This window comes from Mesoplodon bidens (assembly GCF_964165515.1).
Source record: "Mesoplodon bidens genome assembly, chromosome: 2".
Taxonomy (NCBI): Eukaryota; Metazoa; Chordata; class Mammalia; order Artiodactyla; family Ziphiidae; genus Mesoplodon; species Mesoplodon bidens.
Genome location: NC_138177.1, coordinates 154,241,378 through 154,370,044, shown reverse-complemented (window position 1 = coordinate 154,370,044; position 128,667 = coordinate 154,241,378). Strand labels below are relative to the sequence as shown.

Genomic DNA, 128,667 nt, shown 5'->3' with positions numbered 1-128,667 from the left:
ATTGCAGTGGCTTCTCGCTGCGGAGCATGGGCTCTAGGCACACGGACTTCAGTACTTGTGGCATGCGGGCTCAGTAGTTGTGGCTCACGGGCTCTAGAGCACAGGTTCAGTAGTTGTGGTTCACAGGCTTAGTTGCTCTGCAGCATGTGGGATCTTCCCAGACCAGGGCTCGAACACATATCCTCTGCATTGGCAGGTGGATTCTTAACCACTGTGCCACCAGGGAAGCCCGAAAATGCTTTCTATAGATTAAAAAAATTTAATAAAGTTGCTTGCTATTAAAAAAACATGATTATTGATAACCAAGATCTAGACACCCACTGACTTTTCAATAAAGTAAACAGAGATTTCACCAAGTGACAGCATATTATAATTCTATAAATATTAACTGTAGAACCAAGTAATGTGATTAGATCCTTAGTGATGGAAATATACTCCTATGTCATTAAAACTTTGTAACTCAAAAGGGAGCCTTCTTCCATGTATCAGGATCTTATGGATCTTTAATTTTTTTCCCAAGGTTTTTCACTTTGTTTAGTCTTATACCTCTCTTATTTATATCCCATATGGTCCTCTTTGTTAGATTCCATTTTCATTTTGCTGAAGTATATCTATGAGTAATTTTTCCACATAGAATATACGGTGTTAAGCATTTTGAATTCTACATGTTTCTTATTTTGCCCTCACATTCAGTTGACAGTTTGGCTATGTATAGAATTCTGAAAAAGACTCTCTTCTTGACCAAACTTTAGACAGGCTACTCTGAGCCCTCCTTTTGACTATTCTTCACCCTTGGGCTCAGGACTCAACTTGCCTAGCCCAGTTTTAGCAAGAATCCTGCTAAATTAGTTTAGCAAGAATTCCCCCATTCTTAATATCTGATCACCATTGATATCTGATGAAGTTATTCATTCCCCACCCTTGATGTCTAAGTCCTTGTCCTGCCCTTAGCAAGAATCCTGTTAGGCAAGTTTAACAAGAATCCCCCTACCCTTCAGGTCTCTCCTCTTAGTAGTTTCCATCCACTGACTCCCTCACTCTGCTCTTTGCCAGCTATCTTTGCTGTATTTGGAGTTGAGCTCAGTTTTACTGAAGCCCCTCTCCCTTGTTGCAATGGTACTAAATAAAATCTGTCTTTACAGCCTTTAACTAGTGTCTGGCTCTATTTCTTTTAAACAATTCTAGATTCCAATAATTATTTCCTCACAACTTTGAAGACATTCATTGCTAATGATGACAAGTCTCATTCCTTTATAAGAGAACCTGTTTTGTTTGTTTGCTTTTCTTCCTCTTTGGATGCTTGGTTGCCCACTCATATTCCTACATAGGGAGTTAGCTTGAATTTCCTCTGCATCTGTGTTTTTCCGATAGGCCTATCCCTTAAATTTGGGCTCTATGTGAGAAGGAGGTGAATATCATATCATCAGGCAGTCTTCATTGTAGCCTGCATGGGGAGTAGGCAGGTAGTCCGGTGACCTCTATAACTGACTCCATCATGATGATGGAATGCATTATGTGAATCATTCCTGAGTGAAGCTGCTGTCCCACCCACCCGCCCCTTCCTTTTATACAAGATCTACCTTTTGTCAGATGAAATATTCTCTCTAGGAGCCTGCTCCAGTAGAGTCCCCACTGTCTTCAAAGAGCAGGTATGATGTGATTAGCAGACAACCCCTTAAAAGAAAATAGTTAGTTTCTTCCTTTGATGAATGGCTGTGTCAGATTGTCTGTTGGAAATTCACCAGTGGAGTTCAGGTTACTGCCAGTCAATGAAAGGCATTCAGATGACATTTGGAAAGCAAACAAGAAGCGGAAGCTATATATTATTGCTTTTTGGCCAGCATCAGGAAGACAAGAGGTTTTACAGTAGCCTCCAAGTAGTTTCCCACAGATTGCCCGCCTTGGTGCTGCATGCAGGAGTAATCATTGCAGTTCCTAAAACTTCTGACTCTTTGAAACCTAGTGACAAGTCTGAGAGCAAAGGATGACTTACTCTGACCTTCAATCCTCCAGCTCTTCTAATGGTTTGATTAAAAGACTATTTCCCTGAAATAAATTCCTTCCTGCTTGAAATATCTAAAATAGTTTCTGTTTCCCTGACTGATCTCCAACTGACACAGTGACAAAGACAAGGAGAGCTGGGAAGATAAACCGGCTTTAAGACAAAATTAGGGGAATTCCCTGGCAGTCCAGTGGTTAGGACTCAGCGCTCTCACCGCCGAGGGCCCAGATTCAATCCCTGGTTGGGGAACTAAGATCCCACAAGTGACATGGTGCAGCCAAAAAAAAACAAAAAAAATTTTTTTAAAGACAAAATTGGCTAGAGAAGATCCCATGTGGTAAAGGCAGGAGATGACAGCTCTGAGAAGAGAGAAGATGAATCCCTGGGGCTCACACAAAGAGTAAATAGCTCAAAAGCCCGTCAAGAAGAAAGTGCCCGGGGGGTTGCTTTTAGACTGTGAGGACACATCCTTGTTTAATACTATAGCCCTAGAGCATAGCACATGTTTGACACAGAATTGGTGTACGACAAACATATTTAACAAATGCATACCCCAGTAGAGAACTGTGCCTTTCTTTGTGCTTCAGTTCGGATGCTTTTGGTTGCAATTAATAGAAAGTCGAACTCAAACTGGCTTAAGCAATAAAGGGGATTTATTATTCCACGTGACTGAAAATTTTTCAGAACTATGCTGAAACGTACTATGAGAACTTCAGGCAATACTTAGTCCAACAGCTCAACAAGGATGTAATTTATTTTCATCCCTTAACTCTTGTCTTCTAAAATGTTGGCTTCATCATAAGACTGACTTCTTTTGTTGATTGATTGATGCCCAGAGCTCCAGAATTACGCACTTCCTCTTTTTTTTTTTAAAGTAAAATCACTCATTTCATTCATTCATTCCATCAGCTGAGAATTGCTCTATCGTACAAATACAGTATTGTACAAAAAAAAATCACAAAACATTACAAAATTAAAAAGTACAAACTGCCTTACTTAATAAATATGACTAAAAGTAGTTAAAGTGGAAATGAGATAGACTTTAGGTTGAAACCATTGTTTGACCCAGCAAACCATACAAGCTCTGTATAGACATTTTTATTTGTACATAATACAGGGCAATCCTATTTTGCCTTGTGAAAGAAATTAAAAGGAATAGACTATGAAGACAGTATTCTCCTGCTAGAAAATAACTGCCAAGGTTGGTTGGGGGCATTTATGCCATTAGTTTTTAAATATCTCAGTTGAATCCAAGAAGCTATATATAAAGCAGGAGGCTTATCTTGTCACAAAGTCTTCTATCTTGTTAAAAATTTTTTTTCCAGAAAACAAGAGATATAAATAAAAACAATTGAGAACCCCAGGCAATCTACTCTAAACATCAACCAGAATACAGAATAATCACTCTGCCATCATCAAATATCAGATTTTCATGCAAGTAAGAGCTGGCACTATTCTTGCACTTTCTCTTTTATATTTTATAGAAAACAGGGAATCTTTAGCCTAGCATTCCTAAAAAAGATATGATTGGATTGGATTAGATCACATGTCCACCCCTGGATCTATGACTGTGGTCAAGTGTGCACTGATCTGCTCCACTCCTGAATTAGAGTCAGCTTCCCTGGACAAAATGAATACTATGAGGAGAGACAAAAAAAAAGTTTTCTATTCTTAATATCTGACCTACTCAACTTTATTGCTATTTCTTGGGGGGACCCCCATCTCTGTATGGCTGGGACTGGACTTGCTGTGGGAGTCACTAGATAGATGCATATTCGACAATGGGTAAGACACACCCAAATGACTCCACTTAGTGAGAGAGGATCCCATCTATCTCAGTGACCAGCCCCAACCATGCTTTGGGCAAAGATACTCATTCCCTGGACCTACCCTAGGACCTGACCCACAAGAGGCAAGGCCTGTGTCTTCAGAATTTCCTGTAGCTGCTGAAATGAGTGATCTACAACCCTAGATCCCACTTCCTCTTAACTACTCCAGGAATTAGCTCACTAATTTATTTCCTCTCACTTCTACAGCATCAGAATTTCCTTCTCTATTTGATTGTTTCCATGAGCATACAAACATGCTGTAATTTCTCCTATCTTAAAAAGGGTACCTCCCTTGAACCTCACACCTTCCTCTGGCAATTACCACATTTCCCAGCTTCTCTTAACAGAAAAAAAGGTCCCTTTTAAAGTCGTATGTACTAGAAGTCTCTATTGCCTGTCCTCTCATTTTCTCTCTTTTTAAAAAATAGTACAATTTTTATCTTGATTTTTTTTAATTTTTTAATTTTTTATTTATTTTTGGCTGTGTTGGGTCTTTGTTGCTGTGCGTGGGCTTTCTCTAGTTGCAGCGAGCGGGGGCTACTCTTCATTGCGGTGCACGGGCTTCTCATTGCGGTGGCTTCTCTTGTTGCGGAGCGTGGACTCTAGGTGCGCGGGCTTCAGTAGTTGTGCCGCGTGGGCTCAGTAGTTGTGGCTCACGGGCTCTAGAGCACAGGCTCAGTAGTTGCGGCGCATGGGCTTAGTTGCTCCGCAGCACGTGGGATCTTCTCGGACCAGCGCTTGAACCCATGTCCCCTGCACTGGCAGGCAGATTCTTAACCACTGCCCCACCAGGGAAGCCCTCATTTTCTCTTAAACCCATTTTAAATAAGCTCTTATGCTTGTAACTCCACTAAACTGCTCTCAGCAAGGTCACCAGTAATTATCACTTTGCTAAATCCAAGGGTTATTTTTCAGCCCTCACCTTTCTCCAGCTTCTCAACAGCATTTGGCACAAGGGATCATTCCCTCCTTCTTGAAACCCATCTTTCATTTGGCTTCCGAGACCCCCCACTCCCGACACTTTCCCTCCTATCTCACTTGCTGCTCTTTCCCAGCCCCCTTAGTTGGTTCCTTCTCCTAGTCCTAACCTCTAAAGGCAGAGTCACAGATCAGTTCTCTGACCTCTTCTCTATTTATACACACTCCCTGGGTAATGTCATTTGTTTAAAAACAATCTATTACATACTGAAGTATTTATGCGGAAAGCAATAAATATCCAGAGTTTGCTTTAAAATACGCCAACCCAGGGAGGAGCAGGGGAGGATGGGACAAGACTAACAAAGTATTAATAATTGATGAGGCTAGGTGATGGGTACATAGGTGATGGGTACATAGGTGATGGGTATATTATTCTCTCTACTTTTGTATGTGCTTAAAATGTTTTTCCATAATCCAAGCAAATAAATACAATCCATATACTGAACTCTTCTATATTTATGCTTCAAGCCCTGACTTTTTTTTTTCCTAAACTTCAGACAAGAATTTTCAACTGCCTATTCAACATTTCTACTTGATTCTTTAACAGTCATTTCAAACTCAACATGTCTAAAATGAGCGCTGGACCATCCCCCCTCTCTACCACCACCCTCCCCACCCCCGCAAAACCCTCTTCCTCTCCCAGGGTTTCCTGTCTCTGTACATGACATTACATTCATCCAGCTGCTCATACCAAAACCTTTTTTTTCATTTGTTTTTTTGAATTTTATTTTATTTATTTTTTTATACAGCAGGTTCTTATTAGTTATCAATTTTATACATATTAGTGTATATGTGTCAATCCCAATCTCCCAATTCATCCCACCACCACACAGCCTCCCCCAGCCGCTTTCCCCCCTTGGCGTCCATACGTTTGTTCTCTACATCTGTGTCTCTATTTCTGCCCTGCAAACTGGTTCATCTGTACCATTTTTCTAGGTTCCACATACGTGCGTTAATATACGATATTTGTTCTTCTCTTTCTGACTTACTTCACTCTGTATGACAGTCTCTAGGTCCATCCACCTCTCTACAAATGACCCAATTTCGTTCCTTTTTATGGCTGAGTGATATTCCATTGTATATATGTACCACATCTTCTTTATCCATTCATCTGTCGATGGGCATTTAGATTGCTTCCATGTCCTGGCTACTGTAAATAGTGCTGCAATGAACATTGAGGCACATGTGTCTTTTCGAATTATGGTGTTCTCTGGGTATATGCCCAGTAGTGGGATTGTTGGGTCATATGATAATTCTATTTTTAGTTTTTTAAGGAACCTCCGTACTGTTCTCCATAGTGGCTGTATCAATTTACATTCCCACCAACAGTGCAAGAGGTTTCCCTTTTCTTCACACCCTCTCCAGCATTTGTTGTTTGTAGATTTTCTGATGATGCCCATTCTAACTGGTGTGAGGTAATACCTCATTGTAGTTTTGATTTGCATTTCTCTAATAATTAGTGATGTTGAGCAGCTTTTCATGTGCTTCTTGGCCATCTGTATGTCTTCTTTGGAGAAATGTCTATTTAGGTTGTCTGCCCATTTTTGAATTGGGTTGTTTGTTTTTTTAAATATTGAGCTGCTCATACCAAAACCTTTGGAGTCATCCTTCACTCTTCCCTTTCTCTTATAATCCACATCCAATCCCATCAGCAAAATACATTCAAAACCTGACAACTTCTCACCACCTCCACTGCTACCATCCTTGTCTGTCATTTCTCCCTGGAGCTACTGCAAAGGCCTTGTAACGAGTCCCCTTGCTTCCACTTTGGCCCCTACACTTTGTTCTCCACAAGCAGCCAGAGTGATTCTTTGAAAATGTGAATCAGATCATGTTAATCCTTCCTCTCAACTTTCCAGTAAGGTCCCATCACACTTAGGATAAAGCCCAACATCCTTACGATGGTCTGCAAGGCCTTACGTTATCTGTACCCAGCCTCCAGCCTCGTGTCCCTGGCTGCATCTCTCACGGCTCTCACTTTATCCCCTGAGCTCCAGCACACTGGCCTTCTGCTACTCCATGAGCCCAGCAAACATACTCCCACCTCAAGATACCTGCTATTGGGAGTTCCCTGGTGGCTTAGTGGTTCGGATTCTGGACTTTCACTGCCATGGCCCAGGTTCAGTCCCTGGTCAGAGAACTAATACCCCACAAGCTGCCCAGTGCAGCCAAAAAAAAAAAAAAAGAGAAAGCGATACTTGCTATTCCTTCTGCCTGAAATGCTCTTTCCCCCAAATATTTGCATGGCTGACAACCTCACTTCATTCTCATCTCTGTCCAATGGTCGCCTCTGTAAAGCTTTCAGCAAATAATACGTGTTAGGGCTTCCATGGTGGCGCAGTGGTTAAGAATCCACCTGCCAATGCAGGGGACACAGGTTCGAGCCCTGGTCTGGGAAGATCCCACATGCCGCGGAGCAAGTAAGCCCATGTGTCACAACTACTGAGCCTGTGCTCTACAGCCCGCAAGCCAGAACTACTGAGTGTACATGCCACAACTACTGAAGCCCGCATGCCTAGAGCCCATGCTCCGCAACAAGAGAAGCCACCGCAGTGAGAAGCCTGCACACCGCAACGAAGAGTAGCCCCTGTTCGCCGCAACTAGAGAAAGCCCGCGGGCAGCAACAAAGACTCAACGCAGCCAAAAATAAATAAATAAATAAATAACAAATAAAAATGATAATACGTGTTTATATGTATACAATTATCTATCCCCTTTCCTGTTTAATTTCCACTTATTATACATACATTAGTTTATTACTTGCTTTGTAAGATACATAAGAGCAAGTATTTTGTCTTGTTTACTACTATATCCCTAACACCTAAAACAATTCAAAGCATAAGTAGATAACCAATATTTGTTGAGGGAAAGAATGATTGAATGAATGGGTCTTAGGTAAGGGTGGAATATAGCTCTACTTTTGAACACTCTAGGATGAGGGGATGTAACTCTTCCCTTCCCCACTGCCAGCTTCTCCTGAACCATGGTGTGTCCCTGTACCATCTACAAGGTTTGTTCTTAGGGTAGAGCCAACTAAGTGGGTATAAGTTGGAGCCTTCATGAAGGAGTTGTGAAAGTTCAGCTTGTGATGGTCATGCCCTGAGAGATGAGAAAAGGAGTACAGGGGTTAGTCTGTTCATGTGGGAAAGTGGGAGATAGTTCAGTGGCAGAGAGGACTGGAAACCCTCTAAGAGGACTGAGTGCTCTGGGCGTAGGCCTCCTGCTGGGTGCATTCTGCTCACTCAGATGATATCCTGAGACCACAGATGACTCAGTGTCTTTCTCCTTCTGAATACACAACTTATCGATAGCCCAGGAATAGTCTTGGTTCAGGAGGAACCATGAACAGTACTTCTAGTTACCTCTGTCCCGAGGGAGAGCATTGTTGGGAGAAGGATGGGCACTTAGGGAGAATGAGGCCATTGGTGCCATGATTTTGCCTCTGTCTGCTGGTACCCAATAAACAAGCACCTTTCTCCCGTCTATTAATAGCCTCACATTAGGAGGGACCCTTTCAATTGCCTCTTGTGGATGGATTAGGAAGAACTGGAATTTCCTCTATTCTTAATTCCTCTGGCTCACTTGAGAACCATTCAGAACAAAAGAGACCCCAATTTATTCAAAACTATTCTCTTTGAGGAGTTGCTCTTGTCTGCTGAAAAGCAAAATAAAAGGCAGCAGGTTAGCTCTGAAAAGCACTGGGATGCTTGAAGCTCAGCTTTATTGGATATTAGCCAGAAACACTAAGCCAGCAGGGCAGACTGAGTCTATTCAAGTGGACATGGTCATTTATTTGCTTAAAACAAATAAAAACTTTTATCTAAGCGAAATAAAAAATGCACACAAGATAATATCATCATGGGGCTTCCCTGGTGGCACAGTGGTTAAGAATCCACCTGCCAATGCAGGGGACTTGGGTTCGAGCCCTGGTCCGGGAAGATCCTACATGCCTCAGAGCAGCTTAGCCCGTGTGGTGCAACTACTGAGTCCATGCACCACAACTACTGAGCCGACGTGCTCAGTAGCATGTTAAGGGGGGATCTTAACACCATCTACAGGTCAGATCAAAACCACCTGAAGGCTATGTATTTGTTTGTTAGTATTTGTTAGTAGCCATAGCCTCCCTGGAGGCCCTGAGAAAAGACAAAGACCAGTCATTATCACTGTGAAAATTAATAAAGGGAAACCTCACTAACGTGAAGTCAGAAGGCCAGAAGGGGGAGCTCTCACTGCAGTAGCCCTATAGGACGATTACTGGAGAAGCTGTCAATTACAGACCCCAGTGGAAGAATCCACAGGAAAGAACCATCAATTAAAGGCCCTAACAGGAAAAGATGTACACTGCATCTCCTGCAGGAAACTGACTACACCAGCAACTCAGTCAATGAGAAACCATCATCACCGTGAACTCTCACTTTGCTCCAATGGGCTTTCATTCAAAACAACCCCTTCCAACTTCCTCCTTTTTCTCTATAAAGTAACATTCCTCTCCTTTAGTTATTGGGTTTGCCTACGGCTTTTGCTATGGCTTGTTTGTCCCAAATGCAATTCCCCTTCTATTCCTGAATAAACCCATTTTTGCTGGTAAAAGAACTGACTGTTTTATTTTTATTATAAGGTCAACAACACTAACATTTATGGAGCACTTGCTATGAGCCATGAACTTTGTAGGAGGTCATAAAGGAAAATCTACACTCCTCCTGTGTCTTTCTCCTTTACTCTCACACTTCCATGGCACTTTGCTTCTGACACCAGATGTGTGGGCTTTCCACATATCAAGCGATGCTCCAACAGCAGCTGGACGTCCTACAGTTTAATTCAGTTGTGACACTAACTTGTCAGATCCCACAAGTCAAGGGCTCAGCCTCACAAGACTGTCTGCCCCCTTCAGATGTTAATCACAAGTCCCAGGTTGTCACTTGTACTTCTGACCAACCGGCTGTAAATCCAGATTCCCATGACCCTTTCCTTAGGTGCAATAATTTGCTAGAATGGTTCACAGAACTCAGGGAAACACTTTTGTTTACTAGTTTATTATAAAGGTTTATTGTAAAGATTATAATAAAGGATGTGAATGAACAGCGAGATGGAAAGATAGGTAGGGTCAGGTCCATGCAGCTGGGCTGTGCCACATTCCTGGCATGTAAATGTGTTCACTAATCCAGAAGCTCTCCAAACCCTGTACATTTGGGATTCTTATGGAGGCTTCATTGTGTAGGCATGATTGATCTTAACTCAGTTTCTAGCTCCTTTCCACTTCCCACAGGATGGAGGTGGGTGGGGCTGACAGTTCTAAGCATCTAATCATGGCTTGTTCTTTCTGGTGACCAGCCCCATCCAGGAGCCCACCAAGAGTTGCCTCATTAGGGCTTCCCTGGTGGCGCAGTGGTTGAGAGTCCACCTGCTGATGTAGGGGACACGGGTTCGTGCCCCGGTCCGGGAAGATCCCACGTGCCGCGGAGCGGCTAGGCCCGTGAGCCATGGCCGCTGAGCCTGCGCGTCCGGAGCCCTGTGCTCCGCAACAGGAGAGGCCACAACAGTGAGGGGCCTGCGTACCGCAAAAAAAAAAAAGAGTTGCCTCATTAGAACAAAAAACCACTCCTATTGCCCATGAAATTCCAAGGGATTTGGGAGCTCTGTTTCAGGAAGCAAAGACCAAATATTAGAACAAAAGATGCTCCTAAGTGCTCTTATCACTTAAGAAATTACAAAGGTTTTAGGAGCTGTGTGCCAAGAACTGGGGGGCAGAGAACAATTCATATTTTTTCCATTATTTCACAGAAGTTTATGGAGTTTATTTAATTAAGCCAACAACAACCTCATGAAGTGAGCCCAATCATCCTCAATTTTCAGATGAAGAACCCAAGCTGTGAAGTTGTCAAGGTGAGAGAGCAGGTAAGAAACATAATTTGAAGCCAACAGTTTTTACTCCAGAGAACCACTGCTACCTACGACTTCCAAGTTCTTACGAGACTTATGAACCCACAAGGCGCAGTGGCATCCTGGAGTCACATTTCTGAGGAATCAACTTTTATAAACGCTTTTATGTGGTCTAAGCCTGCACACGCTAAACCATTCCCCCCAGTCCAGTTCTGCCTCATCCATCCCAATTAAATCGTATATACTAGTAGCATTTAAACCCTGGTGGGTGGAACAGATTTTTAACCGGGACAGCTAGAAAGAGGAAACCATTAGGCCCAGATTAAGAGGTGTTTTTCTGGAGAGGTGTGGGGTTCTTGCTGCCTTATCTTCTTGTGGCATCATGGAGTGTTGTGATATAGAGCACCTTCCCATAAACCTTTAAAAGCCCTCAGATGGCCCCCCAAGAAGGCCTGATACTTTCAAAACAAGGCTATTCCTTCCCCATCTTATCTAGCAATACACCAAGACAAGATAAATCCTGACAACATTTTTCCAACTGTTCTCCACACTCCAAAGGAGATTGTAAAACATACTATTGAAAGAGAATCAAAGAAAAGGAAGAGATATCAGGTCAAGATGTCCAAGGACGGCAGGCCTTTGTACCCAAAGCTGGGTGCCTGGCTTTCTCAACGGATATGGTGCTCCATTTCAATTTCTAGTTTATTGCATGTGTTCTGGCTGTGAGTTGCTTCAAATATTTTTTTATCTTGTATGAGTTTGAACACAAATAAATCTATTTAATAAGTCATATATTGTTGGTACAGAAACTCCTTTTTTACTTATGAGAGGTGGATGTGGTATAAAGAGATCAAGAGGAGGAGCCAGACCGTTCTACAACATCTCTTACCAGAGTTTTTTTCACTTATAAAACTGGGAGTGGGGTGCAATGGGCTAAGTTACTGTTTAATTCTTTCAGCTCCAAGATTCTGCGGTTCTATGGGGTCAGATTTGTCAGTAGACCTTAATTTAGTAATTTCCTACTTCATGTTTTAAAAAGAAGAGAGCAAAGAAAATTGTACCATATTTAAGAATTTAAAGTTGTAGGCAACAGCTCCATATTTAATATGAAAATAAAATACTCTTAAATTTCAGTTTAAGACGATACAAATTTAGCAAGCTAGTTTATTAACTATAAGACATGTACTGAGCAAAGCATAGAATAAAATAACGTTAAAATATATTAAAATACTCATGCTAGAGATCAACATTTAACACACCTTCTTGTTTTTTGAACCCCTTTCAGTGTAACCTATACTCTAGTAAAACTTCTTTTAGTTTAGCATTTCTAAATATGTTATTATTATAAAGTTCATTTTTAGCACAGTCCTTAAATTATATTTATGACAGAGATATAAACTTTTTTCAATTTGACAACTGACACACACTGTTTAACTTATTTCAACTTAATTATTTAAGAAAATTCATAATTTATCAACATATAAGTTTTAAAATATGTTTAAAAATAAATAAAAATAAAAAACAAGGGCTTCCTTGGTGGCGCAGTGGTTGAGAGTCCACCTGCCGATGCAGGGGACACGGGTTCGTGCCCCGGTCTGGGAAGATCCCACATGCCGCGGAGCGGCTGGGCCCGTGAGCCATGGCTGCTGAGCCTGCGCATCCGGAGTCTGTGCTCCGCAACGGGAGAGGCCACAACATTGAGAGGGCCGTGTACCGCAAAAAAAATAAATAAATAAAAATAAAATAAAATGATATGTTTGTTGACCGAATATATTACAAAGTGAAAAATAAGCAAAAGCTGTCTTCCTGACCAATTTTTAAGTTATTATGGGTTACAAATTAATTATTTGATTCGATACAGTGGGGTTGCTGACTGGCAAATAAGAGCTGCCTGACTCATGGAAATAATTTTTATGAACAAAAAAAACTACTGTTTTTAAGGAGAAACTTTTGCTGTAATTTGTGTGCATGTGCGTGTATGTTTGTACAGGGGGTGTGTTTTCTGTGTCTGCAGTTATTTGGAAAATTTGGGGGCAAAACCAAAAATGAACAGAGTTTGACTTAATTTTGTTAATATCTAAATGCAATGCATTTTCAAAATGTAATAGACAGAGCTGGGGTAAGCAGGCTGGCCCACTGCTTTACGAGAATGCAATTTTATCTTGAATCCTTAATAAGGAAGCAATGAGATTCTGGGAACCCAGTTAGAGTTTAACTGGCTGTGCAATTTATCTCCTGGAGACCAGCACAGATAGTCTGATCGTTTCCTACTTCAATCCATGGACTTTCAAAAAAGTCTTGTCTGCAGGTGAGAGTGTCTTGTTAGGTATAATTTGTAATATGTAATATGGATTTTTTGAAAATTCTTGATTTTTAAAAGTCTTTTGGAAATTTGGAATTGGTAGTGAATAGAGAATACCTATATATTTTTAAAATTCACTTTATTGAAGTATAGTTGATTTACAATGTGTTAATTTTTGCTGTACAGCAAAGTGATTCATTCATACATATATATACATTCTTTTCCACATTCTTTTCCATTATGGTTTATCACAGGATATTGAATTCCCTGTGCTATACAGTAGGACCTTGTTGTTTATCCATTTTATATATAAGTTTGCATCTACTAATCCCAAACTCCCAATCCATCCCTTCCTCGCCCCCCTCCCCCTTGGCAACCACAAGTCTGTTCTCTATGTCTGTGAATCTGTTTCTCCTTCGTAGATAAGTTCATTTGTGTCATATTTTAGATTCCACATATAAGTGTTCTCATATGGTCTTTGTCTTTCTTTTTTGACTTACTTCACTTAGTCTGATAAGCTCTAGGCCCATCCATGTTGCTGCAAATGGCATTGACAATACCTATATGCTTTAAAAGGCTTTGGAAATTATCAAGTTCACTCATTGAATTCATGCAGTTAATATTTATTGACAGCCGCTATATGCCAGGCACTGTTCCAGGCACTTGGGATAGGTCAGTGAGCAAAGTGGACAAAGTTCCTTGTGGTGCTTATCATAGGAAAGACAGACACCAGCAATAAATACAAAAAATAAGTAAAGTAAATAATGTTAGTAGGCAGTAAGTAAAATGGAATTAAAAAAATAATAGAACTGGGCAAGGATTGCTCGTGCCTGTGAGGGTGTTGTAATTTTAAGTAGCATGGTCAAGGTAGATCTCATTGAGAAGGGACATTTGTTCAAAACCTGTAGAAGGGGGGAGATTTAGCCATGTGGTTAGTGGGGGAAGAGGCTCCTAACTAAAGGAACTAACACATGCAAAGCCTCCAAGGCAGAAATGTCCCTGGTGAGAAAGAAGAATAGACTAGTGTGACTGAAGGACAGTGGAAGGAGCTGACAATAGAGGCAGCCAGCCCAGGGCAGGTAGAGCTGTATCAGCCATGGTAAGGACCTTGCTTTTTACTCTAGATCAATATGGCACTATTGACATTTGGGGCTGGATATTTCTTTGTTATGGAGAACTGTCCTGTGCATTTTAAGATGCGAAGCAGCATCCTTGGCTTCTCCCCACTAGGTGCCAGTAGCACCCTGCCAGTGAGACAACCCAAAATGTCTCCAGCCAATGTCAAACGTCCCCTGGAACAAACCCTCCTCCCCTCTGACCCTTGTCATGAACCTCTACCCTTCAGCATCTTTCCCACTTTCGCCCCCCGAACTTCTATCCTCTGTATTTTCACTTTTACATGATCAAGATTGGAAATACTTACATCCGGTCTTCTGTGCTTTGTGTATAAGTTGATTCCAAAAGTGGAAATCAACAACATAATACTTCTGTTGTTTTGACTATGTAATTATTATTCAGAGCAAAGCCAAATCATAAATTCTAATGTATATAAATGTATATAAATTTCCTTTCTTGTGGGATTTTTTTTTTGGCCACGGCCCATGGCATGCAGGATCTTAGTTTCCTGACCAGGGATCAGACCCGTGTCCCCTGTGTTGGAAGCGCAGAATCTTAACCACTGGACTGCCAGGGAAGTTCCTCCTTTCTTGTGGTTTTTACCCAGAAGGCAGGAGGAATAAAGCAGAGTTAAAGCTGTACTTGGGAAAGAAGTAGTAGTCACTCATATAATCCAGGAAAATGGAATCTTTTATTGTGGTTTAGACAACACTCTTGTTTCCATCTGCTCAGACATGATTATGGAGTGGTCTTGTTTTGTCTGCCTCTGTCAAAATCAGAGTGGCCTTATCTGACGTTTGTGTTTATGTTCAACAGGAGAACGCTATGGCCAAGCTGTGAGTACCAGGCTAGCTCCTAGCTATGCTAAGGTCCAGATGTGAGTGCCAGGACAGTTCCAGAAAGCATTTAGGTACTGCTTTCACTTTCTCACGATATTAAGAATGTTTGTGATATAAATATATTATGTATTAAAAATTTTAAAGCTGACAATTTTAGGTAAGAAAAGAAATGAAAATTGAGAGAGGTATGTTGGAAAATATAAGTACCATGGTAAAAATAGAGCAGGATAGGAGGGATCAGGAATGTTGGAGAGGGGGAATTGCACTGTTAAATGATTAGAATTAAAATTTTTATTTAGAATTATTATTTATGTTAGACTAAGATAAAAATAATGAGGTTGGGGTTAAATTGAATTCATGACTCTGAAAGGCTTCTACTCAGCCAGTGATATGGTTAGTGGGTTTTTTTGTTGTTTTTTTGCAGCATGCGGGCCTCTACACTGCTGTGGCCTCTCCCATTGCGGAGCACAGGCTCCGGACGCGCAGGCTCAGCGGCCATGGCTCACGGGCCCAGCCGCTCCGCGGCACGTGGGATCTTTCCAGACCGGGGCACGAACCCGTGTCCCCTGAATTGGCAGGCGGACTCTCAACCACTGCGCCACCAGGGGAGCCCATGGTTAGTGTTTATTTTTGGCCAGCTGACACCCAACAGTCACTGAGAATGATACAAATGCAGCCCTAGTACCTAAATCCTTCACGTTTATGCCTCACTAAAAGGAAACCGTGCTTCATGGAAGGCGACCAGTGCCAAATCTCCAGGCAGAGAAACTCCTGGTACGTTTTGTTACTGATGGGAAGCAGCAGTTCGTTAGAGATTTCATGTATAGTGTTGGAGGAGGCAAACGGGCCAGTTTGAGAAGAAAGTTTTCACACCCAGGGACAGTCAAGCACGACAAACTGAATATTGAAAATCAATGACTGTAATCAACTGGAACAAGTTGAAGCTATAAAATTGCCTTGGGGGCTTCCCTGGTGGCGCAGTGGTTGAGAGTCCGCCTGTCGATGCAGGGGACACGGGTTGGTGCCCCGGTCTGGGAAGATCCCACATGCCGCGGAGCGGCTGGGCCCGTGAGCCGCGTCCGGAGCCTGTGCTCCGCGACGGGAGAGGCCACAACAGTGAGAGGCCCGCGTACTGCAAAAAAAAAAAAAAAAAAGAGTTGCTTGGCTGAAGAATAACTGTGAAAAAAAAAATCAATGCTTACTATGATAACATATTCCTCCTATGTCCAAGTTGTGAAGAAAGGCAAGGTGTACCTAATAAAGTGGTGGACTTCATAGGAAATCACAGAAATATCTATTTATAACGATAGCCAACACTTATTTAGCACTTTCTATGTGTCAGGCACTGTACCATGAGCTTCACAAGGGTTATCTCATTTCCTTTAATCTTCACAATACTTGATAAGGCAGTAATAATGGTTGACATTTATATAATATTGTTCTAAAAATTTTGCATATATTAATGCATTTGATCCTTAGGCAATCCCATGATGCTATTTCTTTTTTTTCTTAATAAATTTATTTATTTTATTTCTTTATTTTTGGCTGCATTGGGTCTTCGTTGTTGTGCGCAGGCTTTCTCTAGTTGCGGTGAGCGGGGGCTACTCTTCCTTGCAGTGCACGGGCTTCTTATTTCAGTGGCTTCTCTTGTTGCAGAGCATGGGCTCTAGGCACGCGGGCTTCAGTAGTTGTGGCACTTGGGCTCTAGCGCGCAGACTCAGTAGTTGTGGCGCACGGGCTTAGTTGCTCCGCGGTATGTGGGATCTTCCTGGACCAGGGCTCGAACCCGTGTCCCTGAATTGGCAGGCGGATTCTTAACCACTGCGCAACCACGGAAGCCCCCAAGATGCTATTTCTATCATTATTCCATTTTAAAGGTCTGAGACACAAAGAAATTAAGAGACATCTAAGTGCAGAGCTAGAATTTGTATGCATATTTAAAAAATATATATTATTTATTATTTTTCTGGTCTTAGAGAAGGATCATGTTGAATGATTTGATTTCAAATGTATTGTTTGAGCAAATTAATCAAAGATCATTTTATACAGCTGAGTGATACTGGGTCATTAAAGATGTGACTGTATAGTATTTGTTGAATTATTTTTTCTCCATGAATAGGATAAAGGAATCTTATCAAGAACCGCTAAACTCCTCATAGCTCTGAAAAGGTCTTTGGAACAAACACCAATGACAGATAAGCTCTCTTTTTGATGTAATAGCCTTGGGGAAAGTGGACCTGGAGGAATATTGAGCCTGATGTCTTATGGGTAGAAACAGGGATGGGAGATCTCATAAAATACTGTCTTCGGCTTTTCAACATTCTTTGTTACAGGGATCCAGTACCACTAAGGCATGTCTCAAAAGGGTCCCTAATTTCACGTGTGTGGCTAGTCACGAGCTTTCTAAGGAGACTCTTGAATTATAAGAATGTGTACCAGAGAATACCCTGGCAGTCCAGTGGTTAGGACTCGGTGCTTTCACTGCCATTGCCCGCCTGAGTTTGATCCCTGGCTGGGGAACTAAGGTCCGGCAAGCTGCATGGCATGGCAAAAAAAAAAAAAAAAAAAAAAAAAGACTCCCCTGGTGGTCCTGTGGCTAAGACTCTGAGCTCCCAATGCAGGGGGCCCGGGTGTGATCCCTGGTCAGGGAACTAGATCCCACATGCCACAACTAAGAGTTCGTGTGCCTCAACTATAGATTCCCGCATGCCTCAACTAAAGATCCTGCATGCTGCAGCTAAGACCCAGCACAGCCAAATAAATAAATAAATAAATATTTTAAAAAAAGAATGTGTACAATTTCTTTCCATAGAAAAATATATTTTTGATTTTTTATGTAAAAAAATCATTCTGGGGACTTCCCTGGTGGCAGTGGTTAAGAATCCACCAGCCAGTGCAGGGGACACAGCTTCGAGCCCTGGTCCGGGAAGAGCCCACATGCCACGAAGCAACTAAGCCTGTGTGCCACAACTACCGAGCCTGCACTCTACAGCCTGTGAGCCACAACTACTGAGCCTGAAAGCCACAACTACTGAAGCCCATGCACCTAGAGTGCATGCTCCAGAACAAGAGAAGCCACCGCAGTGAGAAGCCTGTGCACTGCAACGAAGAGTAGCCCCAGCTCGCCACAACTAGAGAAAGCCCGTGTGCAGCAACAAAGAACCAACGCAGCCAAAAGTTTTTTAAAAAATATTAATTAATTAATTAATTAAAAAATCATCCTGAAATTCATATAGAATCTCAAGGGATCCCCAATAGCAAAAACAATCTTGAAAAAGAAGAACAAAGTTGTAGGTCTCACAGTTCCTGATTTCAAAGCTAATCCAAAGCTACAGTAGTCAAAAGAGTGTGGTACTGGCATAAAGACAGACATATGGGCCAATGGACAAGAATAGAGTGCCCCCCAAAAAACCCTTGCATATATGGTCAAATGATTTTTGATAAGATTGGCAAGTCTACTGGATGGGGAGAGGTCATGCTGGAGGCTCTAGGGGAGAATCTGTTCCTTACCTCTTCCAGCTTCTGGTGGTTGCTGAATATTCCTTGCCTTGTGGTTACACCCCTCCAGTCTCTCCCTCCTGCCTTGTCATCTTCTTTCATGTTATCCTTCTCCACCTCTTTCTTAAAAGGACACTTGTGATTGCATTTACAGTCCACCTAGATAACCCAGGATAATCTCCCTATCTCAAGATCCATAACTTAATCACATCTGCAAAGATCTTTTTGCCATATACAGTAACATCTACAGGTTCCAAAGATTAGAACCTGATATCTGTGGGGGCCATTATTTAGCTTACTACCTCCTCATTCTTTGACCACTTCCTTTCTTTAAAGAGGAACCAGTAACATGCTTTACTGCCCCAGTCATGGGATCAGCCATTTCTCCAGAAGTTTTTGTTCCTTTTTAGTGAAGAATGATATTTGAAAATCAAAATGTAGATGCTAGGTGGGCTTATTGCTACTAGGGTGTCACTCTTGTACATCCTTTCACTAGGACTAGGAAATAGGACACCAACTAGGAAATAATGTATGGGTACACACACACACATACACACACATACACACATACATATTGTGTGCATTCTGAAGTGTTGGGCTGGAGTCAGCTTGTATGGGCTTGCAAAAGCCAATAGTTAAATATTCAGGAATTCTGTGAGTGACTGTTAAACTAATGGCAGTTTGAATAAGCTATGGTGGGAATATTTACACCATGGAAATCAGCAAACATTACAAATCAGTGGGGTTTATTCTTTTTTCTTTAAAATCAATGTTTTTTTTTAAATGAGAAAGCCACTTTACCAGCACACTACTACATATGTATCACACACATATACCCTTTCTCTCTCTCTTTATATGTAATATTTAATATTATATATATAAGTATACACACACACACAGATACACACACACATACATACACCCATTGGGCTCACACCTCTACTTCTAATTCTAGTCCAACATCACACAGTTTGTTCTAGTCTTTCCTGTTTCTATATTTGTAACTATCTTCTCCAGTAGTAAGAAACCTGACTCCCATTATTCTCAATATATTGACTTACTTACTCACTTCCCTGACTGCATGAACCATCTCCTTGGCTCTGTCTCCACTGACCCTGACCAAGAGAACTGCCTCCTTTGCCCTGAACATGAGGGCTATTTATCTGGCCCTGGACCTACTGGTCCTGACAGACCTTTCAAGCTATACCTAAGCCCCAGCCCTGCCAGCCCAGGCCATCGGAATTGCCTCCTTGGCCTGGGCCCCACGTGCCCTAAAGTCACCAGCCAAATCTTGACCTTAGCTCTTCATATTTCCTTCTTTGTCTACACTTCCCATTAAAAATGCTTATTTCCCTGTTGTTTTTAAGTGCATGGTGACAAGCCATCAATTTGACTCAGTCATGTGGGTTGTCATCTGGGACATGCTTATAAATAATAAAACATTATTTATTATTTATCTGAACTGGAAATCTAACTGATGTCCTGCATTTTTATTTGCCAAAATCTGGCAATCTTAGTTAGAGAGAACTACAAATAAGCTTCCTTTAATCCTGAAATACCATCTATAACTCAAGACTTCCCTGCCCTCGCTGGGCTCCTAGCTCTTCCTGTACTGAGTTCTTTCCACCTCACACTTCTGCTTCAAAGGCACAAGGTGTGCCCCTTTCTACGCTTACTTTCTGTACCACACCTTTTCTCTACCCTTGACCTGCACATATTGCTTTTGTTCCCCTCCAAAGAGCTGTCAGAGTTACAGACAGTTGCACGCAGTTTAGTCTACAACTAGAGGGTTTAGTTTACTAATTAGTTCATGTGTTTTTATCTCAGAATACTCATAAAGGAGATGCCATCCTCCAGAAAACTTTACATAGTTAGCCAGTAATTTGTACACCCACGGCATTCTTTTCATTCCTCCACCAGTATTTTTATCTTCTGTTAACCAAAATTTTAGAAACAAAGACCCGATTGAAATGAAAAGGTGTTTATTTGTGGTTTATTAGGACTGCAGCCCAGGAGACACAGATTCAAGAAGCACTTGAATTGTGTTCCACCGGACTACAGAATGAGGGAGGCTTGTAAAGGCCAAAACTGCAAGGTTACAGTTAGTTACATGAGTTGTTTATCAAGAATTATAATTGGAGCTGGCAAGCAATAAGGGTGCTTGTTAAGTAAGGATTGGTTGGGATCAGAAATGGTTGCATAGTTACAAGGGAGACCTTGAGACCATAAGGTTGCAGCTGGCAGGTGTTGTTCCGAATACAGCTGGTAGTGTTCTTGGGTCTAGTATGGTTCAAAGAAAGTTCACGTTCTCAGTGATGCAGAGAGGTGTCTGAGACCAGATCCTCAATGGCCACCTGACTTCATTTTTGTATGCCTGAACTGTGATTACCCCCATTATAATTTCAATTTGTCATCACTTCTTATGTTGAAAACTATCTATTTTATATGTTTGTTGTGGAATTATCTCCAGAGTAGACTGTTCAGTGAAAAAATAAAATAAAATAATATAAGGAGAAGAACTAGAATAAAGGGAATAAAGCTACTGTATACAAAGCTGTGAATAAAGTATTTCTGAAGGGGCTTCCCTGGTGGTGCAGTGGTTGAGAGTCCGCCTGCCAATGCAGGGGACATGGGTTTGTGCCCCGGTCTGGGAAGATCCCACATGCCACAGAGCGGCTAAGCCCATTTTGCAGTGGTGACTTCCAAGGAGGGAAACTATGAGACTGAGAGACAGAGATGTGAGGGAGACACTTTTACTGGAGACACTTTTACTATCTATTCTTTTGTACTAATTTTAAAGACTAAGTGCATATTTTAATTATTCAAAAATATTTAATTTGGCAGGGTGGTGGGGGCGGAATTCCCTGGCCATCCAGTAGTTGGGACTCCTCACTTCCACTGCAGGGGACATGGGTTTGATCCCTGGTTAGGGAACTAAGGTCGCGCATGCCGCGTGGTGAGGCCAAAAAAGAGAGAAATATATAATTTTTTAAAGGCGAAATTATCTGCTTATGTAGGTGTGTCCCTCCTTAGACAGTAAGCTATTGCTTGAGGTCAGGGACCACGTCCATTTCAATTTGTACTCCAAGAGCCCAGCACTGTGTCTAGGTCAGAATCATAATTTTGGCTCTTTATACATATATAAAAATAGCCTTCCCCCCACTGATTAATTTCCATTGCTATTACTGATATTACCTCAGTTAAATTAAACTGTATTAAATTACTTAATGTCAAACATAAAAATTAATGAATAATAAAAATGATAAATTTCAAATTCAATTATTAAACTAATTTAAATGAGATAACTGTTAAAATAATAAAGCCTATAAAAACACTGGAATTTTTTTTTTTTAAATATTTATTTATTTATTTATTTATTTTTGGCTGTGTTGGGTCTTCGTTTCTGTGCGAGGGCTTTCTCTAGTTGTGGCAAGTGGGGGCCACTCCTCATCGCGGTGCACGGGCCTCTCACTATCGCGGCCTCTCTTGTTGTGGAGCACAGGCTCCAGACGCGCAGGCTCAGTAATTGTGGCTCACGGGGCTAGTTGCTCCGCGGCATGTGGGATCTTCCCAGACCAGGGCTCGAACCCGTGTCCCCTGCATTGGCAGGCAGATTCTCAACCACTGCGCCACCAGGGAAGCCCCAAAAACACTGGAATTTTTAAAAAATTAGCTGTATTGAGGAATAGTACACAAACAATAAAACACCCATTTAAGTGGGTTTGATGAATTCTGACAAAGGTATGTACACACGTAATGACCACAATCAAGAGATAAAAAATTTCTGTTGCCCCCAAAAGTTCTAGGTCCCCCCTTCTCAATCAATTTTAACCTCCCACACTTGGCCACTGGCAACCACTGAATAATTACATCACCATCTATTAATAGATTTCAAATATATTTAACTACACACATTTAATTTATTAACAGAAAGTCTGTATTTTGCTATTAAATCAAAAAGCAAATGCTGGCCCACAAAAAAAAAATGCATAGTTTGACCATGTTCTTGTTTCAATTCATTTTCTTCTCATTCTTTATGAGAGAGTAAATTTGTCATGTGGCATAAGAAGGAAAAGTGGAGAGGCTGCTGTATTTTCAAGAGCAATAATAGCAATTGCCATTTATTGAGCACCTAATATGCACCAGGCACCATACTGACCCTTTACATGAATCCATTTTCTCATTCCATCCTCACAGCCACCCCAACAGCTGGGTATTCATTATTAAAATCATTTTGCGTGTGGTTTAGAAGTACCCCTGACCTCAACTAAGTATGGTTAACACAAATGCATCACACATTTAACAATACCCCAAATCTCCAAGCTCTAAACAACCCACCACATACTTAAGTAGCAGTAAATCCTGTTAAACCGGGTGCCCTCCCTATTTCTCAGAAATAACCAGAACTACCACTGTCACTCTGTGGCTCAAGGATTGCTGATCTTGTCCAAGTCTGTGCTGCCCTTTCCTTGACCAGTGAACGTTTCACCTCTGGCCCACTGTCTATGCTGGAGCCAACTCCCACAGGGCTGTGCTGGAGCCCTCCTCCCTCTCCAGGGCTTGAGGGTTGCTCACAAAGATTCTCCAGTAGTCCTGGGATTCTGAATCCACTATCCCAGAAACAAAGGTCTTCTAGGGGGCAGTGTAGATTTACTCCTTGGGCTGACCTAAGGAGGTAGCTCTGCACAAGTTGAAATTCAAGTTACACATAAAAGATGAAGCTTGAGACTCAGAGAAGTTAAAAATCTTGGTCAAGATCACCAGCTGGTCAGCAACAGAATTAGGATTCAATCTCAACCTGTCTGACTTCCAAACAACAACTGCTTTTCACTCTGTTGGGCTATCTTCCTGACCATTCTTTAGACTAAAGGGAAAAGGACATAGCAAGTAAGGAGTAATTAAATAAATATATGTGGAGCAACTGCTCTGTGCCAGGCCCCAATCTATGACATGAACAAAAGAGAAAAGACAGGGCCTCCCTGGTGGCGCAGTGGTTGAGAGTCCGCCTGCCGATGCAGGGGATACGGGTTCGTGCCCCGGTCTGGGGGGATCCCATATGCCGCGGAGCGGCTGGGCCCGTGGGCCGTGGCCGCTGGGCCTGCACGTCCGGAGCCTGTGCTCCGCAACGGGAGAGGCCACAACAGTGAGAGGCCCGCATACCGCCAAAAAGAAAAAAAAAAAAAAAAAAAAAGAGAAAAGACAGAACTTGTGAGGAGAAATGTTCTTTGGGGAGAACCGGGTCTCAGTTAAAGCAGAAAGGAGACTGATGCTCTAGGGGATTTTGCTGATGAAAAATTACAAGTTCCATGCATTGTAACCCATTCAATCGCTCATGAAATATTCAAGCTCACAATGACCTGGGGCTGTGTTAGGTGCTGAGACGGAGTGGGGAACAAACAGATATGAACACTGTCTGCAAGTTTACAGTCTCATGGAGGGGGAGGCATAAACAAATAAATGAACACTCACATGTATAATTACAGATTGTGGTAAGTGCTATGAAGGGAAAAGAACAGGTTGCTAGAAGAGAGAAAAGAAAGGAACCTACTTTAAAAGAAGAACCCCAAAGATTGAGAAGGCACTGGGCAGGTGAAGAATGTTTCAGAGAGAACAGCAAGTACAGAGGCCCTGAAGTAATAAAAAATGAGGGCTTGGGCTTCCCTGGTAGTGCAGTGGTTGAGAGTCCACCTGCCGATGCAGGGGACACGGGTTCGTGCCCTGGTCCGGGAAGATCCCACATGCCGCGGAGCGGCTGGGCCCGTGAGCCATGGCCGCTGAGCCTGCGCGTCCAGAGCCTGTGCTCCGCAACAGGAGAGGCCACAACAGTGAGAGGCCCACGTACCGCAAACAAAACAAAACAAAACAAAACAAAACACACACACACACACAAAAAAAAAAATGAGGGCTTGAGGAGTTGAAGGAAGGCCAGTGTAGCTGGGGCTGCTCAACTATCACTGGATGATACTGTGTCTCAATTCCATTTAGTACATGTGGGAGGGAGTTCCAGGAAGAGGTGACAGATTGAGCAAAGACACAAAGGCAGGAAAACTATAAAGTGCGGTGGAGTGGTGACATGTTTGGGGAGCTAACAAGCAACTCTGTGCTCTTAGGAGTAGCAAGCAGTTGAACTTAAAAGCCAGGTTGTGTATTTTTATTCTATTTGAAGCAAAAAGGGGGTAACATGTTTAAACAATGGAGGTAAATTTAAGAAGATGGTCAGGGAGTAAGTGGATGACCTGGAAACAGCGATATCCCTTGGAGTGCTCTTGCAATAGCCCAAGCAAGAGGAAAGTAAGATTTGCCTAAGGGTAGGTGGTACAGTGAAGGAACTGCCCCTTCCTTATATCCAACAGATATAAAATTCCCCAAAAGGAAGAGCAAAGAAGAGTCCTCCAGGGGAAATCTCTGGCAGGAGGGAAAAGGTTGAAACAGTGTCTGTGAGGTTTTCAGAGTTTCCACCTCCTTTGGGGGTTCTCTACCTTTGAGGCCCCTGACTCTTCACCAAAACACAGAAACAAAGCCTCCTAGCAAGGAATACCTAAGTTCCTGGGGTTCCTGTGAGCTGATGAGAGCAAGTCCAAAGGAGAGGGCCTGCAAAGGAGTGGTGACAGTCATGGGGGATAATCACTCAAAAGGAGGTTCTAGGGTATAAATACTGCTACCTCACGTGGCAGCTACTCCCTCCCACCAAACTCTTCTTAGACCTTTAGAAGATATGTTCTCTTTCCCTGGGCATGGCTAAGTGGAAATAGGTCAGACATGGGTGGAAGAAAATTTCCTAAGGACAAATTGGTAGGATTTGGCATCTAACCCGATTAGATTTTGAGGGAAGGAAAGAGAGAATAGAAAATAATTATGAGAGAAGCCTGGGTGTTGGAACAGGGGTGATTTAAGATCTTCTAGCTGCCTTTACACTGATTCTTACCTCCGTAAGCAACCTTCTGATGCTAATATTTTTCCCAAGCCAACTTTTCTATAGGTATGCCGTTATATTTCTCAGGATAAATTAGTAAATTGGGCTCTTGTGATTTAATCGTCACCTAGGTGAAATGACAGAATCAAGTTCTTGAGTTTGCAAGTCAGAAATTCTAGCCTGGGACTTCCCTGGTGGCTCAGTGGTTAAGAGTTTGCCTGCCTGTGTGGGGGACGCAGGTTTGATCCCTGGTCCAGGAAGATCCCACAGGCCACGGAGCAACGAAGCCCGTGCACCACAACTACTGAGCCTGTGCGTCACAACTACTGAAGCCTGCACACCTAGAGCCTGTGCTCCGCAGCAAGAGAAGCCACCACAATGAGAAGCCTGTGCGCTGCAACGAAGAGTAGCCCCCGCTCGCCGCAACTAGAGAAAGCACAAGTGCAGCAACCTCACATCCCCTTATAGCACAACCCCATTTCTATGCCCTTTTTCACAGAAAAATCTTCTCAGAGGGGTTAATTCTCCCCACCCTATCCCTTTGCTTTTCACTTCTTCTTGAATTAATTCTTCAACCCTCTCTAGTCAGGGTCCATACCAGACAGCCACAGAAACTTCTGTAGTTAAGGTTATGAACAATACTCATGGGGTCATATCAAATGATCACTTTCTGTCTTCATCTTACCCAAACGCTTGTTAACGGTCTACACTGCTGACTATGCTTTTCCTGCTACTTTATTCTTTTGTCCTCAGAAATATCACATTCTTCTGGTTTTCCCTCCACCTCTTTGGTTGCTTCTTCTCAACATTCTTTGCTGGCTGGATCCTATTCTTCTGACATGTCGATCTTGGAGTGGTCCAGGACTCTCCTCTTTTTTCTGTTTGAGGTCACAAACTGTCAACTCATCACCCAAACTGAACTCACAGGTGGGTATTATATGTCATGCAGTTTTTACAATGTGAAATTGTGTTTTTTTTTAAAAAACAAGCCCATATTTCCAATTTCTCTTGGAGAATTAGAAGATCTAGCAAAATAGGGTTTGCATTCTCACACCGCTGTAATTCGCTGGAACTGAGTACATTCTGCCTGGGTCATTTCTTTGTGTGTGTGTGGTTTAAACAGCAGCAATTTATTTTCTCACAGTTATAGAGTCTTTAAACCCAAGATCAAGATGTCAGCAGGATTGGTTTCTTCTGAGGCCTCTCTCCTTGGCTTCCAGATAGTCACCTTCTCACTGTGTCCTCACATGGTCTTTCATCTGTGCACATGGATCCCTGGTGCCTGTGCATCCAAATTTCCTCTCTTATAAAGACACTGGTCAGATTGGGTTAATATCATGCTTTGTAACAGTCAGATTGAATTAGTACCCTAACAACCTCACTTTAACTTAATTGTCTCTTTAAAGGCTCTGTCTCCAAAAACAGTAACATTCTGAGTTACTGGGGGTTAGGGTTTCAACATTATCAATTTTAGGGGGCAGAATTCAGCCCATAACATCTTCATGATCTTTGTTGATCATAAAAGTAATCTATGGTTTTTAAAAAATCAAATTATACAGAAATGTGTAAGTAGAAAGTCAAAGTCTCCTGTCATCTCACTTCTCATGACAATATCTCCCAACAGTTAGGCGTAATCAATGTTTCTTGAAAGAATGAGTGAGTGAGCATGGGGTGGGCTTCATATTACACCTGAAAAAAATGAGGCACCAAAGAGGCTAAGCAACTTTTTCTAGGTTATAAAACTAGTTAATGAAAAGAGAACCAGGACTTCCCTGGTGGCGCAGTGGTTAAGAATCCACCTGCTGGATTCTGTTCGAGCCCTGGTCTGGGACATCCCACATGCCGCAATGCAACTAAGCCCATTCGCCACAACTACTTAGCCTGCGCGCCACAACTACCGAAGCCTGAGCACCTAGAACCGGTGCTCCGCAACAAGAGAAGCCACTGCAATGAGAAGCTCACGCACTGCAGCAAAGAGTAGCCCCTGCTCGCCACAACTAGAGAAAGCCCACGCACAGCAACGAAGACCCAATGCAGCCAAAAAATAACTAAATAAAATACATTAAAAAAAAAGCGAACCATACCCAGTTCTACTAATTTCTCATCCAACATTCCTTCTACTATCTTATGCTACTCCTTTTTTATATTTGTTGCAATTTTTTTTGTGTGTGTGTGGTACGCAGGCCTCTCACTGTTGTGGCCTCTCCCGTTGCGGAGCACAGGCTCCGGACTCACAGGCTCAGCGGCCATGGCTCACGGGCCCAGCCGCTCCACGGCATGTGGGATCTTCCCAGACCGGGGCACGAACCCGTGTCCACTGCATCGGCAGGCAGACTCTCAACCACTGCACCACCAGCGAAGCCCTGTTGTAATTTTTGAATAAAGACGCGTTCCTCATTTTTAATGTTAAAGTTGGTAAGTTAAAGATTTTATATTTCTCTTTAAAAGTTACCAAACTTGGGAATTCCCTGGCATGCCTGGGTCATTCCTTAACCAGTTCACTACTTCCAAACATCTAATATCCAGCCAGCTTTACTCATTTAGGTCACCTGTCTATGTCATGTAAGAATATGAGTTTATGACGCCTGATTTACCTTTCCCCAGGTAATCTCATCTAGTCCCACTTAAATACCATAAACTTTTACATTTTCTTCTTTTGTTTAACAAATATTGATTGCCCACATGCCAGGAACTGCCTTACCAGACACTAGGGATAGGGCATTGAGTAAAATAAGTCACCCTACTTTCAAAGAACTTACCTTCTAGCAGGTGAGACACACAAAATAGTGATAATGTAAAGCCAATTAATATGAACAAAATGAAAAGACAGCAAGGGATAGAGAAGGCTATTTTAGACAGGGTCATCTGCCCCTGTGAGGTCATAGTTGAACCTGAACGAAATGAAAAAAGGAAGGATTCGCCAGAGAGAGGGAACAGTAAGTACAAAAGTCATGGAGTGGGCTTCCTTGGTGGCACAGTGGTTGAGAGTCCGCCTGCCGATGCAGGGGACACGGGTTCGTGCCCCGGTCCGGGAAGATCCCACATGCCGCGGAGCGGCTGGGCCCGTGAGCCATGGCCGCTGAGCCTGCGCGTCCAGATACTGTGCTCCGCAACGGGAGAGGCCACAACAGTGAAGAGGCCCGCGTACTGCAAAAAAAAAAAAAAAAAGAAAAAGTCATGGAGCTTGTCTGTCTTGTTTAAGAATGGCAAGGTCAGTGTGGCTGGAGCCCAATGAATGAGATGAAGTGGTGGGAAGAGCATTTGGAGAGGTAACAGGACAAATACAGATAGGACTTTGTAGGCTCTGGTAAGGATGACGGGGAGCCAGCCACGTGAATGTTCTGAGCAGGGGTGAGTGATGTGATCTGAACTATGTTTTGTTTTGTTTTGTTTTGAATTTATTTTGGTTGCACCAGGTCTTAGTTGTGTCCGGCGGGCTCCTTAGTTGTGGCTCACCAGCTCCTTTAGTTGCAGCATGTGTGCTCCTTAGTTGCGGCTCGTGGGTTCCTTAGTTGTGGCATGCGAACTCTTAGTTGCAGCATGCATATGGGATCTAGTTCCCTGACCGGGGATCGAACCTGTGTTCCGTGTATTGGAAGGTGGATTCTTCACCACTGTACCACCAGGGAAGTCCCTGAACTATGTTTTAAAAGGAGTTATGTGGCTATCCTGTGGAGAACTGACTGGAGGAGGGCAAGAATAGAAATAGCTAGCTCACTGAAAAGGTTATTACCTAAGTTTAGATGGGAGGTATTAGTGGAGGGGTCTAGGGTGCTAGATCTTGGGGAGGTGAAAAAGGGTCAGATTTGAGAATATATTTTCAATTTAGAGCTGGGATTAGCTATGGAGTGTGAGAAAATGGAGTTGAGCACGAATCCAATGTCTTTGGCTTAAGCACCTGAATGAATAGAGGGGTCACTTACTGAGAGAGGAGCAGTTTTGACATGTTTTCTTGTGAGATGACTACTAGATTGCCAAAGGAGATAGTTAGGGGGCAGAGGCTGGATTTCAGGGCAGTGGTGATAGCATGTCTACCTTTATTATTTGTAGGGCCTGGAAGCATGAGCATAAATGGAGGCACACACACCATACGTCTAACTATTTAGAGTTATAACCAAGCTAACAACACACTGTTAGATAAAACGCGTTCTATCCTTCTAACTTAATAAATGCACCTTTACAACCATGAAGTTATAAAAGATACATTACAAAACTGTAATATTTTTGTGTGTGTGACTGAAAATTGGCAAAATATCAAAGATGACTGAATTTAATTTTTATACATTTCTGGGCGCTCTATTGATGGGCCAGGGATTTTTCTAAAATAAATTTATTTTATTTATTTATTTATTTTTGGCTGCATTGGCTTGCTGCGAGTGGGCTTTCTCTAGTTGCAGCGAGCAGGGTCTACTCTTGGTAGTGGTGCGCGGGCTCCTCATTGCGGTGGCTTCTCTTGTTGCGAAGCACGGGCTCTAGGCACGTGGGCTTCAGTAGTTGTGGCACGCGGGCTCAGTAGTTGTGGCTCGCAGACTCTAGAGCACAGGCTCAGTAGTTGTGGCACATGGGCTTAGTTGCTCCACGGCGTGCGGGATCTTCCCGGACCAGGGCTCAAACTCGTGTCCCCTGCATTGGCAGGTGGATTCTTAATCATGGCGCCACCAGGGAAGTCCATGTGCATCTTTAACTTGACTAAGTATTGCACATTCTTCTCCTAAATGATGTACCAATTTATACTTCCACCAGCAGTACATAAGTTCTATTTTCCTAACTCCTAACACATGGTACTAATTTAAAATTTCTGCCAATCTGATGGGTATGAAATTATATCTCACTGTTGTTTTAATTTGTACTTTGATAGTTATAGTAAAGTTAAATATCTTGTCATGGGTTTATTGGCCATTTGGGTTTCTTTTTTTGGTGATCTACCTCAATATCCTTTCTCTACTTTTCTATTGGATTGTTTGCTTTTTTCCTTTTGATTTTGGGAACTTCTTGGGATATTAATCCTTTGATGGCTATATATATGGTGAATATTGTCTAATCTTTGGCTTGTCGTTGTGTGCCATCTTTTAAAACTTGTGTTATTACAGAATTAACAAATTTTAATGCAGTAAAGCTAACAATATTTTGCCTTATGGTGTGTGCTTTTTGGATCTTATTTAAGAAATTCTTCTCTATTTTGATAACATAAAGATATTTATATTTTCTTTACTCCATCCAGCATTTATTTTTTGGATATGCTTTGAGGTAAAAATCCAATTTAATTTTTTTTTTCCCCTTTTGGAAAAAAATGTTCCAGCGCCATTTATTGAAAAGTTCACCTTTTACGTACTGACTTGTAATGCCCTCTCTATTATAAACCACTTTCCCATGGGCTAGTCTTCATTTCGGCCTCACAACCTCCACAGGCTTGCTTATTTTTCTTCTACTGGGGATGCTTTCCTTTAACGCTCTTCTCAGGGCAGCATCTCTCCCGTTCTTCAGATCGCAGCTCAAATGTCATTCCCCCATATCTAGATTATATCTACAGGTATGTCTGTCTCGGTGACCCCACGACTCCAAAAGGTCTGGAAGGACTGCAGTGGGCAGGAGCCCCTGGTCAACTGCTGCCAGGCCGTTGCCCGGGCGGCTGTCGGGGAGGCCGCGGAGGGGAGGAGCATCCCGAGTTCCAGTGACGGAATCCAGCGGGCGTCGGCGTCGCCCAGGGGTGCGTCACAGAGCGCGGTTGACCGGGGGCGGGGCCAGGTCTGAGTCACGTGGCTTGGTTGCCTACGCGCTGCTGGGCCGTGGGAAGATGGCGGACGGAAAGGGAGACGGCGCCGCCGCCGCCGGGGCTGGGGCTGAGGCTGAGGCTCCGGCGGGAGTCGGAGCCGGAGACGGAACCGAGACAGAGTCCATGGCTCGGGGTCATAGCCCTACATCTCCGGCGCCAGGAGCCTCAGGGCTGCGACCGTGTCTATGGCAGCTGGAGACAGAGCTGAGGGAGCAGGAGGTGTCGGAGGTCTCATCTTTGAACTACTGCCGGAGCTTCTGCCAGGTGAGGGGCGGACTGGCTGGCTGAGGGCGGCAGGGCGGGGAGGCCAGGGGAAGAGGCCCCGGACCCGTTGCTGCAGCCGGGGCCGGACTGAAAGGCGCCACCTCCATGTCTTGCCGCGCCCCCGGGCCGGGAAGGCCCAGTTCGGAAGCCCGACCGCTGGCCCCCCTCAGCCACTGCCCGACTTCGGCCACCGCCAGGGCGGGTTGCGCTGGGTTAGACTGAGAGCCCGAAGGGCGCCGGCAGCTCCCTGTAAGGGCCGTGCCCTGTCGTCGTTGCCTGTCCCCCCGGCTGGTGGTTGGAGCGCCATTGCCTCCTGAGGGATTGATTGCTCACTCGTTCCTTCCCGGAGATGCTTTTTTGAGTAGAGTGCAGATCTCCAAATTGGAAAACCTGGGTTTTCCTAGATAATCCGGAGATATATGTTGGGGCCAGAGACTTATGTTTGGAGGCAACGTCCTCTGGGCCCCTAAAAGATATGACAGTTGGCTTTGAAAGGCGTCTAGGGCTTTCTGCTTAAGGATTGTGGAGCTGGTTGGCTGGTTGGTTTTTACTGCCTTTTTTGGGGGGGGGCATCAAAGCTGTTCTTTCGCCTCTTCTATATTCCTTTGAGAATTGTGCTGCCAGAAATGAGGCTCGTGATCCTTGTAGTGGTTATTAGGCTCTTTGAGTAGAAGAGGATTGGGAAAGATGAGGAGTGTGGTCTCTTTTGGCAGTTCTGTGACCATTTCTGTGCCGTAGTAAGTCCTAAACCTATGATTACATATTTCTTGGTATGCTTAGTTTCGTTTCCAGGATCACGCCAAGATTTTTCTTTATAAATTTAAAGATGTGCCATTATTATTTCTACGTCTGCTTGTTTGTTCTAATCAGGTTTTGGAGCCGCCCCTCTGCTTCTCACCTGGTGCACCTTAGAAAATGCAAAATAATCGTTGGCACTTGGGCTCTTAATGAGTAGTTGAGTGTGCTGAATAAATTGCGGTGTTCCAAAGTTATAATTTTGAGGGACAATTTGCTCTGTTGGTCCGGAGAAGAATCAAAAATTGACTTGATTTAATGTTTTTCTCCCTCCTGTCTGCTGAGCCAGAAGCACTTCATCTCTGAATGGGTTTTGTCCTTGCTAATCTTTTCCATACGTTGTATCACTCCAGTTTTTATGTCTACAATCCTCAGCCTTTCCCTGAACTCTGAAGTACTAAGGTGTTCTTTGCTTCTTCACCAGCAGTGAACATTCTTAGGACACATATTTACTTTACAAAGTTTTACTGACTCCATAGGATGGTGCCAAACACTTTACCAAGGGCTGAGGAAACATAAATAAGGCTGCACTTACCCTTGATGAGCTTACGGTTGGGAGGCGGTAGTAGAAATAACATTATTGCCAATGCAGTTTTGGTAATGATGGAAGAGGAGGCGTTGTAGAAATACTGGGAGAGGCCAATTTAGATGGGGTGGGCTGGGAAGGCCCTATGGCTGAAGGGATGAAAATGAGTCTTGAATATCGGGGAAGGGGATGGTATTCCAGTGTCAAAGGTAGAGATGAGAAGGAAAACAGTGCTTTGGGAGAAGAGGGAGCTAATTGGACCCGGATTAGTGAGGAGGAGGGCAGAAACACTGTTGGCTTTGGGTAAGCCTCCTAAGCTTGCGTTGTTTTCCTAGAAGAATAGCAATAATGGATATAACCCATCAAATTGAAGCTTGTCAGAGGATAACATATATATATATATGTATTCATTCTGCTTTATGCCAGCTCCTGGCAGCTCTGATATCATTTTAACTGAATTTTAATGTATTGAGTATTAGTGATACTTAGATATGTGAGGGCACAGAAGAATTTTAAAAAGAAAGTACTTTTGTAATTTGTCTTTTTTATGAAGTTCCTTTTTTTGGCCTGAAATTTTCCCAAAACAATTTTTTGCACTAATAAAATAAAAGGAGTATCTGTGACGGTATATTGTAATAGAAAGCACATTGGATTTCGAGTTAGTTGGGTCTTAATTGTGACTCTACTACTTACTAGCTAATAACCTGGGGCAAACTATGACTGTGAGATTATGTTTTGTTTTCTGACCTTTATCTTGTAGTGCTTTATACGAACAGTAGACAGAAAGTTTATATTCAGCCCTTCACAGTATTTATCACAATATTTTTGTCACATTTTCCCCCCCAGATAAAATCAATAGGGTATCCTTTCTTACCAGATACAGAAAAGCTTTTAAAAATTTTATGATGAAGTAGGAATAATTTCACTATCCAAATTTGATTGAATAGCTTTTGGTTTCACATTTGAAAGGCAGAATAAAATTTATTCATCTACTGATTGTGTGTGTGTGCCTGACATTGCATTAAGTGCTGGAGATAGGAGCCTGCCCTGCAGGAGCACCTAATGAATGTGTAGAGAGATGTAGTTGTATTACATTATCATAAAGGCCTGACCTGTGCTCTCTGGGATGCTTAACTGCCACAAAATTATTTCCATCATGTGTTTAGTTTAGAGATATTGTCTTAAGGACTTATACTGTGCCAAGTAGATCCCTCCTGCAACAGGCTGGGACCGTATTCTCTCTAGCTCTTGCAGCACTTAAAAGAAATGGCTCTGTCTTTGGAATTGCACCAAATCAAGAAATAAACTAACATATGAAAGGATAGAGAAGCTTGTTTCATTCTGGGCATGTTTTCAATTTTCAGAAGTTTGTGAAGATGATCAAAATGAAACTTCAGAAGTAATAGTTACTAAGAAAATGATATTTAGATGAAGTTGTAGTCAGTGAAAATTTGTATTCAGTGATTATGGGATGTGTGTGTGTGTGTGTGTGTGTGTGTGTGTGTGTGTTTTCCCCTTCCCTCAGTTCCTTTTCTGAAAACATTGTCTGCCAGACAGACAGTGTGGATAAGATTAACTCCAGAAAACAGTCTTTCTTTGTTTTGCTGAAAAATTGATGATATCCTCTCAAATTCTTGCTATATTTTGGGAACCCAGATTCCTGAAGTTTTCCAACTGGTTGTTGTATTTGTAACACAAATTTTGAACACTTTTAAAGTAGACTTCATTAATAACTTGAAATTATACTTTGAGACTATCAAGCAGAGTAGTTTTATGAGTAAACCTTGTTTATGAGACACTTTGAGTTCTGGAACTAACAGTGACTTTGTAGATTTTTAAATGTTAAATTAGGTAAGTACTGAATGTATATCATTTTCCCCTAGATTAGTGATTGAGTTCAAAGGGCCTAAATGAGATGGGCATACTGGCTTTACCATTTAAACTAGCTGTGTGACCTTGGCACATGTTATTTTCTTTAAACCTTAGTTTTCTCATTGGCAAATGGAATAATAACAGTACTTACTGTTCTCTATGTAAATACACTGTTGTGTGGACTAAATAAAACAATCTCTGTAAAAAACAATGGCCCTAGAATTATCTGAGTTATCCAGATTTCTTGGAATAAAAAGTCTTAACAGCCTTGCCCCCAGCTTACTTTTCAGCTCTTACCTAGCCTATCCCATCACCCCAGTTCTACTGTTACTTATTCAGGAGTACTTTAGTTGGAGTTCGTGGATCAAAGTGGGATCTCAGTTACTCCTATGATTAAAATTTTGCCTGTGAATTTCCAGATGCATTATTTTGGAAAAGATGATCTTAATTTTCATTGGATTCTTCAAGATCCAAGACACATGTTAGGTTTTCAGTAAATATTTCCCAAGTGACTGATCTACAAAAGGATGGAATTACTACTTTAACAAAAGCTCAGCTCATTAAGCATTTTTATGTCTTTCCCTTTCATTGTGCTGTTCTATCCTGTTCTCTCATTTTCTGCATGGCAAGTTTTCCTTCTCTAGGGCCCAGTGCAAATGTCACCTTGTCTGTGAAGCTTTCTTTGATTTTACTAGATAGATTTCCTCTTAGTTGTTTGTGTTCTTTTGACACTTCGCACATACCTGTGGTTTTAACTCCTTTCCTTGCTGTCACCGTCTTAGTTCAGGCTTCATAATGTCCTTTTGCAGCAACTCTTCACTAATCTTTCTTGCCTTCTTACTGGCCTTATCAGCAATGCATTTTGATGTTCCTTTTAAATTATAAACATTATCTTATTAGTCACTTTATTCCCTAAAATTCTTCAATGGTTTTTTCCCAAAAGGCAAGATAAAATTCACACTTATCAGCCTGGCATGCAAAGCCTTTTAGGATCTGGACTTGCTCCACCCCTTACACCCAACTTTTTTTTTTTTTTTTTTGTCTACCTTCATCCCAGTGTTCATCTCTCAGTTCACTTGATTAACCCCAGGGTCACCCCTTCCTCATCTGCTTATTTATCCTTTAAGACCTGGCTCAAATAATACGTTTTTTTAAGAGCATTTTCTGATTTCAGCAGACAGAATGAGGTGATTCTTTCACTTAGAATATGTACTCCAGTAGCATCTTGTACATCGGCCTGGTACCTGAATGTTTTTATCCATGTTTATCTCTTGTATTGACTAGTAAGCCAACAAGTCTTTGCTGTATACCTGGTACCTAGCAATTAATACAATGCCTGGCCCACAAAACTAATCTGTTGAATGAATTATATTGTAGGAACTTCATAATATACTCAAGAGATGAGTACTTCAAAAGAAACACCTAGGGCTTCCCTGGTGGTGCAGTGGTTGAGAGTCCACCTGCCGATGCAGGGGACACGGGTTCATGCCCCGGTCCGGGAGGATCCCATATGCTGCGGAGCGGCTGGGCCCGTGAGCCATGGCCTCTGAGCCTGCACCTCCGGAGCCTGTGCTCCTCAACGGGAGAGGCCACAACTGTGAGAGGCCCGCGTACCGGGGTGGGGGTGGGGGTAAAAAAAAAAAAAAGGAAACACCTAATGTAAAATCTAGGATATGGGGAGGGGGAAGGGTGGGCTGTGACAAGGCGAAAGAGAGGCATGGACGTGTATACACTACCAAACGTAAGGTAGATAGATAGTGGGAAGCAGCCGCAGAGCACAGGGAGATCAGCTCGGTGCTTTGTGACCGCCTGGAGGGGTGGGATGGGGAGGGTGGGAGGGAGGGAGATGCATGAGGGAAGGGATGTGGGAACAGATGTATATGTATGACTGATTCACTTTGTTATAAAGCAGAAACTAATTAAAAAAATGAATAAATAAACTTAAAAAAAAAAAAAAAAAAAAAAAAGGCAGTTTTATCATAAGAAATTCCTGTAAAGGAACAGGATAGGAGATTTTGGTCATTTCTTAGAGACAATACTTGTCAACTTAGCTTACATTCATATAATAAATATAATAAAATACGCATTTACATGTGTGGATTGAGGGCTAGTGTTGATGGAGGGAGAAAATAGGAGGCATTATATGGTATTGAGGAAGAGTTACCAGTCTAATAGGACAACAGTTTGGAGATGTTGAGATAGGGAGGATCAGTCTTCCTAACTCCTTGAGGTTGGTGGCCATGAAGACTCTTGAGTATTACCTCTTTCATTTATTTTTACCTTTTTCAATTATTTATTTTAAAGGGCTTTTATTAAATGCATTAGCTTTTCTTCTTGTGCTGCCTTCTCCTGAGAGATGTCTAAATAGGAACTAAATGACAGTTAGTTATAACAGCAAGAGCTAGCTTTTCAGTGTGTGTAACCAAAACATATTATTATAAATGTGACCTGTGAAGCAGTGAGAACTTTGGGTGCTGTTATTTACTGTGGTACCACCCAGTCTCTTGTACTGTGGTCCCTAGTGACTTCTGTGTCTACCTGTGGATCATACTCTTCTGAACAATGTTAGTTAAGAAATCTAGAAAGAACACACCGCTTATTTCAAAACTGCAAAGGCATTGGCAAACTAAAATGTGCTTTGTTTTCGTTCAGTTCTAGACATCTGTCATCTCTCCCAGAGGTCTTCTTTGACTCTCTTATCTAAAACAGCACTTCCCCATCTTCTTTGGACTCCTTAACACTGCTTTATATTTCTTTTTAATCACTGACTCTGTCTGATATGTGTATTTGTCTGTATCCCCACCTGGAATGTAAGCATCATGAGGGTGTTTATTGTTTTGTTTACCCAGTGCCTAGATGGTCCCTGGCACTTAATGGCTACTCAATCAATATTTATTGATCTTTTATCTCCTTCCTTCCATAAATCCCTGACTAGACTTCTTAAGAGTAACAAGCAAGACTTAGCTTATCTTTATCAAGAAATAGGAACTTTTCTTGTCAACAGGTTTATGCTGCTTCCTAGTAGGGATCAGGTCTTATTGTCCTTTGTATCTTGATTAACTAAGAGTAGAACCTCATTTTAATTTTATTTATATTTTCTAAGAACTTCCCCTGGTTGCTTATATTCCACCAATATTTAAAGTAATGAATTTTCCAGCAAGCTTTCTTAGCCAGATTGAAGCACTTATTTTGGATATGATTGACACCATACTTTAAAACCCAAACATAGATTGCAAGATGGTATAAAAAATAGATTCCTAAAACTTTCATTGCTGACATAAGCCAACATAGAAACCATATGAAAAAATAGAGGGATATTTAATTTATTGAGCATCTTTTGTGTGCCAGGCACTTGGGTAGGCGGTGGTATTTTCCTTTTACAGGTAGAAAACAGATCCAGGGAAATTACGAAACTTTCCCAGGATCACACAGCTGTGGCGAAGTCTTTGACTCCAGAGCCCATGCTGTTTTTCTTATATCAGCATTTCCTAAATTATGTTTTGTTCCATGAAATATATGTATTCGTAAGCACTTCTTTTTTTTTTTGCGTACGCGGGCCCCTCACAGTTGTGGCCTCTCCCGTTGCGGAGCACAGGCTCCGGACGCGCAGGCCCAGTGGCCATGGCTCACGGGCCCAGCCGCTCCACGGCATGTGGGATCTTCCCAGACCGGGGCACAAACCCGTGTCCCCTGCATCGGCAGGCGGACTCTCAACCACTGCGCCACCAGGGAAGCCCATAAGCACTTCTTGAAATAAGGATTATTTGTTCATGTAAGTTGGGAAAACGTTGGGATAAACGTTTTTTGTTGTTGTTTTTTAATTAATTAATTAATTTTTGGCTGCATTGGATCCTCGTTGCTGCACACGGTCCCCCTCTAGCTGCGGTGTCTTTGCTGCAGTGTGGGGGCCCCTCAGTGCGGTGGCTTCTCCCATTACGGAGCACGGTCTCCAGGCAGGTGGGCTCAGTAGTCGTGGCTCGCGGGCTCTAGAGCACAGGCTCAGTAGTTGTGGCGCACGGGCCCAGCTGCTGCACGGCATGTGGGACCTTCCCGGACCAGGGACCGAACCCGTGTCCCCTGCATTAGCCGGCGGACTCTCAACCACTGCACCACCAGAGCAGTCCCTAAACGTTTTTTTAATATGACACATTGTGACTCTTCTAGAGAGACATTTAATTTTTTTTTTTTTTTTTTTTTTTTTGCGGTACGTGGGCCTCTCACTGTTGTGGCCTCTCCTGTTGCGGAGCACAGGCTCCGGACGTGCAGACTCAGCGACCATGGCTCACGGGCCCAACCGCTCCGCAGCATGTGGGATCTTCCCAGACCAGGGCTCGAACCCGTGTCCCCTGCATCGGCAGGCGGACTCTCAACCACTGCGCCACCAGGGAAGCCCTAGAGAGACATTTAAATATTGTACAATATTTGCCAAAATTAAGGTGTCTAAAACATTTAACATATGGGAGATTGGGATTGACACATATACACTATTTATACCATGTATAAAATAGATAACTAATGAGAACATACTGTATAGCCCAAGGAACTCTACTTAATGCGCTGTGGTGACCAAATGGGAAGGAAATCCAAAAAAGAGGAGATATGTGTGTATCTATAGCTGATTCATTTTGCTGTACAGTGGAAACTAGCACAATATTGTAAAGCAACTATACTCCAATAAAAATTAATTTAAAAAAATAAATGAAACATTTTGCCATGTTCTAAACCTTATGTCAGCCCCCAGATCACATGCTTTACTTTCATTATAGTAAAGCAAATTAGTGTGGTGAAGAGTTGATTGTTTTATGTTTCTGCACACCACCGAGTTCTGATTTCCTGGTGTTAGCCTAAACAGTTTTTTTTTTTTTTTTTTTTTCTTTTTGGCTGCATTGGGTCTTTGTTGCTGTGCGTGGGCTTTCTCTAGTTGCGGCGAGCAGAGGCTACTCTTTGTTGCAGTGTGCGAGCTTATTGCGGTGGCTTCTCATTGTGGAGCACAGGCTTTAGGTGCATGGGCTTCAGTAGTTGTGGCGTGTGGGCTCAGTAGTTGTGGCATGCGGGCTCAGTAGTTGCGGTTCTTGGGCCCTAGAGTGCGGGCTCAGTAGTTGTGGCACACGGGCTTAGTTGCCCCGTGGCATGTGGGATCTTCCGGGACCAGGGATCGAACCCATGTCTCCTGCATTGGCAGGCGGATTCTTAACCACTGTGCCACCAGGGAAGTCCTGACTGTGAGCTTTTTATAAAAAATATTTCCCTCCAAAGTTTTTGCAGGTGTTAGATTATACTTACTGTCCCAAAGGAAAAATATTTTAATGTATTATAATTTTTTGGAAGTTGAGAATGAATTACATTTCAGACATATTTTGAGTTCAAGTTTATTTATTCATCTAGGTTTACTTATATTTCTGCACATAGGAAGCTTCGAAACTACTGATGTATTTGTCTTTTCTCCTCACTTTTGTGCTGTGCCTGATTTCTCTAATGTGTTTTTTAGAGGACTTTTCTTATCCTTTTTGGAGGGATCTAGTAGCTTATTGTGCTGACATTTGATCTCATAGTATTTTTACTTCCAAAGAAATAACCTGAGTGTGTCACATTAGCCAGCACAGTAATGCCTTCTAATATGGACACTTACAAGGATTATTACCAGATATGATAGAATGAATGACTTAGCTTGGGAATTGTATTTTTATGATATGTGGTTGTATAAAATAGGCATATTTTAATTTGGGATTTCATTTGCTTTTTTCCATATGTATGTTTAAAATATATAAGGTATCTTAAAGAAATAAAACTAATTATATATATTTTTTGTTTTTTGTGACTCCAAACTGATACATGCTCATTCTAGAAGCTTAAGACGAGATGTATAAATGCATAAAGTAAAAAGTGAAAGTACCATGTAGTCTCACTGTTAATAACTTGATGTATTATTCTGATTTTTGGAAAAGCACATATAGTATATGTGTGTATATAAATATTAAAAGTTTTAGTTGCCCAAGCAACTCATGAACACATTCTAATTGTAAAAACTTAGAATAACGTAAAAGAAGAGAAAGTTAAGATGAAAACTACCATATACTCCCTATACTTCAGTACTACGTTTTCTTAGGTTAACAGTTTGGGAATGTATACTTACAGAATTTTTCCACGTGATATGTATTATTTTTAGAAAAATAGTGTCAAGTTTATATACTAAAACTTGTTTATTTCATTTAATATATTGTAGATATCTTTTCATATGGAACACACACATATTAACTACGTTAAAAACTGCATAGTATTCCATTGAAAACTGCATTGATTTTATTTTTATTTTTTAATTAATTAATTTATTTTTGGCTGCGTTGGGTCTTCATTGCTGTGCACGGGTCTTTCTCTAGTTGGCGGTGAGCGGGGGCTGAGCAGGGGCTACTCTTCATCACTGTGCGTGGGCTTCTCATTGAGGTGGCTTCTCTTGTGGAGCATGGGCTCTAGGTGTGCAGGCTTCAGTAGTTGTGGCTCATGGGCTCTAGAGTGCAGGCTCAGTAGCTGTGGCACATGTGCTTAGTTGTTCCGCGGCATGTGGGATCTTCCCGGACCAGGGCTCGAACCTATGTCCTGTGCACGGGCAGGCGGATTCTTAACCACTGCGCCATCCGGGAAGTCCCAAAACCTTCAATGCTCTTAATTAAAAAAATTTTAAAACTGTAAAAGCTATGCTCAAGGCAGAATATATGAAGCTACAGAAAGGTTTAAGGGAAAAGTAGAAGCCCTTTTTTGCCTTCAGTTCCTCCAGTCACTCCCCAGAGCAGTTAATGGTGTCTTGTGTGTTCTTAAAAATTAAAATGCACACTCTTCTGCAATTTACATTTTAATTAATTAATTTTTGAAAAGAGTTATTATTTTTTTATTTAATTTATTTTTGGCTGCGTCGGGTCATAGTTGTAGCACTTGGGATCTTCCTTGAGACGTGCAGGATCTTTTGTTGCGGCGCATGGGCTCTTCGTTGTGGTGCACAAGCTTCTCTCTAGTTGAGGTGTGCGGGTTTTCTCTTCTCTAGTTGTGGTGCGCAGTCTCCAGGGCGCATGGGCTCTGTAGTTTGCAGCATGCAGGCTCTAGTTGAGGCACATGAGCTCGGTAGTTGTGGCGCATGGGCTTAGTTGCCCCGCGGCATGTGGGATCTTAGCTCCCTGACTAGGAATAGAACTCGCATCCCCTGCATTGATTGTAAGGCGGATTCTTTATCACTGGACCACCAGGGAAGTCCCTACATTTTGATTCAATATACTGAGGACAACTTTCTGAATCAGTACATGTTGAACATTACCATAATTAAATAATTTTTATTCTTTTTTGTTGTTACCACAAATAAGGTTGAAGTGAACAACCTTAAACATTAAGCATTAGTTACTTATATCCATAACATAAATTCCTGGCATTGACATTACAGTACTGGACTAAAGAGAATGTTTTTTTTTAATTTTGATAGCTACTGGCCTACGAGAATTTTGAGTATGTACTTCCACCAATAGTGTTATGGAGTCCCTGTTTCACTATATCCTTGCCAACCCTGGTATTACTAAACTTTTTAATATTTGCCCATCTGATAGTGGCAGGTAATTGCTATCACACTATTAATTTGTATTTTAAAAGCATTTAAGAAAATATTTATATATTCATTTATTTTGGCTGCACCGGGTCTTAGTTGTGGCACACGGGATCTTCGTTGTGGCATGCAGGATCTTTAGTTGTGGCATGTTGGTTTCATAGTTGTGGCATACATGCTTCTTAGTTGCGGCATGCATGCGGGATCTAGTTCCCCAACCAGGGATTGAACCTGGACCCCTGCATTGGGAGCACGGAGTCTTACCCACTGGACCACCAGGGAAGTCCTTGCTATTTTTTCATGTGTATTAGATATTTACTTTTTTTTCCCCTGTGAGGTTTGTCTTTACCTTTTTTTTTTTTAACATACTTCTGTTTTAAAATGTTATTATTTAAAAGTCATTAAAATTTGGTTGTGTCTAATCATCGAGTGTGACCTTGTAATCTTAAGATTCCAAGCTGCTTTGAGGTTCTCAAGAAGCAGAACATACTACAGAGCGTTAGTTGCAGCCTAACCTGAGGCCATCACAATGTATCATACAATTTAGTGATTGATTGTTGCTGTAAGAGATTTGTCAGTGTACTCATTTCCAACAAACATTTATTGATCGTTACTACTTTGGGGAGATTTGGGAATCTTTGGGAAGACTGGGTCATAGCTGAATAAATGGAAAGACCCTAGTGCTTTACGTTAGCCAAGTTTTTCTTATGTTGTTATCTTTATTTGTTTTCAAATAAAGTGTCACTGAATGGATGTATTACCTTGCACCAAATCGGTTTGTTATGGGGCCTCAAATTGCTGCTTAAATGAGATGACCTTTTAGATGTGATTCTCCTCTAAAACGACATAAGTCTATTGGGAAACATTTGCTAAGGATTATTTTCTAAGTCATCTCCAAACATTTGCCTTGTGTATCCTTATTTTTTTTTTTTTTTTTTTTTTTAAATTAATTTATTTATTTATGGCTGTGTTGGGTCTTCGTTTCTGTGCGAGGGCTTTCTCCAGTTGCGGCAAGTGGGGGCCACTCTTCATCGCGGTGCACGGGCCTCTCACTATTGCGGTCTCTCTTGCTGTGGAGCACAGGCTCCAGACGCGTAGGCTCAGTAGTTGTGGCTCACGGGCCTAGCCGCTCCGCGGCATGTGGGATCCTCCCAGACCAGGGCTCGAACCCGTGTCCCCTGCATTGGCAGGCAGATTCTCAACCACTGCGCCACCAGGGAAACCCTGTGTATCCTTATTGAAATAAATAAATTTTAAATGTTCTATTTATGCAGTACCAATATATAAATTACAAGCAAACACAGAAGTATAAAAGGGATGAGACTTTTAAAACTAATTTAAATAAAAGTTTCAATATTATATTTCTGCCCCTTGATGGGTTATCATTTACACCTTTAGGGTAAATGCCCATCCCAGTGGAAACCACTCTACTAATTTGAGCTGAAATTATTTGTTTACACTAGTTGTTATGCTCACTATCCTTATTTGGCTCTTTTCTTCATAATGAAAGCTTGATTTTGGTAAATGAAAATGTTAAACCTAGAGTAAATTATCCCATGAAGTTCTAACAGTAAATGTGGGTAAAACATCATGTTTCGTCAATATTATGTTTTATTGTCTTATGAAATGGAGAACATATACAATAGAAAGTACATTTGAAGTTAAGAGGTTTTGCTTTAAATCCTCATTCCAACACTTTTGTGATCTTAAACCTTGCTGTGGGTCTATATTCTTGTCTATAAAATTGGGGGTAGTAGAAAGCTACCCCGTAGGTGGTTGTGAGGATCAAATGGGACAATATTACAGTACCCTTAGCATAGCTTTTGGTAGCAGCAGATAGGTACCCAGCGTGTGGAGCACAGGCTCCGGACGCGCAGGCTCAGCGGCCATGGCTCATGGGCCCAGCCGCTCCGCGGCATGTGGGATCCTCCCAGACCGGGGCACGAACCCGTGTCCCCTGCATCGGCAGGCGGACTCTCAACCACTCCGCCACCAGGGAAGCCCCTGTTTCTTTATTTCCTTTCTATCCTGAATATTGTTTTAGAGAAGTATTTCATGTAGCGTGGTTTTCCTCCATTTTCCTGTCAATGTAGAGCTCACTGAAAGAAAAAAGTTTCCTAAATGCTTTCAGAGCATTTGCTAACATAGTTTTAGATTCAGAGAGCCTATGATGAGTTTTGCAGACTGGAAGTGTAATTTACAGTAAATTTCTATTACATTGAAGCAATATGGATGCCTTTTGGGGTTTATAGTAGGTATAATGCGTTTGACCTGTTGCAACTGATAGATCATTGTATATGAAATATTTTTTATTCATTTGGCTGTTGGCTTTAACTTGGTTTATTGTTTGGCATTTAAATTATGTGTTTCATTTTATTGAAATGTGCATATATCAAAAGTGATTTGAATTTGTAACATGTTGGATTTGAGTTCTTGGGAAAAAGTTGGCCATGTTTTCATAAAATTGTAGAATCTTATGTTTGGGGGAAGAAGTTTGGAGGTTATCTGCCCCATTCCCTTTCCAGCTTAAAACTTGTAAGTTAGAAACTCCCTCTCAGTCGAGGATGTTAGCTGAGGATCAGAATAATTATATCAGTATTGTGTGATATTATATGACAGCTGTAATATCAGTAAAGTTCTGAACTTTGACATATCTATTTACTATCAAGCAAAATTGAGGATTATCATTGTAATCTGATGTGAGCACCTTTCTGAAAAATACTGTGATCTTAAGCATTTTCTTTTTAAAATTCCCACAAGTGCCGTTTGGTCAACATTATGCTGCTCTCCTCCTTTACAGGGTTTGAAGGAAGCAGTGAGAATTTGGAGTTCAATCTACTTAGTTGAATTTGTTTTAGTATACAGGCATATTTCATGCTAATCAAAGATGTGTATCGGAAAAATTGTCTTAATCAAACTTCAAAAATAAGTTGGCATATCCTTTAATAATTGGGCAAAGAATCAAAAGCAAATAATTACAAAATACCTGTTATGTGCTACTTGGGGTTCTGGTCTGCAGTGAGCTTATTGTCTAGTGGAGAAGGTAAATATTAAGCAGTTTTTCCTGTTAAATATGCTTATTGGTACAAAAGAGCAGTAGTCAGTGTTTGACGGTTATATGTATTTATCTACCTTCCTACTAGTTTGTCCTTAGGTAACACGAACATAAGCAAAACAATTCCCTTGCCTAACTATTGCACAATAATTTTTGGATCTAACATAAATGGTTTTGAGTAAGCAACATTATTGCTCTTTCCAGTTGGTATAGATTATAAAGAAATGATTTTCCGTGCCACTTTTCTATAATCGGCTTCATTAGTGTTTGTTGCCAAACTGAAAATTTGAAGCAAGTGCATGGTTAAGAAGGGAAAACCCTACTAATTTAAGGGAGAGCAGGAATGCCAGGAATCTGTCTTGGACTAGATGAGGGCTTTTATAAGATATTTTAGATTTGGAAATGCCAAAAAATAAGTACCCTTTGAACACCCCAGAGCCATAAAACATTTGAGCACAGGAGATTATTACAAAGAATTAAAAGCTTTTGTTTATGTATATAAGGCATATGTACCAAATTGTATTTATCAGGGTTATTTGGTGATAGAGAGTAGGGGTAGAATTAGATGGAACACTGGTGTGGTCTTTCACTTCTTTGTTGCATAGAAAATTTTAAAGTGGTGCAATTATGAGTGGATTTTCCCTTTTTATTTCAGTGTATTTCAGTATTTTTATTTCAGTGTATTTCAGTATTTTTTCAAATAAAATTTAAACAGGCAAAAAGGTAGTACTATATGTATTGGTATGGAAGGATGTCCAAGATTTGTTGTTTTAGAAACAGTTAGAAAACTATATAATATCCCATTTTATAAAGCAATGATGTATAGAAAAAGTTTTGAAAGACAGTTACTAAAGTGTTATCATTTGTTACATTTCAGTGAAGAATAAGTGGGACATTCACTTTATGTTTCTTGTGTTTTTGTACGGTTTATACTTATATATTACCCTTTTAAATTAATTTTCATTTTATCAACTATTGTTTCAGTACTTGTCTTTGCTTCTTTCCTTTGTTAGATACTGTTTCCTGGCCCTCTGTCTTTGTCTTGTTTTACTCCCCTATTTGGGGTGTGAGGAGTTATCCTCCAGTAGCTTCCTGAGGAGGTTTCCCCTCTGTTTTGTGTTAGTTAGGCTGGGTATAGGAATCTAGGTTGAAAATCCGTTTTGCTCAGAACTTTGAATGGTATGTTACTTTTCAAAAAAATCAAATATTTCCAACATACAGGTAGTAAAGTGTGTACTAAAATGAACACAACCTAAGAAATAAAAGAATTGAAGCTACCTATGTACCCTGTTACAGACATCATCTACCTCCCACCATCATCCTGATTTTGGTATTTAATCTCTCCTCCATCTCTTTAGTTTGTATTTGTGTATTTTAATATAATGTGTAATATTAAGAATTATGTTTTCCAGCTTTGCTTAAATGATGTACTGTATGTATTCTTCTGAAGCTTTCTGAATTCAACATAATGTTTCTAAGGTGTATCTAGTATGTTTGTATACTTTTTGGTATGTATAATCTTGATACATTCATTTTTCACTGGTGTGTAGTATTTCATTATGTAAATATATCACAGTTCATTTGTCCATTCTTTTACTGATGGATTTAGAGGCATTTACATTAACTGCTGGGGTAGATATCTTTTCCTTGTATGTTTATACGTGGGTGCAAGAATTTCTTTTAGGGTATATGCTTACAGTGGAATTGCTAGCTTCATATATAAGCCTATCTTCAACTATAATAAATACTGCCAAGTTACTCTCCAAAGTATTTGTAGCAGTTTATGCAGTCACCAGTGTATGAAAGTTACCATTGCCCTTCATTCTTGCCAATACTTGGTGTAGTCGACAGTTTAATTGTAGCCGTTCTGATGGGTAGACTGTGGTATCTCATTGTGGTTTTAATTTTTTTTTCTGTTTACTTGTGAGGAGTTGCTTATCTTTTTGGTTATATTTATTGCTATTCAGATTTCCTCTTTTCTGAATTACTTTTTCCCATTTTTTGCTCATTTTTCATTTGGGTTTTCTTAACAGTTTTTATGAAATTATATTCTAGACATGAATTTTTTGTTGGTCATTACTTCGGAATTATCTTTTCTTCTGTTTATCTTTTCACTTTTTATATTATTATTTTTAATGTAATTTTTAAACTTTTTCTTAAATTTTATTTTATTTATTTATTTTTGGCTGCATTGGTCTTCATTGTTGCACACAGGCTTTCTCTAGTTGCAGTGAGTGGGGGCTATTCGTTGCGATGCAGTGGCTTCCCCTTGTTGTGGAGCACAGGCTCTAGGCATGCGGGCTTCAGTAGTTGTGGCACGCAGGCTCAGTAGTTGTGGCTCGCGGGCTTAGTTGCTCTGCGGCATGTGGGATCTTCCCAGACCAGGGCTTGAACCTGTGTCCCATGCATTGGCAGGAGGATTCTTAACCACTGTGCCACCAGGGAAGTCCCTTATATTATTTTTATGCACAGAATTTTTACACTTTATTGCAGTAAAAATAGTAAATCTGACAAGTGAAATGTAAAATTTATTTAAATTCCTTTTATGATTTTGTGCATTTTGTGGAGCATTGTGTTTTTTTTAAAAAAAGCTTTATTGAGGTATAATTGACATATAGTAAACTGTTTATATTTAAAATGAACAATGTGATAAGCTTTGGCATATCTGTATACCCATGAAACCACAATCAAGATAACAGAGGGGCTTCCCTGGTGGCACAGTGGTTGAGAGTCCGCCTGCTGATGCAGAGGACATGGGTTCGTGCCCCAGTCCGGGAAGATCCCACATGCTGCGGAGCGGCTGGGCCCGTGAGCCATGGCCGCTGAGCCTGCACATCTGGAGCCTGTGCTCCACAACCACAGGTTCCACAACCGGAGAGGCCACAACAGTGAGAGGCCTGCATACCGCCAAAAAAAAAAAAAAAAAAAAAGATAACAAATATATCCGTCACTCCTAGAACTTTCTTTCTACTCCTATTGTGTTTCCTCTTTCTTACTTTCCTCCCGTACATAACCATAACATCCTCACTCAGCTATGCTGCTTTCTCTCTATATAGATTATATTGCATTTTTAGAATTTTACATAAATAAATCTATAAGTCTCTTTTTGGTGTCTTGCAGTATAATTATTTTGAAATTCTTTTATGTTGTTGTATATATTAATAATAAATTCCTTTCATTGCTGAGTATTCATTGTATGGCTTTATCATGATTTGTTTATTCACCTGTTGGTATATTTGGCTTGTTTCCAGTTTTTAGCTAATACAGACAAAGCTGCTATGAACATTCATGTGTAAGTCTTTGTGTGAACAAACGCCTTCTCTTTCTCTTGGGTAAATATCTGGAATGGCTGGGTCACATGTCAGGTTTTTGAGAGTAGTTGTATCATTTTACATTCCTACCAACAATGTATGAGAGTTCTAGTTTTCCACCTCCTGATCAACACTTGGTGTGGCCAGTCTTTTTAGTTCTAGCCGTTCTAAAATTAGTGGCAGCTCATTGTGGTTCTCATTTGCCTTTCCCTAATGACTTCTGTTGAGTATCTTTTCATGTGCTTAGTTACCAACCACAGATCTTCTTTGGGAATGTATCTTTTCAACTCTTGCTCATTTGAAAAAATTGGATTGTTTGTTTTCTTACTGTGAGTTTTGAGGAGTGTGTGTGTGTGTTTCTGGACCCAAGTCCTTTATGCAATGTATTCTTCTTTTTTTCCTTTTTTAAATGTTGTGACTTAGATGGCAAAGGGTAGACAGATTGGGGATGGTGATTTGTATCACTTTTAAGTTACACACATTCTGCCTCTGGTTCACTTGGGATCTCTGGAGGGAATACCCTTGGCTGTGACACAGATTCCATTGTGTTGATGTGGGCATGGAGAAAGCCTGAGGTGCTCTCTACCAGCTTAGAAGGAGTAGGTCATGACAAGGATGAACTGAGGCAGAACAACATGGTGGCAGACACACATTGTGGACAGAACTGTTCTAAACTCATGAGAGACACTATCAAGAACTTTAAGGAAAAACTGGGTGAGACATTAACAGGAACGAAAAGTCCTGCATTACTAGATGGGCATAAGAGCAGCCAAGCCATGGCTTGTTGGCATGTATTCTCCTAGGCTGTGGTTTGTCTTTTTATTCTCTTAACAGTGTCTTTTGAAGGACACAAGTTCTTAATTTTGATAAAGTTGAGTTTATTAACTTGTTCTTTTATTTTTTTATTAATTAATTAATTTTATTTATTTCTGGCTGTGTTGGGTCTTCGTTGCTGCGCACGGGTTTTCTCTAGTTGTGGTGAGCAGGGGCTACTCTTTGTTGCTGTGCACAGGCTTCTCATTGAGGTGGCTTCTCTTGTTGCAGAGCATGGGCTCTAGGGCGCATGGGCTTCAGTAGTTGTGGCACATGGGCTCAGTAGTTGTGGCTCGCGGGCCCTAGAGCACAGGCTCAGTAGTTGTGGCGCACAGACTTTGTTGCTCTGCGGCATGTGGGATCTTCCCTGACCAGGGCTCGAACCCGTGTCTCCTGCATTGGCAGGCGGATTCTTAACCACTGAGCCACCAGGGAAGCCCAACTTGTTCTTTTATTGATTGTATTTTTCATGTTATGTCTGAGAAATCTGCCTAACCCAAGAGCACAAAGGCTTTCTATGTTCTCTTCTATAAATGTTACTGTTTTAGGTTTTACATTTAGATCTATGATCCATTTGGAGTTAATTTTTGTGTATTGTGTGAGTGATGGGTGGAAGTTCTTTTTCTAAAAATATGAACATCTGAATGTTCCAGAATCATTTGTTGAAAAGACTGCTTTCCCATTGAATTGAGAATTGCCTTTGCACTTTGCTGAAAATCAATTAGCCATATGTATGTAGGTGTGTTTCTGGACTTTATTCTGTTCTGTTGATCTGTTTGTATACCCTGATGCCATTACCACACTCTGTGTTGCTTTTTTCAAACAGAAAATACAATGTTATGAAAACTATATTACACATAGAGACAGGAAGTAGAATGGTGGTTGCCAGGGGCTGGAGGGAAGGGGAAATGGGGAGTTATTGTTTAATGGGTCAGTTTCAGTTTTGCAAGATGAAACAAGTTCTGTGGATGGATGTTGGTGATGGTAGCACGGCAGTGTAAATATACTTAATGTCACAGAACTGTACACTTAAAAAAGTGGTTAAGATAGTAAGTTTTGTTATGTGTATTTTGCCACAGTTTTTAAAGCTATATTGCGCAATGTCTGGTGCAAAATGAGTACTCAGTCATTTCAGTTAAGTGATTTTTAAAAATCAAGACCTAAAGAGGTTAGCTGGCAAATGATGGTGCTAGAGGTTTGAATCCACAGCCAAAAGGCATGTTATTTCACTCTATTACACAACTGCCTCAGAATTGTGATCCTTTTCCCCAGTGTGATAAAGCTTGGATTTAAAAACCTCAAGATTTAAGAGATATTCTAGATCAATCTCTTTAGTACTAGTGACTTACTAAAACAGAAATGTGAGTATTTGAATTTATCCTTCTCTTTCCCCAGTCTTCCTAATCATGCTCTCACACTTCTGTTTCTTGAAAATTGCTCTTCTTAAATCTCAAGACATGAAGTTAACTTTTTTGGGTATTTTTTAATATTGTGGTAAAGTATGCATAAAATAAAATTTGCCACTTTAGCTATTTTTAAGCATACAGTTCACAGTGGCATTAAGTATATTATGTTGTTATGCAACTATCACCACCATTCATCTTCAGAACATTTTCATCTTCCCACACTGAACCTCTGAACTCATCAGACATTAATCCCCCATTCGTCCCTCTCCCCTGCCTCTGGTAACCACCATTCTGCTTTCTGCCTCTATGAATTTGACTATGATGCATTCTTATAAGTGGAAACATATGTCTCTTTGTGACTTGCTTATTTCACTTAGCATAATGGCTTTAAGATTCATCGAGGTTGTAGCATGTGTCAAATTTCCTTTCTCTTTAAGGCTGAATAATATTCCACTGTGTTTATATACCACAATTTGTTCATCCATCCCTTGATGGATTCTTTGATTGCGTCCACCTGTTGTAAATAATGCTGCTATGAATATGGGAACAAATAGCTCTTCAGGTCCCTGCTTTCAGTTCTTTTGGGTGTATATCCAGAAGTGAAATTACTAGATCATATGGTAATTCTGTTTAATTTTTGGAGAAACCATCATACATTTTACACAGTGGCTGAACCATTTTACATTCCCACCAGCAATGCACAGGGGTTCCAAATTCTCCACATTTTTGCAAACAATTGTTATTTTCTGTTTGTTTGTTTTTGATAATAACTATCCTAGTGAGTGTGAAATGGTATCTCATTGTGATTTTGATTTGCATTTCCTACTTACTGATGTTGAACATCTTTTCATGTGCTTATTGGCCATTTGTGTATCTTCTTTGGAGAAATGTCTGTTTAAGTCCTTTGCCCATTATGAATTGGGTTTTGTTGTTGTTGAGTTTTAAAGCTTTATATATTTTGGATATTAATCCATTAACAGATAGATGACTTGCAGATATTTTCACCTGTTTTTCAGGTTTTCTTTTTACCACATGGACAGTATCCAAATTTCGGCGTACAAAAGTTTTTAATTTTGATGGAGCTCAGTTTATCTGTTTTTACTTTTGTTACGTGTGCTCTCAGTATCATGACTAAGAAATCATTTCCAAGTCCAATATCATGAAGCTTTTCCACTGTTTTCTTCCAAGAGTTTTATGATTTTAGCTCTTAGATCTATTTTTTCCTTTTTTCTTTTCTTTTTTTAATTGAAGTGTAGTTGATTTACAATATTGTGTTAGTTTCAGGTATACAGCAAAATTATTGTTATACATATATTTTTCAGATTATTTTCCATTATAGATTATTACAAGATATTGCATATAATTTCCTGTGATATACAGTAAATCCTTGCTGCTTCTCTGTTTTTGTTTTGTTTTGTTTTTTAATTTATTTAATTTATTTATTTTTGGCTGCGTTGGGTCTTCGTTGCGGTGCGCAGGCTTCTCATTGCAGTGGCTTCTCTTGTTGCGGAGCCCGGGCTCTAAGCCCATGGGCTTCAGTAGTTGTGGCTCGCAGGGTCTAGAGTGCAGGCTCAGTACTTGTGGCACATGGGCTTACTTGCCTCGTGGCATGTGGGATCTTCCTGGACCAGGGCTCGAACCAGTGTCCCCTGCATTGGCAGGTGGATTCTTAACCACTGTGCCACCAGGGAAGCCCTGCTTATCTGTTTTATATGTAGCAGTTTGTATCTGTTAATCCCATAGTACTCCTAATTTATCCCCCCCTTCCCCTTTGGTAACCATAAGTTTGTTTTCTGTGTCTGTGAGTCTGTCTCTGTTTCGTATATAGATTCATTTTTATTATTTTTTAGATTTCCCATATAAGTGATATCATATGATATTTGTCTTTCTCTGTCTGACTGACTTCATTTAGTATGATATTCTCTAGGTCCATCCATGTTGCTGCAAATGGCAATATTTCATTCTATTTTATGACTGTGTAATATTCTGTTGTGTGTGGTGTGTGTGTGTGTGTGTGTACACACACACACACACACACACCCCCCACATCTTCTTAAGCCAATTGTCTCTTGGTGGGCGTTTGGGTTATTTCCATCTTGGGTATTGTGAATAATGCTGCTGTGAACATTGGGGTACATGTATCTTTTCAAATCACAGTTTTTGTCTTTTCAGGATATATGCCCAGAGGTGGAGTTGCTGGATGATATGGTAGCTTTATTTTTAGTTTTTAAAGGAATCTTCATACTTTTTTCCATAGTGGCTGCACCAGTTTACGTTCCCACCAACAGTGTAGGAGGGTTCCTTTTTCTCCATGTTCTGTCCAGCATTTGTTATTTGTAGACTTTTTGATGATAGCCATTCTGACTGATATGAAGTGATTTTGTGGTTTTGATTTGCGTTTCTCTGATAATTAGTGATGTTGAGTATCTTTTCATGTGCCTGTTGGTCATATGTGTGTCTTTTTGGAGAGATGTCTGTTTAGGTCTTCTGCCCATATATTGATTGGGTTGTTTGGTTTTTTGGTTTTTTTCTGCGATACGCGGGCCTCTCCCATTGCAGAGCACAGGCTCCGGACGCGCAGCCTCAGCGGCCATGGCTCACGGGCCTAGCCGCTCCGCGGCATGTGGGATCTTCCCAGACCGGGGCATGAACCCATGTCCCCTACATCGGCAGGTGGACTCCCAGCCACTGCGCCACCAGGGAAGCCCATTGTTGTTTGGTTTTTTGATACTGAGTTGTAGGAGTTGTTGGTACATTTTGGATATTAACCCCTTGTCAGTCACATCATTTGCAAATATTTTCTCCCGTTCCATAGGTTGTCTTTTCGTTTTGTTGATGGTTTTGTTTGCTGTGCAAAAGTTTTTAAGTTTCGTTAGGTCCCATTTGTATATTTTTGCTTTTATTTCTTTTGCCTTTGCAGTCTGACCTTAGATCTATTTTGAGCTAATTTATGGTATAAGGTAAGAGTCTAATTCTTTTGCATATGGATATTCAATTTTCCCAACACCGTTTGTTGAAAAGACTGTCATTTCCCCCACTGAATGGTCTTGGCACCCTGGAAAATCATTTGACCATATATGCGATGGTTTATTTCTGGAGTCTTCTATTTCCTTGGTCTGTGTGTCCGTCTTTACTCAAGTACACACTGCTTTGATTACTGTAGCTTTGTAGTAAATTTTGAAATCAGAAAGTATCAGATTTACAACTTCATTCTTCTTTTTCAAGTTTGTTTTGGCAGTTCAAGGTCCCTTGAGATTCTGTGTTAATTTTAGGATGGATTTTTCTATTTCTGCCCCCCAAAAAAGTCATTGGGATTTTGATAGGGATTGCATTGAATCTGTGGGTTGCTTTGTATAGTATTGACGTCTTAACAATATTGTCTTTGAATCCGTGGACATTTTTATGACATGTCTTGCCATTTATTTGTGTCTTCTTTAATATCACTCATCAAGTTTTTTTAATATATAAATTTATTTATCGATTGATTGATTGCTGCTGCACTGGGTCTTTGTGGCTGTGCACGGGCTTTCTCTAGTTGCTGCGAGCGGGGGCTACTCTTCATAGTGGTGTGTTGGCTTCTCCTTGCAGTGGCTTTTGTTGTTGCGGAGCATACGCTCTAGGCGCACGGGCTTCAGTAGTTATGGCACTCAGGCTCAGTAGTTGTGGCTCGCGGACTCTAGAGCGCAGGCTCAGTAGTTGTGGTGCATGGGCTTAGTTGCTCTGCAGCATGTGGGATCTTCCCGGACCAGGGCTCGAACCTGTGTCCCCTGCATTGGCAGGCGGATTCTTAACCACTGTGCCACCAGGGAAGCCCTCTCATCAAGTTTTAATAGTTTTCAGTGTGCAAGTCTTTCACTTCCTTGGTTTATTCCTGTTTTTTTTGATGCAATTGTAAATGGAATAGTTAACTTCCTTTTCAGATTATTTATTGTTAGTGTATAAAACCACAACTGAGGGAATTCCCTGGCAGTCCAGTGGTTAGGACTCTGTGGTTTCACTGCTGTGGGCCCAGGTTTGATCCCTGTTGTGGAACTAAGATCCTGCAAGCTGTGCGGCGTGGCCAAAAACAAAAAACACAACTGGTTTTTGTATGTTGATTTTGTATCCTGCAACTTTGTTGCTGAACTTGTTTATATGAATAGTTTTTTTGGTGTGGAATATTTAATATTCTATATATGTAAAATCATGTCATCTGCAAACAGTGATACTTGTATTTTTCTTTCCAATTTGGATGCCTTTTATTTCTTTTTCTTGCCTAATTGCTCTCACTGAGACTTCCAGTACTGTATTGAATAGAAGTGGTGAATGTGGATATCCTTCTTCCTGACCTTAAAGGAAAAGCTTTTAGTCTTTCACCATTGAGTGTAATCTGAGGGTTTTTCATTCATGGTCTATATTATGTGGAGGTAATTTTCTTCTACTCCTAGTTTGTTGAGTGTTTCTTGCCTTTTTTTTTTTTTAATCATGCATGAAAGGTTGTTGAATTTTTCAAACACTCTTTCTGCATCAGTGGAGGTGATCGTGTGAGGTTTTTTCCCTTCATGCTCTTAATGTGGTGTAGTACACTAATTGATTTTTATATGCTTTACCATCCTTGCATTCCAGGAATAAATCCCACTTGGTCATAGTGTATAATCCATTTTAATATGCCATTGAATTCAGTTTGCTAGTATTTTGTTGATGATTTTTGTATCAGTGTTCATAAGGCATATAGATCTGTAGTTTTCTTTACTTGTAGTCTTTGTCTGGCTTTTGTACCAAGGTAATGCTGGCCTCATAGAATGAGTTAGGATGTATTCCCTCTTCAGTTTTTTGGGAAGATTAACTGTTGATGCTGTTCTCATCCAAGCTCTGTTCCTTACTGTTATTGATAACTGAAATGAAGATACCATATGGGTGCTGTAAAAGAAACATGAAAATTTTTATTCAACCGCAGTAGTAATGAAAAGATTATAAATTGAATAAACAAAATAATGTATTTCCCTTATCCAGTTGACCCTCAAACAGTTGTATTTAGGTTGTAATGTACAATAATTGTGACAGTTCCTCAATCTGTTACTATCTTCCATAAATAATAGGAATGTAAATTGGAACAAATTTTCTGGTGCAGAATTTGGCACTATGTGAAGTCTTAAGAATTATGCATCCTTTGACCCAGCAATTCCATTTATAGAACATTGTCCTAAATATTATATATAATAATGCAGTGTTAGAAACCATCATGCCCAGAAACAGGGACTTGAGTAATAAACTGTGATACACACGTGAACTATAAAAATACTGATGTTGAAGAAAATTTTACAAAACAATGTATAGTTTGAGTCCATTAAAATACTGCTATTTAGGCATTAAAAACCCCTCAAGCTTAATATTACCTGTTAACAGTAGTCTGTTTTTGGGTAGTGATAGTGTAGATTGTTGACATTTTTATTTTTACTTCTCTGTTGATCTATATTTCTTAAACAATAAAGGATATTAATTGTATGAAAAAACAGCAAAAGATATTTTTGAAAATGAAATGAAGTTAGATAGCATAGTTAAATCCCATGACAGAATCACTATCTAAAAATAATCTTGGTAGGCTGGGATGATGAACTGAATCCAGGATAGATGAATAGGTAGGTAGATAGAGTAATAAGTAAGTCATATTTCTGGATTTTAAAAAAACAACTGTAACCAATATAGAAAGTGTGAGGTGGGGCCTAATAGCAACATATGTAAAAGACTTAAAAGTTGTAATTTACTCTAGCCACTTTCTGAATGTAAGCAAGCAGTCAGCTGTTCTCTTCCCATTCCATCTTACACCCAGCTTAGTCTCTTCTAGGGAAACCTCCCGTGCTTCCTCACCAACGGATGTAAAGTCTTGTCACTGTTTGCCCTATCTGTTCTATTGGTCTTTTCTGACTTTGTTCAAGTTACTGTGTACTTGGAGTCCTGTTCCCCTCACTTTTGCATTTTCAAACTTGACCCGTACCTCAGAAATCCAGCTCAAGTGCTACCTCCTGCTGAAAGTCTGTCTATCATAGTGCAATCACATTTTACTCAAATTTGTGTAATTCTGGGAATTTCATGAATTGAGAAATTAAAATCAATAAGATTTCTCGCTTTATGTGCAAAATTTGAAATAATGAAAATCCTCCTCTATGAAAAGTCACATAATTTCCTGTTGCCATAGGACGTGCAGCTTTAACAAGTACCAGATACTTTTTGTCATTTCTTTGTGAACCACCAGCATTCTGAACTGTGGAGTGTCAATCAGCACTATTGCTGGAAAACTTTCCCCAGAAGCAGTCACTTTAAATGGAAATTAAATGTTGTAAACTCTCAGGAAGAAGGCCAAGTGATGACCATGATACTACTTGCTGTAAAAGATTAAAGTTAACACCTGGTGGGGAAAGTAGAGTTTTAAAACACACCTAAAATAGTTGTAGAATTGTGCATTCTGAAAAGTCTTGTAGCACAGTAAGTAAGTGTGGGCTCTGGAGTCAGATGACCTTAGTTCGAATCCTAACATTTACTACCAGGTGTCTTTTGGAAAATAACTTAATCTCTCTGTGCTTTGGTTTCCCCATTTTAAAAATGAGCTGATGATAAATCACCCAGCTCTTCAGGTTGTTGTATTAAATGTTCGTAGCATGTAAAGCTCTTAGGAAGATACCTAGTGCATACTGTGTGCTCAAAAATATTAACTATGGGGCTTCCCTGGTGGTGCAGTGGTTGAGTTAGCCTGCCGATGCAGGGGACACGGGTTCGTGCCCCGGTCTGGGAAGATCCCACATGCCGCGGAGCGGCTAGGCCCGTGAGCCTTGGCCGCTGAGGCTGCGCGTCCAGAGCCTGTGCTCTGCAACGGGAGAGTCCACAACAGTGAGAAGCATGTGTACCGCAAAAAAAAAAAAAATAATTAACTATGGTTATTCCATTGGAAAAATTAGTCTTGAACCATTTGACTTTTAAATTGGAATGCATCCCTGCATAAAATATGACCATCATGAAGAAAAAAATTCTCCTTCCTTGATAGTTTCAGAGAATAGTCAGGATGCTACCAACCTGTTTGAAACCATGTAGTAAGGAATGTATGAAACCATGTAGTGAGGAATATAGATAGAATTGGGATAGGGAAGAGATTCTTTCCTTCACTGTAAACATAATAATACTTATTAAAGAAAATTTGGGAAGAATTTCAGAAAATTATAAAAATGATAGAAAATTGTTTATAATCCTACTACTACTCCAGTGCTAATAACCGTATTAGCTGAGTTCCTTCTAGTTTTTTTCCCTGTGCATTAATTTTTTTGTGTACAGATACATTATGACTACAACACATACACAAAACTGGAGGATATTTAGCCTAGAGAAGTAAACTGTTGTAGCATTCCAGGTGAGGGATGTTGGGGGCCTGGTCTAGGTTACTGGCTGTAGAAATAAAGCATAAGATCACAGACAAAGGTATTTCTGCAGTTGAATCAGCAAACTTTGGTGTGGTGGTTTCAAGGACAGGTTTTTTTAGCTCTGGCTCCTGAAAAGAAGCAGATGGAACATAGGAGGAAGAACATATTTGCTGGGGAAGATGTTTGTTTTCAACATGTTGAATTTTAGATTTGACTAGGACATCCAGATGGAAATGTCTAACAGGCATTTGAGGTATATAGCAAGGACTTGAGAGATAATCTGCCTGGGATATGAATGAGAGCACCCCAGTAAGAATGTTTAAAATAATCAAAGATGGTACCTGATTGGGCTAATTTATCTGACCTCTCAGTGTATTTAGTTCTTTAAGGGCAGGATAAGGCCTTCATCTCTAGTACCCAGCACAGTATTGCCACATAGTAAGCTTTTGTAGCGTAAATGAATTTCTGAAACAAAGAGAAGAGGCCATTAATTTGGTCTCTGAAGAATGCCAGTGAACTTGAGGGAATCATAGTTATCATTTATTGCCCCTTTCTTATTCAGTTTTGTTGGTGTCTAAAATTTAAATGTCTAAAGAAAAATAAGAGACTTCCATTTTTCTTTTCTGCTTCTGATGGAACTTTGTTTACATGAGGTACTTAAAATGTCATTTGGGTGGCTATAATTCATTCAGTTTAATCTTGCATTTTAAAAAAAAGATGATAATGAAGATTGTTCCAGTGATTCTTCCAATGTCCAGAGTATGCTCATAGTGGACATGTTAAGGACACCTCCTTAATGTGATTAACATGTAAGGGGGAAAAGATTTAGGAATATAAAAAATATATAAATCAGTATAGGGAAAAACGTAAACATAAATAGTCATGGGGTATTGAATCTTTGAAATTGTGTAACTTGTTGGGAGTCTTAATGGAATGTCTGTGTCAGAAGATACTAGATTGGTGGCAGGAGCTTCTGAGTGGGAAGGTGGACTGTGGAAAGAATAACCTCATCTGTATGCACTATGCCCTTCTCTTTGCATACTTCAGCCAGTAGTTGGTTAATTTGTATGTGTGGTTTCAACTGTCATGCTGTGTTGACTCATTCTGAAAGCTCCGCGAAGATAGGCCCCCACCTCTTTCCCCCCAGTACCTAGCTCCTTACTAGAATAGGCTATCAAAAAATATTTGTTAAGTGAATAGAATGATGAGTTTATTCAGTAAAATGGTAAATTTATTCAGTAAACATTTATTGAGACTTGAATGTCCTATGGAGATGGAAGGGGGTAGAAGAGTGTTAGGCCTGTAAAGATTGATAAGATAAATCTGACCTCAGGAGCATAAAATCTGCTACTGAATATAAATTTGTAAAGCCCTCTGGTTTTCAGATTAACCAATGCAGACAGTAAGTAATTTGCTGACCTAAAACAATTTCTTTCTGACATAGATTTTAATAAATTTCTTCAGAGAGATTATGTGAAATCTTATTTATGTAACTGATAAGCACACGATTCTGCGTTCTTTCTCTTCACTGTTTTAGCTAGAAAGGATTTTTGAGGGCTCAGTTTTATGATCCTCTGTTATTATTGTTTTTTTTTCTTATTTTACTAAAATTTGGGATTTGATTAGATGGGGACATAATGCTTTTCTGAAAATACAGAAAGAGCCCACTTCTCTAAAGTGACTGTGATAAAGCAGCAAGATACTGAATTGAAATGGGTGTACTAAAATAGCTTAACTGGCTTGATCATTCAAGTATGCAAAGATCAGATAATCCAATGTGTTAGTTAAGAGAGCTTTTACTGTATATGGTATAATGGTTGATCATATATTTATTTCCCTGTTAAGTTTGTTTGTTTTAAATAATCAAGACCAGTCAGTTCTTAATTATCAGAACAGATATAGGGACTGTTATTGTGAAAACTGCAGGAAAAAACTGCAGATCAGTGGAATCCTGCAGTGCCACCACAGCTATTTGAAGTTTGCTAAGCAGAAAAATCAGAAGACAGGAAGTTAGAAGAAATTATTATTGAAGTAGCCTTAACTCCCTAGCCCAGTCAGAATGTGTGTTCTGGGGGTGGGGGGGAAACTTGCACAATTCAAGTCTTAACCTAATGAGATGTATCAGTTAAGCACAAGCAAAACCTATTCAGTTGTTAGAGGAAAGAAATATATTAATAGTAGGGAGAGCAACTTTGTGGAACCTAGAAAGAGAGACCCCAAACCAGAATTTGGCAGATTTTCCACACTGTCCAGAGAGAATAGAAGCCAGCTTTCTGTCGTCATTTGAACACATGTAATTTATCAGGCTTTATTGTGGTTGTGTTTTCCTTTGTTTTAGATTTTAAACTCACCAGATAACCTCTTATATCAAAGTATGGGGAATGGGGACCCTAGGTGGTAATATGACTGTCCCCCATTGTAAACAAATAAACTGGCATTTGGCATTATATTAGTTTTCGAAATAAACTTCATTAAAAATAAAAACCTCAACCTTTTATAAATTGGTAAGTATAAATTAAGCCTAATAAGTTCTACGTGTGTAGAAAAAAGAGCTGAGAGGGCTACACTCAGCAATAAGTCTCTTGTGTAAGTCAGGAATCATATTCTTATCCTTGTATACCCAGTGTATTGGCACATGGTTGGTGTTCAATTTAATGTTGTATTAATGAAACATTACTGAATTTCAGAGATGGTAACTCCAGACCTCTAGTGAGAACAACTATAGGCGTTTTATGGCTTTATTCTTAGATTTATTCTCATGTCAAAAGAGCAGTTCTGCCTTTTCTTTAACTCAGCAGAAACAATTCATTAAGTGATGAAAACAGAATCCTCTAAACAAACCAAATGCAAATCAAAACTACAGTGAAATATCATCTCACACCGGTCAGAATGGCCATCATCAAAAAATCTAGAAACAGGGCTTCCCTGGTGACGCAGTGGTTGGGAGCCCGCCTGCCGTTGCAGGGGACACGGGTTCGTGACCCAGTCCCGGAAGATCCCACATGCCGTGGAGCAGCTGGGCCCGTGAGCCATGGCCGCTGAGCCTGCGTGTCCGGAGCCTGTGCTCCGCAACGGGAGAGGCCACAACAGTGAGAGGCCTGCGTACCGCAAAAAAAGAAAAAAAAAAAAATCTAGAAACAATAAATGCTGGAGAGGGTGTGGAGAAAAGGGAACTCTCTTGCACTGTTGGTGGGTATGTAAATTGATGCAGCCACTATGGAGAACAGTATGGAGGTTCCTTAAAAAACTACAAATAGAACCATACGACCTAGCAATCCCACTACTGGGCATATACCCTGAGCAAACCATAATTCTAAAAGAGTCATGTACCAATATGTTCATTGCAGCTCTATTTACAATAGCCAGGACATGGAAGCAACCTAAGTGTCCATCAACAGATGAATGGATAAAGAAGATGTGGCACATATATACAATGGAATATTACTCATCCATCAAAAGAAACGAAATTGAGTTATTTGTAGTGAGGTGGATGGACCTAGAGTCTGTCATACAGAGTGAAGTAAGTCAGAAAGAGAAAAACAAACACCGTATGCTAACACATATATATAGAATCTAAGAAAAAAAAAAAGGTCATGAAGAACCTAAGGGTAAGACGGGAATAAAGACACAGACCTACTAGAGAATGAACTTGAGGATATGGGGAGGGGGAAGGGTAAGCTGTGACAAAGTGAGAGAGTGGCATGGACATACATACACTACCAAACGTAAAATAGATAGCTAGTGGGAAGCAGCCGCATAACACAGGGAGATCAGCTCTGTGGTTTGTGACCACCTAGAGGGGTGGGATAGGGAGGGTGGGAGGGAGGGAGACACAAGAGGGAAGAGAGATGGGAACATATGTATATGTATAACTGATTCACTTTGTTATAAAACAGAAACTAACACACCATTGTAAAGCAATTATACTCCAATAAAGATGTTGAAAAAAAGGCAAATAAAAGGTGTATGCATCTGTTACACAAAAAGGAAGGGGTAGTGCATTTGAGAACAAAGATAGTCTTGTTTGTTTCATTGTCCTTATTTTTTTTTAAATAATTAAAACTCTAACTTTATTTTTTAGACCTTATTGCAATATGCAAGCAGCAAGAATGCATCAGAACATATTGTGTATCTTCTGGAGGTATATCGACTTGCCATACAAAGCTTTGCCAGTGCTCGCCCGTATTTAACTACTGAATGCGAAGATGTCCTCTTAGTGCTTGGCAGATTAGTACTGTAAGTTTAAGAACTTAAATTCCTCTTAAAATTGAGTATTTTGGGTTGTAATGTTTGCCTGACTTCTCTTTACTGTGTTATCACATTGTTCAAAGCAACATCAGGGTCATACCTTTGAATGAAATTTCCTTTGCTCTGAGCCTTTATATTCACATTTTCAGGAGATGAAGTATAAGTGAAGCTCCGGCCAAGCAACATAATCTTTAATTGCCTCGAGTCTCTTTTCCTACTCAGGCTTAGAATGATGCATTTTCTCTCTGTCCTTAAGAATAGATCAAGTGAAGTGACAAGAGTATCTGGAAGCTGTGGTGGTCTTTGAGGAACACTTTGGGGGGAAACACTGAAATTCTGCAATATAATTATATTATTTGAAATAAGAATTATACTACCAGAAAATATCAGGGTACAGTATAAGATTACCACCCCAAGGGTCCATGATAATCTAGCTGCTATTTTAATATTTGGCCGCCTAATAGCAGACAGAGTTACACCTTTAATATATTTATTTGCAAATTGAAAAAATACAACAGCTGTTAGTTTTTAGTTGTGGAATCACCTTGATTCAGTTTGCAGATTGTTTGGTGGGATAAATTCTAGTCTGGGTGGTGGTCCATTTTATTTTTCTCTGGTCTTACCTGTTTTCCTTCCTATTTTCCCAAACCCCAAACCTCTAACTTTATACTTTTTTTTTGCAAGATAAACATTCCTGGTTTTATAATCCCATTATTCCTCCTCTAAAGCCTCATAGGTTTTCTTTTTTCTCTTAAGTTGAAAAGTTAATATAACAATGTTGAATGAAATTTTGAAGAGTGAAAAACAAATTTAAAATAGTCTAAATAAATGTAAAATGTATATTCAGTATCACTGTCATACTGTACTTGATTATGACTATAACCACTGTTATATACTGACTTCGTTATTCATATTCCAGGAGTTGTTTTGAATTACTGCTTTCAGTGTCTGAAAGTGAACTGCCATGTGAAGCCTGGGTACTCTTCCTTCAGTCTTTACAGGTGAGTTGATGTGGCCTCAAAAAAGGTCTCTGTTTAGGTATTCAAGACACGTAGTTAATTTCTCCCAGCAAACCAAAATTGGAAACTTAGAACAAAAACAAATTCATAATATATTGGTCGTAAGTTCATGAAATGAGAAGGAGGCCTTCCAGATGAAGGGAGTGTGCTAAAAGTTGTTGTTTTCTATCATTTGGTTTTGTTAGCCTTTACATAGCTTAGAAATCAACAAAAAAAGTTTTCATTCTTCAGAAACAAAGTTTTAGGCAGAATAAAGCTATTAAAAATGTAAAATTGTATATGTTTATAAGGTAGCAGTATTTGCTTCATTGATAGTACACTTATCTAGTAATTTCCCCCTAACACTTCAGGGACTTAAAATGCTAACTACGTCTCTTAAACCGTCAAAATAGTCATCAGAGATTCTGTGCATGCATTTTTCTTACAGGAGAGCTACGTTGGCTCTTATATTGGCTTGATTATCAGAATTCTTAGATGAGCAGATCAGAAAGTAGCAAGTTGGGGAAGGGGGAGTAAAGTAGGAGGAAAAACAATAGGAGGCAAATTTGCCTGTTACCAGTAGAGATAGAAAAACTATTTAAAGAAAATAGACATAATAAGTAAATAGCTACCATTCATTTATTATCATTAATTATGTACCAAACAGTACTCTACATTGTTTTTACATTTTGTATCTTTTAATCAAATTGCAAACCTTATACCATAGAGATCATTTGAATCTCCATTTATAAATGGGGAGACAGGCATAGAGAGGTGAATTAGCTTGCCCAAAGTTACACCTAGATTTATACCTAGAGCTTGCTTTGTTTAACTGCTTCCTCAAGGACACAAACTCCATAGTAGCCTGCACCTGTTTCATGAAGGCATAAGTAAAGATTTGCATGTTAACAGACACACCTCGTTATCTGGAAATTTCTTTCCTCTAGGATAAAAAATCCAAAATGAAATGATATAATGTTAATCTTTAGATTTTCTGTTTGAGGAGAAGAATTCTTTGTCATGTTCTTGGCCTGATTTAATCCCTATAATGTCCTAACTCTTCACATATTCATACAGCTGCTGTTAAAATCATCTTTCATACAGAGCATATTGATTTTGTCATTCTGCCTGCCAGTAGTTTTGTCCTGGCATACGACATTCTAGAAGGGCAAGTGTCCTTATTCTTATTAAGGCTGTTACTATTATTATTAGTAGTATCCTTTGAAGAGAGAATACTCTCATATTTCTTTGTTCTTTTCTTAGATTGTATGCCTGAATAAAATATTTGCCTTCCCTCCGACCTGTGTAACTTTGCCCGGTGTTTATCAGACATTTAGGATATATATATTCACATTTCTGAATATGTGTTTAATAAATGCAGTAGAGGTACAGATAAATATAAGACATGGTCCCTGTAGAAATCTGAAACATAAAACCTTGAGGTTTTCTTATTTTAGGTGATAAATGGGTAAGGCAGCAGGTAGTTTTGAGGATACTTTGGTAAGAGAATAGTTTTACAAGAGCAGGCCACAGAGAGCATTCTCAACCACTGTTTACAGCTTGTGTAACACCTCCAGACCTTTTCATTATGGATATAAAAATACGTTCTGAAATGAAATTTTAAATAAAGAAAAATGAGATCCTGTTTTTTTGCAACTTTTTTTAACTTAATGATTTTAACATGGACATGTATCTAGGATTGCATATGTAGCTCTCCCTTGATGACTGCCTGGGATTCTGTTACGTGGTTGCACCATAAATTATTTGGCCAAATCTCTTTGCTGTTTATTGTAAACAGTGCTAGAGTGAACGAACATCTTGTGCTAGTATTTCTGTATTGTAGATTTCAAGATATGGATAGTTTTACCTTAAAAGAGAAACAAATCTAAGTTTTTTAATTACTTTTAAAATTCCACCATAGTTTTTAAGGACTCTATTTAATGTTATTTTTTATTTTTTTAAAGTGCCTTCCTCCCTGCCTCCCTCCCTGCCTCCCTCCCTCCCTTCATTCCTTCCTTCTTCTCTCTTCATTCATTTATTCATTCACTTATTCATTGCCTGCACTGTGAGGCTTGTGGGATCTTACTGCCCTGACCAGGGATTGAACCCATGCCCCCTGCAGTGGAAATGCAGAGTCCTAACCACTGGACCACCTAATGTTATTTTTTAAAAGTAACTTTGCTATTATATATATATATATATGTGTGTGTGTGTGTGTGTGTGTGTATGTGTATATATATGTAATAAAGGATTACACATCATTCTTACTCAGAATAAACTGTATTTTGAACAGATGAAAAATTAGAAAATTGTTTTTGTTTTTAACCCAAACAGTGGCTTTTTATTTTAGTTGTTATGTATCATGGGGATGACAGTGTTCTGCTAAAGTGTAATGGTATAGGGCTGTTAGGTATTACAAATATGTTAACCACACACAGCACATTCTGACATAGAATCTTCATCTTCACTGCAAAGTAAATGCCTGTTGTCCTAAGTTAAGGAGAAAGAAGCCTGAGGACAGGTCAAGCCATTTCAAGCCATTAAAGGAAAATTATAGCATTTAAATATTGCTGTTAGTTAACTGTCAATTGGAAATATCACTTTCTGTGTCAGTTTTAAAACCTTTCTTAGCAGAAGATAACTCAGTATATGGGGGGTGTGTGTGTGTGTGTGTGTGTGTGTGTGTATTAAAACTCTGTCATTCTGACATGAAAATTAAGGGGAAAAAAAGCGAACTTTATTTTTTATATTTCACTTAGGTGAATATAAGATTATAGTCTTAGGTCTGTGAACATTTTTAACCTATATTTTATTTTCCAAAGAAATACTGCTACCAGTCAAAGCTTATGTTCCTTGAGAATTTCAGCAGTCTAAAATAAGGGAAAACAAAAGTTTAGAATATGGAAACAACCAATAATCCTCACTAATAATAAAAGACAGTGAGATATATGCTTAATCATTTATGTCAAGTTAAATTTCTGACCCCTTACCTCCCCGCCCCTTGTGTTTATAAGTATTTTAAAGAATAAACTATTGGCAATTACATTTTGTTTGTTTTCTGAGGAGATAGAATGACAGCTAATAACATACATTTCCATGACTTTTAACTGGAGCTATCTATCATTTTTTTGTGTACTTTTTAAAATTTTTTGTCTGCGCAGCATGTGAGATCACAGTTCCCCACCAGGGACTGAACTGCGCCCCCTGCATTGGAAGCACAGAGTCCCAACTGCTGGACTGCCAAGGAAGTCCCTGGAGCCATCTATCATTTTAAAAGTTCTTTGATAGAAGAATTTAAACAATTAAAAAGATATATAACAATAGATGTCATTAAGTCATACTTCTCTTAGAAGGAATAGGTTGCCTGTGTGAATACTGCAGAATCTTTTTAAAAGAAATCTGTGCCAGTGGCCTTAAAATAATTGAGTAATTCAAGGATGTAAATTGAATTGTGATAATTTTACCTAGGAGAATTCAGGAAAATATTTTAAAGGTACTCTTTAACTTAGTGAAAATGCCCTAGTTTCATGTTTTAAAAAGCAGCAACAGAATTTCACAAAACTTTGAGGATAGTTTTTTTTCTGCTTATTTATTTCTAGGAAATCCAAGATACGGGTCTTTTCATAGACATTCAGATATATTGAAAGGGAAAAATGACTTTATATTGGCTGTTTTCTGGATATGCGTTTTTTTTTTAAGGAGTCACATGATGCATTATTGGAATTTGGGAATAATAACCTACAAATACTGGTTCATGTTACCAAGGAGGGAGTGTGGAAAAACCCTGTTCTTCTTAAAATTCTGTCTCAACAGCCAGTAGAAACAGAAGAAGGTAAGCTTAAAACTATACTGACTATTGAAGGAGGATTTAGTTCTAAGAGAATTAAAAATTTTTTCTGGGTTAAAATTTTGTGAATTTCACCTGTGTATCTATAACCAATCATTCTCGTATCCTGTGAATAGTAAAAACTAACCATTAGCACTTAATGTTTTGCTTAAGGATTCTTGAATATTTATGTAGTGTTTTAAAAGTATCCCTTTATACTTGTTTTTCAATGTTGCATTGACTGACAATGTTTATACAGAGTTCCTGAGATAGAAATTAATAATCTGCTTCCAGTCCTTGGTATATAATAGAGCTTTGCTTATAATGATATTTTGTTTACTGGTTACTACAGCTGAGGATTATGAAAAAAAATTACTTCTTATTTTAAATTTATGAAACATTGGAATTTAGCGTTTTTATAGAGATATGCAAAGAAAGAAAATTCTTACAAAGTTGTCAGTTTAAGTCCAGAAAATTTATAGGTTTGAGTTGACATAGTTGACATTTGCATTTTAGACACACAAAATGTCTCATTTTATATGTCCAACAATTATGATTTTATTTGCTTTAAGTTAGTGGAAAGTTAAAAAGGATCACGTTCTGTTAAGTATGTTTCTGGAATAATAATGAGTTTCAGAACAGTTTTTATTTACACTTTAGATAGATCTTTTTAAATTTTTTATTTTATTTAAGACATTTTTTAAAATTTATTTTTGGCTGCATTGGATCATTGTTGCTGCATGCGGGCTTTCTCTAGTTGCAGCGAGCAGGGGCTACTCTTCGTTATGGTGCATGGGCTTCTCTTGTTGCAGAGCACGGGCTCTAGGCCTGCGGGCTTCAGTAGTTGTGGCACGGAGGCTCAGCAGTTGCGGCTTGCGGGCTCTAGAGCGCAAGCTCAGTAGTTGTGGTGCACGGGCTTAGTTGCTCCATGGCATGTGGGATCTTCCTGGACCAGGGCTTGAACTCGTGTCCCCTGCATTGGCAGGTGGATTCTTTTTTTTTTTTTTTTTTGCGGTACGCGGGCCTCTCACTGTTGTGGCCTCTCCTGTTGCGGAGCACAGGCTCCGGACGTGCAGGCTCAGCGGCCATGGCTTACGGGCCCAGCCGCTCCGCGGCATGTGGAATCCTCCCGGACCAGGGCACAAACCTGCGTCTGCTGCATCGGCAGGCGGACTCTCAACCACTGCGCCACCAGGGAAGCCTAAAGCACTGGCTTTTCCCCATTTTCCTTGAGACTCAGGAGAGCCAAAGCAGCAGCCTTTTGTTCTTTTTTTTTCTCTCCCCTACCAAGGGTTGAGGGAAGAGATCCATCCTAATTGTTCAGAGGTACTAACTTCCTCCCCTAAATCAAGCTGAGAAGGAACCAGCCAGCTCTTACTTCTTCCTGGTTGTTTTTCTTTCCCACCCCAGTTCATTTTTTCCCTTCTACCACCTACCTCTGAAGCCATTTTATGAATTGTCATGTGCCACCTGAGCCTTCAGTAAAAACAAAAACACTCTTTTCTGTTAGAAAAGAACAAAATTTTTAGCTGGACCTTAAATGTTACCATTTTTTACATGTTGAAGTATATATGAGGTAAACTGCCATGATGTTTGCACCTTTTTAAGTGGCTGAGAAAAAGAAAAGCTAGATAAAGAAATATGGCAAAACAGTTCAGTTGTTGAACCTAGATGGAGGAGAGGGTATATGATTAAACATTTTTATTTTGTATTAAAATGTTTAGAAAAAAATTATATACAGAAGGGATCACAGTTGGGAGTGAGACGTCTTAGTGTACACTTCATTATGTCATTTTAAATATTGAAATGTGAGCTTCCCTGGTGGGGCAGTGGTTGAGAGTCTACCTGCTGATGCAGGGGACATGGGTTCGTGCCCCGGTCCGGGAAGATCCCACATGCCACGGAGCAGCTGGGCCCATGAGCCATGGCCACTGGGCCTGCGCGTCCGGAGCCTGTGCCCCGCAACGGGAGAGGCCACAACAGTGAGATGCCCGTGTACTGCAAAAAAAATAATATATATATATATTTTTTGAAATCTATGGATGGATTTCCTTTTTAAAAATACAGTTAAGTATTGATTTTAACATAACTTAAAATGATTTTTAAAATGCAAGTTTGATCTGTGTGTTAAAAATTGATATAGTGGTTTAACTGTGGCTGTAACATGTTGAGTAAAATAGTTTTACCTCATAGAAATAATAGCTACGATTTATAGAATGCCTGCTATGTGATGGGCACAGTATTAGTGCTTTCTATCTCCCGTAATCCATTAAACAGGCAAGAGATTACACATACCCAGGGCCGTGTAGTTAAAACTGTGGAGGCAGGATCTGAGCCCAGATGCGGAGATATCTAAAAGTTTTTGATTGATTAAAGTGATAACCATTGGTTGCTAAATATATGGTTTTATTGAACATCTGTAATATATAAAGCATTGTGCTTAGTGCTGTAGGCGATACAAAAGTTAACAAGGCATGGTATTCGTACACAAATTGCTGACAGTGTAATAAGGGGGATATCAGGGACAAATAATAGCAAGTAGTATTGAGCATTTACTCTGCCTGGCCCTGTGCTCTGTGTCTTACTTGCATTCTGGTATTTCATTTATGATTCTTTCATCTCTTTGGGGTAGATATTACTAACCTTTTCATAGATGAAGAAACTTGAGGCTCAGACAGGTCTACTAATTTGTCCAAGGGCCTCACAGCTAGTATACATGAGAGTCATGATTCAACCTCAGTTTTGTGATTCCAGAACCTGAGATCTTACACTCTAGTCATTTATTATTGTACTTAAGAGAAAACTAAGTGTGGTAAAAGAAGTAAAATGCTGTGGGAATTTAGAAGGGGGTGGGTTGTATAGATAACATGCCTGTTTTCAGGTGTGAGATTTGTGAAAATGCATACAACTTGGTAGAGCAGATAAATAGAGCATAATCTGATATTAGGCAGTTTAGGATGTAGGGGACAGATGTGGCAGGAAATAATATGGAGGAGCTAGGTTGGAGAGAATTTAAAAAAGAATTGCCAGGACACAGTAACTAAGTTGATTTCCTTAGGAAAGGATTTGGCAAGGAAGGATAATGCCAAAATTTCATTCCTTTATGATTGAGAGAATACCATTACTGAAAATAGAAGTAAGGAACGAGGAGCTATTTGAGATATGATTGTGAGTTCATTTTGTGGAATTTAGTGCTTGTGGGACTAAAATAGAGAAAAGTCCAAATGCAAATGATCTATTTTCTGTCCATGCCTTTTGACCTTGACCGTGTATTAGTATCTATGGAATTTAAAACCAGAACACACACACACACCACCCAAGGTCCAGGCTCTACCTGCTAAATCAAAATCTCCAGGGTTGGAGCTCTGGAATACAGACCTTTTTGAAGTGCCACAGGAAACAGGCAGCTTCCACCTATAAGTGCTGGGAGTGTAAATTGGTACAATCTGTGGAGATTAATTTGGCAGTAATTTCACTTCTAGGAATTTTTGCTATAGATACAGTCGTGCATGTGTGAAATGGCCTCTGTACAGGACTGTAAATTGTAGCCTTATTGACGGTTGTCAAAGATTGGAAACAACTTGCAAGTGTATCAGGAGGGGATTGGTTAAATTAGTTATATCCCTACAGTGGAACAGTACTTATTTGTTAAAAGTATTGAGGTAGCTCTCAATGTACAGTGATGTGATAGAATGAATGACCCGTATGATAGAGTAAGTGGGAAAAGAAACATGTCTTCTGTACTAAGAATGTTTCTGGAAGGATAAACAAAAAATTGGAAATGATTGTTGTTTCTTGGGGAGAGAGACTAGGGGACTGGAGTCAGAGTAGAAGGGAGACAACTTTTAACTGTATACCTTTTGTTGTGCCTTTTGAATTTTGTGTCGTTTGCGTATATGGTGTTACCTATTTTTTTAAAAAGAATTTTAAAATCTCTACAGTTGATTCTGATGTGTAGTTAAGATTGGGCCAGTGGTCTCTCCCTCCCCTTCCCACCATCCTGGTGGTTTATCATTAATATTAATGATTTCTATTCCACATGTGGCCTGTAGACCTAGTAGCATGGCTATTACCTGAGAGGCTTATTAGAAAAGCACAGTCTCAGGTCCCATCCCAGACCTACTGAATTAGCATCTGCATTTTACTACAGTTCCCCCAGTGGTTCAGAAGGCACTTTCAAGTTTAAGAAACACTGTTTTAGGGCTTCCTTGGTGGTGCAGTGGTTGAGAATCTGCCTGCCAATGCAGGGGACACGGGTTCGAGCCCTGGTCTGGGAAGATCCCACATGCCACACACAGAGCAACTAAGCCCGTGTGCCACAGCTACTGAGCCTGCGCGTCTGGAGCCTGTGCTCCGCAACAAGAGAAGGTCGTGACAGTGAGAGGCCCGCGCACCGTGATGACGAGTGGCCCCCGCTCGCGCAACTAGAGAAAGCCCTCGCACAGAAACGAAGACCCAACACAGCCAAATATAAATAAATAAATTAATTAAAAAAAAAAAAGAAACACTGTTTTAGGTGAACCACCTAAAGCAGGTTGTTTGCTTGCCACTCATCTTGACATGTATATTCCCACCTCTGTTCTTTAAATAATACTGTGTAACGATGCCACACACTTGTTAAGTATTTACTATTTGTAAATCGAGGGCTTGTCCAGAACACTGTACAAATTGGTGTTCAGGTGCTTAATATTGAGTACTGCTCAGAGCAGCATTTTCCAAAGTGTGTACTGAACCAGGAACGTAGATTTTACGTTGTGCTAATGATATGTGTAAAAGGGTTCTCTGGTCAAATCAGTTTGGGAAACATTGGGTTAAATAAAAGTGAACAGTTTTCTTCATTGCAGGACTGTTCAGAGATTTGACCAAGGAATCCTTTTTTTTTCTAGGACTATCTCTCAGGTCTTTTGGTCGGTGGAACACACTTTGAGAAATGCCTGGTTTAGAGGAAAGACCACCACTGGCTTTGGAATCCTTGGCAAGTTACCTAATTTCTCTGAGTATTAATTTTCCTAACCTTAAACTGGGGATAACAATACTTGCCTTGGTGGTGGTGTGAAGAATAAATGAGAGGTATATAAAAACAGTCAGTATAAAGCTTGGTACCTCATAAGTGTACAAGTGGTAGTTGTTCATATTACATAGGATACTTGCCTTTTTGCCTTGTACTTAAGTTTATAGTTCATTTCATTGTTCCTTACTATCCTTATCAGAAAGTGAGGGAGGAGAAGGTGAAAGAATAAATTTTGATGAAATGTTAATAGTAGCTTTATTAAAAGGTATGGTGTTCAAAATAAAACTACTAAGTAATGTGGGAATAATTAGCAACATTAATTTATTTTGCTCTTTGCTCTGTTAGATGAGTACTGAGATTAGAATAAACTTCCAGTTATATCAGCTGACTTTTTGTCCACTAAAAACAAGCAACAGCAAAAGATATCAAACTTTCATCTTTACAACCTTGACGTGTTATCAAACTTTTATTTTTCCTTTTTTCTAGTCAATAAATTGATTGCACAAGAAGGACCTTTCTTTCTGCAAATGCGAATAAAACATTTGTTGAAATCTAACTGCATCCCCCAGGCTACTGCTTTATCAAAACTATGTGCAGAATCTAAAGAAATTTCAAATGTGTCATCTTTTCAGCAAGCCTATATCACGTGCTTATGTTCCATTCTTCCTAATGAAGATGCTATTAAGGAGGTAAGTAAAGCAAATAACTGCTGTTGTCATTCACACTAACTATGAATTTAATAGATTTTAATAATTGTATGCCAGGCTGAAACCCAGACTCATTTTTTTTCAGGCTATGAAAAGTACCATTTTAATTATATATTTAACTGTTCAACAGATTGGATATAAAGTTATGTCTTGTAGGTGGATTTGAAAAGTAGATAATTAAAGAATATGCAGATGAATGTTTATGTATTTGGGTGATGGTTTGCTTTGAAATCTTTAAATATGAAAGTTGCTTTTTCCTCTTAAACTAATGATTTCTCTCTGGGAAATGTGGGAATTATTAATACTGGTGTCAAGAGATAAACTAAAGAGAATGGCAGTTAACTTTATTTAATTTAAGTTAGTTTATATATTTAACTCTGTAAGCAGAGAGGTGTAGGACTTTAGAAACCATGAATACATTTTGAACAACGATTAAGCAGACAAACAGGGTTTTTTTTTTTTAAACCTGAATCATTGTTTTCCTTAGAAAAGTTGGAATTAGTTTTCTCTAAGAGTTTTTGATAAATTATACAGAGAAAATGAGGAATTCCAAGGCTGTATTCCACCATCTACCTTTAATTCTCTTACCTGCCATTCGGGTCTTACATATGGATTCTCATTTTACCTCTACACTGAACTTTCTTATTAAATGTAGGAATCCCAAGGATCTGGTTCTATGCTGTAGTAATTCTTAACCTTTTATGACAATTTCAGCTGTAAATATCTTACTCTCCAAATGAAACTCTCCACCTTTCCACTTCACTCCCTTTAATATTCAGACTCCACCAGGACCAACAGTCTATCAGTCTGATCAGCTTTTCACTCTCCTTACTCTGATTTTCCATGGTCAATCATTATTCGCACTCCTTTGCATACACCCTCAATTCCTCTCCTGGTCTCTCTCTTAATTGTACTTATTTGACTAACCTGTATCCTCATTATCCCTTCATCTCCACCTGTTTTGTATCTTTACCTGCACCAGTGGGGCCAAACTTAGGTGGAGAATAACCTGGCAACTGATTTTACTTTAATTCAGTCACACTGTGTTTCTTTAGTTCATTCACTCTCCCACTCTCTTAGATTACTATTTCATACTTTTTCCTTTTTTTTTAAACCTATGCTACAATACCTTCTGTCCCATCTCCGTCTCCACTGATGAACTTTCTTCCTGTTTCTCTGAGGAAACTGGGACAGTTGGAAGAGAATTTCCATGACATCTATTCACCTACCTGTATTTATGCATTTATACCTTCTCTTCTGTTACTAAGGATAAACTATATCTGTTTTCCCCTGCTAAGGCCAACAATCCCCTTGACTTCAGTGTCAGATCCCATCTGCACTTGCCCCCTCAAGTATAATGCTGCAGCAGTTTTCCCTTTCTCTACTGCATTTATCAATTTCCACCTCTGCTGTAACTATCTCATCAGCATTTATGCTGTTATTTCTTCCATTTTTAAAAGAGAAAGACTTCTTCTTCCAGCTACTACCCCATTTCTGTACTGCCCTTTCAGTGTAATTTCTTGAACCATTGTCTGAATTTACTGTTTAACATTTTTCTCCTTGAACGTATTCTAATATGGCATTGACTTGTGCCAGTCCACCACATCACTAAATCCACCTGCAAAAGCAGTTCTAAGAGGGAGGTTTATAACATCCTCAGGAAACAAGAAAAATCTCAAATAAACAACCTAACCGTACACCTAAAGGAACTAAAACAAAAACAAAAACCAACAAAACACAAAGTTAGTAGGGAAGAAATCGTAAAGAATCAGAGGAGAAATAAATGAGGGACTTCTGTGGTGGCATAGTGGTTAAGAATCTGCCTTCCAATGCAGGGGACGCAGGTTTGATCCCTGGTCAGGGATCTAGATCCCACATGCATGCCACAACTGAGAGTTCATGTGCTGCAGCTAAGAAGCCCACGAGCTGAAACTAAGGAGCCCACCTGCAGCAACTAAGACCCGGCACAACCAAAATAAAAATAAATAAATAAATGAAATGGAGATTAAAAAAACAATAGAAAAGATCAGTGAAACTTTCAAAGAGCTGGTTCTTTGAAAAAATAAACAAAATTGATAACTTTTAGCCAGATGCATCAAGAAAAAAAGAGGGCCCAAATCAATAAATTCAGATATGGAAAAGAAGTCACAACTGACACCAGAGAAATACAAAAGATCATAAAAAGTTACTACAGACAGCTATATGCCAATAAAATGGACAACCTGGAAGAAATGGACAAATTCCTAGAAATTTACCATCTCCCAAGACTGAACCAGGAAGAAATAGAAAATATGAACAGACCAATTACCAGTAATGAAATTGAATCAGTAATTTAAAAAACTCCTAACAAACAAAAGTTCCGTACCGGATGGCTTCACAGTTGAATTTACCAAACATTTAGAGAAGAGTTAATACCTGTCCTTCTCAAACTGTCCCAAAAACTTGTAGAGGAAAGAATACTTCAAGCTCATTACATGAGGCCAGCATCACCCTGATACTAAAATCAGATAAAGACACCACGAAAAAAGAAAATTACAGGCTAATACCACTGATGAACATACATGTAAAAATTCCCAGCAAAACATTAGCAAACTGAATTCAACAGTACATTAAAAGGATCATGCGCCATGATGAAGTGGGATTTATCCCAGGGATGCACGTATGGGTCAGTATTCACAAATCAGTCAGTGTGACACACAACATTAAATTGAAGAATAAAAATTATATGTTTATCTCAATAGATGCAGAAAAGGCTTTTGACAGAATTCAACATCCATGTATGATAAAAACTCTGAAAAAGTATGTATAGAGGGAACATACCTCAACATAACAAGGGCCATATCTGACAAGCCTACAGCTAACATCATACTCAGTGTTGGAAAGCTGAAAGCATTTCCTCTAAGATCACGAACAAGACAAGGATGTTCACTCTCACCACTTTTATTCAACATAGTATTGGAAGTTCTAGCCAAGGCAGTCAGATAAGAAAAAGAAATAAAAAGAATCCAAATTGGAAAGGAAGAAGTAAAACTGTCACTGTTTGCAGATGACATGATATTATATGTAGAAAATCCTAAAGACACCACCGAAAACCTAGAAGAGCTCATCAGTGAGTTTGGTAAAGTTGCAGGATACAAAATCTGTTGCACTTCTGTACACTAACGTGAACTATCAGAGAAATTAAGAAAACAATCCTATTTACAATTGCATCAAAAAGAGTTGGGCTTCCCTGGTGGTGGTGGTTGAGAGTCTGTCTGCCAATGCAGGGGACGTGGGTTCTTGCTCTGGTCTGGGAGGATCCCACATGCTGTGGAGCAGCTGGGCCCTTGAGCCATGGCTGCTGAGCCTGCGCATCTGGAGCCTGTGCTCTGCAGTGGGAGAGGCCACAACAGTGAGAGGCCCGCCTACCGCAAAAAAAAAAAAAAGAGTACCTAGGAATAAATCTAACTATGGAAGAAAATACCTGTACTCCAAAAACTGTAAGACACCAATGAAAGAAATTGAAGATGACACAAACAGGTGGAAAGATATACTGTGTTCATGGATTGGAAGAATTAATATTGTTAAAATGACCATACCCAAGGCAATCTACAGATAAAGTGCAAACCCTATCAAATGCCAGTGGCACTTTTCATAGAACTAGAACAAAGAATCCTAAAATTTGTATGGAAACATGAAAGATTCCCGAGTAGCCAAACCAATCTTGAGAAAGAAGAACAAAGCTGGAGGTATCATGTTCCCTGACTTCAGACTATAGTACAAAGCCACAGTAATCGAAACAGTGTGGTACTGGCACAAAAAAAGACACCTAAATCGATGGAGCAGAATAGAGAGCCCAGAAATTAACCCACACTTATATGGTCAATTAATCTATGACAAAGGAGGCAAAAATATACAGTGGGGAAAAGACAACCTCTTCAGTAAATGATGTTGTGGCGCATGGGCTTAGTTGCTCCGTGGCATGTGGGATCTTCCCAGACCAGGGCTCAAACCATGTCCCCTGCATTAGCAGGTGGATTCTTAACCACTGCGCCACCAGGGAAGCCCCATCAGGGAACTTTGAATCAAAACTACAATGAGGGGGGCTTCCCTGGTGGCGCAGTGGTTGGGAGTCCGCCTGCTGATGCGGGGGGCGCGGGTTCGTGCCCTGGTCTGGGGGGATCCCACATGCCGCGGAGCGGCTGGGCTCATGACCCGTGGTCGCTGGGCCTGCACATCTGGAGCCTGTGCTCTGCAGTCGGAGGGGCCGCGGCGGTGAGAGGCCCGCGTACCGCAAAAAAAACAAAACAAAAAAACTACAATGAGGTATAACCTCACACCTGTCAGAATGGCTGTTATCAAAAAGACAACAAATAACAAGTGTTGGCGAGGATGTGGAGAAAAGGGAACCCTCATGCACTGGTGGTGGGAATGTAAATTGGCACAGCCACTATGGAGTCAGTGTGGAGGTTCCTCAAAAAACTAAAAATAGAACTACCATACGATTCAGCAGTTCTACTCCTGGGTATTTATCTGAAGAAAATCAAAACACTAATTAGAAAAGAATATGCACCCCTATGTTCATAGCAGCATTATTTACAATAGCCAAGATGTGAAGCAACCTAAGTTGATGAATGGATAAAGAAGATGTGAGATATATATATATATCTCACATTGTGTATGTATACATATACATATACATATATGCAATGGAATATTACTCAGCCATAAAAAGGAATGAAATCTTGCCTTTTGCAGCATGGATGGACCTAGAGGGCATTATGCTAAGTGAAATAAATCAGATAGAGAAAGACAAATACTGTATGATTTCATTTATATGTGAAGTCTAAATAAACAAAACAAGTGAACAAACTTAAAATAGAAACAGAGTTCTAGTTGCAGAGAACAAACAGGTGTTTGCCAGGGGAGAGTGGGCAGGGAGGAGGAAAGAAATAGATGGGTGAGATTAAGAGGTACAAACTTCCAGTTGCAAATATATGAGTCATGTGTAAGAAATATATAGTATGGGGAATATAGTCAATAACTATGTAATATCTTTGTATAGTGACATAGCATAACTAGACTTATTGTGGTGATCAGTTTGAAATGTATAGAAACATTGAATCACTGTGTTGTGAAACAGGAACTAACATACTGTTGTAGGTCAATTATACTTCAAAAGCAAACAATCTCATAGAAAAAGAGATCAGATTTGTGGTTACCAGAGGTGAGGAGTGGAGTGACGGGGAGTTGGATGAAAGCAGTCAGAAAGTACAAACTTGTAGTTAGTAAGATAAGTAAGTACCGGGATTGTAATGTACAACATGATAAATATAGTTAACACTGCTCTAGGTTACATATGAAAGTTGTTAAAAGAGTCAGTCCTAAGAGTTCCCATCACAAGAAAAGTTTTTTTTCTGTCTCTTTAATTTTGTGTCTATATGAGATGATGGATGCTCACTAAACTTATTGTGATAATGGTCTCAAGATGTATGTAAGCCAAATCATTATGCTGTACACCTTAAACTTATGTGCTGTATGTCAATATTATCTCAATACAACTGGAAGAAAAAAATCCACGATGACTTCCCAGTTTTCACCTTACTCCATCTGACTTATTAACTCTGTCTTTTAAACTTTTAACAGATTTTTCCACTTGGCTTCTAGGGTACTATACTCTCTTTGTTTTCTATCTACCTGGCTGATTGATCTTTCTCATTTCTACTTGCTCTTCCTCCTCCTCTCTCTGATGATTGAATGTTATATTACTCTAGGACTCTTTTTGTGTCCTCTCTTTTCTATTTACACGTATTCCCTTGGTGATCTCATTTAGGCTCACGGTCTTAAATGCCAGTTATGGCCTGAATCCCAGATGTTTTATCTCCAGCTCAGTCCTCTCCTCTGAGCTCCAGACTCATATATTCAACTGCCTAATCACTATCTCGACTTGCATGGCTAATGGCATCTTAAACTTAACATGTCCATACCTAAGCTCCTGATATTCCTGGTATTAGGGCTTTGTTTTGTTTTTACGAGCTTTCCTCTAAATGAAGTCAATTGTAAAACAACTGTACTCCAATAAAAATTAATTTAAAAAAGAGACAATAGTTAAAAAATAAAAATTAATGAAAGAATAAGAATAAATATAAATGAAGTCAATTGCATTCCAACTGTATTCTTATTGTTGGAGGGGGAGGAGGCGGGTAGAGAATAACCAGCTACCACTTTTTTGAGCTTTTACTATGTATTAGGCACTATGCTAAATGCTATGTATACACTGTCACATTTAGTTCTCACAACTCTTAGGTAGCTCCATTTTGGTAAGGAAGTGAGGCTCAGATTAAGTAATATGTTCATGGTTATAGAACTTAATGTAGATAAGCTGAGATTCAAACCTGACTTTGGTGTACTACCACTAATATTATATTAAAGATATAGGATGATAAATACTATTCTTTGTGGTATATACCTAAGTGTCTATATGTCATATGGTGTCTTAGGCATTGGAGATACAAAGATGAATCTAGAAGCCTTTGAACTGGTGTACTTGCTTTCACTCTTGCCTTCTACATTTTATTTTTCCCCGAAGTAGCCAGAATAATCTGTAAAACTTAAATCAGGCCATGTCACTTCCTTGATCAGAACCACTCAATAGCTTTCTGTCTTGCTCAGAATAAATCCATAAGTCTTTATATTCTGTGTGCCATGGCCCCTGGCTACTTGTCTAACCATCTCTGACTATATCTTCTACAGCTTAATGCTCACTCCTCTCCAGCCCTCTTGTCTTTGCTGTTTTTTGAACAAGCCAAACATATTCCTACCTTAGAGTTTTGCCTTAGATCACTCCCTGGAATGCCTTGCCACAAGATAGTTTGGATAGCTCATTCCCTTACATCATTCACATCTCTCCTTAATATTGCTGTATCAAAGAGGCCTTCCTCACTGCCCCACCTGAAGTAATACCCTATCTCCCCCTACTCAGTCTTGTTTTTCTTTAATAAATATCTCCTGTCAATTATTATAAATATATACAAATCCATCTAAAATGGCCCCCATCACTCTCTGCCCCCTTACCTACCTATTTTTTTATTTATAGTACATACCACTATTTCTGGACATAATATTTGTTTATTCTCTGTTTCCTCCCACTAGATTGAAAACATTGTAAGGACAGGGACATAAGTTTGCCCATTGCTGTATCTCTACATCCTAGACAAATACGTAGCCACATAGTAGGAACCAAACATAAGCCTGTAAATTTATTTGTTTGCAATGTTGGGAAGGGTAAGGAGATGGGAGACTGCTTACCTCTAATAACAGCTGCAATATCATGTGTTTGGGAAGCTTAATCAGAATAAGATGGAGTAATGGTTATTCTCAGCACCTAATATATGCCAAAAGAATTCAGAAGAAGCAAAACTGCTAGACCTTGGATTTGATTCCTCTATCTCTCAATCTTTGTTTATTTAAAACCTATTTTGTTTTTAGCATTGTATTAGGCATTGGCAAATACATAATGGTGTACATGGCCTAGTTTGGTTGCCAGAAACAGTAACAGGAAGATAAGTACTAAGCCATATGATAGTGCCTCTAAATTCCGTAAAAGTGTAGAGGTAGAGAATATCGTTGTGGACTGGCGTATAAGGCTTTATAAAAATTGATCCTTGAGTTGGACCTTGAAATAATGGTGGGGTTTGGGTGGGTAGAAAGAATGGTTTGGGGATAACTGACTCTGGTAGTAAAGGCAAAGAAATGAATATGCACTTTGTAGGGAACCACTAGGGAACACCTTGCCTGGAGCAGAGAGTGGATGTTTAGGTCTTGTGAGAAATAAGACCTGTTGCGTAGGGAAAAGTAAGGCCTTGGAAACTCCAGTGCATTTGAACTTAGATTCAGTGCAGTAGAAATTAGGAAGGTTTTGAAGATAGGAAGTGAAATGACTGAAACAGTGTTTTAGGAAGCATAGACAGAAAGAGTATATATTAGATTTAGGAGAAGAGATTGGAGTTAGCAAGAGGAGAAAGGATGGGACTTGCTGACAGGACAAAAATAAGGGATAATGTGCAGAGATCCCTTTAAGAGACTCAAGACCTGGGAGACTGGAAGAATGGGGGTGCTCTGCTACTGACAAGAATGGCAAAGAAGAGAGGGGTATGGGAGAACAGGGAGGATATGGGATGCTTTGTACAGGATCTTTCCTGGTTTATTAATAACAAATCAAGAAAACAGGATTTCTTCCTGAAGTTATAGAATTAATTCCTTTCAACAAATTTGTGGAGAATGCAAGGAACTGGGTTATTGGAAATGTGATCTGATTTACTATGGTCTGTGGATCAAATCCACCCGGCTACTTGTTTTTGTAAATAAAGTTTTACTGGAACACAGTCACGCCTATTTGTTTATTGTTTATGACTGGTCTTGCTCTACTATGGCAGAGCTGAATAGCTGTAACCAAGACCATCTGGCCCGCAAAGTTGAAAATATTTTCTGTCTGGGTGTTTACAAAAAATGTTTGCTGACCTTTGCTCTGCAAGATTCAGATTTCCTAGTGTATTACAACCATTAAATATCATTTAGTCTAACCTTCCATGATTTACCAATGGTGAGACTGAGGCCAAGAGGTAATGTTTCCAAGGCCCTGCCTTCATTAAGCTAATTATTAAGTCCAAGCTCAGGCTAGAACACAGATCTCCTGGCTCCCTGGCCAGCTCTCTTTACACTGTACAACTTACTTCTAGCTGGTAAACACTGATGAGTCATGTTCTAACAGGAAACATTTTGGTGGTATTTTCATTCCATTCATAGTTATACATTTATGTATAGGTGCAACTTAAAATATTTTTATAATGATTGGGATTCATTTGTTAAATATGTCAATGTGACAACATTTGGCACACATCATAAAATTATTTTAAAAGGAACACTGGTACCATCATAATTAGTCTCTTATCCAGTGATGCTTTCTTTTGCAAGTGAGAGCAGAATTAAAGAAATCTTTTAAAATTTGCTTTGGGAAAGGACCAGTGAATCACTAGATGTTCTTTAATTGGAGTTTAAAATCAGCACATGTTCTAAGGCAGCAAAGTTACACACAACATTTGCCATCTACTTCAGCTGAGTTCAGGAGAAGAGTCAAATTAACTTGAGTAACAACTGGGAATAAAAGTGCTTATATTTTGGCACCTGTAGGTATCACAATAATGGGTGTGTGTAATAGGAAACCTCTGCTGGGGAAGATTTAGCCAGACATGTACAATTAAGATTAATTGATGGGGTCAGCTTGAAAGCCAGAATTCAGAACCCAAAATTTAGAACTCCATGGAATCCTCAAGTTCTAGGTTGTAAATACCGTATTTAGAATTGGATGAGATGACACTGTTATTAATTTTACATATGAAAGGATTTTTTAAAAAATACTCATTTATTCATTCATTTGGCTGCACCAAGTCTTAGCCGTAGCATAGGTGATCTTTGTTGCTGCGTGAAGGATCTTCACTGTGGTGTGTGGGATCCCCAGCTGCAGCGTGCCAGCTCCTAGTTGTGGCACGCGGGATCTAGTTCCCCAACCAGGGATCCATCCCGGGCCCCCTGTATTGGGAGTGTGGAGTCTTTAACCACTGACCCCCAGGGAAGTCCCTACATACGGAAGGATTTTAAGGAAAGTTACAGACTTGGCCATGGCCTAGTGTCGTAAGTGGATGTTTCCTATGTGTATATTTTTTATTACTGAAAGAGGAAATCTTTGCAAAGGTCAAGTTTCCCACATATAGTATAAAGGATAACGATGTTTTAAACATGAAGAACTTCTGTTATTATGAAGAGCAAGAAATCTGTCTGCAGAGTTCTTGGCACAGATAAAGAAGTGGTTCATTTCAGTCTTGATCCCTGAGTGAACTGCATCTTCAGTGTCTGATGTGGTTACAAGGCTTGCTTCTTCTCTTGATGAGGAAAGGAAAAGACAAACAGGACCCGATTTACTCACCAGTCTAACACTGTTGGGAATTGACACAGTCACTAGGTATATAAATGATAAACAGAGCAAATACACTTAAACAGGACCCATTAGGAATCCAGTTTGGGAGTAGAAGAAACAGTAAACAACAGCATAGAGATTCCAGATGTACCTTTTTTTAAATTTTTTTTATTTATGTATTGATTTTTGGCTGCGTTGGGTCTTCGTTGCTGCGCGCGGGCTTCCTCTAGTTGCGGCTAGAGGGGGCTACTCTTTGTTGCGGGGCACGGGCTTCTCGTTGCGGTGGCTTCTCTTGTTGCAGAGCAAGGGCTCTAGGCCCGCAGGCTTCAGTAGTTGTGGTGCACGGGCTTAGTTGCTCCGCGGCATGCGGGATCTTCCTGGACCAGGGCTCAAACCCATGTCCCCTGCATTGGCAGGCAGATTCTTTTTTTTTTTTTTTTGCAGTATGTGGGCCTCTCACTGTTGTGGCCTCTCGCGTTGCGGAGCACAGGCTCCGGACGCGCAGGCTCAGTGGCCATGGCTCACGGGCCCAGCCACTCTGTGGCATGTGGGATCTTCCCGGACCGGGGCATGAACCCATGCCCCCTGCATTGGCAGGCAGACTCTCAACCACTGCGCCACCAGGGAAGCCCTGGCAGGCGGATTCTTAATCAATGCACCACTGGAGAAGTCCCCAGATGTACCTTAAATAAGAAGATTAAGATGGATCCTGAACAAGGAATAATAAAGTGTATAATTAAAATTAAAATTGATAATATTACTTTATGTATCCTTATGGTCATATGGTGAATGAGATGTACTTTCAGAAAATACACTAAAGGTAGAAGCCTGTATGAAGAACTGGAAGATTTGCCTATTTAAATATTTTATCTCCGAAAGCAGAGTTCTTTTAAATAGCTTTGAAGAGACATCTTCCTAAAACTTAGTATATATTTGGATCTCACCTCTGCTGTTACTTTCATGGGTTATGTGTGGGTATTTTGGTTGATATATGATTATATTGGAGGGGTCATCATGGAGAGTTAGTCAGACACAGTCATTTTCAAGAATTCAATAGGACAATTCAGGCTTCTCTCAGATACTCAGAGTCATAGGATTTAACTAGAAGCATCAGTGACCATTTATTTCTTTAGGAAACATACAAGTGACCACTCAATAGCATAGTATTGGTCTGTGGTATTGCTGCAGTTTAAAAGAAACCTGGTTTTTAGAAGCACAACCTTTTTTCCAGGTGATGTCTATGAACCTAACAGGGATGATTCTCTCAAAAGTAGACCCAGGGTTACATGAAATGGAGGCTTGCTAACTGACTCCTCCCTTTCTCCTACTCGGGGATGCAAGTGAGAGAAATCTTATTATGTGGATAACTTCCACTTTGATTCCTTTTTGAAAAAACCATTTACCACCAGCTTGTTTTTTAAAATCCATTATTAGGAACAAATTATTTGCATTATATCCCAGAACTGATCAGGAAAATACTAGATTGAAAACCATAGTTCTAGAGAAAGATAAATGTTAAAATATTCCAGTAATGGCACTGGCCAGAATACTAGTTTACCTTGGTTAGCCTAAGCGTGAAGATAACTTAAGAAGACAAATAAGCCATCTCTACCCACCTTCTCTTGTGCCAGTTGACTACCTGTCGTACCATTGCTGTTTAATTCGCTGATTATTATGAAAGCCTTCTAATTGCATCTGTTCTTGTCCCCAAAATTCATTCTCTGCAATAGCTGAGGTGATCTTTTTTCTTTTTTAAATAAAATTAGGCATTTTATTTTGAGATAACATTAGATTCAGATGTTATTGTAAGAAATAATACAGTCCTGCCTTCCAGTCATTTAGTATATATTCACTGGAGACTGTGTTAGGCACTGGGAATACAGAGGTGAAAAGACACAAGGGAGAGCAACAGCAGACAGTATTCACACAATGTGAGGCTTGGGGAAAGGTCTGTGCTGGAAATTGAGTTCCAAGTTATCAGCATTTGAAACCAGAGAGTGGAGGGCATTAACTTTTTCAGAACTCTGGAAATTAACTAAAGGCTTACTGTAATCCTAGGAAGTTTTATTCAAGAAAAACGCATGAATCTCAGAACAGTGAGCTTGGTGGCATTTTAACTTGCCCTACTTCTCATTTCCCTCTCCCTAGCTTCACAGTAACCTTGAAAACCAGCAGCCTAGCAGCCACTGAGGAAGCAGAATGGTTTTGGAACTCTGCAAAAGCCCATCCCCAGAGAATTGTCACTATTTGACCTACTTGGCAACTTTCTGAAAAGCTGTGTTCTCAGGATTTGTCTTTATTTGACTCAGAGCTCACTCCACCAAAAGTTCTGTCCTGGGGCATTTATCAAAAATAATGATTGGTAATTGTTTAACATGGCAGTTGTCTGAGGAGGAATTGCCAGTTGGGCTTAACAAAAGACTGACAAAAATTAAAAAGAAAAACTGGGATATAAGATGTCCATAGAGGACTTTGAAAACCTCTGATATATTCCTAGTACTCTGGAAGGTAACACAAATGTATAGTGCTGTATGTCTGCCAAGGAATGACCTGAGAAGGCTCTAATCCCTCACCTCTTGGTTACCTTGAGGCTTCGCACAAGTAGGAAATGAAGGACAGGTTAGAGCTGTAAACTGCCTACTGAAATACTGAAAGGATTCCCCAACACACACACACAGCTGCTTGGCAAAAGCAGAGAGACTTTCTTGTTCAAGGCATTTACGCAACATATTCAACATCTTGAATTAAGCTAACCAAGCAGAGATTGTAGTGGCCACACATGACAAAGAATACAGGCTTTACAGAATTATTCCAAGAAAGTCACTAAACAAACAGTAACAATAATAAACCCCAAAGAGGTGAAAGATTCTGATTTCCAGAGTTGCCACAATATATTATTTAAAATATCCACTTATCATTATAAAGAAATATGGTAGTCCATACACAGGGAAAAAGGCAGCCAACAGAAACTTAGGATGCCCAGGTGCTGGACTTACTAGAAAAGGAACTTTAAATCAGTTATTGCAAATACACTCAATTTGTGGTAGTTATGTTCTATAGAGTCACTGCAAACACTGAATTAGCTTATACTGAATCCATTGCTCCTAGGGGAAATACAAGGTTAGGTTCCTTCAAGCCTCTGGTCACATAATTTTTGTCAACTGATCAATACATAACCTTGTTTTATGTGCGCTTCTGTTTAAAGATACCTTATTTAATTTATATTACTGATTTATTAACATTGAACTCATAGCCAACAGCAGTGTAACTCATGCCTGCATGAAACTTATTTAACACATGTATTTTCTCCATAAGGCACATCACAGTCTCTTGCACTTAGGAAATTAGGCAGCACTTCGGCACTACAACTAGGGGCTATTCTAAACAGTGAAATCACCAATGAAAAATACAAAAACATTAAAGAGTGGCACTAAATAGAACATGAAAAAGATACTTGTTACAGTATGAGAACTGAAACAAAAAGAGCAACACCTTGTTTGACCTTAGCTGGGAACCTGCTCAAGAGAGGATTCAACTTTTTTGCCATTATATGCATGTTCATGAATGACTGGGAGAGCACTGTGAGTATTGAATTTGGGGGTTAAAAATAAATTTCATCAAGTAGGCTAATTTGTTAAGTACAGAATCTGCAAATAATGAAGATTAACTGTATATTCAAAGAACTAAAGCAACTAAAGAAAAGTATGAGAAAAATGTCTCAAGACGTAGACAATAGAAGTAAAGAAATAGAAAAAAAGAACCAAATAGAGACTGTGGAGTGAAAAAGTACAATAATTGAAATTAATTCACTGAAGAGGCTCAATATCAGATTTGAATTAGCAAACTTAAAAGAAGTCGATTGAGATTACTCAATCTGAGGAACAGAAGAGCCCCAAAATACATGAGCTGGCAGCATTGAAGCCCCGGGGAAATAGACAATTCAAATACAATAGTTGGAGACTTTAATACCCCACTTTCAATAGTGGATAAACCAACTAGACAACAAGGAAATGGAAGGCTTGAGCAGTACTATAAGCCAACTGGACCTAGCAGACGTTTATAGAATATCCAAGAGCAGCAGAATATACATTTCTTCTCAAATGCACATGGAACGTTCTCCAGGATAGATATATGTTAGGCCATAAAACAAACTGATAAATTTAAAAGGATTGAAATCATACAAAGTATGTTTTTTGGCCACAATGGAATGAAATTAGAAATTAGTAGCAGAAGGAAATTTGGGAAAGTCACAGATATGTGGAGATTAAACAACACCTCAGAATAAGCAATTGATCAAAGAAAAAAAATGAGAAGTTAGAAAACACAACATATTGAAATTTATGGGATGCAACTAAAGCAGCATTTAGGGGAAATTTACGGTTGTAAAATGTCAATCTTAAAAAGAGAAGGATCTTGGGAGTTCCCTGGTGGCGTAGTGATTAAGATTCTGGGCTTTTACTGCTGTGGCCCAGGTTCAATCCCTGGTCAGAGAACTAAGATCCCCCTGCAACCTGTGCAGTGTGGCCAAAAAAAAAAAAAAAAGATCTCAAATTAATAACTTAACCATCTACCCTAAAAGACTAGAAAGAAGAGCAAACTAAACCCAAAGCTAGCAGAAGGAAGGAGATAATAATGATTAGAGTATAAATAAATGAAATAGAGAATACAAAATCAATAGCAAAAAGTAATAAAAGTTTGTTTTTAAAGATCGACAAAATTGATAAACTTTTAGTTAGACTGAACATGAAAAAAAGAATACTCAAATTACTAAAATCAGGAATGAAAGAGAGGACATGACTACTGATATTACAGGAATAAAAAGGATTATAAGAGCATACCATGAACAACTATACACCAAAATGTTATATTTACTTAGATGAAATGGACAAATCTTAGAATGAAACAAACTACTGAAATTAACTCATGAAGAAATAGAAAAACTGAATATACCTATGACTAGTAAAGAGATCGAGTAGGTAATTTAAAAACTTCCCACGGGGCTTCCCTGGTGGCGCAGTGGTTGAGAGTCCGCCTGCCGATGCAGGGGACACGGGCTTGTGCCCTGGTCCGGGAGGATCCCACATGCTGCGGAGCGGCTAGGCCGGTGAGCCATGGCCGCTGAGCCTGAGCTCCGCAACGGGAGAGGCCACAACAGTGAGAGGCCCGTGTACGCAAAAAATAAAAAAAATAAAAACATAAAACTTCCCACGAAGAGAAGCCCACACCCACATGGCTTCACTGGTCAATTGTACAAAACATATACAGAAGAATTTACACCAGTCCCTCGCAACGTCTTCCAGAAAATAAAAGAGGAGGGAATCCTTCCAAACTCATGCAGTGAGGCCATTATTATCCAATAACCACAACCAGACTAAGATATCAAGAGAAAGAGAGGTACAGACCAATATCTGTAACAAATATGGATGCAAAAATCCTCAACAAAATCCAGCAAAACAAATCCAGCAATATAGAAAAAGGAGTACTGTCTGCCCTCTGTATCCATGGGTTCCGCCTCCAACTGTGGATTGAAAATATTCAGGGGAAATATTTCCAGAAAGTTCCAGAAAGCAAAACTTGAATTTGCCCCCTCCAACAACTATTTATATAGCATTTACATTGTATTAGGTATTATAAGTATTCTTGAAGTGATTTAAAGTACACAGAGGATGTGCGTAGGTTATATGTAAATGCTGTGCCATAGAATAAAGGACAAAAGCTACATGTTTGTCACAAGAGACAGAAAAAGCATTTAACTAGATCCTACACCCTTTCGTGTTAAAAGCACTCAAGCAAACTAGGAATAAGCTGGAAACTTCCTCACCCTGATTAAGAGCATTTGTGGAAACCCACGGCTGACATAATACTTAGTGATGAAAGATTGAGTGGTTTTCCCCAAAGATCAGGGACAAAACAAGAATGTCTGCTTTTGACATTTCTATTCAATATTGTGCTGGAAGGTTTAGCCAGAGCAGTTAGGCAAGAAAATAGTTAAAAGGCATCTAGATTGGAAAGCAAGATGTATAAGTATTTCTAATTGCATATATCACGATCTTGTATATAAATGATCCTAATAAGATCAATATACAAAAATCATTTTTATTTATATACATCTAGCAATGAACAGTACAAAAAATGTAATTAAGGAAACAATTCGGTGTACAATAGCATCAAAAAGAATAAAATATTTAGAATAAATTTTTTAAAAGAAGTACAAGACTTGTTTGTATACTGAAGACTTTAAAACATTGTTGAAAGAAACTAAGTAAATGGAACAACATCCCATGTTGTTGGGCCAGAAGACAGTATTGTTAAATGGCAGTATTCCCCAAATTGATCCTCAGATTCAGTGACATCTCTCAAAATTCTACCTTCCTCTCTTGCAGAAATTGATAAGATGACGCTAAAATTCATGTGGAAATTCAAGGGACCCTGGATAGCCAAAACAATATTGTAAAAAGAACAAAGTAGGAGGACTCACTTCTTTATTTCAAAGCTCACTAAAAATTTTCAGTAATCAAGCCGGTGTTTTCCCGGCAAAAGGGTAAGCGAAAAGATCAATAGACTAAAATTGAAAGTGCAGGGCTTCCCTGGTGGTGCAGTGGTTGAGAGTCCGCCTGCCGATGCGGGGGACACGGGTTCGTGCCCCGGTCCGGGAAGATCCCACATGCCGCGGAGCGGCTGGGCCCATGAGCCATGGCCGCTGAGCCTGCGCGTCCGGAGCCTGTGCTCTGCAACGGGAGAGGCTACGGCAGTGAGAGGCCCGCGTACCGCAAAAAAAAAAAAAATATTGAAAGTCCAGAAATAGGACTTCCTTGGTGGTCCAGTGGTTAAGACTGTGCTTCCAATGCAGGGGGCATGGGTTTGATCCCTGGTCGAGGAAGTTCCACGTACTGTGTGGCGTAGCCAAAGAACAAAAGAGAGAGAGTCCAGAAATAAGCCCTCACACTTACAGCCAGTTGATTTTCTACATGGATGCCAAGATAATTCAGTGGGGGAAAGGATAATCTTTTCAGTAGTTGGTTCTTTAACAAATGGATATCTACTTGTAACAGAATGAAGTTTGACCCTTAATACCACACGTAGAGATTAACTCCAAATGAATCATAGACTTAAATGTAATAGCTAAAACTGTAACTTGTTAGAAGGAAATATAGGAATAAATCTTTAAGACCCTGGATTAGGCAGTTGTTTCTTATATGTGACACCAAAAACACAGGTGACAAAAGGAAAAGTAAATAGGACTTCATCCAACTTTGTGTGTCAAAGTCAAGAAAGTGAAAAGTTGATCCACAGAAGGGGAGAAAATATTTGCAAACCATATATATGTAATATAATCTGATAAAGGACTTGAGCCCAGAATACATGTAGAACTCTTTAAAAATCAGTAATCAAAAGACAAATAATTTAATTTTTTAAATGATCAAAGCGTTTTTTTAATCATTGGATTTTTTTTTTTTTGAGCAGTTTTAGGTTTACAGAAAAACTGAGTGGAAAGTACCGAGTTCCCATATGTTCTCCCTCACCCCAGAGTCACCTATTGATGTCTTGTGGTTGGTGTGTTAGATTTGTTACAGTAGGTGAGCCAGTACATTATTATTTACTAAAATCCGTAGTTTACATTAGGCTTCATTCACTCTTGGTGTTGTACATTCTATGGCTTTTGACAAACGTATAATGACATGTATCTACCATCACAGTATCATATAGAATAGTGTCACTGCCCTAAAGATTTCCTATACTCTGCCTATTCATCCCTCACTCTCTCCTCTCAGGCCCCTGGCAACCACTGATCTTTTTACTGCTTCCATAGTTTTACCTTTTCCAGAATATTACGTAGTTGGAATCATATAGTATGTAGCCTTTTCAGATTGGCTTCAGATTGGCATTAAAAGTTCTTCCATGTTTTTGTCTCTGTCTCTCTTTTTCCCCGAGTTATTATCAAACTCATATTGCCCTTATTTAATTTTTTTAAACCAAAGTCCATGGTTGGTTCAATCTTTGTGCTGTGCATTCTGTAACCTGCAATTCTCAGGAGTCTAATACTGCTGTTTATTGTGTGTGCTGACATTTTCTGGAGTGGCTTGTTTATTTGTGCTTCTTATAGTTTGGGATTGTGAGCCTCAGTTTTGGCAGGTTGAGTGGGGGTAGGGAATACTTTATGTCTGAGAATTCTCATAGGCCTTAGTTAGCATATATCTGTATAAATCATGTTTACGTTTGCTTCTGCCAGGCGATTTAAAGATATTACCAGCCAGAATCTTCTTTTTATTTTATTTGTTTTTCTCAGTTTGGGTTTTTTAGACAATAGAATAGTATTATATCAGACTCCAAGTTTGAACGAGGAAAGATTATAAATTCTCAGAATGTTTTTGATCCCACAAGAACCCAGGTTGCGATGGACAAATACATTTTCCTGTTATATCCCTGCCCCCCTGCCCACCTTTTTTTTAGTCTACACTTTCTCTGAGTTTTTAGCTCTTCAGGGGTTCCAACTTTATGCCAAAGGGCTCAGTGCCAACTTCTCAGGTTCAGGCTTTATCATCTCCTAACCACGACTTGTAAAACCCAAGCCTCTTAGTGAAATTATCTACAACCCAGCAAGTTAAGGCAGTTGTCCATTCACACTTAAACTTCTTTCTTGAGTTTTCAGCTATGTATTTAGGAAATATTTGTATTTGTTGTGTTTTATCCAGGATTTCTAAGTGCTTTGCCACAGGAGAATTTTAAGCCATTATTCTTGTTAAGTCCAGCTCTTTGTTTTTATTCCCTATTCAGCACCAAGGCTGGCAGGAAAGTATGTAACCATTATATATATAAAATTCATTGGGTAAGATGGTATGTTTTCATCTTTGATACCTGAGTTCCCAGCATTAGCCACTTCTTGTCTTTATCCTAAAATTTTTTTTTTTCCTTCGTTACGCAGACCTCTCACTGCTGTGGCCTCTCCTGTTGCGGAGCACAGGCTCCGGACGCACAGGCCCAGCGTCCATGGCTCACGGGCCCAGCCGCTCCGCGGCATGCGGGATCTTCCCCGACCAGGGCACGAACCCGTGTCCCCTGCGTTGGCAGGCGGACTCTCAACCACTGCGCCACCAGGGAAGCCCTATCCTAAAAATTTTTGATTCTGGTAAATTCAAATGTCATTGATAGTGCTTATGCATGATTTATATTTTTGTATCATTAAGTTTATCAGACTTTCGTTATGAGGTAGACCTTGATAAGGAAAGATCTGAGGGGACTGGTGAGGATTTGAAAGAGGCTTAAGGTGAGAACATGGTGTGGAATGAATGAGCCTGAATAGTCTTTCACATGCTTCTGAGTTCTTGGCTGGTTCTGCTCACTATCTATTCATTTCAATTCAGTAAATGTTTATTGACTACCTTTGGACATAAAACAGTCACCATATTCCTAGCCTTCAAAGAGCACACAGTAAGTAATAAGGTATTATCATTTCCACTGTTAGAGCATCTCACTGTAGCATAGTGGCTAAGAGTATGGACTAGAGCCAGACCATCTGGCGTAGATCTGGGGATGTTTATGTAAATTTGTAGAACAGTACCTGACATATAGTAATGCTGTATAAGATTTAGAAGTATTATTATCATTATTATTACTTTTTCACTGCCTTTTTTTTTCTTCTTCACATCTCTTTGTTGCTCTCTCTGCCTCGACAATCAGCTTACCCTCTCCTGTCTATCTTGTGGACTGATAAAAACTCTTGCTTAAGTCACACCAGAATATTAGGGTAAAAGAACAGATATACAATCAACACAATCCAACCTTTCTTTAAAATAGGTACATATTTGTAGTAGTCATGTATTGTTTGCTATACAGTTAGTGTGTATAGACAGAATACTGGAGTAAAACTCACATTGGTTATTATTGAGTTGTAAGATCTAAGGCTAATTTTTATTCTTTATATTTTTCAGGTTTTCTATTATAAACATTTTTATAATCAGGAGAAATCTAATAAATAGAAGTTAATCAAACTAAAAACTATACTGATTTCAAGTCATTCCTTTCAGATATATATCCAGAAAGCCTTGCCAGTCTTACAGATCTTACCATGTTGATAAAATGAGAAAATACAATAAAAGTTATTTGAAATGGATAAAAAATATTCTAGAAATATAAGTTGTGTGTTATTTCCATTCTGATTTATATGTCTGGCATAGAGAGCTTCTCATGCTATTTCTCAGCTTGGAGATGTTATATTGCTGCCAAAATTGAATTTTAGAATTCTTGGTTTTCAGCAGAAGCTTTAACATGGTGTGGATGGTAGGTGGTGGTTGTTCTGGAACAGCTGGTTTTACTTGCTGTGGAATTCTCACTTTGGTCTTTCAATCAGTACAATTTTAAGTGGCTCTGTGGTGAGCATTTCCTCTCTGGATGACCCTTCTGATTCATTCAGCTATGGATGAGGATATGGTTGTTTAGGGCATCAGTAAAATTCCATCTTCATAATGTATGATTTTATTTTTTTCCCTGAAACCTGAGTTTAACTTTAATTATGTTTAGGCTTTAACAACTTAACTTTCCCTCCCAATACTCGTTAGATACAAATTTACATCGAGTGATTTTGCATCTGAGAGTGATCTTTTGAAATACTTTCTAGTATTCTTAAGGTTCACTTTCTTTTTTATTTTTTCTTTTTAAAATTTATGTATTTTGTGAAAACAATTCTTTTGTCTAGCATTTTATTTATTACTTTTAATGAAAACAATTTTTAACAGCACTTTTAAAGTGCTTCCTTTTTGCCAATCCCTTTTTTTAAAATTTAATTTTATTTATTTTTGGCTGTGCTGGGTCTTCGTTGCTGCGCACGGGCTTTCTCTAGTTGCAGCAAACGGGGGTTATTCTTTGTTGCGGTGCGCCAGCTTCTCATTGCGGTGGCTTCTCTTGTTGCGGAGCGTGGGCTCTAGGCACGTGGGCTTCAGTAGTTGTGGCTCGCGGACTCTAGGCGCAGGCTCAGTAGTTGTAGCGCACGGGCTTAGTTGCTCCACGGCATGTGGGATCATCCCGGACCAGGGCTGGAACCCGTGTCCCCTGCATTGGCAGGTGGATTCTTAACCACTGCACCACTAGGGAAGCCCTGCCAATCCCTTTTAAAACATATTTTTTTAAAAACTTAGCTCTAATAGGTACACATAACATATTTTTTAGAAATTGAGGTATAATTGACGTATATTAGTTTTAAGTGTGCATCGTGATTCAGTACTTGTATATATTGTGAAATGATCATCACAATAAAGCTAGATAACATCTGTCACCATACATAGTTACAAAAAATTTTTTTCTTGTGATGAGAACTTTTAAGATAAACTCTCAGCAACTTTCAGATATGCAATATGGTATTATTAACTATAGTCACTGTGCTGTACTGAAACATGTTAAAAATTCTTATAATAACTATGAGGAAGGTTCTGTTATTCCCATTTTAAAGATGAGGAAACTGAGGCACTAAGTTACTGAGAAGTTATGTAACTTCTCCAGGATCACATAGCTAGTAGCTATAGAGCTGGGAAGAGAATGTATACAGTCTGGTTCTACAATAGTTGCTTTTAACCACTGCACTACACTGCTTATTATGTCACTGCGTTGCCTTTCCAAAGATTAGAAAACACAGTATTAAATAAGTTGCACTTTTTAAACACGAACTTTTTATCTTTAAGTTAAACTTGATTCATTTATTCCATTTAGCAGCATGTATTTACTGAGTGTCTTCTATGTTCCAGACACTGTGATAAGTGCTGAGTTTTGAACAAGATGTACATAATCCTGACCACATGGATTTTATATTCTAGCAGAGAAGACATGCTAATAAGTTGTTCAACTAATGATTGAATTGCATTGTGGTAAATGCTACAAAGGAGAATTTGAGAGTAGTTTTTGCCAGGGATTCTAACGTGCTTTTAGCAGTTAGGGAAGGATTCAGTGAGAAAATGGCATTTGAGCTAAGCTGAGAAAGAAGCCTTTCTGTGCCTACCTGAGGGTATAACTAAAAATAGAGACTTAGAACCACCAGAGTGGTTCTGCATAGCACTCTGGAAGGAGATGAGCTAAACTCTATATGCCTCATTTGCCCTTATACACACTTCATTTGTCCTGAAAGTATCACTGTTTTGTATATTTGGTGCCTAGTATAATTGACATTTATAATGCTGACACAGTCATGAAATAGACTATGTTCTTCATAGTCTGTTTATTAAGACAGGGAAATGATAAAATGGAGAGTGAGAAAGGGTCTTCAGAAGTCTTAATCTACTATTTTACCACTATACAAAAAGAGCCCCGGAAAATTCTACTGATTTGCCCAGAGGTTGGTTGTTGTTTTTTTTTTTTAAGATTCCTATAAATAGTGTAAATGAAAAAGATGTGTTTCTAAAAGTGTTTTAGTTGTGTGAAAAACTCAGTTATACAAAATAGTTTTTCCTTAATTACATGAGAAAATGATACGTTGATATAGTATTTATATTTAAAACAGTTTCTCATCTGGCCTCCTTTAGCCCTACTGGGAGTAAGGGTAAGCTTGTTATTTTTCTGTCTATAACTAGAGGGACTTGAATTAAATTGAAAAAGAAAAAAAGAAACAAAAAACGGGAAAAAAGTTGATGGTACTTCAGGTGAAAATAACCTGAAGTTATACATAATTTGATTCTTTTATATAGTAACAATGTTCATGAGTAATTTTTTTAACTGTACAAAAATGTTTTATCTGTGTTGGGACTGCAGTGGAACTTCCTCATAGCATCTGTTCTCTTCTCTGTTTAATAATTTCTTATATGAAATTTTTATTCCAGAAGACTCAGCTATTAGTTAGTAGAAGAAAATTATATCTCCCTAATTCTTGCCTCATCAATTACCAAAGATAGAAAATGTTTATAAAGAAGTTTCATGTTATATAACAAAGTTTACAGAAAAGTCACCATTTTCTTTTTGACTTAGTCATTTCATTTTTGATAGATTGCAAAGGTCGACTGCAAGGAGGTACTAGACATCATATGTAATCTGGAATCCGAGGGTCAGGATAACACAGCATTTGTTCTTTGTACGACTTACCTTACCCAGCAGCTCCAAACTGCAAGTGTATATTGTTCTTGGTAAGTATATTTAGTTTTTATTCCCTTTATTTGTTAGTACATAGTATATAGCATTTAGGGTTTATGTAATGTTGGTTTATTTCAAACGTGAAGACTAAGCAGATTAAATGATGACATGAGAATTAAATCTTTCTTAAAAGCTAAACCATTTAATTAAAAATATTATTGGTTTAGTCTTTTCCAGGAGAGTCCAAAAATAAAGAAAGAGTAAAAAGTCTGAGCTCCTCTCGATTATTCCATGGAGAGTTGTCTGTTAACTTCAATATATATCTTCTTTGAAGATAAAATTATGGCAGTATAAACCAAATTGGTGTTAGGTTGTTTTCCTTTACATTTATTACATCTTCTGATAGTCACTTTTCCCCTCTTATTTGGAAACTCACTAATTATCTAGGTTTCTAGGTCAAACTTGCACTAGAGAAGGAAACCCATTTGAATTGTAATCTTTTTTTGCAACTTTGGTACTATTAAGCACAATTGCATTATTTGGTTTTAATTCAATTTATATCTTGTTTGCCTACAGAGTACTTAGTTGCTAAAAAGGTCACAGTAAGTGTAACCCTTGGTTCTTTCATCCTAACTGTATTGAAACTATTTAGGACAGCAGAACAAATGTACACAGGAAACCTCTAAAATGCAAGACTCTATCGATAAGTATCAGATTAGTGGTATGGAAAACACTGTAAGAGATTAGAGAAGGGTGCTCACTGTACACCAGTGTTCAAGGAAGATGTCAGGGAGGAGGTAGTATTTGAGCTTTATTTCAAAGAATGGGTTGGATTTGCATAACCTTGATTAGAGGAGCTTGTAAGAATGGCTTGAAGTTGGAAGTAAGCATTTTGTTTATAGGAAAACCTAATAAAACCTTTCATATACTTCAGCCCTTATTGATCTTCCTTTGGAGCATCGGTGCATATCTATAAAGTTTTATAGTTATTAGCATTTTTTATGTTGCTGTATTTCTTTTTATTTACTGATTTTTATAGAAATACTATTTGAGTTCCTTAAATTATCTCTCCCAATCCTCCTAATAATCATTGTACAGGTAAAGCAGTGGAGGATCTGAGAAGTCTTATAATTGCCCACAGTCTCAGAGCTAAAGTGGTAGAGAGTAAAGCCCAGGCGTTTTGACCCCTAATACAGTGCTTTTCTTCTGTGCAGTTGTTTTCTTGGTACAGGGACAGAATTCACATCACAGTCTTCTACCAAGTCCTCTGTGCCAGACTTATGAGAAAGGAGATACTGGGATAGGGGCTTAAATATCATTGTGGGCATTTTGTTAGCTAACAAAAAAAAAAAAAAAAAAGGTACTATAAGTAAAAAGAATTTTAGCAGAGCAGTGAGATTTTTGATCACTATCAAGTAGAAGAATTTGTTTTTCATGCATTAGAAATTAGAGATTTAACCTCAGTAAAGCAGATGTATTTACTTGTGGAATAACCCCCATTTTTTTCTTTTTACAGTTGTTTTCTTTGCCTATAATGGGAAAATACCTGGTAGCTATAGCGAGGTTTTTAGTGCAAAGAATACATTAAATCACATATGGGATGTGTTACGGGTTATAAAGTGTTTTTCAAACTACAGTCACACAGTTCTTTTAATATTCTTGATATAGCTTCCCTTTTTTTTAGTGAGTCTAGGATTAATGCTGTTCTGCAGCAGGAAAGGATTAAAAGGGATTTCCCTCTTATTGGCCTCCTGAGGAGCTATAATGAGTAAAGGGGAGGAAAGAAAATCTTAAATCACTTCACACTTTGTTAAAAGTAAGCTTCTTCCAAGCAATTCAGAGGGAAATAGAATATAAAATTTTAGAATTTTAAAACATTTCTTTTCACCCTTCTGTTGTTTTCAAAGGCTTTGGGGTTGGGTGGGTGGGGAGGTGGTGGTAGTGGGATATTGGAGTTAGCATAGCCATAACATAAAAACAGTGAATTTTACTAAGGAAAATGAGTCCCAGGAATTCTGTTCAAATAGGATAGATTCTTTTGTTGTGCTAGAGGTGTCCTGTGTTGAAGATAGTAGGCTATATGGGAGTATTTGTCTAGAAAAGAAAAAAAAATTTATTAATTGGTATTTTATTGATGACAATAAAGTTGGAATATGATAATAAAAGCAGGCACTTATTTTAAATACACATATTAGAATTTATTAAGTGTCATTCTCCAATTTGGTCACCATTGAAGATATTTGAAAGGTAAACTATGTAACTGTCACCCAAAACAGTTTTTTCTTTTTTTTTTTTTTTTTTGCTGTACGCGGGCCTCTCACTGCTGTGGCCTCTCACTGCTGTGACCTCTCCCGTTTCAGAGCACAGGCTCTGGACGTGCAGGCTCAGCGGCCATGGCTCACAGACCCAGCCGCTCTGCGGCATGTGGGATCTTCCCGGACCGGGACACGAACCCGCGTCCCCTGCATCGGCAGGCGAACTCTCAACCACTGTGCCACCAGGGAAGCCCCTAAAACAGTTTTTTATTCTTTTAAATTTCCTTCAGAGACATTTACAAATTACAATAAAATATATCATTACTTTTATAGCAATTACCATATTACTGATCTCAAAAGGTATATCACTCAGCTTATTCATTAAGCTTAACCCCAAAAGATTTTTGGCTATTTGCAAAAATCAAAGAAGTGCTGGAGGAATGAGTTCCCTATATATGTCTAGCAATGGTAACATAATTAGAGTAGCCATGCAAGTAAGAAAGATAACCCTTTTGAATGGGACAGTGTACATACAGATGTGTAGTTGCTGCTGCTTCTTTAAAATAAAATGATACAGTTGAACGTTAAACCTCCACACTAAGCTTTCAGTGAGTATTTGATAGGTTGACGTTTGGTTTCTGTAACACCTCTGAGCTTTAAATCTTTTATGTTGTATATTTGTGTTTCTTCAGATGTAATTTCGTGTCTCTTCTCTCCCAACTAGACTGTGATATACCAGGGTCGTCATGTATGTTGTCTAATTTACAGTTCAGTCCCCAGCACCTGGCAAAGACCAGTAATAGTAGTTTTAGTTTGTTTTGGCAATAGTTTTAAATCACTCAATTGTAACTGTGGAAATAAGTGTACAAATATAAAATACGTGATAGAAATGTTCTTTTTTTTTTTTTTTTTTTTTTCTTTTTGCGGTATGCGGGCCTCTCACTGTTGTGGCCTCTCCCGTTGCGGAGCACAGGCTCCGGATGCGCAGGCCCATCGGCCATGGCTCACGGGCCCAGCCGCTCCGCGGCATATGGGATCCTCCCAGACCGGGGCACGAACCCGTATCCCCTGCATCGGCAGGCGGACTCTCAACCACTGCGCCACCAGGGAGGCCCGAAATGTTCTTTTTTGATCATGTTTATTTGGAGTTAAGGTAACTAGAGTTTGAAATATTTAATTTGGAATAAATCAAGCCCTAGACATTCTGATTTTTTAAAAAAAATAATTTTGAGAGACTTTAATTCTCAACCTGCCTTTTATCACGTTATCAGATTTACCTAACTTTAAACTTGTAGCTAGTTGGTGAATTTTAGATAGTAGATATCCTTTACCCTTTTATCTTCATAATCAGGTTTTACTAGCTTTGATAATTTTATTCTTTTCAAATAGCATAGATTTCACATATATTTTGGTAGGTACTTATTTTATCTCAGAGCATATGTAATTCTCCATTTCCTTTGTTATTCAGAATTTTGCATTATTCTCTAAAGTTTTATTAGTAACATGCTTACATGTGAATGAAGCAGTCTTCTAAGTTTAGAAATGAACAGTCATCCCAGTTACTTGCCTGCCTGGTAGCTGTTCTCAGTTTTTACTTTTTCTGGTTAGGAAAGCAATGCTAGTCACCAAACACAAATATTTAAAGGCATTTTAAGTTAATTTTACTTGTTATATATAGCTCAAATTTTCCATCATTAAATATTGTAAGCTTTAATCATATATGTCTTGAGACATATATTTATTTCAATCTTTGAAGCAAGTTTTATATCTACGTGAGAATTTTACCATATGAGAATCCCAGTTACCTCCTTAAAAGTATAAGAAAATACGTTCTGTTAAATATGTTTGTTTTTAAATCTATTATAAAAAGAGGTGTATTCATTTCTTAAGCTTTGGATTTGTATCGTTTCCTGGAATAGTCTGTGTTAATAGCAAATCTAGGATATTAGTGTTCTAAAACTGGCTCGTGAAAATAATATTATTTTTTAATGGAAGTCATTTAACAAATACACAGTATCCATTGAGGTTGTACAGAAAAGAGTCACTTAAAAATTTTTTTTTAATAAATTTATTTATTTATTTTTGGCTGCGTTGGGTCTTCGTTGCTGTGCAAGGACTTTCTCTAGTTGCAGCGAGCGGGCGCTACTCTGGGCTGCAGTGCGCGGGCTTCTCGTTGCGGTGGCTTCTCTTGTTGCAGAGCGCGGGCTCTAGGTGTGCAGGCTTCAGTAGTTGTGGCGCACAAGCTTGGTTGCTCTGTGGCATGTGGGATCTTCCCGGACCAGTGCTCGAACCGTGTCGCCTTCATTGGCAGGTGGATTCTTAACCACTGCCCCACCAGGGAAGTCCCCAGTCACATTTTTTAAAGTGATAACATTCTCTTCTGTTTTGCTAAGGAACTTTCCTTGAATTCACATTTCATATTAACATTAGCATTTCTATTCTGGGCCATTTGTTGAGTTTCTAGTGCTTTTCCTTTAGAGTTTTCTCTTAGCCCATTCAGTACTTTTATTTAACTTATTCTTTTCAAGCTTTTCTTTGTTTCATAATGAATATTTGTGGGATTCTTGTATTTTAGCCATTTCCAAGAGTGCCATTTTAATAATTTTATTAGTAATATTTAAGATATTATCATTCCAAGATACAGGCCTAAGTAGCATCATGACATTTTAGAGATGGAAAGGGCCCATGAGATTAACGTGGTGAAGTACTATACCATTAGAATATTTCATAGTTGTATACACTTTGTTGGCAGCGTATTGATGTCTGATGATCCTTGCCCACTAGGACAGGGCTTAATTCAGTCAGTATAATTACCAATGTAGGGGGTAAAACCTTTTGGAACAAGATGGGATCTAAGTAAGTCTTTGAAAATGTCAGCATAAAGGAAGTAGTCTTTTGTTGTTTTTATTTTTGCCCAGGTACAAAGAAGAAAGAAGTGGGGGAATTTTCAAGGAGGATTCTTCTTAATAATTTTACTAGTTTGAGAGGAAGCAGAATATAGACAGTTTTTTTTCTTCTAGTTTTTACTTACTGTCACCTTTTTGTCACAAACCAAAAAATTGGGGTAGCAAATACCAGTTGCTTTAAATGTTTTACCGTAATCTTTCTTTTTATAGGGAATTGACTCTCTTTTGGAGTAAACTGCAAAGAAGAATCGATCCTTCTGTAGACACTTTTTTGGAGCGCTGTCGTCAGTTTGGTGTCATAGCTAAAACACAGCAGCATTTATTTTGCCTGATTAGAGTTATACAAACTGAAGTGAGTAATTTATGCTTTTTATGCTGATTGTTTTGGAGGGAAGAAATGAGTGGGGAGATAACTTCTCAGGCAACTCCTTTTAAATAAGGGAAAATGAGAAATAATGGGGTTTAATAAGGTTATGGAATGGGACATATCTAGCTGTTTCTACAGACTTACTTCCTAGGAATCTACAATATTTTTTCATGGGAAATAGTGATTGACTTGACAGACCACTGGAGGAGGGAAAGATTATGTTTCTTGGTTGTTACCTCAACCACCCTATATCTGCTTTTCCTAGAACAGTGTTCTGTATTTTATACAGGCATGTTTGTTTGCAAACTAACATAATAATTATAAATAAAGAAAGTAAAATTGTATTTTTCAGCTCCTTCAGGATGGAGTGATAGATTAGGTTTTGGAGTAACAGAACAGTTCCAGAATCGACTGTACACAAATTATAAACTTCTGTGCAAATTAGGAAACAAGTTAGGTTTTTTTCATTTTTTGTTTTTTGTTTTTCTTAAATAAATATTTCCTAAAATGAAATGAGTGCCTTGTTTTTTTAGTTCAGCCCCATAAATGTATGCTAAGACCGCCAGCCTGGAGATTTGAGATGATTCTTATGCTATGTTCTGTTTCTGTTTTGTTTTTAATACCTACTCATGACTGAGATGTCTATATACCCATATCTATAATGGTTTATGCGTATGTTTTATGGGTTACATCTTTGACAGCATCCAGGGATTGTTTATACTAAAGTCAAGGGACAGTTGTATCTTTGATACCTCCCATCTCCTTTAATGTAACCTTCCATATCCTATACTTTATTTGAAATACGTGTATCTAGTCTTCTCCAGTGAAGATAGGAAAAGGTAAAAGTTGTCTGAAGCAAATTCATGGTCAGATAAGCTAGGTGATAATTATTTCTAATCACTGCAAATGAAGTTGTGTCTCCTATCTCATAGGGAACATGTTCAAGTAATTACAGAACTTGCCTTGTTTAAAAAAAATTAGTACAACTGGCCTTTAAAAAGTTGTTTTTTTGGGCTTCCCTGGTGGCGCAGTGGTTGAGAGCCCGCCTGCCGATGCAGGGGACACGGGTTCGTGCCCCAGTCCGGGAAGATCCCACATGCCGCGGAGCAGCTGGGCCCGTGAGCCATGGCCGTTGAGCCTGCGCGTCCAGAGCCTGTGCTCTGCAACGGGAGAGGCCACAACAGCGTGAGGCCCACATACCACAAAAAAAAAAAAAAAAAAAAAAAAAAAAAAAAAAAGTTGTTTTTTTTCCCAATCTTTAAGGGAAGTATGAGTTTTCTGTTGCTGCATAACAGATTACCACAACTTAGCACTTCAGTTAACACCCATTTATTAGCTCACAGTTTTGTAGGGCAGAAGTCCAGCACTGTATGGCACGGTTCACTGCTCAGTATCACAAGGCTGAAATTGAGGTGTTGGCCAGGCTGAGTTTTTATCTGGAGGCTCTGTGGAAAATCCACTTCTAAGCTCATTTTTATTGTTGACAGAATTCAGTTCCTTTCAGTTGTAGGGCTGAAGTCCTCATTTTCTTGCTGGCTGTCAGCCACGGTCTGTTTTCAGCTCCTAGAAGCCACCCTCATGCCATGCCTTCATTTTCAATCCAGCAAAGGCACTAGGAATTCTTCAAATCTGACCTCCTCTACCTCTGACTTCCAGATCTAGGTTTAAAGGGCTTGAGTGATTAGGTCAGGTCTAGGTAATCCACTTGTCTTAAGATCAGTGGATTTGAGGCTTTAATTACATCTGCAAAGCCCCTTTTGCCATGTAACGTAACATAATTATAGGAATGATGTTTATAGGTTCTGCTTATACTCAAAGCAAGGGGATTATACAAAAGTGAAGGTCAGTGGGGGTCATCTTAGATTTCTGTTTACCTCAAGGAACCACAAAAAATGGGAAAGCTGCTAGAGGATTAGGGAAGGTGGGCTTCTGACACAGACAAGGAATTTGCTGTCCATTTGTATAACCAGAACCCATTTCTTTCTCATCTCAGTCTAGGACATTTTCCACTGTAATCCTTGTTTATATTTGTCCTGAAGGGTAGGAAAGTTATGGACTGGTAGGTGGAAGGGGAGTGAATGTGGAATTCTTTTCAAATTGAGAGACTTACCTCTAGCTTTTTAAAAGAGAGGTGATCTAACCTGTATCAGTTGGGATCTAGTTCTACTGTGAATGGTAGATATCCCACAGTGATAGTGGTGTAAAGAAGATAGAAGTTTCTCCCTCTCCTATACAGGTAGATAACCCAGGTAGACAGGCCAGGGTTGCTGTCATGGCTCCATATATCAGAAACCCAGGTTCCTTTTATCTGCTGTTAACACTTAGCTTCCATCTCATATTCCAATCCCAGCTATAATGTCTCCATTCCAGATAGCGAGAAGTGGAGTGGAGAGCAAACCACACTATGACACACCTTTTCCCCCACTCCTTCCAACACACACACACACACACACACACACACACACACACACACGCATGCGTGCGCGCGGTTACATCTAGCTGCTGCAGGGGAGAGCTAGGAGATATGTTGATTATTTGATTATTCCAGGTGACTTTGTAACCAGATAAAACCAGGTGTTCTGTTTTTGTAAAAGAAGAGGTGAAACGATATTAGCACAACTAGCAACCAGTCACATAGCCCTTGGGAAGGAAAAGGTTAATGATGCTGAAAAGCTTTTGTGGGCGTTGGGTCTCTTGCGGAAGGAGGGCCTTGTAATAGAACCTCCTTATTTTCTGGGCTTCAGTTTTCTATAAACAAAGAGCTTAAACCAAATGATCAATTAAAAGTGCTCAGAGTTGTTAAATTTTGATTCTGTGACTTGAGAAAGTCATATTGGAAGGGATAACTTTAGAGAATCCAGGGTCTCTCTCAAGACTTCAAAAATAGTACGACAGAAGAAAAGATGTGGCTGTGGTTATATTTGAAGTAGAAGGCATAAGAAGAGGGATAATCTTGAAGTCAGTTTATTTGGCCTTAGGGCCCTTTTTGGTGGAACATATAAGTAGTACTGTTTTGCAAAACATGACTCTGTTTAGTTTAATCCCTTCTCTTTAGTAATAAAGAAGCTGAATATTAGAGATGCTTGACTTGTAAGGATCGAGACCATGGGTATCTTGACAAATGGCATAATGTGATGTAAGGTTATCATTTGTAAGTCAGAGCACAGAGGACTTGGAGAAAGTCTGTTAAGTTTTAAAATCATAGGTTCTTAACAAGTTACTTAACCCCTTTGGAAGACTCTGTGAGATAAACAGCAAAGAATGTCTGTTCTTTCTTAAACACCATAATCTAGTTGAAATGGTAAAATTTGTGAAATCATTAAGAACACTTTCCAAAAAAAAAATAACTACCATTATACATTCTGAACAGATATACCAAGAAGTTACTTGTTAAAGGAGTGATGAATAAATTAGAATTAGGATATAGAATGTGGAGCTGAATTTTGAAGAAACTGATAGATATGAATAATTTGATAGGTTTTAAACCAGGAAGCTGAAGAAGTACCTTGGCATATTGTATCAAGGGCACATGGCATATAGCCAAGTCAGTTAACCTTGGAGTTGGTATAGAGTGTAAAGTGGTTAAGACTCAGACGCTGAGAAAAGATGCTTTAAGTTTAAATTCTTGCTCCTCTGCTCACTAGCTGGTGACACTGGCAACTAATTTTCTGAGCCTTGGTTTCTTCATCTATAAAATGAGGATGATGTATGCAAAAAGTTTATTTAGAATAGTGCCTAAGATGTCGTAAGGAGTCTGTAAATTGATGGCAGTTATTTCTTTGTGTTCTCAGCATTTAGAATGGTGCCCAATGAGAATAATTGCTTAGCAAATTGATGTTTGAACAGTGGAATTTATCCTCAAATATTTTACATGGGGTTCTGTTGAATTTTTACTATGTGCCAACATTGTAATACTCATTTTGTGTTACCTTATTTCATTTTTATAACAGCATTAGGAGGAAAATCCAGTACTGCCACTATAATTATCATTGTACAGATGAGGAAACTGAGGCTTAGAGGAGTTAAAAACTTCTCACTGTAGTGAAGCTGGGGTTCAAAGTCATACTCAAAATTCTGTGCTCTTAAGTACCGTATTTTAAGCCACTCTGCCATAAGATCCTGCTTTTCTTGGTTTATATTATTTTCACGCACCCTTTCAGCCTCTCACATGAAAGAATCATCTTAAATGCACTTGCCTTTTATCATATACGACCAGATCTTTTTTGTGATTTTTAACTGATTTCTGAGAACCTGCTGCTATAGAGAAATTTTCTGTTGTTTTCCCGTGGGAAACTGAGATTTCAGTACCCCTGTAACTATAGAGTGAGTATTAATTCTTTTAGGAGGAAGTGGAAAGGATCATTTATTCTAAGCCTTGAGGTTTTGAAAACACCCAACTGTTCATGACATAGACATACGAGTTTTTTAAATTGAATTCAGTCTTAGACTCACTTTTATACATGTGTTTCCTCTTGCACCCATTTATTTAGGCCCTATCCTTGCTGTCCAGCTTGAGACAATTCTTTTTTGAATCCTTCAGTGACCTTATTTATCCTGACTGAGCTCCTTTGAATTTATGTGCCTTTATACATTTGGCACACAGATAAATTCCTTGAGGGTTAAGGACTGCTTTAATATGCAGTGCCTTATAAAGTTGGATACTCTATAAATGTACATTGTTGTTGTTCATGGTTGTAACCTCTAATCCAGTCCTTTGCATGTTGAAAGAAGGAGGATCTAAATGTAACTTGCAGGAAGAAAGATTTAAGAACTTTAAGTTTTAAGAAGTAAGTGTGTGTGTGTGTGTATCTTATCAGTGAAAGTTATGTAATGTTTCCAAACTGGGGAAAAAAAACCTTTTCTTCCCTATTTTTCTTAACAGGCACAAGATGCTGGTCTTGGGGTGTCGATTTTACTATGTGTCAGAGCTCTTCAACTCAGATCAAGTGAGGATGAAGAAATGAAGGCATCAGTTTGTAAAACAATTGCTTGTCTTTTACCAGAAGATTTAGAAGTTAGACGAGCCTGTCAGCTTACAGAATTCTTAATTGAACCCAGTTTGGATGGATTTAATATGTTGGAAGAACTGTATTCCCAACCAGATCAAAAATTTGATGAAGAAAATGCACCAGTTCCGAATTCTCTCCGATGTGAGCTTTTACTAGCTTTAAAAGCCCACTGGCCTTTTGATCCTGAATTTTGGGACTGGAAAACTTTAAAACGACACTGCCACCAACTTCTAGGACAAGAAGCCTCAGATTCTGATGATGACCTAAGTGGCTATGAACTGTCTATCAATGACACCGATGTTTTAGAGTCATTTCTTAGTGATTATGAGGAAAGTAAAGAAGATAAACAATATAGAAGAAGAGATTTGACAGATCAGCATAAAGAGAAAAGAGACAAAAAACCCATTGGTTCTTCTGAAAGATACCAGAGATGGCTTCAGTATAAATTTTTCTGTTTGTTATGTAAGCGGGAATGTATAGAGGCCAGGATTCTTCATCATTCTAAGATGCATATGGAAGATGGAATTTACACCTGTCCGGTTTGTATTAAAAAATTCAAGAGAAAAGAAATATTTGTTCCTCATGTGATGGAACATGTTAAAATGCCACCAAGCAGAAGGGACCGCTCTAGAAAGAAGTTACTGTTGAAAGGCTCTCAAAAGGGAGTTTGTCCCAAGAGCCCTTCTGCAACCCTGGAGCAAGGTCAGTCATTGAATGAACAAGCCAAAGGAGAGTCACATGAATATGTCACATTCAGCAAATTAGAAGATTGCCACCTGCAAGACAGAGATTTGTACCCATGTCCTGGCACAGACTGTTCCCGTGTGTTTAAGCAGTTTAAATACTTAAGTGTGCATCTTAAAGCTGAACACCAAAATAATGATGAAAATGCCAAGCACTACTTAGATATGAAAAATAGAAGAGAGAAGTGTACTTACTGTCGACGACATTTCATGTCTGCTTTTCACCTGCGAGAGCATGAACAAGTGCATTGTGGTCCTCAGCCTTATATGTGTGTATCTATAGATTGCTATGCTAGGTTTGGATCAGTGAATGAACTGCTTAACCATAAACAAAAACATGATGATCTGCGTTATAAATGTGAATTAAATGGCTGTAATATTGTTTTCAGTGACTTGGGACAGCTTTACCACCATGAAGCACAACACTTTAGGGATGCATCTTACACATGCAACTTCGTTGGCTGTAAAAAGTTCTATTATTCCAAAATTGAATACCAGAATCACCTCTCAATGCATAATGTTGAAAGTTCAAATGGAGATGTGAAGAAATCAGTGAAACTTGAGCCTGCAGCAGGAGAAAAGCAAGGTTATATTGGTCAGCCCCATCTACTTGACCAAACTGATAAATCACATTTACCAGAGGATCTTCTTTTCTGTGCAGGATCAGCTAGTTCTCAAATAGAAACTGCAGAAAATCTGAAAGAAAACAGTGACAGTAATTCTAGTGATCAGTTAAGTCATAGCTCTCCAGCTTCCATGAATGAAGAGTTAATTGACACACTGGATCACTCTGAAACCATGCAGGATATATTATTGTCTCACGAGAAAGTCTTTGTGCCCTCCAGTTTAAAAGAAAAATGTTCCAATGTGGCAGTTTGTTTTGATGGGACTAAGTTTACCTGTGGTTTTGATGGCTGTGGTTCCACATACAAAAACGCAAGAGGCATGCAGAAGCATCTAAGGAAGGTTCATCCATACCATTTCAAACCCAAAAAGGTAAAGACAAAAGATCTCTTTCCCTGTTTGGGTAATGAACATAATCCAACAACTGAAAAGTTTGATACAGAACCTAAACCTAGCTCGGATACAAACAGTGACTCCCCAGATGAAGGTCTAGATCACAATATTCATACTAAATGTAAACGAGAACATCAGGGTTATTCCTCAGAAGCCTCCATTTGTGCTTCTAAAAGGCCGTGTACAGAGGATACCATGTTGGAACTTCTGTTACGCTTGAAGCATTTAAGCTTGAAAAACTCAATAACACATGGATCTTTCTCAGGGTCATTGCAGGGGTACCCATCCAGTGGTGCTAAGTCTCTTCAAGCGGTGTCATCTACCATCTCAGACCTTAATTTTCAGAATCAAGATGAAAATATGCCAAGTCAGTACCTGGCACAGCTGGCAGCCAAGCCTTTTTTCTGTGAACTTCAAGGATGCAAATATGAATTTGTGACCAGAGAGGCTTTGTTAATGCATTATCTTAAAAAACATAATTATTCAAAAGAAAAAGTCCTTCAGCTAACCATGTTTCAACATCGGTATTCCCCGTTCCAGTGTCATATCTGCCAAAGGTCATTTACGAGAAAAACACACCTTAGGATTCATTATAAAAATAAACATCAAATTGGCAGCGACAGAGTAACTCAAAAACTATTAGATAATGAAAAATGTGGTCATGAAGGCCCATGCTCAGTAGACAGGTTGAAAGGTGATTGTTCCGTGGAACTTGGACGTGATCCCAACAGTAACTCTGAGAAGCCACACTGTCATTCTAAAAAGGATGACTGCAGTTCAGAAACAGATTTGGAGTCATCCTGCGAAGAAACAGAAAGTAAAACATCTGATATTTCATCACCAATAGGTAGCCATAGAGAAGAAGGAGAAGGAAGAGAGGGGAGAGGTAGCAGGAGAACTGTTGCTAAAGGAAATCTCTGCTATATTTTGAATAAATACCACAAACCATTCCATTGTATCCATAAAACTTGCAACTCCTCATTCACCAATCTAAAAGGCTTGATTCGCCATTACAGGACTGTACATCAATACAACAAAGAACAGTTATGTTTAGAGAAAGACAAAGCGAGAACCAAAAGGGAACTTGTCAAATGCAAAAAGATATTTGCTTGCAAATATAAGGAATGTAACAAGCGTTTCCTGTGTTCCAAAGCTCTTGCTAAGCACTGTAGTGACTCTCATAACCTAGACCACGTTGAAGAGCCGAAAGTGCTTTCTGAAGCTGAGTCAGCGGCCAGGTTTTCCTGTAACCAGCCTCAGTGCCCTGCTGTTTTTTATACATTCAGCAAGTTGAAGCACCACTTGATGGAACAGCATAATATTGAAGGAGAAATACATTCAGATTATGAAATTCATTGTGATCTTAATGGCTGTGGCCAGATTTTCACCCATCGCAGTAATTATTCTCAACATGTATATTATCGACATAAGGACTATTATGATGATCTGTTTAGAAGCCAGAAAGTGGCAAATGAAAGGCTACTAAGGAGTGAGAAGGTGTGTCAGACAACTCACACTCAGGGGCATGAACATCAGACTACCAGGAGATCGTTTAATGCTAAGGCTAAAAAATGTAGCTTAATCAAAGAAAAGAAAGCTCCGATTAGTTTCAAAACAAGAGCTGAAGCCCTCCATATGTGTGTGGAGCATTCTGAGCACACGCAGTACCCTTGCATGGTTCAAGGATGCTTATCTGTGGTGAAGTTGGAGAGCAGCATAGTGAGGCATTACAAACGTACCCATCAGATGAGTAGTGCCTATTTAGAGCAACAGATGGAAAATCTTGTCGTTTGTGTTAAGTACGGTACCAAAATTAAGGAGGAGCCCCCTTCTGAAGTAGAGCCCTGTATAAAGAAAGAAGAAGATAGAAGCTGTGAATCAGAGCTCACAAAGCACAGCCATTCCCCAGGTGACAGTAGCATACCTGTCCAGACCGCCGATTCCCTTTATCCAGGTGAAAGGGATGGAGGTCAGAAAGGATGTACAGAAAGCAACCCAGTGTTTGATGCAGATACTCTGCTCTACAGAGGAACTTTGAAATGTAACCATAGTTCAGAAACCACTTCTTTGGAACAATGTAATACAGTTCAGCCTCCTCCTTGTAAAATAGAAAATTCCATACCTAATCCTGATGGGACTGAAAGTGGGACTTATTTCACAAGTTTCCAGCTGCCTTTACCAAGGATCAAAGACTCAGAAACCGGGCAGCAAAGTTCAGGGCAAGAAAACACTGTAAAAAATTCAACCCATGTCCCAAAAGAGAATTTTAGGAAGCATCCACATCCCAGGTCATTTGATTTGAAGACTTACAAACCTATGGGATTTGAATCTTCATTTCTGAAATTTATTCAGGAAAGTGAAGAGAAAGAAGATGATTTTGATGATTGGGAGCCTTCAGAGCACTTACCATTAAGTAATTCTTCACAACCCAGTAATGACTTAACAGGGAGTGTTATGGCAAATAATATGGTGAATGACAATGACCCTGAAGTTGACATACCTCATTCTTCCAGTGACTCTGCAATTCATGAGAACCTGACTGCAATCCCACCTTTAATAGTAGCTGAGACGACAACAGTTCCTCCCTTGGAAAACCTGAGGGTCGTATTGGACAAAGCATTAACAGACTGTGGAGAACTTGCCTTAAAACAGCTTCATTATCTTCGGCCAGTGGTTGTCCTTGAAAGATCTAAGTTTTCCACACCAATTTTAGAGTTGTTTCCAACAAAAAAGACAGATGAGCTTTGTGTAGGAAGTTCCTAAATATTTTGTTTTAGAAACAGACTGGCTCCAACACTGCAACATGGGGACAATTGCCAACTCGAACAAAGGCTGAGAACCAGCCACACCATTGTTTAGGGTAGAATAGGCTGTGTATTTACATGAATGTATAATATCTATGTCAGCAGTATTGGCTGAGTCCATTAGCTCTCCAGTTGGTTTATTGATTGGGGTTTTTTTGTTTGTTTATTAAAAAAATGGAACTGTATTCTTGTTTGGTGCTAATTAATACATCAAAATATATTGGGGCTTCCTTTTTCAAATTAAGTGTGCATGATTGTATATGGAACAAATACTAAGATCCCAGGGTGGGAGGGCTAGGGAAAGGGATATGTTCTTACTTGACTTGAATGTGCACCTGAGGGTGCTCTGTGTAATATATTGTACACTACAGCATCTTATATTTTTTGAGTTGAGTTTCAATAAATTACAATTTTTCACCCATTTTTTGTTTAGTCATAATGAGTTTTCATGCCACACATAAATTGGAATTGCACTTATATCTTCTGGAATGTGCACTTATATTTTACCCCAGTAGTTTTTTGTTTCTTATTAACCAAACCATTCAGATGAAGCTTCCTTTTGAATGACTATTGTCTTAAAATTTTTGTGGAAAGAAAATTCTGAGATAGAATAATTAGCTCTGGGAGTCAAGATAGCTCCCAGAAGAGGATGTCCGGGAGTTGTCCAGGTAGAAAGGAGAGCGTATGCCGAGCATAATGTGAAGGGCACAGCAAATTCAGAGATGTAAAGTCATGTTTCCAGGCAACTACAAATAATTTGATAGGCTGGCAGTAAAAGGGGAGCACTGGAGTGGATGAGATTATTGTAGAGATAGGCAGGAACCAAACTGTGAACACTAAGGACTTTGGACTTGAGTCCATAGGCAGCTGAGAGCCTTTGAAGAATTTTAAAACATTCATATTAATCTATAGATCACTTGAAATGAGTGTGATTTGAGGGGCTGAGAATGGAAACAGTTGATATTAAGACTATTGAAGTAATTGAGGCAAACTTGGTGAGAGTCTGTACTGACAACTGCAGCAGAGGGATGAGTAGATGAAATTGCAAAATTCAAGAGGATTATTGGATGTTGGAGGGTGAAGAAAACGTTTTGAGGAAAACTTAAGGTTCAGTAGTGATACAACCAATTGAGGTGGGACTACAAAAGGAAGAAATGGATTTGGGGGAAGAGGATGAAATGTATTCTTATAAATACAGCAGCTTTATTCTCTGTTCCTTTTAAAAGTTTTCAGCCACTTTCATTAGCTAGCAATGAAACGACTCATACTCCTAATATCCCCTTCTTATGCCTCTGGTTAAGATTTTAAGATCTTTTCTCTGACCCTTAAACCTTGTTTTATCAGCTCTTCAGGGATTTCATTCTGCCACATCCTCACCCTAAGAGTCTAAAGCACCCCCCAAGCCCAAGTCATTTCTTGGCTCAGATCCTAGTAGGTAACAGGATTCTCAAACAAGATTCTGTTGAAAGAAAAAGTGACAGAGTGGAACATCTTAGAGGTTGAGGTCACTGCTGACTCCTTTGGGATCTTTGGCTAATTTCTTCTGTGACCTTCAGTTTCCTCACTTATGAAGTGAGAAGGTGTAGGTGATCATTTTGAAAGGTCCTTATCTGTGATCTGAGCATGAGAAATAACCAGTGGCCTCATTTTTTAAATTCCTAATACTAGAGATTTTTAGATCAGACCAAGAGAAAGCTGCTAATTTGTTTAAGACTCAACTATATCCAGCCAAAAAAAAATTGTAAAAATTTAAAAATAAAGGGGAGGGCTTCCCTGGTGGCACAATGGTTAAGAATCCGCCTGCCAGTTCAGGGGACATGGGTTCGAGCCCAGGTCCAGGAAGATCCCACATGCCGCGGAGCAACTAAGCCAGTGAGCCACAACTACAGAGCCTGTGCCCTAGAGCCCGCGAGCCACAACTACTGAGCCCGCACACCTGGAGCCCCTGCTCCGCAACGAGAAGCCACCACAATGAGAAGCCTGCACACCGCAACATAGAGTAGCTTGCTTCGGCTCGCTGCAACTAGAGAAAGCCTGCACGCAGCAACGAAGACTCAACGCAGCCAAAAATAAAATGAATTTTTAAAATAAATAAATAAATAATATAGGGGAATTCCCTGGTCATCCAGTGGGTAGGGCTCTGCACTCCCGCTGCAGGGGGCAGTTTCGATCCCTGGTCAGGGAACTAAGATCCTGCGTGCCACCCAGTTCGGCCAAAATAAAATAGACTCAACTATATCCATTCAACCACCTCTAACTCCTACCTCCTGGAAGGACCAAGTGAGTCCATTTGCAGTGGAACCAAACCCTAATTTTCAGAACCCAATTGAAAGTTTGCTTTAAGATGACCCTAAGATCATTTTCTGTTCCAGTTGTAGCGGCTTGCTTTGTTTGATCTTTATTGAAGACAATGTTCTGTTAAAAACCAGCATGTGTGATTATATGATAATGCAGAAGATCAGAGGGTTATTTTTGAAGTTTTTAGTACTGTCATTTTTACTTGATGTCTCTTTGGGGTTTGTCCCCAGCCCCTGACACAGACCTGGAAGCACTGAGTTTGTGCCCCCTAAAATGATAGGTGGAAGTCAAGAATGCCAGACACTTTGATTCTTGAATTTTACCCAGAATTCTCTTGCTTCCATGTTTCCCCATGTTCATGAGCACATGTGTGAAAGAGAGCGAGTGGGGAATGATGGAGAAGAAAGGTTTTGATGAGCCTTCCTAGGGATTTCATCCCTAATCTATCCTCTAGGTCCCAGGTTACCTACTTTTGACCTGCACAGCGAAGGACAGTCACTGGAGAACAGAGTTAGTCATTAGCCAAATATTTAAAGATAATTCCAGATGTTTGGAGAGATAAAAGTAACAAAGCAGATTTGTTACAGGATCTGCTATCATGGAGCTTTAATGTGAGAGCTGGGGTAGCTTAAACATTTTAATCAAAGTGTCATGGATCAGCAGCATGGGCATCACCTAGGAGCTTGTTCAAAATGTAGAATGTCAAGTCCAGACCTCCTGGTCCAAAATCTGCTTTTCAGTAAGATCTCCAGATGATTCATAGGCACAGAAAAGTTATAGAAGCAGTGGCCCAGAATACGAAGTGGGAAGTGCTGTGAGAATGCAGGATAATTACACTTTTTTTTTAGCACTTTACATAAAATTATCTTGTTGAATTTTCATAACTCCATGAAGTCAGTACTGTTAGTATGCTTATTTGACAGATAAAAACTTGAGAGGGATGAAGTGTCTTGCCTAGCTGATAAAGGCTAGGAAGAGGTGGAGCCCAGTTTCCAATCTCATCTGACTGGAAAAATATCAGGGAGGGGAACGTAATGTGAAGGAAGAAAGATGGAAAGTGGCAGGTGGTATTTAAAGTACCAAAAATACCACAGTTCTGTAATTAAGCTGTATTTTTTGTGAAAGTGAGTAGTGGGAAATAAAGTTTGAAGCATAGGTAAAAGCCAGGTCATGCAAATACAACTCCAGTCATATGTCCAGTGTTGACAGTTACTCATTTGAGAAAGAGGTGGAAAGGAGAAACTTGTTTCTGTGAATATCGTGTGACCTATGAAAAAGTCAGTTTTTCTTTCGGAAAGAAACTTCTGAAAGTCAGAAAAGTTGCTTGGTCCCCTCTTCACCCCCATGGTAGACTGTGAGGCCTCGCGGCTTTATACTCCTGATTCGGGACACAGCCTCCTATTCTGTACAGCTGAGTCTGCAAAGAGTGGCCCACTGTGCTAGCAGGCCTGCTTTGTCTACACTTGCAGAAATATAGTCTGTGACGGCCTGCATTTGGAGCCCTGAACCTCTCTGAGGAAGTAACTGGGATAGTCAGGAGATTTAAAAACCTGTCAACCTGTATTTGGCAGGTTTAGCCTGGAAAAGAGAAGACAAGAGGCATGGGAAAGCTATAGCCAAATATTTACTAGGCACACACCTTCTGCCAGCTCCTGGGGAGAATGTTGAACATGACAGGGTAAGTTTCCTGCATCCTGGAGATTAGAGTCTAGTCAGGAAGACAGACATTAAACAAAACACTACAAATAATTAGTTAAATAAAAGTGCTACAAAAGATGCCCTGACTGAGGGAACCAAAAAAGAGGACAGGAAAATCTTCCTTAAAGGAAGCAATGTTTAAACCTGAAGAAATAATAGGAGTTAGGATAACCCAATTATGTGCCAAGGCTTTGTGGTACAACAGCTTGGTGTGTTAGTGACATTGACAAATCTAGTAGAGCTATAGAGTTAAGAGAATAAAAGGGAAAGGGGTAGGAAAGAGGATTGGATAGGTCAGCAGGAGCCAGGTATTTTAGTGCCTGTAACCATGGTCTAGATTTTGGATTTTGTTTGAAAGACAGTGAAGAACCTAGTGAAGGTTTGAAAGTAGGCACTGCATAAATCATAAGTTGCAGTATAAGTCAAGAAGTCCTAATAGGGCACAATGTGGAAGTGACTGAGGGATGGATGGATGAAACTAAAGGTGGGCTGAGATAGCTTGCATGGTGATAAATTCATCATTGGAGGTGTTCAGGTGTCCAAGAGGGGAGTCAAACAATAAATGGGTTTTCAGACTAGATTCTCTTTGAGGGACTTTATACTATTGAGATCCACAATACCTTGCATTTGGTCATAAACATCACTATAAATAATAGTTGCCCTCTTTTACACAAATTATCGAATTCTCATTACAGTAGCCCTACAAGGTAGGAATTACTCTCACTTTACCAATGAAGATATTGAGCCTCAAGTTAAGTAACCTGCCCAAGGTAACAAAGTTAGTGAATAGTACAGCCAAAATTTGAACCCAGATCCATTATACTCCCAAAGGCCTATCCTCTTAACAGCTACTCTATAAAGCTTCTATAGAAACGAGTACACAAATATGGTAATAGGCACTTGATGATTGAACAGTTTAGGCTATAAAGATATTTGGAATTCTTCTAGGGGACTTTGTATTTACTTAAAAATATTCGAATGCCTGCTAAATACTAAGCACTAGGGATACAGTAGTCAATAAAATGGACATGGTCCCTGTCTTCCTTGAGTTTACAATAGTCAGCAAAGATATATTAAACCCAAAATTGCACAAATAACCTTAATCATGTTAAGTGCTTTGAAAGTAAAGTCTAAGGTGCCATGTAACAGGGGGATCTCCTCTAGTATAGGAAGTCTTGGGTAATGATTCAATTGTCACAACCATATTTTTCTCCAAAAAGTTTTTGGTTATCATTCTTTAATGGTTTCTGACATATGTTTAACTTGTTATAGTAAAATCCCAAGTCTTATCTGAGTAATTTGTATTCCTTTCTAGAAAAGATTCTGGTTGTGGTCAGTCACTAGCAGACTATGGGTTTAACATCATTAGTAGTCGCTCCTAAATCAGTAGATCATTTCGCCCCGACATGGTACTATATATCCAACAACATTCTAGACTCCTCTTTCTGGACGTGTCCCTGACACCTCAAGCAACTTGCCATACCTCTGATTCCTACAAGAACAAAACAGTTATTCTTTCTCCACTAGGCTTCCCTATTCATTTTCTTTCTTTCAGTCAACCAGATGAACAAATCAGAATAGCGTCAGACGATATTTTTCTAAAAGTTGTCATAACTGACCCTTTCTCTCCTTACTTATCATGCCCCTCCCCTCCTCTTGGTGCAAACCCTCTTTTGGATTCTTGCTGTCTTGGTAAATGATCTCACCATTTATATTATACGCTTGTGTGTGAACTACCTTTTTTTCATGTAAGATTTTTGGGAACAGACCTTATATTTTATACTTTCATACCTCCTTGTTGAGTAGATAGGTACTAGTCAGTAAATAATGGATTTGATAACATGGCATATAGGTTATGGTACAGCATGCTCCTGTTTACAAAGTGCTTAGGAAATTATATCATTTGTTCCTAATATAAATCTTATGAAGGAGATGTAAACAGATGAGCAAAATGAGGCTCAAATATGTCAAAAGCTTTTCCAAAGATCACGATTTCTAAGCAGTAGTGACATATGAAAAAGGAAATGCTACAAAATGATCCAGTAATAACCTCCCTCCACATTTACCAAGTAAACTATTCACTCTTTAGGAAAGTCCTTTTCAAGTCCTGTCTCCTCTCATCTCCACTTAACCTCAGTTTTCTCAGTTGAAATGTGAAAATAATTGCTCTCCATCCCATGGATTGTTGGAAATGTTCTATACACTGTTTAAGAGGGTAACCACTAGCCACATGTGACTACTTAAATTTACATTTAATAAAATATAAAATTCAGGGGCTTCCCTGGTGGCGCAGTGGTTGAGAGTCCACCTGCCGATGCAGGGGACACGGGTTCATGCCCCGGTCCGGGAGGACCCCACATGCCGCGGAGCGGCTGGGCCTGTGCGCCATGGTTGCTGAGCCTGCGCGTCTGGAGCCTGTTCTCTGCAACGGGAGAGGCCACAACAGTGAGAGGCCCGCATACCGCAAAAAAAAAAAAAACATATATATATATATATATATATATATATATATATATATATATATATATATATATATATATATATATATATATAAATTCAGTTCCTCAGCCACACTGTCCACATTTCAAGTGACTAGTGGCTTCCATGTTGGACAGAGCAAATAGAGAACATTTCCATCATTGCAGAAAGTTCTGTTGGACAGTGCTGTGTTAGAGCTAGGACTTGCCGAAGATTAGAGAGAGTGCTATGACTGAACTGAAAACTCAGGCCACTGTCTGCTTGGTTTTGAGTGAGAAGGTTCGGTGGGTGAGTGGGAAACAAGCTGAGCTTCAGAACAGTGATATCACAAAGCACAGCTCACAATGGCTTCAGAACTGGACTCCCAGACCACTCTTCCTAACTTGTATCTAGGTTCCTAAAGTCTCCGCACATGCAGTTCCTGGAGCTGCTGTTATATTAAAATGTCATCTTTGTCTTCTATGTGGGACATCATAATAGATTATCTCTCTCTGAGCTCGATATGGAATTATCTACAAGCAACTTTTCTGGGAGAGACTAGTGTGCCTCAGCAAACAAATTTGGGGCTACTAGATAATCTTGCTCCGGCTGTGCAAGTTATCCTGGGGATTTCCTTTTGGATTTTGTTCGGAATAGGAGTATATGCCTTATGGAAACGAAGTGTTCAGTCAATTCAGGTTATACTCTTTTGTTACAGAGAAATTTAAATAGTTTTACATTGAAATTTGGTCAGTTCTCTCCCATATTGCTGCCACCCAGTTTTAAGACCACGCAGATAAAGCAGAGTGAACCTTTGTGTCTGAAGTTGGTTGAAACTATGTTATCCTTAAAAACTTCCATCAGTTAGGTTTTTGGCATAAAAATGGTCTTTCTCACAATGATCTTTGGCTTGTCTTATAATAAAACATATTAAAGAAGTTCATAATCTGAGAAGGCAGCCTTACCTCCAAATTTATTTGATCATATATTTGTATTCATCTTTGAATGTCTAACCGTGTGCCAGACACCGTGTGGAGTACCTCTTATAGAATAGCACTGCAAGTATAACTGGGATCTTGGGTTTCGCCTTTCTGTTCTTACTGTGCCTTTGCTCTGTAACTGATGAGGAAGCATGTATATTTATTTAGACATCACAATGAATATACAGGGGCTCTTTTTGGGAATAGGAGTACAATTAGCTAGGATTATGAAAAACATTTAGGATTTTACATACATACCTCTGTTTAATTACCAATAATAGCTATATTGACAATATAGTTAAAATGCTTTGAGAATCCCAACAATTCCATGAAATAGAGGTTATTTTCATATGACGAACAAGGAAACTGAGGTGCATTGAAGTTCAGCCTAAATTTAAGGAGACGGGATTTAAAGAGGGCTTTGTTAAAGGGTGACTGGTTTACTTGGTAAATGCTGAGATAAGTTATTACTGGATTATTTTGTAGCATTCACTTATTTTCATGTCACTACTGTTGAGAAATCAGTCACATGCATTCTCTTAACCTCTCAAAACCTTGCATGGTAGGCAGGGCAGGGATTATTATCTCCATTTTGTAGGTGAGGGAACTTGGTTATCACTGACCCAAGGTGACATAGATTGTAAAAGCTGGCAAAGCTGAGATTTGAACCCAATTTTTAGGATTCTAAATTAAATTCTTCTCCAAAAATCTCATTTAATATAGTGCAACTGACCTAAATCCCCAACAGGGATTTGTGTGTCTACATGTTCATATACATGTATTTCAATTAGAATATAGAAGAATAGAAGGCAAAACACCAAACTCTATCTGTACTTCCGGGTTCTGCTCTTGTTTGGTTATTGTTTAATTCAGTCAGAAAGATGAATTCGCAGCCCTCCAGACACCTCAGCCAAGAAAAAGAGGTAGTATAACAGAGTGGTTAATAAGCTCTGGAGTCAGACTACGGGGGCTTCTTCATTCTGTCACTTGCTGTGTGATCTGAAAGCAATTACTTAGCCTGTAAACCCCGGTTTCCTTATCTGTGAAATCGGTTTGCTAACAGTGTCTCCCTCAGGTTTTGGTGAGGATTAAAGGAGATCTTGTATGTATAAAGCTTAGCACACAGTAGTACTCAATAAGCAGTGCTAGTTATTATAAGGAAAAAAGATGATTTTTTTTCTTTTCCTACCAGGACTCTGTCCTAGCACATTAAAAAAATTTTTTTTCTATGACCAGGAAATCCAGTGTTTCAGACCACTGCGTCCTAAGAGAATATACATGGAAATCAGAATTCCTGGATTCCAGTCCTGGCTCTACCATTTCCAAGTATATGACCTTGGACAATGACCAAGTCCAAACTGGAAGGCATCTAAATGGTTATCCAGCTCTGTTTTTTACTACATAAATAGGTCCTGCATAGGGAAGGAAACTCCTAGCACAGAGCCTTGCATGAGGCAGACTTTCAGCAAACAGTATCTACTGTTATAATCTTTATTAATTATATTAATTATAATAATCCCTGACCTGCCTACCACTCCATTTTGTGATAAAGATCAAAAGACAAAATAGGTGTGAAGATGTTTTGTTAGACAGAAGCCTTGGCATAGGAATAAGGGATTATTATTACTTTTAGAGTCATCTTTTGCTTTTGCATCTACAGTAAACTGTGGCATTTCACATGAACAAACAAGTAACATTCAACTTCTGTTGTTTTATTTTAGAAAATATTGTTGTTTGCAATCACACTCTACAAACTTTACAAGAAAGGCTCAGATTTTTTTCAGGCTTTGCTGGTCAACCCAGAAGGGAATGGTCTCCCATTTCAAGACAATAATATCTTCCTATCTTTGGATCTGCAAGAGAAAATTCTGAAGAAACTTCAGACAGTGGAAGACAAAATGAAGGACCTGGAAAGGATGATCATTTCCCAAAAACCTGCCACAGAGAGGGATTGCTCCTCTGAGCGCTACTGCAGCTGCTCTAACTGACAGAGTCCCTTGCTTACATCAGGGTTTACATCCACATCTGAAATGTGATGGACTCCAGTCTTTTCTAGAAAAGCACTGTTTCCCTCATGTGTGCAGTGGTGTATCAATAAAGACAGAGAACTATATTGAAATTACCCAGGCAGGACTGGCTCTCTATTCAGCAGGGCCCAGCTTCCACTTGTGTGTGTGGTGGGGTTACGTGGGGGATCGTGGTGCTTAAAAATATCTGAGATTGTGGTGCCCACTTGGCAGGCTGGAGACCCTAAGCAGCCATATAGAAAAGGAATCATGGGAGTGGGAAAAGAAGGGAGAGTGGTCAGCGATGTGGCCTTGAGCTCCATGCTGAAGAGGTTGGATTTGATATAATAAAAACAGCAAGAAAGTGCTGTTAAGGGTGATGCTGTGGACTGTCCTATAGAGAGGGAGGCTGGCTCTTGTGCTGGTTTTTGGCCTAAAGATAAATATGTGGCCTGGAGTCTCCCTGCATTAATTATTCAGAGGTGGGCAAGGGTGGGGCTGGACATAAGGGAGATTGTTTGATTTTATCCAACTTTTACTAATTCTTATTCTGTGCTAAGAAAGCATTGTGATCATCCTTGGGAATCTGTTCTGAGTGCTTCTGGAGCACTCTGGTTGGTTGGACAGGTCATTTCAGAACAAGGAATTATAAAAATAATACAGGGAGGGCTTCCCTGGTGGCACCGTGGTTGAGAGTCCACCTGCCGATGCAGGGGACACGGGTTTGTGCCCTGGTCCGGGAAGATCCCACATGCCGCGGGGCGGCTAGGCCTGTGAGCCATGGCCGCTGAGCCTGCGCGTCCGGAGCCTGTGCTCTGCAACGGGAGAGGCCACAACAGTGAGAGGCCTGTGTACCGCAAAAAAAATAAATAAATAAAATAATACAGGGAATTCCCTGGCCGTCCAGTGGTTAGGACTCCGCGCTTTCACTGCCGAGGTCGTGGGTTCAATCTCTGGTCAGGGAACTAAGATCCCGCAAGCTGTGCAGCCAAAAAAAAAAAAAAAGATAATACAGAACAAGGGTCATATCTTAGCTTAGGTGAATTCTCCTCATGTGAATCCTAGCTTAGCAGGGAGGGAAGAAGGGAAGGAGGCACCTACCTGCCATTCCACTCAATGAGTGTGTCCCCTGCTGAGAAAGATGGCATACTGGGGAGATGGTGGTAGATGGTCGTCTCAGTGGGTCTCAGATTGCACAAACCTTATAGTGTGTGCATTTTGCCACAGTAAATGTGATTACAGTCATTGAAACAGTTTGTAACCATCTGACACCTAGATGAAATACTTTATAAACAGTGGTTTGTTGCCATGCTGGAGGAAAACTGGCTGCCTTGTTCCACAGGAGACAACACAGCCGTCTCCCAAGTGATGCCGAGCAGGGCCCTGTGGGGTTCCCGGGCATGGAGGGTTTTTTGTCCCCCATTTCTTGTAGGCAAGATTCCAGCCTCCATGACCTTCCCTGAGTTCCAAAGGGCAGATTCGAACAGTTGCTAATCTAGGGAGGAGCAGCCAGGAAACCATCTGAGGCAGGATTAAAGGGGCCAGAGAAGCTCATCAAGATTAGGAGACCACCAGAGACCCTGCACACACCCTAATCCTGTCAGCAACCCCACCCTTTTGCAACTTTGCTAAAGAAAGAATGCAAGACTATCGCTGCCTTGATCCTTATCACATACCTCTGACCACTACCCCGGACGGACGAGGGGGGACACAGTTCTTGAGGCACTGGCCTGCTGTGTTCCCTCTCTGCCTGGCAAAGAAATAAAGCCACTCTTTCTTTCTCCTCCATAACTCTGTCTCTATATTTCTGTTTGGCATCAGTGTACAGAGAACCAAGGTTTTGGCATGACAAGTGACATCTTCCTAAGGGATTGCTGCAGGTAATTCTGATCATAATTTTTGTCCAGTGCATGGGAGTTAAAATACAGCTCCTGAATAAAGATGAGACTTCACTGTGTAGTGCAAAAACAGGCTGGTGAATACAGGGCGGGGCCAGGAAAGCCTTGGCAGAGGAGGTGACACTGACTTGTCCCATAAGGGGTTACACAGGCAGACACTGAAATGGAAAGTATTCCTGCTGGTGGGTTTACCACAGAGTCATGTGAAAAAGAGGATGGCCTACTTGGAGGGCAAGGAGAGTTTCAGGGTGACTGAGAACTGCCTATTTCCAGAGCGACAATGAAGGATTTTGGCCTCAGGGAAGGACACACTAACCTCATCCTCAAATCAGCCTTAATTTATGATGTGAACAGAACAGATGGGAGTTATCAACAATGTGCATTATCTGACAGTGTAGGTGGGAAGTTTTTTAACTGTGCTGCTGAAGGAGTGCCATGCAATCTTTTAAAGTCAGTGTCTCAATTTTTTGTGCTAAATTTCAGTGCCTTCATGCATAGTTCCAGTCTTCTTGTCTTGGTTACCGCTCTGGGGTATATCAAAGGAAAGTGTCAGGGCTTCCCTGGGCGCAGTGGTTGAGGGTCCGCCTGCCGATGCAGGGGACACGGGTTCGTGCCCCGGGCCGGGAAGATCCCACATGCCGTGGAGCGGCTGGGCCCGTGAGCCATGGCCGCTGAGCCTGCGCATCCGGAGCCTGTGCTCCGCAACGGGAGAGGCCACAACAGTGAGAGGCCCGCGTACCGCAAAAAAAAAAGGAAAGTATCAGAAGAAGGTCTAGAAGAGTAGCGTGATGTCAGGTAATGAAGGGCCTTAAAGTTCATGCCATACTGTTGGTAATGGCCCAGTGAAGGTTTTTAAACAGGGGAGTAACAGAGATTTGGTAGTCTGTGTGCGAGACAGAGGATAGAATGAGTTAGATGCAAAAGAAACTGATGGGGTTGAAACAGGAGGGAAGGGGGCAGGGCACAACCTTTAAAAGAATGACATAGCCTGAGGACACGACATAAACTGATTAGAAACAAATAGGTCCAAGATGGCAGACAAGTCGACTTCCACTAGACCTTGAGCCTCAGTATACACTCATTGTAATACAGCGTGCTAAATGACACACCCAGAGGCACCATGACCATTCCAAGGCCGACCATAAAGGTCAAAAAGTGCTCCACAACAAGAGAAGCCACCGCAATGAGAAGCCCGCGCACCTCAACGAACAGTAGCCCCTGCTCGCCACAACCAGAGAAAGCCCGCATGCAGCAACGAAGACCCAACGCAGCCAAAAATAAAAATAAATAAATAAATAAATAAATAAATTAAAAAATAAGACTACAATGAGGTATTGCCTCACACCAGTTAGAATGGGCATCATCAGAAAATCTACAAACAACAAATGCTGGAGAGGGTGTGGAGAAAAGGGAACCCTCTTGCACTGTTGGTGGGAATGGAAATTGATACAGCCACTATGGAGAACAGTATGGAGGTTCCTTAAAAAACTAAAAATAGAATTACCATATGACCCAGCAATCCCACTACTGGACATATACCCAGAGAAAACCATAATTCAAAAAGACACATGTACCCCAATGTTCATTGCAGCACTATTTACAATAGCCAGGTCATGGAAGCAACCTAAATGCCCATCAACAAATGAATGGATAAAGAAGATGTGGTACATATATACAATGGAATATTACTCAACCATAAAAAGGAACGAAATTGGGTCATTTGTTGAGACGTGGATGGATCTAGAGACTGTCATACAGAATGAAGTAAGTCAGAAAGAGAAAAACAAATATCGTATATTAATGCATATATGTGGAACCTAGAAAAATGGTACAGATGAACCAGTTTGCAGGGCAGAAATAGAGAGACAGATGTAGAGGACAAACGTAGGGACACCAAGGGGGGAAAGTGGTGTGGGTGGGTGGTGGTGGTGTGATGAATTGGGAGATTGGGATTGACATGTATATACTGATGTGTATAAAATGATGACTAATAAGAACCTGCTGTATAAAAAAATTAAATTAAATTAAAAAATTAAAAAAAAAAGTGGGCAGTGGCCCAATTCCTGAAAATCCCCACCCCTTCCCCAAAATAGCTGGAATACTCCTCCCAGTCATTAGCCTATGAAATTACCCACCCCTATAACAACTGACAACCCCATACCCTGGGGCCACTCTCACCTTCTGAGATGGCCCACACTGTCTGTGGAGCGTGTTTCTCCCTAAATAAATCCACTTCTTACCTATCACTTTGTCTCTCACTGAATTCTTGCTGTGATGAGACATCAAGAACCTGAGCTTCATTAAGTCCTGAGACCAGGTGTGATCTCAGTTAAAAGACCGTGGGTTCAAGTCCCAATCTGTTACACGGTTTCGGGGTCACCTTGTTCCTGGCCCTCAGTTCCCCAGAAAAGATACATGATTCTCACCACAATCATAAGAGATTGATACCAAGTATTCATTCCTAGTGGGGGGTCATTATTTTCTTGATCAGATCACTTATGTCCAAGGCATCAATTAAGCGATCTTGGATGCCTGGCGAACAGAGAATCAAGGCAAAATAAGGAAAGGGTTTGAGAGCCATTTTATCATTCAGGTTAGATGCGATAGATGAACTACCTTACACCAGTGGCCACCACTCTAGGGAGAAGCATCCTTATCCTCTTCTTTGGCAAAACCCTGACAATACCCTGTTTTGAGGTTCTCATGTCAGTCTCCACATGGACCAGCCCATCTATTAACAATGTCTTTCTGCAAAGGGGAACAAGTTATTACTCACTTTCCATGATTCCCTTCTCCCTCCACCCCTACCACCCTAGTCCAAGCCACCAGCATGTCTCACCTGGATTTATGAATTGGCCTCCTAACTGGACTCCCTGCTTCCATCTGTGTCCCCTTTCAATTTATTCTCTACAGAGTAGCTGAAAAGATCATTTTACTTCTCTGTTCAAAACCTTCCAATGGCTTATTATTTCCCTCTGAGTAAAGGTCAAGTTCTTAACTAAAAGACTTTGCATTACGGCATGATCTGCATACCCCTCCTTCTTATTTTTTCCACTCTTTCCCCACTCTCTTACTACTCCTCAAATATGCTAAGCATTGTCACACCTCAGGGCCTTTGCTCTTGCTGTTCACTGTGCATGGCATACTTTTCCCAGACCCACACGCCTTGGCTTCTTCTCTTACTTTCTTTGGGTCTGTACTCAACTGTCAGCTAATCTTGTAAGCAGATAGGGTAGGGGTTCCCAGAGAAAAAGAACCAGGCATGGCTTTCTTGATATAAGAGAAGCCATTTTAGGCCTATGCCATTTTGTGATCTAAGCCTGGCCACAATGCTTGCCCTTGAACAGGTTTCAGTAATTAATGAGCTTAAGGGAACAAAAGAAGGCAGGAACAAAGGAAAAGCAGTCAAGAAACAATAGTTCAAAATATCGTATATTAACGCATATTTGTGGAATATAGAAAAGTAGTACAGATGAACTGGTTTGCAAGGCAGAAATAGAGACACAGACGTAGAGAACAAACGTATGGACACCAATGGGGGAAAAGAGGTGGGATGAATTGGGAGATTGGGATTGATGTATATACACTAATATGTATAAAACAGATAATTAATGAGAACCTGCTGTATAGCACAGGGAACTCCACTTTGCTGTCCAGTAGAAACTAATACAACATTGTAAAACAACTATACACCAGTAAAAAAAAAAAAAAAAAAGAAAGAAAGAAAAGAAACAATAGTTCAGCGCTAAAACAGAGTCCTATAACAATCTGGTACATATCTTTGAGCTGTTCTTCAGGAACTTAAGTCCCCACCCAGGTGAAGGATGGTAACTACATGCAAAGATCCCAAACTGGGTGGAACCTAAGGAATGATGGTGCTGACCTTTTCTGACCCTCATGACTTCAGTCAACTAGAGCTTGGGCTCTGGCAACCTTTGCCCCAATTCTATGCTGAATTCTCCTGTGCTCAAGCTCCTTCATGAATATGCTTAAACTCCCCCAATTTTGCTGTTCGGGGAGACTGCTTTGGGAAAGATCCTTGGTGTTCTCCTTACTTGCTCCAAGTAGTAAATCCTTCCTTCTCCCACTCTTTGGCTAGGTTGTGTCTTTTGTTTTTGTTTTTGGCTGTGCCATGAGGCTTGCAATATCTTAGTTCCCCGACTAGGGACTGAACCCAGGCCCTCGGCAGTGAAAGCACGGAGTCCTAACCACTGGACCGCCAGGGAATTCCCATTGGTTGTGTTTTGTGGCTCGATACCCACCAAGAGGTGACCCAGTCTCTGAGTAACAACCTGAGAGGTCTTCCTTGACCACCTTACAGTGCCCCTGCCAACACACTGCATCCCTCTTTCCCTGCTTTTTCTTCATAGCACTTGTCACGTCCTCCGCTTTTACTGTTACATATATGCTTCTTATCTGTCAACTCCTCATCCACCCTAGCCCACTAAGAATGTTAAGTTTCAGGAGAGGAAGGGGCTTTGGTTCACTGCTATATCCCCAGCACCTAGAACCCTGTCTGGTACTTAGCAGACACGCAGTATTTGTTGAATAAATGAGTGAATTCCAGTTTTGAATTTTAGAAACCTCATACCAGCTTCCTGATCCCTTATCTCCTCAGACACATGGTGACAGATCAACTATGGTGCAATTTTCCCAAGTATGGTGAGCTAGTAGCTCATCTTTATTGGGCACTTATTCAGAGCCAGACACATGACTAAGAGTTTTATATGATTTTTCTCATTTGATCCTCACAGTGTGAGGGGGTAAATACTATTATTCTCATTTTACTGATGAGGATATGATGCACAGAGGGGTTAAGCTGTTAATATGTGGTGCAGCTGTGACTAGAACGTAAACAATGACTCTAAACCTGTGCCCTTAGCCACACAGTTTGGGTGGCAGGGGCTTTGTGAGGATTTGGACCAACTGCAGCAGGCTGGATGGACCCAGATAGGAGAAGACAAGACTGAAGAGGACATAGCAGTGATAGTCCAAGTGAGCATTCTGAAAAAATGTTTATCCCCTCATATTTTTAAGTTGGTATCTAAAAGTTTTCATCATAAATTGAAATAGTTGCAATGGATGTAAATTCTCGCAAATTGTAAATAATGACAATTTAAGATAAAACTGTTAAATCATTCTTCATAGTGTGTCCAACAGAATCTACATAACAATTGAATAACCATCACCCATTTAAAAGTACATGAATGAGCTCTTTAACATTCGATAATTCTACACTGTTCCTTTATAACTTATATTTATGTTCCACTTCCCCATAAAATGTTATCCAAATGTAACACTTTTTATGTTTGAAAAACATTTTATTGATCACATCTTTGCAATAAAAATGTATTAAAGTAAAATTTAAAATTTTTTCCTGTAATTGTATGGCTCCACATATTAGAAAGAATTCCTCTGAACTAAGTAATTTTACAATTACCTTTTAACATGTGGCTGCTCTTTTGACACGATTACAAATTCGATAATACATAAATATAAAAGGTAAAATTCTACTGGAAATGCATCTCTCAGTGAGACAGATGGGGCTTCTCCACCAATTAATTCATGTATCTGAATGACTATTTCTTACTGTTAGATAAGCAGGGTCCACTTTCAATTTTATTATTTTGTTTTAGTAGATACGGTGCCGAGAAATATTACTCACATTAATGTATGATAATACTTGTAGTTTTGTTAGAATATTAATCAATTCTTTGGTTTTGTGGACAAAAAAAAAATGCTGCCTGCCATTTCAGTAAACAAAAAATGTTGCCTACGGGACTTCCCTGGCGGTCCAGTGGTTAGGACTCTGGGCTTTCACTACCGCGGCCCCGGGTTCAATCCCTGGTGGGGGAACTAAGACCTGCAAGCTGCACGAGGGGTTCAAAACAAAAACAAAACTCATTACCCACTCTCTAATATGCCTGAATTCAGAACAGCCCAATAGAGGCCAAAACACACTTATAATGCCTAGTCCCGCTCTTAACTTTAGTCTTAAGGTATCCCAGGGATGAACACACCACAGTCTGAGTAGCACCAGTTCAGAGGAATGATTTATAGAGCGTGGGAAGCCGGCTCCTCTGTTCTTCCCAGCTACCTCAGGGCGGGAGCGGCGGCCCACTCTGTCCGTTCCCGCTTAGCCCGAAGACCAGTGGTCCTGACCGCGGAAAGAACGGCGCAGGCTGCAGCCCAGCCAGGGCAAGCCCCAGAACGAAGAGAAGAAATTGCCACTCGGAAGGCTAGAAAGCGGAAAGTCCGCGGCTCTGCCAGGCCCAGTAGGGAAGCCGGACCCTCGGCA

The 128,667-nt window shown here is 39.7% G+C and overlaps 2 protein-coding genes across 2 annotated transcripts; both read left to right on the top strand.

Annotated features, from left to right (window-relative positions):
* Nucleotides 1–31,146: 31,146 nt before the first annotated feature.
* RLF (RLF zinc finger) lies at nt 31,147–111,453 on the top strand. The gene is made up of 8 exons (XM_081223278.1): nt 31,147–31,394; nt 62,224–62,378; nt 63,310–63,391; nt 67,088–67,220; nt 72,712–72,914; nt 95,848–95,984; nt 101,303–101,444; nt 106,342–111,453. Exons 1-8 carry the CDS (start codon nt 31,152–31,154, stop codon nt 110,989–110,991), a joined length of 5,745 nt encoding a protein of 1,914 aa, XP_081079404.1. The 5' UTR covers nt 31,147–31,151; the 3' UTR covers nt 110,992–111,453.
* A 6,490-nt stretch (nt 111,454–117,943) lies between these two features.
* On the top strand, nt 117,944–120,671 carry TMCO2 (transmembrane and coiled-coil domains 2). The gene is given in 3 exon segments (XM_081223293.1): nt 117,944–118,183; nt 120,187–120,450; nt 120,454–120,671. Coding segments are annotated over 3 exon segments (546 nt in total). The 5' UTR covers nt 117,944–117,949; the 3' UTR covers nt 120,502–120,671.
* The last annotated feature ends 7,996 nt before the right edge of the window (nt 120,672–128,667 follow it).

Bases quoted from the DNA above. Each gene is read 5' to 3' on its own strand.
- RLF (XM_081223278.1), top strand. From the start codon at position 31,152: ATGGCGGACGGAAAGGGAGACGGCGCCGCCGCCGCCGGGGCTGGGGCT. The intron at 31,395-62,223 runs GTGAGGGGCGGA...TTTATTTTTTAG, and splicing joins ACTGCCGGAGCTTCTGCCAG to ACCTTATTGCAATATGCAAG. The intron at 101,445-106,341 runs GTGAGTAATTTA...TTTTCTTAACAG, and splicing joins TTAGAGTTATACAAACTGAA to GCACAAGATGCTGGTCTTGG.